At 34.1% G+C, this 142,102-nt stretch overlaps 14 protein-coding genes, 1 long non-coding RNA gene and 1 pseudogene across 19 annotated transcripts; 7 read left to right on the forward strand and 9 right to left on the reverse strand.

The window, feature by feature from the left end:
• Positions 1-1,367: 1,367 nt before the first annotated feature.
• Positions 1,368-7,548, reverse strand: LOC147383571 (long chain acyl-CoA synthetase 1-like). Of its 2 annotated transcripts, none has more exons than XM_086428226.1 (20): positions 7,391-7,548; positions 6,459-6,620; positions 6,215-6,278; positions 6,030-6,119; positions 5,857-5,913; positions 5,698-5,746; positions 5,351-5,427; positions 5,203-5,242; positions 5,018-5,112; positions 4,523-4,690; positions 4,304-4,414; positions 4,082-4,169; positions 3,913-3,979; positions 3,757-3,832; positions 3,390-3,507; positions 2,736-2,981; positions 2,512-2,651; positions 2,237-2,419; positions 1,874-1,993; positions 1,368-1,777 (listed from the first exon to the last, which is right to left on the reverse strand). In XM_086428226.1, exons 2-20 carry the CDS (start codon positions 6,602-6,604, stop codon positions 1,733-1,735), a joined length of 1,980 nt encoding a protein of 659 aa, XP_086284352.1. In that variant the 5' UTR covers positions 6,605-6,620; positions 7,391-7,548; the 3' UTR covers positions 1,368-1,732. The 2 variants fall into 2 exon arrangements, with proteins under 2 accessions (XP_086284352.1, XP_086284353.1); XM_086428227.1 differs by having other exon boundaries at positions 7,304-7,458.
• Positions 7,549-19,904: 12,356 nt separating this feature from the next.
• Positions 19,905-25,712, forward strand: LOC147383572 (Metallopeptidase M24 family protein). 2 transcript variants are annotated; one of them, XM_086429019.1, is made up of 14 exons: positions 19,906-20,065; positions 20,665-20,739; positions 20,854-21,117; positions 21,406-21,498; positions 22,401-22,607; positions 23,284-23,387; positions 23,611-23,677; positions 23,770-23,877; positions 24,042-24,134; positions 24,225-24,321; positions 24,510-24,580; positions 24,857-24,912; positions 25,005-25,065; positions 25,160-25,712. In XM_086429019.1, the coding sequence occupies exons 1-14, from the start codon at positions 20,018-20,020 to the stop codon at positions 25,271-25,273; spliced, it is 1,458 nt and encodes a 485-aa protein (XP_086285145.1). In that variant the 5' UTR covers positions 19,906-20,017; the 3' UTR covers positions 25,274-25,712. The 2 variants fall into 2 exon arrangements, 1 of the variants encoding a protein (XP_086285145.1); XR_015173880.1 differs by lacking the exon at positions 24,510-24,580 and having other exon boundaries at positions 19,905-20,065; positions 25,160-25,240.
• A 4,144-nt stretch (positions 25,713-29,856) lies between these two features.
• LOC147383573 (uncharacterized) lies at positions 29,857-30,573 on the forward strand. Its single transcript, XM_086427817.1, has one exon. The coding sequence runs from the start codon at positions 29,879-29,881 to the stop codon at positions 30,359-30,361; it is 483 nt and encodes a 160-aa protein (XP_086283943.1). The 5' UTR covers positions 29,857-29,878; the 3' UTR covers positions 30,362-30,573.
• A 2,015-nt stretch (positions 30,574-32,588) lies between these two features.
• Positions 32,589-36,199, reverse strand: LOC147383574 (agenet domain-containing protein). The gene is made up of 3 exons (XM_086427813.1): positions 35,579-36,199; positions 33,078-33,539; positions 32,589-32,967 (listed from the first exon to the last, which is right to left on the reverse strand). Exons 1-3 carry the CDS (start codon positions 36,026-36,028, stop codon positions 32,935-32,937), a joined length of 945 nt encoding a protein of 314 aa, XP_086283939.1. The 5' UTR covers positions 36,029-36,199; the 3' UTR covers positions 32,589-32,934.
• A 209-nt stretch (positions 36,200-36,408) lies between these two features.
• Positions 36,409-38,868, forward strand: LOC147383575 (pentatricopeptide repeat-containing protein At3g62890 pseudogene; annotated as a pseudogene).
• A 306-nt stretch (positions 38,869-39,174) lies between these two features.
• On the forward strand, positions 39,175-43,817 carry NFU1 (NFU domain protein 1). Its single transcript, XM_086427816.1, has 3 exons — positions 39,175-39,531; positions 43,160-43,293; positions 43,375-43,817. Exons 1-3 carry the CDS (start codon positions 39,198-39,200, stop codon positions 43,561-43,563), a joined length of 657 nt encoding a protein of 218 aa, XP_086283942.1. The 5' UTR covers positions 39,175-39,197; the 3' UTR covers positions 43,564-43,817.
• Positions 43,818-43,948: 131 nt separating this feature from the next.
• LOC147383577 (insulin-induced protein) lies at positions 43,949-46,042 on the reverse strand. The gene is made up of 5 exons (XM_086427814.1): positions 45,576-46,042; positions 45,366-45,490; positions 44,433-44,621; positions 44,297-44,348; positions 43,949-44,208 (listed from the first exon to the last, which is right to left on the reverse strand). Exons 1-5 carry the CDS (start codon positions 45,846-45,848, stop codon positions 44,101-44,103), a joined length of 747 nt encoding a protein of 248 aa, XP_086283940.1. The 5' UTR covers positions 45,849-46,042; the 3' UTR covers positions 43,949-44,100.
• A 4,795-nt stretch (positions 46,043-50,837) lies between these two features.
• LOC147383578 (patatin-like protein 2) lies at positions 50,838-55,221 on the forward strand. Of its 2 annotated transcripts, XM_086427811.1 has the most exons (7): positions 50,838-51,059; positions 51,305-51,513; positions 52,644-52,887; positions 53,772-53,918; positions 54,403-54,690; positions 54,767-54,942; positions 55,026-55,221. In XM_086427811.1, the coding sequence occupies exons 1-7, from the start codon at positions 50,925-50,927 to the stop codon at positions 55,087-55,089; spliced, it is 1,263 nt and encodes a 420-aa protein (XP_086283937.1). In that variant the 5' UTR covers positions 50,838-50,924; the 3' UTR covers positions 55,090-55,221. The 2 variants fall into 2 exon arrangements, with proteins under 2 accessions (XP_086283937.1, XP_086283938.1); XM_086427812.1 differs by lacking the exon at positions 53,772-53,918.
• Positions 55,222-55,861: 640 nt separating this feature from the next.
• LOC147383579 (myb-like transcription factor family protein) lies at positions 55,862-61,822 on the reverse strand. Of its 2 annotated transcripts, none has more exons than XM_086427810.1 (17): positions 61,488-61,822; positions 61,301-61,390; positions 60,543-60,608; positions 60,364-60,423; positions 60,207-60,263; positions 59,712-59,841; positions 59,500-59,567; positions 59,229-59,321; positions 59,006-59,053; positions 58,406-58,579; positions 58,143-58,253; positions 57,875-57,970; positions 57,583-57,654; positions 57,343-57,403; positions 57,142-57,176; positions 56,960-57,048; positions 55,862-56,219 (listed from the first exon to the last, which is right to left on the reverse strand). In XM_086427810.1, the coding sequence occupies exons 1-16, from the start codon at positions 61,599-61,601 to the stop codon at positions 56,968-56,970; spliced, it is 1,356 nt and encodes a 451-aa protein (XP_086283936.1). In that variant the 5' UTR covers positions 61,602-61,822; the 3' UTR covers positions 55,862-56,219; positions 56,960-56,967. The 2 variants fall into 2 exon arrangements, with proteins under 2 accessions (XP_086283936.1, XP_086283935.1); XM_086427809.1 differs by having other exon boundaries at positions 55,862-56,227; positions 61,488-61,821.
• A 2,824-nt stretch (positions 61,823-64,646) lies between these two features.
• On the reverse strand, positions 64,647-68,143 carry PGN (Tetratricopeptide repeat (TPR)-like superfamily protein). Its single transcript, XM_086429363.1, has 2 exons — positions 67,394-68,143; positions 64,647-66,491 (listed from the first exon to the last, which is right to left on the reverse strand). The coding sequence occupies exons 1-2, from the start codon at positions 68,000-68,002 to the stop codon at positions 65,280-65,282; spliced, it is 1,821 nt and encodes a 606-aa protein (XP_086285489.1). The 5' UTR covers positions 68,003-68,143; the 3' UTR covers positions 64,647-65,279.
• Positions 68,144-70,008: 1,865 nt separating this feature from the next.
• On the forward strand, positions 70,009-71,015 carry LOC147383581 (uncharacterized). Its single transcript, XR_015173897.1, has 3 exons — positions 70,009-70,109; positions 70,300-70,358; positions 70,462-71,015. It is a non-coding gene; the product is annotated as an uncharacterized LOC147383581 (long non-coding RNA).
• Positions 71,016-85,818: 14,803 nt separating this feature from the next.
• Positions 85,819-88,888, forward strand: LOC147383582 (gibberellin 2-beta-dioxygenase 2-like). The gene is made up of 3 exons (XM_086428288.1): positions 85,819-86,413; positions 87,206-87,614; positions 88,343-88,888. The coding sequence occupies exons 1-3, from the start codon at positions 86,034-86,036 to the stop codon at positions 88,610-88,612; spliced, it is 1,059 nt and encodes a 352-aa protein (XP_086284414.1). The 5' UTR covers positions 85,819-86,033; the 3' UTR covers positions 88,613-88,888.
• Positions 88,889-92,336: 3,448 nt separating this feature from the next.
• On the reverse strand, positions 92,337-96,932 carry LOC147383583 (alkaline/neutral invertase A, mitochondrial-like). The gene is made up of 6 exons (XM_086427712.1): positions 95,877-96,932; positions 95,135-95,300; positions 94,694-94,905; positions 93,548-94,041; positions 93,360-93,408; positions 92,337-93,050 (listed from the first exon to the last, which is right to left on the reverse strand). Exons 1-6 carry the CDS (start codon positions 96,663-96,665, stop codon positions 92,724-92,726), a joined length of 2,037 nt encoding a protein of 678 aa, XP_086283838.1. The 5' UTR covers positions 96,666-96,932; the 3' UTR covers positions 92,337-92,723.
• A 2,812-nt stretch (positions 96,933-99,744) lies between these two features.
• LOC147383584 (putative pectinesterase 50) lies at positions 99,745-110,020 on the reverse strand. The gene is made up of 8 exons (XM_086429141.1): positions 109,570-110,020; positions 109,092-109,275; positions 108,453-108,656; positions 107,480-107,715; positions 104,229-104,415; positions 101,541-101,744; positions 100,511-100,746; positions 99,745-99,987 (listed from the first exon to the last, which is right to left on the reverse strand). The coding sequence occupies exons 1-8, from the start codon at positions 109,917-109,919 to the stop codon at positions 99,837-99,839; spliced, it is 1,752 nt and encodes a 583-aa protein (XP_086285267.1). The 5' UTR covers positions 109,920-110,020; the 3' UTR covers positions 99,745-99,836.
• A 3,573-nt stretch (positions 110,021-113,593) lies between these two features.
• LOC147383585 (putative pectinesterase 53) lies at positions 113,594-117,574 on the reverse strand. Its single transcript, XM_086428481.1, has 5 exons — positions 117,165-117,574; positions 116,707-116,893; positions 115,502-115,705; positions 114,444-114,679; positions 113,594-113,857 (listed from the first exon to the last, which is right to left on the reverse strand). The coding sequence occupies exons 1-5, from the start codon at positions 117,521-117,523 to the stop codon at positions 113,698-113,700; spliced, it is 1,146 nt and encodes a 381-aa protein (XP_086284607.1). The 5' UTR covers positions 117,524-117,574; the 3' UTR covers positions 113,594-113,697.
• A 14,232-nt stretch (positions 117,575-131,806) lies between these two features.
• Positions 131,807-133,456, reverse strand: LOC147383586 (transcription factor MYB108-like). Its single transcript, XM_086428235.1, has 3 exons — positions 133,225-133,456; positions 132,695-132,824; positions 131,807-132,524 (listed from the first exon to the last, which is right to left on the reverse strand). The coding sequence occupies exons 1-3, from the start codon at positions 133,385-133,387 to the stop codon at positions 131,933-131,935; spliced, it is 885 nt and encodes a 294-aa protein (XP_086284361.1). The 5' UTR covers positions 133,388-133,456; the 3' UTR covers positions 131,807-131,932.
• Positions 133,457-142,102: the final 8,646 nt, after the last annotated feature.

The following is a 142,102-nucleotide window of genomic DNA, read 5'->3' on the forward strand; positions in this document are numbered from 1 at the left end:
AGTTGAAATATACCGTACACCAACGGCGGATGCCAGAGATGTATGGTGGGCGTCCATGACCCACATTGCCATTGAAGGTGGATGCTTTGTTCTTTTTGCAAACCAGTTCTACCAAAGGAAAGACTACCCATTACCACCAGAATGTGTAGCCATAGATGGATATAGAGATCTTTCTCCGGATTCGATTATGTGCTCCGGAGGCAGTGATGATCTGGTTCTCTGTAAAAGCAGAGAGAGAGAGAGATGGTCTGGTTCTCTATAGAAGCCGATGGAGAGAGAGAGAGAGAAGAATGATACAATTAAAAAATTAAAAAACTTTTCATCCATCCAATCAGTTTTTATTTTTATGGAGAATGTAATTTTTTTAAATAAATAAAAAAATATTTTGTTGAGGAGGTCTTTGTAAAAACCTGAGAATTTATGTTGAAATCCTTAACAGCTGTAAAACAATTTTCAAGTTAAAAATTAGATCTCAACCGTCAACCATTCCAGATCTAACGGTTGAGTTGCATCGGTTTCTCAACCGTTTTCCAACACGTCCCTCGAACCGCCCCCATATATATATATATATAGAGAGAGAGAGAGAGAGAGAGAGAGAGAGAGAGAGAGAGTGAACCCTTCCAAATGTGACCATCATGTCCTATTTATAGGTCAAAATGGAAGATGAAATGACTTAGTAGGTCCTCTCTAATCCAATTACTCGTAGTGTGATGTATTCTAATGTAAAATGAGCCGAACGGGCGATCATGATAATCTCTTGACCTCCTAACCAATGTCTACTTTGTCTCCTTAAAGTTGATTGTGTTTGTCCACCTCATTCCTAGTCAATCCATGTAGCACATATGTGGATCCATTTATTTAGCACCATCTACACCATGAATACATGAAGTTCTAGCCTTGTGCAAAACAGTTCCAAGTTCATGATACCAATCTACTAATTATTAATGCACCCACATGAGGTACCATTTCATTGAGAGCCCTCGCATTTGCTACCCTTGTAAACACTCACTCTTCAAACCCTTTTCTCAATACCAACTCTTTGTCACACATTCCTTACGGTTCATTTTCAGAATCCATTGAGATCTCCAATTTCCCAATTTGTTATCTTTGTTGAAATCTTAACGAACATTTGTTTCCTCGCACCTGCGATGTTGGTAAGACCCCTGACTCTTTTGTTACTTTCACTAGGAGAAGCATTTGATCTGTTTCTATTTTTTATTTTATTTTCAGGGGAGTCTCAGCATTTGAATCCTTTTGGGATCATATTACGGGATAAACAAAGTTTAATGAAAAGTAGAGTTTTTCGTAAGACGTTGCAGTTGTTTAACGCCTTTAAAAGTGTTGAACATCCATTTCTCTCAACTTCATCAAACAAACTCCCAACACAATGGGCATTAATATAGTGTAAGCTAATGAGTGTCCTCCACAGAAATGGTACTAAAATGTGCTGTTCAACACCAAAATCATTGGTTCAAAAGCTTCAAATATGATATCTAGCGATCTAGTGAGCACAGTTCAAGTTGAAACTGATCCTTTTCCCCTATCTTTCAAGCATAATCTATTTTTTAGCAGATCAAGGAACTTTATAATCTGTTTGGTGTCTTCATGTATCATTTAAACATTTCACATAACCAATAGAGCCCTATACTGGGGTCACGCCCGAAAAATACACCATATACAATAATTAGTAACAACTAACAACGATACAATGTGCCATAACAATGAAATCTTACTATTTCCGAACTGCCAAACTTTGATAGAGTTTATCAATTTCCACCTGTGCAAGGTTGAATAACTCTAATCAGATGCTATTCTGTCTCTTTAAAACGATAATTAGTTGCCCAAAAAAAAGAAAAAGTTGTCATTTACTCACCTTATAGTGTTTGAGAAGTTGATCTCTTCTCTTCTTCAAAGTTGGAGTCACTAGGTTCCTCTCAACATCAAAGGGCAGGGGATCTACAATAACTCCTTTGATATATTCAAACCCTCTCCTCTGTTTTGAAACAAAAGCAGATCCGAATTATAAGAAACTACAGAGGGAAACACATGGAAATTATGGCAGAGAAATATGACATATCTAGTGTCTCGATTTCATCTCAATTTTGTCCTGGTGAGGAACAAGGATCAATCCCATGAATTTCAATGTCCCATTCATGATAGATAATACTAAACAATAGGATACAATGTTCAACCAATAAAGAATGATGTAATATAATAGGAAAGTAGTAGAAATTACCTTGTTTTTCTCAGCTGTCGACTTCAGCTCAAGGAGAATATAATCCCGTAGATGATCAAGCATGCAGAGTTCAGAAAAGGAACCATGGAAGCCATTTGTGTCCGCCCACTTCTTGGTGTTATCTTCATGCGGTACAACCACCGCCACCAACATAGACTTTAAGCTATCCCCATACACCCATATCTAAAAGAATATAACCAAGCAATTATTTAGAGACCACAATGAACTGAGTGACCAATGAGTGATACTCTTTTAATACTTAAAAAAATGCTCACATCTTCGACAATGGGGGTGAAACTGAACACTTTCTCTAGATTTTCAACTGCGACGTACTCTCCTTGAGAGAGTTTAAAAATATTCTTCTTTCTATCGATAATCTTTAGAGCCCCATTTGGGAGAATCTCACCTATGTCTCCTGAAGAAACCAATTAATGAAAAAAAAAATCAGGATAGAACCGCACTCTATTGAAAATACTAGTAGAAGACAACTTCATCTAACCTGTGTGAAACCATCCATCAATAAAGACTTCTTTTGTGAGTTCAGGATTTTTGTGGTATCCACCGAAAACTGTCTTCCCTCTCACACATATCTCACCACGTGGAGGATCCCCGAGTGGATTGTAACCCATCTCTCGGACCTCCTTGAGGCATAGATCAGTATATACTGCTGGAATACCAACAGTTCCAATCAGGCTCATTTCGTCCGGGAACCCAACTGTGGTTAACCCACATGTCTCTGTCAACCCTGAATGAAGAAAAATTGTAATCTAATCAAGCTGTATAAGAGAACGTGTATAGAAACTAAGATACACATTCCACAAAGAAAAGGATAAATCAGAATCAACATAGACGACCTTATCGTCGTATGTTCTGCCTAGACTAAGTTACTGCTGCCCATGTAAAATAATCTTGAAGTTGTGAAATTAAATCAACAATAAAGAGAAATTTAAGTAAAAGATACATGGGTCCTAAGGTGATTGATTCTGTTTCTAGACTCTCTTTTCTTGCAGAAGATACTAAAGACAAAGAAAATGACAAATTTTAACCAGAACGTCTCAATACAAGACAAAACTCTTGTTATGCTAAGTTCTGAAAGAAACCCCGAGGAACTTTATGGTGTTTGCACCTAACCAAAATTAGAGCTCTTCCTTACCATATCCTTGGATCATGAAAGCACAGCTAGTAACTCGTAGGAATTCTTCCACTTCAGTGCCCAAGGGGGCAGCTCCAGATACTATTAGGCGTACCCGGCCACCTAGCTTAGCTTTGACCTAGACAAAATCACGGACAATGGGGATGGGGAATTAGATAGCCAAGACAATCCGTCAATACTGCTCTGAGCAGATTAGATAACCAGATAACTTTATTGTACTAATAGTCATGTGGGCTCTAACACCATCGTTGGAGCCATCGGGCTTGACCCCGTGAGAACATTAAACAAAGTGGTCAGTTAGAAACCATTCCCAGCCTTCATTTCAATGATGAAAACAGGACAAATACTAGAGGATGACAAATAGAACCTTTCGAAATGCTAGTAAGTCTGCCAATGGAGATGCCTTTTTTTCTTTATACCCTGAGTTCATCCAGCCAAGCTTGCTGTATGACAATATGAAATACAACAATATTACCACTCTGAGGTCATTATATAAGAAATAAATGGAAACAAACATACTTACTAGTTGTAAAGACAGTTGAAAATCTTCCTCCGTCTTGGATTGAGTTCTTCTAGGGCCTTCACCACACCTGAAACGTGCAAATTCTTGATTCATTAAATGGGTGGGTTCTGGATCGCCTAAAAAATCTAAATGGCATAAGCAAGCACGGGCTGAGTTGAACTATCCATGCCTTCATGTACTCTTTCAAAAACCCTAGGAACACCAGCAAAAAATGTTGGCTTCAACTCCATCAGATCATCCCTCAAGGCATCAATGTCCTTCAAACGAGTTAAGTCAACAAAACTATGAAACAAAACTCTTAAGTCTAACGTAAATGTATGGGTATAAAACAAACGAGAAGTAAAATCAATGACTTTTGAAGTTCAAAGAGCACAGAGTTCAAGTAGTGTACCCCATGATAGTAGCCAACAGAAGCACCGTTGTGGAAAAAGTATTCTTCAATCATGCGGTCAAGGATATGAGCAAGAGGAAGGAAAGAGAGATAGACATCATCCACGGTCATCTATCCATGGACCCACACATGCAAATGCCAGGATAAAATGTGAAAATAAATCATAATAAATAAAGGAAGAACACAACGTAAACATCAGATATTCAAGTGTTGAGTTACCTTGTCTTCAAATTGTACCATAAAGAGATCAATTCCTCTTACGTTCATTGTAACGTTTTCATGAGTCAAAACAACACCTTTTGGATCTCCACTTGTGCCACTTGTGTACATTATCGTACATATATCAAGAGGGCTAGGCAATGTTATTTCTGACGGATTTTCTTTTCCCTGATATGCAACAAGCACTGAACATCAACTCAACAGCGAAACATGCATTATAGGCATCAATTGTAAATTGGCCATTTGAAAAACTATAAAACCTAGGTTTGTATTGTTGTAAATGTGCAACAATGGGGAGAAAATTAACAAACTTTTACTTTGATATTCAAGTTTCAGTAAGTCAAATCCCAATCGATGGACAATGCATGATTGTAATTAAATGGCTAAGCTAACACAGTATCTAAGGCACTACGATTGTAACAATGTGGAAAGTTAAAAATAATTTTGAGATGGATAGATTCATAGAACAAACAAACATAATCTTGAGAAACTAACCATCTGGATGAATTCATTCCATGAGTATGGTTTCACTCCAATGTTGGCTACATCATCTTTCTGTTCTTTTGTCAATGAAGTAAAACAAGCAACCACTGAAACCGCAAGAAGAACATCTAAAAGGTGAGCACAAGAATTCCAAAGTTATAGCAAACCAAAATAATTTTTCTAGTCATAATGCTCACATCTAAGTCGTTTGGAAGATCTGCAATCAGAATTTAACAACTGCACGTAAAGTTTAGAAGAGACCAATCAGTAACACCAATCTACAACCCAATTCACAGAACGTGTAACTTAAATCGACAAAAGAAGTCAAAATTCCTGGGTTCTCACTTGTTTCACTTTCTTGTCCTGGACAAAAACAAAATCAATTTCCGCGTGCTCTATTATAAAATCAACAGCCCCCGGCCCTGCCATCACCAAAGTACTCCCAAGAGAGTTCAGATAAATTGTTCGAAACAACTTGGCAGGAAAGGAACAGAAAAATAATTACTACAAAGATGTATCAAAACTATAAATTAGGTAGGATCTTTGGATCCCAAAGTAGATTGTAAGGATGTCCACCACCATCATACCATCAAAGATTGTATATAGGGGTATCTTAGATGCACTAGAAAGAAGTTGCACCAACAAATTAAACAAATGAAACCAAACAATAACTACAATGTAGAAAGAATTACCAAGGGTATCATATAGGGGCACACAAATTAAATTGTGAGCACTACAAGCCTGCAAAGGATCCAAAAAGCTCAACGTCATTTAACACACACAATCACAATGAAAATAACTATATCTATTGTAATTCATTCAACGGAAGAAAGAAAAAGAATATAGAATACCTCCATTGCGACGATCCACTGAGGGCAATTCGCACCATAAATCCCAACACGGGAACCCTACGACAGTAATTAAACACTAAGATTCCGACACGAATGTCAACAAATACGAGTATCAAACATAATGTTTCGGTTTCCAAACATGTTCCAATCACAAAGGGTGCTATTATGCTTACTGGTTCAGCACCAGATGCTCGCAAGGCAGAACCAACATTGAGAACCTCCTCGTAAACTTCCTTGTATGTTTTCCATATATAAGCCCCAAACTAAATACCAAACAAAGTTAAAAAGAAGAAAGATCACTTCTTTGTAACCAAAAAATTTCGAAACTCTTTGCTTCCAACGGGAGAAAAAAAATTACCTTCCCATCAATAAATGGACGCCATCCAAGCATCCTATTTCCAGGATACTTCTCTACAGAATCACTGCAAATAAAGGCCATTGTGTTGTTACAGAAACAAATTACAGGAAAAAATGTTTATATTGGTATTTGTTCATGTTAGGGGGGTCACAGATTTTTTGGATTTTTACACCAATGCCATTAAATTTGGTGACTCAATTTGCTAAAAAAGGGATATTTATGTCTAGTTCAACAATCAAATTACCTGAAAATATCCCATGTGGTGCTCATATGAGGGTCGGGCGGCGGAAACCCATCCTTGGACAGTATATTCCGGTACACAGGACCAACCGAAGGTTTCCCATCACGCCCTTCACGGCCACTCTCCACTTGAGCAGAAAAAATCTTCATTTTCAAACCTGTTTACCTGGACAGAAGAAATAACACCACACAAAACCTTTTAAACAGAAGTCCTGAAACTCCATTAAATTACAGTAAGAATAAATGGTAAAGGAAATGAAGAAAAGGTTATCTTGAATGAAATATTATACGAGCATATTGAAAATTACTATATATTATATTGAAAATTACTATATATTATATTAAAACTATATATTTAACAATACAAATTAATTTTTATTTTTATTTATTATTATTATTTTTTAAAAGAAGGAGGACCCAATATCACTATAACTCAAAAAATAGGAAGAAAAATGGCAAACCATTAAAGCGCCCAGATTTTTTTTTTTTGTTGTTGTTGTTGCTATTTTAGCTGAAAAAATAGTCTTAAAAGTGAAAACATCATTTCTTTTAAAATACAATGCTCATCTTAATTTAAAAAAATAATTTTTTTAAAAAATGAAAAATGCAGATAAATAGAACAACACACAGAGAGAGATCATCTTAACAGCTTCTAGTATAATTTTTGAAATCTAACTCAAGAATGGAGATCCAAACAGAACCTCGAATTTAAACAGCATAAACTAAATAGATCATTAAAATTCAAACAAAATAATAGAACTCTTGCAACCCACATTCAATCAAGAACTCTATTTCACTTGAACCCAAAACAAAAAACAAAAAAAAATCAACTCTATCAAAGACCCATACCCATGAAAATTTCAATCTCCCAACATCCACAACAAACCCTAAGATCCACTTTGCAAATAAAAAATGGAGTCCACTATTAAGGATCACCTGAATCACTCGATGAACTTCAGATACTAAGAAGAGCAACCCTTGATTCCTGTTGGTCTTCTTTGCCACAAAGTTCGAATTTATAAAGACTGTTACTTTACTAGTTGAAAAAGGTTAAAAAAATTCTGTCTTTTTCTTCTTCTTCTTTTTTTTTTTTTTTGGTTCAACTATTTCATCTTCATTTAATTCAGTTTTATTGTATCTATCTAACACCAAATTCCGATACGATACTTATGGTTTATGGTATCGTCGATTTAATTCTTCTATTCCTTATAATTAGAAAGAACTCTTCCGACACGAAACATTTTTCCCCGATTCGGCTATATGAATAACGTTTTAGAAAAAAATATATATATAAATATGTGGCGCGAACTCTATAACTGAAATTGATGCTCGCACCAACTTCTCTGTGTCGTGATCAGTGGGCCCTACATGTTAAATTCTCCCCTCAAACAATTACGAAAATAAAACTAACAATAATGATAAAATGACCAGTGATAAAATCATTAGATTTTCTCGGGATATTCACTATAAATATTTATGAGATATACAATTATGTATCCCCAGAAAAATTATTATTTTCATATATACCACACCAAGAGTGTATGTCAGAGGGAGGAGTCCAAATATCACGACTCTTAAAATTTAGTCCAGGCCGATTCTGGACCCTTTTTATTAGAGTGTGTGATAATTTTGGATATCACAAATCTATACACTTTGGGATAATTGTTTCCCTCGGGATACATATTTTTATGGGGAAGTGAAGTTTTATATCTTGAGGTGTACATATCCATGATTCCAAAATTTGCACGTCAAGAGAGTCGGTAGAGTGTGCCACTTGGGGTAATCAGATTATCATGATTCTTTTATTAGAATTGATTAGAGTAGAGTCAGGTCGGGTCTTGAAATCCACATGATTATAATCAAAACAAATAGAGATCGAGAGAATCAGAACAGTTGATAGATTTTTTTTTTTTTATATGACAATTTCAATTGTGGCTATGTTGAATTATATTACTAGGAAAAATTGATTTTGATTCAAATAGAAAGGAAGCGAATAAATCGATTCCTTGATATTGTTGGGTGTGAGTGTAATAGTAATTGTTACGTCACGCTACTGTCTCTGTCGATTTTTGTAAAGAATCGTGCTGGAGTGACCTCAAGATTAGATCTCATATTGCGCATATTGACGTGAAAGTGGATAGGAACCATAAATGCTTTTCCACTTGTATCTCGAGGAAAAATATTTATGGTTCCCATACACTTTCACGTCAGGGGTGTGTGATGTGAGATCCAATCTTGAGGTCACTTCAGTATTAGTTTTATGTAGAATTTAGAGATACCCCAGATTTCAATCTGATGACATATCTTTGACTTTGATTTTTAACAGGATATTAATGTATTGATATAAAAGGACCTACTAACTTGTTAAGTTTTTTTTAATTTTATTATTATTATTATTCGAATACTCATTTTTTCCATCTCTTTGGCATATTATTTTAATTTATTCAATCTGATTTGCGTAAATGCAAAAATCTTATTCTACCTTGAGATCTGTAACCTCTACTGATGCTTTCTTACTCCAAAATCTTGTGGGAGTGCCTGCACCACGGAGCCTCCGACGTCCAATTTAATATACAAAACAATGACAGGATGACCATTTGAAATCACCTTCAAATAGACATGACAAGATGACCAATCGTGATTCAACCCAACCACAACATGTTTGGATTGAGATGTTTACCTGAATCCGAGTGTTATTGGACATAATATAGTGCATATTAACTTTGCTAAATTAGTAAGGTTTGAGTATTAATTTCACGACCTAGGTTGAGCCCATCTTCACCTTTATTGACCACTAACTCCTTACTTCCCTAGACGGAAAAAAAAAGAAAAAAAAAAGAGTTCTAAAGTTCTAATAATTTATCGGATCCATCCTCTCTTGAACTAGTACATAATCCTATTAATTGATATTAAGATATCTAGATACAACCACAATCACCTACCAAATTCAAGAAGTAGACCCAATTGAGGATTGGGCTCATTTGATTGGATCCGTTTGACGACACGTACCCATCTTTTGCATTTAATCTTTGGGTACAAGAACTATCACACAGTTTGACATAATTCTGATTAGAGTCGTTTTAAAGTGACTTCCTAGGAAACTGTGCTCGACACTGGGATTACGTGGCAATGTGCAGATAACCATAGAACTTTTCCCTCGAGATACAAGGAAAAAAATCTATGATTATCTACTCACCAGGACATCAGCTCAGTGTTGTAGAAAGTCACTTTAGGATTTTCCTTCTTATCGTGATCATCTCCTTTTTTTTATTTCCTTAGATGGAGGATTGCACCTCTAGCAGCCTTAAGAGTGACTTAAATTGTTAGTAAGGATCCGTTTGCGGATTCTTTTCTATTTTTAACTGTCTTTTGGTTCTTCATTTGTTTGAATTTTAATTTTCTCCTCTTTCAAACAAGCCCTAAGATGATAAAGCGATGGACACCTAATTTCTGTCCATCCCTAATATCTAACATACAATAAATGTAAAGAAGAAATTGGTTGGAACCGCTACTTATTTCCCAACCAACCATTAGTTACTATTATTTAATGAATCCCCATTCCATCATTAAATGTTGTCGATGGCGTAGATCTAAGGTCATGACCTAGAGAGTGAGTGCTATTTTGATGAGTAGGCATGAATTTGGGATGTCTTTCATTACACGTGGACCAATGAAAATATGTGATTTCGTATGATCTCCAAAATTATATTCGAAATGAGTAACTCATAACAAAAGGCTCCATTGCGATTCGATTATTAGAGATCTAGGTGGAAGTCGTCCACGTGTCTGGCAATGGTGTCGTACTGCGACATGGCACTACGAATGATCAATGTCGTTAATCTTGTATTATACATTTTTCTATTTAAATACTCGTACTCTTATAATTTTAAAATCAAGAATGAAAAAAGGTTTAAGGATGCAATTTGACTTCCTTTAAAACAAAATAGGCATTTAAAGTATGCAACAATATACAATGGGCAAGTAAATGAACTAACGGATCATAAATTTCTAATTTCTTGTGGTTCGAGCTGCTTCAAAAAATGTGGAGGAACCCTCCCTCGTACGCAGTTGACATGTCACGCTGTATATAGTTTTGAATTTATAACCTCCCTTCCATCATGGGTGGACCCAAAGACTTTCACTTGTCGGGGCTGAACTAATTTTTCCCTTTTTCTTCTTCTAACCTCTTCAAGGACTTTCAATTATGATTATCGTTATTTTTTATTAGAAACATATTCCAAAAGATTCATAGAAATAAAAAATGAAGAGCCCCAATACCCATAAAAAAGAAAAAAAGAAGGTTTACTCTAAAGAGAGGAGGGACGAAAGATAACATAACTACGATAAACTTCAAATATTTAACATATATTTTCATTAACATATTTATGTTTCTTGTTTTTTTTTCTTACTTTTGCAAATAAAGGATTAAAAATCACAATATCCAAATTCTAAGACCACAAACATAATAAATACTCATTTATAACCGAAAAATCTTTTTAAAAACATACAATAATCAATAAATCCTACCAGTATAATTGCGATACTTAATATTTTAATTCTAGGACTGCAAATAACATAAATAATTATTCTAGTTGTGGCTTTAGAAAAATTATTACCTACATAGCAATGTTTGACAGTTCTTCGCGTGAGATCAACTTGAGAGATTTTTCCATACTAAAGCTATTAAGCAGTATTATGTATGATATATTCGATATAGATACTAAAAAAAGATTAAAAAAGATGTATTTTATCTGAATGGGTCTAAGGGCCCAAAACCTTTAAAATAATGATCTTATTTCAAAGAAATGTCTAAGGTCACTTATTTGGCCCATGGGCTAATAAATATTGTGAGTCACCTCTCACCACCTCACTTTTCAACCTAACCCAATCCTACCCTAATCAAATCCAACCCAACTTCTAAGCCATTGGACCAAAACCCAACCACTATCCAAAGCCTAAGTCTCAACCTAAATCCAACAATCACAACTAATCTACAACTACTCCCTTACACCACAATTCTTCTAATCAAAACTCACTTAATTTAACTAACTTAACACTCAATTTACAACTACTCCATTACATCCCCATTCTTCTAATCAAAATTCACTCCATTCAATTCACATAATATTCAATTTACAACAACTCTCTTATACTCCTATTATTCTAATCAAAACCCAATTCACATAACTCACCTAACACTCAACCCAAATAGATTGAAGATCCGATCAATTTGGATCATAAACAACTCATTTACATCCCCTTCTACAAATACATTTTCACTACCATTAATTTACATACCATTCTACCTTTGTTCATCATTTCATCCCATTTTATTTCTAAAAATTATCTTTAAAATCCTATAAAACATCTCTCCTTTTTAACACAAATCCCCCCGAAAGAGAAAAGACTTGAACCCCCCTAAGTCTTGAAAATATCTTTTAAGCTTTACTCTCAACTCTCAATCTCCTCTCTCACAATCTCTATTCTACAGGCATATCAAAACTAAGTCAAAGAAGACCCATCTCTTAAGGAAAATAAGAAAGTCAAGTAAAGAATAAGATAGAGTAAGGACTAAAATAAAATAAATAATCATATCTCTCTCCTCTCCATAGTTCCTCTTTCTACTTCTCCCCTCTCTCTCTTTTATTTTATTTTTCTTTTAGCCTTAAGATAGGATGAAAACCTTCATTTACTTTCGGTAGATCGGGCTCTAACTCAGTCGAAAGGGTAAAGATTGAAATTTTTTTTTCTTTTTTAAATTATAAAATCTCTATACCAATGCACACACCACAAAATTTTTGAGACTAAGGCCTTAAGCTTTTTCCCTATGAAAATGGGTCCTAGACTGTAAAGTCTACATTTTTCAATTTTGCTCAAAGGTATGGATTATGAAGGGCCCCTTTCTCAATAAGGAAATCTTTTTTAGGTTAAATCGAAATCAAAATCCCTTGCACTTGATGGGACAAATTGATTTCTCAAAAAAAAATTTATTTTCATTTCAAGTTAACCGAATTCGAAGTTATCATCAATGGTGGAGGGAGTAGGGTGTATTACACCTCCCCTACTCCCTAATATAAATCCCCTTACTTAGATTTAGGGTGAATCAATGAACCTTATCCGTACGAGAGTCACTAAGAAAAAAAAATGATTTTTCGAAAAGTATTTCCCAGATTATCATTCACACCCTTTTATAAAATAGAATGATAACGACTTCAAATCAAAATAGGAGAGATTTTCAGAGACAAAAATCTCATATCTACATTAACAAAGAGAGACAAAAATGTGTAGATGGAGAAAATAAACTTTGTTCATAGATTACCAATGGATTGTTTTTACAAACAATTAAACTAGTAGATGGTAAGTGAAATTGAACCTGTATTACGAAAATTGTGATTAAAGTTTTTTTATAATTACTTTAAAAATTATTCAAACTTTTAAATAAATAATATAATTCTATATCAAATTTGAAATTTAGTTTATTTTAAGAACCCTTTATGTAATTTACAAATATAAGTAAGTGTTTTTTTTTTTTTTTTTTTAAATTTAGAAACCTAACAATCAAGGGAAATGTTCAGCACCCTAAGTTTTACCACACACTTTAACAAATGTTTTTTGTCCTACATGGGTTAGAAGTTTTGGAATGAGCTGATTTTTGGTGAGGATGATCTCTATGATTAGAAGATCATCCTCCCCAAAAATCAGCCCATTCTGAAATGTTTAGCCCCATGTTTACACGTTGAAAAATTGTGGACCGTCCATTTTTTGTAAATCAATTTTGATGGGGTTAGAAGTTTTGGAATGAGCTGATTTTTTGTGAGGATGATCTCCTCACCATAGAGATCATCCTCACCAAAAATCAGCTCATTCCGAAACTTCTAACCCATGTAAGACAAAACGCGTTTGTTAAAGTGTGTGGTAAAACTTAGGGTGCCGAACGGGACCCAACAATCAATATGGCTCGTGGATTATAGGGGCCTTTTAACTACTTAAAATACTAAAGGTATTTTGAAGATAATATATTAAAAAATGTATATTATAATCTTACAAAATAAATAGGAATTGTGGGAATTCTATCTTACAAAACAAAAATGACCTTAACAATAATAAGGCTAAATGCAAATTTTTGGGCAAGTTGGATCTTTCAAATTTTGGTGAACCACTTTACTCCCCCTTCTCTCATTATAATAGTAAAGATAAGAGTCCTATTGAAAGGTCCTATTATTATTATTATTATTATTTATTAAATAAGAGTCTTATAGAACTATGGTGTTCTTTTTTAAATTTATTAAAATATTAACCAACTAAAAATAAATATGTACCAAGTTTGAAGAGTCCAACCACCAAGGGGGTGGCTGAATAACCACCAAGGGGGTGGCTGAATGGTAGTAACTTGGGGCCAAGGAATCTGCTCTTTCTATGGTTCTCAAGTTCAAATCCCACTACCCATAAAAAATCTTGGTGGCCACGCACCACTCCACGTAGTGGGGTATAGCCTGAGTGTGGGGCGTAGGGATTAGTTTGGTGCGCGCAAACTGACCCGGATACCCTTCGTTTTAATATATAAAAAAAAAAAAGTCCAATTGAAACATAATGTTAATTTTTATTTTTTAATAAAATTAGATAAATTATTGATGGATAAAAATTAATAAAAATTTTAAAAAAATCTAACCTTTTTTTTTTTTTTTTCTTTTATTGAGGTAGAAACGTCTAGGGTAACATAGTATAAAACAATTTTTTTTTTTTTTTTTGTGCTTATAGTGCTTACAGAATTCGAGATATGACATACCCAAATTTTCAAATTACCCTTTTTAGTCACAAAACTATGTTACGCATGACATACTTTGGAGAGAGCAGACGCTCTGTAGTTTGTGTTATAGTGCGGTCGGTGGACATAGTGCCACTTGACAACAATATTAAATTCCCTTCATTGAATTTTTTTTTTTTTTTTTTAGAGTTCAACAGTCATTAATTTTCAAAGTCCTTGATTAGTTTAGAATAATTTAATTTATTTTTTTAAATCTGATTTAAGACATGATCCCCACATCCCTGACATGATTTGTGTCAGATTTGACCAATAAAAAATTTTATTTTTATTTTTTATAAGGTTGGTCTGTGTTTCAAGTTTAAGGTATTTTATTATATTTGCCAAATGACCCTCACTCAACCGTTTAAAACCACTAGAGGAAACTTTAAAATAAAGTAGTACAAAGGTTCCGCACCCAATTCAAAGAGGAAGGTTCCTCGAAAGCTTTTTAAGCGTCCTCTTTTTCTTTTTAGAAAAAGACTTAAACCGCGTTAGAATCTTGACCACGAAACTTTGAGAGATTTTCGGTGTCAAACTATCCCATCAACAATTTGACATGGGGGCACAAATGACATATGAAGAGAAAATTTCCCTCCCCCGGAGGCACGCACACTGCACGCATATTTTAATTTGGAATAATGATTTTCTAATTTGAAAGTTTTCAGCTGATGTGTTAAGGATTTTTAAACTCGATTTCACGTCTCATTTCCTTCAGGCTTGATATTGAATCATTTCAAACGAGTTTTCCGATACGTTTGACACTTCTCATGAGACAAATCAAAAAATTCAACGTGAATTTTAAATCTCGATTAAAAAATGACTTTATGAGTTGGTTTTGTTTAGTTCTGAGACCAATTTAACTCGGATAATACATCTTGATCACGAACGAATTTAAAAATCATGGATGTGATAGACCATAAATCTATTTTCTTAGGATGCAAAAATGCCAATTCCCATAAAAGATGTTCATGTGTGTAATCTGAGAAAACAGATCTATGATTCCTTATCCAGACCACTTCAACCAAGTGAAGACTTTCTAAGTACATATTAGCACTCTTCAAATTAAATTCTTCAAATGGATACATAGATTTGTTGGAATTTAGAGGGTTGAATTGGAAAACCCTTTAATATTCAATTAGTTTTAATCACAGATTTGCTTTATGCTTTATGCTTTTTACTTTATTGTTTTAAGTTTAGTTGATAATTTTATTTTTGCCATGAGTAATTTTAGTCCTACATTGACGAGGAGAAGAATTGATTTGCAATTCTTAAATAATTGTGCTTCTAATAGCTTTAAAGCGGATAGAGTAGTGGGTGGGCTCACGCGCGTACACAGGGTCCAAGAGGAAAACCTCACGTAAATCGGGTCTTCGCACGTTTTTACTTTAATTATCAAGGCCCAAGCCTAATTTAAAAAAAATCTAGAGGTTTGTGACTATTCTAAACAATTACTTTCTCTTTTATTTATATCAAATTGTTTAGTCAATTTATACCACTTAATTTTTTCTGCTATTTTATATTTTTGAATATCAATAATTTATTACTCGTTGTGAGAGCACACAACATCAACGAATTCAAAGTTACGTTTCAATTTAGTATACCCTTTTGGATACGTGGGTTGTTGAATCCTGCAGAATGAACGCCTACAGACTGTGTTACAGTAGCAGGGGCGAATTTCGTTTTAGGACAGTGCTTTGTGCATGCCTCAACCATTTCTTTTTAGATAGTATTTTTCTATTACATTCAATTTCAAAATCAAGATTTGTTCTAACTTCTCATCTCTCTGCCATAAGAAATCAATATTTAGAAACAACAAGATTATCACATTGTCAATCTAACACCTTAGCCTTCTACATTTTATAATAAAAAATATAAAAAATCGAATTTGATAAATAGGCTTGAAAATGAACTGCTATCATAAATTTAAATTTGAAATTAAAATCCAACGGTCAAAAATAAATAAAAAATTTCTTGTGGAATCCAATCATGTTTTTCATTTTCCTCCGTGGCCAATAGAGGGAAATTTCCTCTCAGCGTGACATGTCCTTGCAATACACCTTTCCTTGACGTGGCAAGCACTGAGAAATCTGTGAAGTTTCGCGGCAATATGGTGGAAAGAAAGTTGAAACTTTAAAGAAACTACACCACTACCACGACCACGACCACGACCACATCGTCACAGTTTGATGTCTGTATATAAATGCTTCAATGCTAGGGTTATCCAGCAAACAAGCCAGATTAAAACCATTGAGCGACAAATCTACGGTCCAAATTCTTTCACAGATCTCCGAGATGCCTACAATTTTAATGTCCCAAAACCCAACAGCAGCTGAAGAAGTGATCTTTGGAGTTTGCTTTATGACAGTGATGTCTATCATCCAATTACCTTATGAGATAATTGACGGAAATCCAATTCCAACAGTTATCTTTAACGATCATCCGTCTACTTTTCACGCCTTCTTGTTATGTCTCCTCTTTGCTTTCTCAGCGGCAGTTTGTGGTATATGGCTTTATGACCCTTTACCAAAGAGTAGGAGATTTTTCCGTTTCTCCGCCGTTATGTTTATGACGGCGGCTATCGGAATTTTTGTGTGGGTCATAATGCTGGCCGGTTTCCGATCGCTTGTGTCAGTATGGTGAAGCCTAAGCCACTTAAATTTTATTACCGAAACAAAGATCTTACTAGACTGTAACAATGGTCATGCAACTTAGATTAGACTTTGTTGTAATCTGTTTTTAAGTTTATAAGATTATGTCAAGGAGCAATATCTTTATTGAGTACAAAAGTGCCCCTATATTTTTATCTAATTTCAATATTATTAAGGTTATTTTCGTCCAAACAGATAAAAGATAAGATTATAATGTTTCACTTTAATTAAGTTTAAAAATGTGCAATAGTGTCCTCTTATGATCTTACTTATATTTGAAATTACCTTAATTAATAATTTAAATTACATAACGGCCTTTTCACATAAATCATAATTTTTGTTTGACCCAATTCCAAGCCTAAACCAAATCGACCCAAATTCCAATTGGTGTTGGATTGGGCCTTGGTTGGGGAAGCCCATTCCATTTACTCACAATAATCATGAATGAGATGTTCATTGTAATACAAAACATTGTATCAAAATATGATACATAAACAAGTTCTACCAATAATCTTGTAGTCATCTTTAGGATGATAGAATGTAATTCCTATTATCGTATTTATTGATTAAAATTGAAATTATTAAGAACTAGAAGGTGGCATATGCCAATGCACATGTGTTAAGAGGGTTTATCTGTAATTAAAAATATTGATTAATGGATTTTTGAATATTATATAGTAAAAAGGGTATTTTTGTAATTTTAAAATTAACTAATGTGATGCGTGGTTGTAATTTTTGATTTTTAATCAAAATGACACCCTAACTATATTAATTTATATATAAAGGTGAGGGCATTTGTGAGATCAAAATTTGGCGTTGAACCACTTCTATTATGCCTTCTCTCAATATAATGGTGAAGATACTTGATTACTAAATACTGTCAAGACACTTAATGGTGAAATAATGGGATTTTCGTTAATTTACATTATTCTTTGATTAAGGATGGATTAATTATCCATATTCAAGGAAAAGTGCTTTAATTTTTATGCTAGTTAAGTAGTATTACTATTAGTTGATGAACTGACAAACTGCAAGTTTGAAATTTGAATATGGAAATTTCCTAGAACTTAGGGCTTTAATAAAAAAATAAATTTGTTATATAATATGTGTAATTAATCATGTATAGAGAAGGCGCGAGGGTGTACCCTCACTTATCTGGTGCATGTGATGTGTAGGCCTTGTTCCATATGCTTTGGTCCAAGCCCTGACTTACCTGGACCCATATTTATGCTTAGTGAGTAAGTCAAGCAATAAAAAAAGAAGACAAAATTATGATTTTTATAAATTTGAATGTTGGACAATTAGAAAATATTACATCTACAAAACAAGTGCATTAGAGGCATGATTTTAAATCTCATCCTAGTTGTCTCGATATCATCTACCAACCAGACAAGTTGGCAAGTCATTTCAAAGACATGATTTGTTCTAATTCTAAGATCATTTTTGTTTTAATATATACAAAAAAAAAATCTCATCCAAAATGACTTAAATAAATTGGACGAGATGAGACATCGAAATGAGTTTTAAAACCATGACTAGAGGTAAGAAAATTGAAATGAGATAAGAAAATTGAATTGAATGAAGAGACATTTAAAAATAAACATATTTAGAGGAGTTAGAAATAACCTCAATGAATTGCAAAATATGATAAAAAGTAACTTGGGATCATTTGAACTTATAAAATATAAATAAATAACAACATTCATTACTAATGGATGCTCTGATTTATAAGTATTAAAGGAAGACAAAAACGCAAATGCCCCAATATACAAGAATTGAATGAAAAATGCCCCCATATACACTCAAATGATGATGCAAATGGTTGCACAAGTGCAGACTCTAGTATTTGGATCATGGTGGATGATGAGTTATTCTTTAAAGTGGATGATTTAAAATGGGACGGACTAGTCACACACCGTTAATTTTTGGTTGCACTCTAACCTTAAACAAATGCATTTTTTAAAACTTGATTTTAACCTACTAATTGCATTTCATTCTGATAATCTTATGATTAAGGGGTTTATTCATTTTCTCATTGTTTCTTCTTTGTTTGTGTTGTATTTTTTTTTTTTTTTTTTGTGATTGATTTTGCTCAAGTTCTTCTTAACATCAAGTGAAGGTATTAATCAGGGCTGACAATAAATTGATTCAGTATCAACACTTAGATCGATGGCTCAATTGTTTGAAATATTGCAAGCATATTCAATTGACATCCTCGACGTGAAAGGCTCATAAATCGCAGATCTTCTCTCCTTGAGATACAAGACTGCATTTTTTTATAAGGAACCGTTGTTATGTATCCTGAGGAGCGCAGATCTATTGTTTTCGACTGTCACGTTAGGGGTGTCGTTTGAGTATACCACATGGGTAAGTCAGATCATTAGGGTTGCAACTTGATTCGGTTCAAACCGAAAACCGAACCAAATCGATAACTTTGAGGTGATTTGGTTCAATTTAGAATAAGTTGCAATTCGGTTCCGGATTACGAAAATGGAGAATTGATTAATTTGATTCAGATCTCGGATCAAACTTGTATAGAATCAAACCCTATGCAATATATAAATAAATATGTATATAATAATTATTATGAATTATTTTAGGAGTTAGGACATAGATTAATGATCTTTTATGAGTAAACTAATGAGTTTTTATGGATAGATTTATGATTTATTGTATGAAATTTTATGTTTATTTTTTATTAAAAAATATTATTTACAATTTATAGAATATAGACAATCCGTAGAACCGAATCAAACATAACCGACATTAATTCGATTTGGGTTGATTTGGTTCCAATGGAATTTGATTCGATTTTAGTTCTTCTTTTGTAGAATCGACTTATATCGATTCAATTCCAATTTGACCTCAAACCGACCCAAAGCGAAACAAGTTGCACCCCTACAGATTATCACGATTCTAAAAAGAAAAGAAAATTTTTATTTAATATAAGCTATATTTGGAAAGAATTTGTAGTCGATTTAAACATAAAGCCACATCACTGTAGTGGCCGAAAAGGGTAGTTTGGTAAGAGTCGGATTTAGTCACTGGTAGAATCCACCTGTAAAACCCTAGAAAGACTGTTTTAGATTCTTGAAAGAAAGAGAAGGAGCAATGCAAGGTTTGAGAAGAAAACTAATAGAGAAGATCTCCTTCAATCAAGTACTAAAATTTCCCTTTAAATCCTACAAGCTTCCTTTCATTTTCTTACTGTATCTTTCAGGTTTGATGTAACATTTTCTTAATTGTCTCTCCAATATTCATTTTGGATCAATCACAATTGCCTCAAACGTTAATACCCAAATGGGTTTCTCATAGAATTTGTCAAAGATTTGAATTTGTGGTCTAGTTTTTGATGGAGCTCTTTGTGCTGGAAATTGAGAAGTCAAGGATTTTTAAGAAAAAAAATTGTATCTTTATATTGGTATCGTTTTTATTTTTATTTTGAGTACTCTTCAAATGGGTTGGAATGAATTTCTGTGATTGTTTATGTGGAACACTTAATTGGGTACTTTACATTTAATTCATAAGCTGCAATGGTCTTGAAAATTCATCCCTGATTACCAACATCTTTTGCATTATATTTAGTAACTTTATTGAGCGACAATTCATTTCGAATGTGAATTTGGCTGAAGATGGTATTGTAATTTTTGTTAATGTTTTGATATGGGACTTAGTTAAAATGACTAAGAGAGTTCATTTATCTTCATGAGATTATTTTTGTCTAATTGGTGAGAGGTGATTTTGCTTTTTTTCTTTAGAGTATCGGACGCTTCACATATTCTACTAAGCGGGGTTTCGATGTGGGGCAACCAACTGCGGCCTCTCACCCTCAAGTATTTCTACTTTATAGATGCTTGAAATTCATGTTTCGTATGTTATATATTTTTTCTGCTAGTAGATGGCTATGGGATGACCAATTTTTATGTTTCTCGATTCGTCCTTTATAGTTATTGGAAGAAGGGGAGATCACACCCGGCATCACAAGTGATGAATACACATCGAGAAGGAAAAGATTGTTGGAGTTGCTTCCGGAAAAGAGTTTAGCCATCATTGCAGCCGCCCCTGTAAAAATGATGACTGATGTTGTACCATACACATTCAGACAAGATGCTGATTACCTCTATATAACTGGCTGCCAACAACCTGGTGGTGTTGCAGTCCTAAGTCATGAGTGTGGGTTATGCATGTTTATGCCAGAATCGGATCCTCACGTAAGCCTGAAATTTGTATTGTAGAAACTAATTTTCTTACTATTCAACTCTGTGAGCTAGAATGAATACTTCTGTGTGTTTCTACCATATTACGACTATACTTTGTCTTTTCCATGTGTAATACTGAATTTATTATGTTTCAGTTTAATTGTAAATTAATTATTTTGTATCTTCCAAATGTATTTATAAAAAAAATGCCGTAGAAATATGTTTGTTATAAGAACTACTTCAATCGGTAGCTTTATAAGAAGTGCTGTATTTGTTACAACCCATCTAATTATTTTTCAGGATGTTATTTGGCAAGGTCAAATTGCTGGAGTTGACGCAGCTTTGGACACATTCAAGGCCGACAATGCATTTTCAATTAATAGAATACATGAGGTAATTCCATCTTTTTAATTAGTTATTTCTTTAAGTTTAGTGACATTTAAGTCATTAGTGACTGCAATATTAGGGATAAGGCTTTGATGATGATGACATCAAGAACTATAGTGCCATAATTCTCCACCATAATTTTTGGCTCAGCAACATAAATCATGTCTCTAGTCAATTCTATCTTGAACCAATGAGTCGAAATCAACGACTAATATCCAGTTAAGGGATTTGATGTTATCTTACAGTGGTTGTCCACATGTCGCAACCCTTCTCTTTTATCAGTGCTTGAAATTGGCAATGCAAACCTAATGCTCACTAATGCAAACCTAATGCTCACTAAGACATGTATGAAAATATGTTCTTTGTAATATCTAGGGACAAATCTAACTTTGGAATATTAGTCAAGAATATGCTCTATATATAGCATAACTACACACATGGTGCACATTTAGGGGGTAAGGCTCCCCATTTAGTTGGTCTGAACTAGGAGATATTGAAATATGGTGATCATAACTGCCCAATCTATCACATATCTTTGGACTGTTCCAAAAGCATGGCTGGCAGTCTATAAAAGATCTATGATTGGTTTAATTCTTACCTCAGAAATTTCTTTGGTGTCCACCATTAGTATTGGACACTTCCCCCATGCATGTGCCACATAGTGAGTTGTGTCTTATATTTTTTTGATACACGCATACACACACACACACAAAAAAAAAAAAAATTGTATGAATGAGATGCTGTCAGGTTCTCCCAAATTATAGCTACAATATATAAAAACATTTATCCAAAATAAAAATGAAAAAATATAGGACATGACATCCAACTAGGGTCTCCACAAGAGTACCTTAAATTAGTATTTTAATTGTTTTGTGAGGCTATTCTATTGGTAACATCTGTTGCTGCAGGTCCTTCCAGACATGATTAGAGGATCGTCCAAATTTTTTCATAATGTGAAGACAGCTTTACCATCTTATATGGATTTGGAGGCATTCCGAAAGGCATCTTACAATGGAAAAGTGAAGGATCTTTCTATTTATACCCACGAGTTGCGATGGATAAAATCACCATCAGAACTTAATTTGATGAGACAATCTGCATCAATTGCTTGCCAGGTACTTCCATGTCTAATTTTATGTTCTTGCATTATTTTCCAATTTGTCTAAGCTGAACTTCATTTGTTAATCTTTTGTAGAGGATTAGAAAACATATATACATCGTCAGTTAGCCACACTAAAACACCACAAGTAAAATTCAAGCCTAAGATTCAAACCTCTTTAGTGGGTGGTCTCCCACACCAACTAATGAAATTTCCTTGCAATTAAGTTAAGGACAAATTATATTTGTAACTTTGACATATTGCTCTGTATTTATTTTCGAACATATGTGATTTTGTCTTTTGGCTAATTCGATTAATAGCTTTCTCAATTAGGATCTATTCTTTAAGGTCACATCCTAGAACGGGAAATGTAATGCCCTAACAACGTGTTTTAAAGCCATGCGGGCTTCGGCTCAAAGCGGACAATATTTTACTGTTGTGGACCTGGGGCATTATAGGAAAAATAGGCTACTTCTTGAGAACAAAATAAGTACGTTTTCAGTGGAGTTTGTTTTCCCTTTCGTCATTCCTTGTAATTCTTAGCATCTTATTTCTAGAAAACTGTAGTATTTAGTGATTCTAAAAGTTGTTACAATGTTGATATGTTGTGTCATCATAAACATAGATATACATGAATTTCTGTTAGATGATTCTTATCTAAAATTTGATCATTATTTTTCCGTCTTGGGTAGGCTCTTTTACAGACAATGTTGTTTTCAAAGACATTACCAGATGAGGGTATGCTATCGGCTAAGTTTGAGTACGAATGCAAAATGAGAGGTGCTCAAAGAATGGCGTAAGCATTTTTATCCTTTGTTTGAGAAATAAGTTTATAGATGGTATGTTATGGAGTGGTGAAATAGATGCGGGAGTCCTTTTGTTAATGGCTATTCCATGTAAGCGAAACTCATATAAAGGCCACATCATAATATTATTTACTGAGTAATAATTTTTTTCTACAGAAATTATTATTCAATAATCTTCAAGAGTTTTACATATTATTGATGCAATTTGGCTAGGTTCAACCCAGTGGTTGGTGGTGGGGCAAATGGTAGTGTTATACATTATTCTCGAAATGATCAGAAAGTAAGACCATTTATTTTTAATATACGTCTAGTAATTTTCTCTACATATGAGGCCTACATTTCTCTTATAAACTTACCTGTTTATATTTACAGATCAAAGATGGGGACCTTGTTCTAATGGATGTTGGATGTGAGTTGCATGGTTATGTTAGTGATATGACTCGTACTTGGCCGCCATGTGGCAACTTTTCGCCTGCTCAAGTATGTTTTCCTAGTCTTTTCACTTCTTTCACTAATTATTATTACAAAGGGAAGTATATATTAAAGTTTATTTTTGAAATTTCAGATATTTTATGATTGATAGTGATGTTTTTGGCTTATATACCAGCTCTATAATGCTTATAATTGGTATTTCTGGATTTCAGGAGGAGCTTTATTATCTAATTCTAGAAACAAACAAGGAATGCGTGAAGCTTTGCAAACCTGGGACAAGCATTCGCCAAATACATAACTATTCGGTATGATTCGATGAACCCATACTAGAAAACTCTCACTAGCCGATTGTGAGGATGTTATGTTGATCCATATGAACTTACATGCCTGTGCAGGTTGAAATGCTGCAGAAAGGACTTAAAGAGATGGGAATCTTGAAAGATTATCGTAGCATTTCTCAAACTTTCAATCAGCTGAATCCAACTTCTATAGGTCTCTCCTAGCATCCCTTAAGCGTACAAAACATAAATATCCATAACAGTTATTCATCATTAGCTGAGATTCTTAGTTTCTTCGACCAATCTAAAGGACTTATTTATTGTATGGTTTGATAACATAGTTTCTCTCTTCTTTTTTTTTTGTTTAAAAAAAAAAAAAAAAAAAAAACTCTGATAAACCAGGTCATTATCTAGGAATGGATGTTCATGACTGTTCCATGCTTAGTGTTGACCGTCCTTTGAAGCCTGGTGTTGTAAGTTATACTTTTAGCCTTTAAGAAGACAAGGAATTACATTTTTTTTAATTATTTTATTCAGTTTTAATTTCTTCTTGTAATTACTTCACGTGGTACGTGATATTTTATTGTTGGAAGCATGAGTTTTATATGGAATCTAATTAACCATCCATTGATTATTCAGAACTATCCTACTTTCTCCATCCAATTTAAGCCTAAAAACCTCAAGAGCTCATGTTCCATTTATGTAGCCCGAATAGAACTTATTTGAAAGAAAATATATGCCATTGACAGGTGATAACAATTGAGCCCGGAGTTTATATCCCATCTTCCTTCGATGGTCCAGAGCGGTACATTCTATCACTCTCATATTTGCACATATGGTTAGTTCGGTGAGTCAGAAATTCTAACGTCATTGTGTCATAAATGGTGGCTTGCACAGGTGCAGAGGCATTGGGATAAGGATTGAGGATGAAGTCGTGATTACAGAAACTGGGCACGAGGTACAAATAACTATGACCCAAATCCATGTACAAAGAACTCGGTGTTCTCTTCTGCTAAATCTGCTAAAAATTGTTCATTTAATGTCGTAAACAGGTCCTTACAGGATCAATGCCCAAAGAAGTTCAACACATTAACTCATTGTTAAACAACTACTCCCATTGTAGGGGAATGGAAACCCAAACTAACATGAGGGAAGCATCAAGTTGACTATTCTTTTGCAATTCTAAACAGAATCAAGACTAATACTTCACTTGTCGGCATATAGCTACAAAGGGTATCGATCGGGTTTGGCAGAGATATGAAACTTGGTATTTATTCTTGAAATTGATAGAATACAGAACCTATCCTAGGATGCCAAGTCTGCATTTACCCTTATTAAAGGAAACATTCTTCATTTCTATCGAAGAACAGTTCTGGAAAAACAAGTCATCTATTAGTTCATTTTAGGGGCTACTTTCTACTATAGTTCTTTTCTCCCAATTTTCTACTATTTTGTTGATTACTTGAGCCATTTTCTTAAGATAATTTATTGTGAAAAAATGTTTGCTTACTTTAGATTTAATCCTTGTTTGATCAGACTCTATGTTTGGTTTTTATTTTTATTTTTAAATATTTTTATTGCACAGTTATAAAAAAGTGGTGCACTATGGGTATCTTAATGGGCTTCGTTTACAGCCCATGGGCTTAGTAGCAGTACATTGTAAATCAAGATGGCCCAAAGACCTGAAAATTTTGGGATGGCCAGATGGTTATCATTTTATGTGGTTTGAAATAATTTGAGTAATTAAGGCATTGATCCATCTGGGTTTTGGTAGATATTTGAGATACCCTACCACCACCTACTTTTTCAAGCTAATAATATTTCGTCTTTGTGAGATTAGTGACAAAGTCGGGGTTTCGGAATAATTCAGCTAGAGAAAACATTGGATAAATTAAAACATAAAAATTATTATTTTTATGTATAAAAATATATTTCATATATTAGATGATAATATAAAAAATAATCTCTGATTTTATCCAAAAATAAATAAAATGATTAAATCACAATTAATCTTGTGTGATTTTTGATTTTTTTTTAATCGTGATTTAATCAACAACTATTAAAATTCTGATTTTGTTGCAATTTTTTGAGATTTTTTTCATTATGCATGAGAGATTAACAGAAAGTGACTGAGCACCTACTATGGACATGAAATGTATTGGTTTAATTTGCTTGTCTATGTTTGTATGGTTAGGTGACACTATTGTAAAATGACTTTGTTAATAGTTGAGTAATTGAGTTGGGAGTATGATATAAGAGTTGTTACCTCATATCACACATCCTAACGCGAAAGTGCGTAGGAACCGTAGATGTTTTTTGACTTGTATCTCGATGAAAAACATCTACGGTTCCTATTCACTTTCACGTCAGAATGTGTGATATGAGGTACAATCTTGAGGTCACTTCAGCATTATTTATGAAAAAATGAGAGTGCAATAAAATATGGAGCTTTCCTCTATAATAGGGAATTGTGAAGTAGGAGATGTGGACATGATTTTTAAACTCGTTCGAAACCGAGACGTATCGTCCAAATTAATTTGGTATCGGAGCTGAACAAGACCAACTTACAAAGTCATTTTTTGGCTGAGATTTATGACTCACATTTATTTTTTTGATTTGACTCACGAGACGTCTCAAACGTATTAGAAAACTTGTCCAAGACGACTCGATATTGGGGCCTGGATGAGACGAGACGAAATACCAAGTTTTAACAACCATGGATGTGGATGGTTTTAATTGGATTTATTTCGAATGTATTTATTTTATTTGGTTGAAAATTAAAGAAATATTTCTTTAGTCTTTTGTTGGATTTTAGAGATTGGCGATCTCAAATTTCAGGGTATTTAGGAAATTTTGTGAGCCTCTCATAGAAGGCGGAGGTCAAGAGTTATTATAGCGAGAATCCCAAAGGGGCAGTCTTAACTCTTAAGTAAAGTCAGAGCAGCCCACGCCTAGTCATTCAAGGTATGTGTTTTAATTGGTCCAGGTGGGTCAGCAGGGTTGGACCGACCCAAACCCATTAATAACATCCATATCTTTTGGCCTTTATAATTAAATAACGAGAAACGCTTTCCTTACAAGCTTAGTGAGATTTCAAGTCTTACTAAAGGATGTTGAGCTAGAATGGGTTTACCAAATTGGCTATCCAACACCACAACCTTTTAGATTTCATGGAAAAAATATATATTCAGAATTTTTTTATTTTATTTGATCCAAAATTTTGAAAATGGAGGGCAAATGAACTCCATCGAACTCCCAAATTTAAAATTAAAATTTAAAGATGAAAAACTATTTTAAGTTGTTTTTATTTTAAAGTTCATAGAATTTTGTTATCTACGTCCATGTGGCATTGAATCATATTTTTGGATGCCACAAGGTGAGTTCAATGACCTTAGTAAAGATTAAATCTTACAAAATTTGGACTTTGCCCAAATCATAGGCCATGGTCTCGTCTAAGGACTAATCCTAGGGCATGTGTAACGTGTGTAATGTGTAGGCGTTGCACATGCCCTGGGACTAGTCCCTGGACGAGATCATTATCTATGGACTGTGCAAAACCCATATATGGGCTTGGTCCGTTGTTTACAGGGATACTTGATTATAAAATTAAATTTTATTTTTTATTTTTTTATGTCTATTACGAATTTTTATAAAACTCAATCGAAAAAATAAATGCTACTATAACTTGTTGAATATTGTAAAGTATAAACTTGTAAGTTGTAGCGTGCAACACAAGTTTGACTTTAAAGTATCCATACTTAAAAATATTGGAGAATCCACCTTTTTAGGTGACAAATGTCTCTTTCATTTAAAAAAAAAGAGTAAATTATTTAAAGGATCTTGGTGGAGGGATTTATTTCTAAACAATCCCTAAATTTTGCTCAATAGCTTGATAAGACATTTAGCAAACTTTTTATTTCTTAATGGTCCCTCATTATTGGTAAACTCACCACTTTTTATTTATTGTCGAACTTGATGCCTTTTCATTTAGTGTCCAGTTCCCAATTTTTATTGTCGAACTCACCATTATTTATTGTCGAACTCGGCATTGGTAAAACCCATCAATTTTCAATATTCGAGTTTTTTCGACTAAAATATATGGAAAGATCAACTAAAAACTTAAAATAACGGCTTGTTTAAATGATTTCAACCTAAAGAACAATTCTTGGTCGATTTTCATTAAAAAATTATTTCAAAAAACTCTTGAAAATGACTTCTTTCTTAAATCCTTTTCGATGGAATGAAATTTCCGAAACTCAACTAAAATGCAAAAAAATCCAATTTTTTTGGATGAAAACGATGAGTTGAAAAAGTTAAGGCATTCAATCATGAGAAATGAAGGAGATGAGGTCCAGGGTCTGCTAAGAAAATAAAAAATTATTAAATGGACTATCAAGAGACTGTCCAAAACTTGGGGATGATTTAGAAAAAAGTCTCTCCACAAGCGTTTTTTAATTAATTTTTTCTTTTAAAATAATGACATACCCCCTTTACATTTATTTGAGATGCCACCATAATTTCTCAAACTGATGAATTGTACCTTGACTTTGGTCTTTTTTTTATTATAAACTAATGGAACAATAACTTCATTATCATCACCTTCATTGTTGTTTTTTTTTTTGCTAACCGAGTGTCCAGGCCAACTTGCGTGCATCGTGACTAATCTCGGGGAGGACTACCACAACAACCCACCACCATGGTCCCCCAATTAATATCATCACCTTCATTGTTACCATCACCATAAATGATCTTCACCATTAACATCACCAATTTCATCACCATTATCATATTACCAAATTTTTTATTTTTGAAATGAGACGGATAATACACATATAATGCATATTTTTCATTTATCGAATTTTTGACTTATTTTTTGAAATCTAAAATAGAATAGAGCTCGAATTTTTCACGTATTGAATTTTTACCCTATTTCGAATTACCAACAAGGGGCTATCCTTTGGACACGATAAAATAACAAACAGGACCCAACACCCGTGTCACCTCTCTTAAATATGGAGTCTATCTCCCAACCATACATATATGTATCTAACATTTAAGATTTATAAGATGAAGCACTCCTCTCCAAATTCCAAATGCCCTCATTGTCGTCAATAAATTAACATAATGCCACTCATCAAGTTGTACGTACTTATGGTTCATCAAAAATATCTTTTCAAGAAGGAAAATGCTGAACTAACATTGAAATTGACATTGTTTTAAATAATGCTGATGTGAATGTGTCTCCAGAATCATAGATGATTTTCATCAAGATACGGGTGAGAAGCATTTATGGTTTTGTGCACAACAATGTCAATTTCAATGTTACTCCAGAATGACTCTTTCGGGAAAGGTGTGACCCAATTGGTATATCTCAGACCTAACATAGGAACCAAAAATATTTTCTTTCCAGGGATTATCAAAATTGATATAATTAGATCTGGTCCATCTCGACCAAATCTAATAGGGAGCCGACCCCTCATAACTCTGCCATGTGGAGGTTCGAGGACTGAAGCATTAAGAGTCACATGAATCTGGAGGAGTGAGAGAGATTAAAAAAAAAAAAAGTCAAACAATTCCTTCTATCTATTGGTCTCATCTCAACAACCAACTAAAAAAAAAATAGAAATAACTAGGTTTGGACATCAAGGGCATATTTGTAGTTATCTTGAGAGGACATGGGCAAACTAATAGCTTTGATTATTATATAAACAACCCTTGGTGCCCACACACCAATATAACTTGAAACTAAGAAAAAGTAGGTGAAGAAAGAGATGGAGCTAGTAACAGAAGAGTTGAAGGCCAAGGCAGAGGTTTACTATGGAGATGAACTTGGCCAAGAGAAAACCAAGTTATTGCTCAAAGAAGTAGGATTGCCCAATGGGCTCCTTCCCTTACAAGACATACTTGAATGTGGTATTGTAAGGGAAACTGGGTTTGTTTGGCTAAAACAAAAGAAGAAGATTGAACACAAGTTTAAAGAGATTGGGAAGTTAGCTTCTTATGGTACTGAGGTCACAGCTTATGTTGAGAAACTTAAGATTAAAAAACTGCGTGGTGTTAAGGTCAAGGAGCTCTTAGTCTGGATAACATTAGAAGAGATCTACATAAAGGATCCTCTCATCAATAAGATCACCTTCCAGTCTTGGGCTGGTATCGGCAAAACTTTTCCAACTTCTGTGTTTCAGATTGAAGAAGTCGAGCAAGTCAAGGAAGGAGTGGATGGAGGAGAGGGAGAGAAGGTGGTGTGCACCTGATTAATATGGTTTCATCATCTATGATCCACCAATTAAATATGCTGTGTTGATTTTTTTTTTTTTTTTTTTTTTGAGTTTCTCTAGTTATATTGTTATAATTAAACAAATATATGTGTCAAAGGATATTAGTTTGATCATAGTTTATTATTAGTTTTATATTCCTTAAATAAGATAATGAAAAGTTAATGTTAAGGTTTTAAGGATAGTTTTGATATGCCCCTCTGACTTTTGGTGTGGCAATAGTAACTCTCTAATAAAAGTGGCCAAAAATATCCTTATTTTCAACCTCTTTCATAAATCTTTGATCCCACTCCCCCAAAATCCATGAAATAATATATTTTCCAGAGGACTTTGCCAAATAAATCAAGGGTTGAGGACTGGGTTTTCATATGTGTCCTGTACGTGCGGCTGACGTGTCAAGCGTATAGCATCATTGATCATGGATATTTTTTTCGGGATACACAAAGAAAAGATCAATGATTCTATGCCCTTGCCACGCCTGCGATGTACAGACCGCATATGTTTTTTTTTTCTATTTGTCATTATTCTTTTTTATTTCATTGATCGACCATGACCTTTCCTAATTGTATCATTTTTATCTCAAACCCACCTTCTGGTCAGAAGTATTGTCATTTTGGATCAGTGGAAAAAAAAAAAAAGTAATTTTTAGAGAGAGGTTGTAATCATGATTTTAAAACTAGTTTTGATGAGATGAAATCATCTCGGATGAATTTTCTAATACATTTGAGACATCTCATTCAACAAATAGAAAAATGAACATTGGTATTTAAATCTCGTCGGATGCATTAACTTGTTAGTCCTCTCGGTCTCAGTCAAGTTTTGAAACCATGGTTGCAATTTGACAAGGTACACTTTAAAAAAGGCCACTTTTTTTGCTTCTAAAAATTTATAGAGATTAAATTTTAAACAGGTAAAATAGTCTAAACTTTTTGAAAATAGATTAATGTTTGAAATAAAAAGTGGCCACAAAAGGTTGTTTACCTAGGTATCACCGGCACAAGTTACAACTTGGCACAAGATTCGGATAAATTGATATATTTCTTTTATGGGTGGCATTAAGAAGCCTTGAAGAGAGCCAAACATTTTTTCAATGTATGGGGTTAGAAGTTTTAGAATGAACTGATTTTTTTTTTTTTTTTGTAAGGAGATCGTCCTCACCAAAAATCGGCCTATTCCAAAACTTTTAATCCCATAAAAAATGATTTACAAAAAATAGACAGTCCACGGTTCTTTAACTTGTAAACTAGGCTTAAAAATTTCGGAATGAACTGATTTTTGGTGATGATGATCTCTTCACTATAGAGGTCATCCTCATAGAAAATCAGCCTATTTTGAAACTTGTAACCCTTATTTAGAAAAATGTATGGCTCTCTTTAGGGCTTTCCAACGCTTCTCGTTTTTTTACATGCCAAATGCCAGATACACATACAACGAGACACATGTATACAAATCTAAGGTTAATATTTGGTGAGGATTATCACCTCACCATATGAATTATCTCACAATAGATCTGCCGTTTCTAAAAAAAATTTAGTTATATCCATGATTTTAAATCTAATATGAGACTGAGACAACTCATCCGATACATCTTGGTATCGTCCACCATAGAGAGGGATAGACAAGTGAAATGTATTGGAAAACTTGACCAAGATGACTCAGTCTTGTTCATGGACGAGACGAGATGTCAAAATGACCTTTAAAACCATGGTTCTATCAAATGTGGAGTTCAAACTAATAATTAAATGAACAATCCACAGCTTTTTTTTAAGTTCAATTTATTTTTTTTTGCAATGTTGGATGTCAAAAATGAAAATCATTTTATTAAATGAATAAAATGCAATACGGTTTTGCTTTTGCAATGTTTCAGAACATCTTTTATACATATCAAGTCAAAATTGTGATATTTAATTCTAACCTTCACTTCATCATGTAAAATATTTTCCTACATTTATTTATGAATAAAAACTATTTTTTTTTTATATTAATTTTGATTTTTTTAATAAGCAAAACAAATTTTTATAAAACAGGAACAAAGGACAACTATGACTCGAAATAACACACCCAAACCCATCTTCCTCCTATGAAATCTTGACCCCTTAACATGTTTTCGTTTTTTGAAGTAACAACACATCAAAGCAAAACAACATTGTGAACCTTGATCAAGTCTTCCTTATAAAAGTTGTTTCAGTTCGGGATTGCTTCAAAATTGTATGCAAGGATGCTCATGCAATGGCTGTCAAATTCAAGAGAGTCATGCTGTAGTGACCACAAGATTGTACCTCATATCTCGCACATCCTGAGGTGAAAGTGTGTAGGAACCATAGATGCTTATTGGCTTGTATCTTGATGAAAATCATCTCTGGTTTGTACCAGTTACATGTCAGGATGTGCAATATGAGGTCACTTCAGCATTATTCAATTCAAAATTCTTGTTTACGAAAGCAGTAACATTCCCTAACACTCACCAGAATCTTAGACAATGTCAATGAAATTTTCATCTTAAGACGAACACGGCCCTGACACCTCATTATTGTAGAATATTGCACAAAACTTCACACTTTGTTCGGAGATTGCAACTTGAAAGCCTGACAAGGTCGGTTCCAGCATTTACGATGAAGTGAGAATATTTACACGTAGCCACTACATCAAAACCACCTCGAAGAGAACTGGACTTTAGAGCACCGAGAAGTCATACCTGGGAAGGCCTGACCCATTTGCCATCAATCCAGTCTTGATGAAGTCTCAAATCAAAATGCCCAAACTGCAATTCCTCATTGGAATCTTTGAAATAGACTAAATATCTGCGGCCACTAAGAACTTTGGAAATCGTACCCACCCACCACACATCGTTGAACAAAGCATCAACTACTTCGAGCTGATTGTAACTGTCAACTTGTGGAGTGTCAGGAGGGGAAGGCCTAATGTGCAGGGCATCCACCTCTTCTTTCAAAAGCTCAGAATCATCATCTGTCCAAAGAGTCCGGTACTCTACAAGGAACTTGCCCTCTCCAATTGGATTTATAACTTTAGCAGGAAACCAAGCGCCTATGAAACCTTCTTCGTCACTGCTGACCTCTACCAGTGTCCCCTTATTAAACCTCCCTTGCAACTCAGAAGAATTTTTATTCTTATCGGTCTCTAACCTGGATGATGTATTCTGCAAGCCAAGATTTCAAAAAGTGAGCAAACAAAAGAAACCAAGACATACCCAGAACATCAAAAGTATGCTGCAAAATGCAGCTACATCTAAATAATATTATAATTTTATATTCTAGTTAAATTTATTTCAGAAGGTGTTTATGATAAAAACAAGGAAATAAATATATTAATTTTGAAATCATGCATTCTTTGATAACATAGAACTATCCAAGAACTTGACACGGATAAGCAGATTTTAAGAGGGATGTGCAACAAGAGCCACAACAGAACATATTAGTCTTTTTCTTGGTCTCATTTGCCTTTTCCTTACATCCATCATCTGGGGTTGAGAGTTATGTCTAAGGTGGCATTATTTATTTCAACAGTTGCCTTGAACAAAATCGAGATTATAGATCATCTCCTCTCTAGGGATCTCCTCATTGTGAATTTTCATTTCCTATGTAAATCCTGTTGTGAATTGGTAGATCATAATCTTATTCAATGTTAGCTTCATGAGAACCATTCGGTCTAGTTTCATTATGTTCATTCGCATCGAGGGGGTGTTCCTTGAATTGGTTTTCCTTCCTTTTCAAAGTTGGTGTCAATCTCCCTTCAAATTGCATAAGAGAACTTTGTGGAGTTCTCTTTCATTTACAATTTGCTGGGGAATATGGAAGGAAAGGAACATGTAGGTTTTCGAATAAAACAGACCAGAGATTTATGAAGTTATAATTGGTATTTTGAGTCTGATGTTTTATTGGTGTAAGTTGTACAAGGAATCCCTTTTTCGAGTTTCATTTTTAGGTGGAATTATTTTTGTAGTGAGGATATGTAGAGTGTGACCTCCTGCTCTGTATGTCCTCTTTTGGTAATTGATATAACTTGACCCATCCGAGAAAGGAAAAAAAAAGTAGGGAAGACTGTCGAGCAACCATAGTTGCTTAACAACTTAAGTTTATGGACAATGGAACACGCTTGCCCTCTTTTAGAACTCACCTCTGTAAAAAAAAAATCGTCTAAAGGATGAACTTGCAATTTGTATCAAGATTTGTCTTAGAACATATTGACATGTGTATCTAAGTTAGTACTATTGAGATGGCCGAAATGGAAAATGACAGCCTTTGTTATATGAGTGTGGCGGATACCAATTAGGAAGCCTATTAGTATTAGTTTCATTTTTGTACAATATCTGTGCGCAAATAAATCAATGTAAACATACCAAACAAAAAAGTAAAAAAAAAAGAAAAAGAAAATGTAACCATTACAATGGAAAATGTAGCAGAACATAGGTAACGAAAAGAGTAAAAGACAATTGAACCAGAGTAGTAAAGTCAGCCAAAGTTTTGGTGAATTTTATCAATTTATGAAATAAAGTGAATTTTACATGTAGTGCTCGAATCGTCTCAGTATTGTTCACCAACGAGACAGGTTTATAAATCGTCTCAAAGGCATGAGTTGTTCTGACTCTAAGGCATTGTTTGAAATCTCGTCCGAGACGACTCGGTCTCGTTCATGGACGAGATGAGACGTCAAAACGAGTTTTAAAACCATCATGAGAAGTGTCTAAAAACAGTTCCATCACCACCTTTTATTTCTACATTGCTTGCTCTTAGAAGGTCCTTTGATAAAAATAATTATTCAATCAAAAGTTTTAACTCAAGAACAACTATAAGGATAAAAATCAAGATCAAGCAGTCCTTGGTTTGCATAGTTTGAATTTGCTTTCCATAAAAGTTTATTTCATAAATTTAAACTACATTAGTCTTGCAAATATGTAAAGTAAAACCCAAATTTTTTAAAAATATAATTCTAAATAAATAAAAATACACTTTCTTTTTTGCAATTGTTTTTTTGGGGGGATTGAATTTTAAGTAAGCTGTGCTTGGTTCTTGTTGAATTTAATAGTTTTCGATGATATAATGGTTTCAATTAACATAAGAGCAGCAAACGAAATCAGATATCTTCGATGCACCGTTAAAATCTGGAACTCCATCAACAAAAAGGAGAAAACCCAATTGATAAAAACCATTAAAAGAGATAAAGAAAGAAACTCAATACCTGATGCTGCTGCTGCTCCAATGGAGGAACCCAGGAGCCATAGAACCATTCACGATGAAGCCGAAGGTCTGATTGCCCGAAAACTATCTCCTCCTTCGTAGCCCTAAAGTACACCTTATACTTCGAATTCTCTAGAACTTTCGTTACCACTCCTTCCCACCAACCATCGTTATGAGATGCGTCGACTTCATCACTCAATTCGAAGCTACGATTAGTCTCTCGAGGAGGACGAGGCCTCACACTGACCGCATCAACAAACTCTCTCAAAGGCTTCGATCCCTTTTCGTCCGCCATTAAACTCTGGTACTCAACGAAGATCTTACCTCTCCTCGAATTAGATCGAAGAACTGTGGCAGTGAACCATGCACCCCTGAGACCCTCATCATCGCTGCAGATCTCTACCTCGGTTCCCTTGCTGAAATGCTCGTGCACAACTGTTCTTGAAACCATAGATGTTTAGGGCAAGAATTTGTGTCTCAAAACTCTAAAAAGAGAGAGACAGATTACAGAGAGACACAGATGAGAGAGAGATTACAGAGATTTAGGGTAAGAGTTTGTATCTCAAAACCCTAGAGAGAGAGAGAGAGAGATTACAAAGAGATACAGTGAGTCAGTGATACAGATGAGAGGGAGAGAGAGAAACCTGCACGTATCTAGACATTCCCCTCCATACTTTGGGAATGCTTAAGATACCCCTATGTTTTTAAACTGATGACATGCCCCTTGACCTTGGTCTACTGTATAAGATTAATAAAAAATAATATAAATGCCCTCACCTTTGATCTCTTACTTTAAAAAACCCTTGAGCTAAATTAACAGGCAATTTGGTCAATTTACCTATCCCTCAACAACAGAATCTCTTAAACCCATCCTCTCTATCTCAGTGCCTAAAACCTTGATTCACTCTCTCCATGAATTTTGCAAAACCTCATATCATCAAGTCAAAATTTTATCGAAATTCTACTTTAAAACCCACAATAAATTTTGCAATCCTAGATACCCATTTGAAGAAATGCCGAAATTTAAAAGAATTTAACCAAATTCACTCTCAAATGGTCATCTCTGGATTCATCAACGACACATTTGCTGCAAGTCGGCTTCTTAAATTCTCCACTGATTTTCAGTTCGTCCACATCGAGTACTCACGTCGCATCCTAGATTTCGTTGAAACCCCAAATGGGTTTATTTGGAATACCATGATGAGAACTTATTTGCAGAGAAACTCTGCTGAATCTGCAATTCTTCTATACAAGTTGATGTTGGAGAAGAATGCCGAGCCCGATAATTACACATACCCAATTCTAGTTCAATCATGCACTGTTCGATACTCTGTAAAAGAAGGAGAAGAGATTCATAATCATGTTTTGAAATTGGGTTTTGATTTTGATGTCTATGTTCAGAATACATTGATCAATATGTATGCTGTTTGTGGAAATTTGAGCAATGCTCGAAGATTGTTTGATGGAGGTTTTATATTGGATGTTGTTTCGTGGAATTCAATTTTGGCTGGATATGTTCAGATTGGAGATGTAAAAGAAGCAACCTTGATATTTGATCGGATGCCCGAAAGGAACATAATTGCTTCAAATTCAATGATTGTTTTGTTTGGTAAGACAGGCCGTGTGGACCATGCTCGCAAACTCTTTGATGATATGGTCGAAAGAGATATGGTCTCATGGAGTGCTATGGTGTCTTGTTATGAGCAGAATGAGATGTTTGAAGAGGCCTTGTTGATGTTTGCAAAGATGAATGTTGAGGGAATAATGATGGATGAGGTCGTGATGGTTAGTGTTCTCTCTGCATGTGCAAACTTATTAGCGATTAAGGAAGGAGAGTTGATTCACGGCTTAAGTTTGCGAAGTGGAATTGTATCTTATATTAATCTTCATAATGCATTGATTCACATGTATTCAAGATGGGGGGACATAGAAGCGGCTCGAAGGCTGTTTGATGCAAGCCAACTCTTGGATCAGATCTCTTGGAATTCAATGGTTTCGGGATACTTGAAATGTGGGTCTGTGGGGGATGCGAGGGCGTTATTTGATTCCATGCCCAAGAAGGATGTTGTATCGTGGTGTGTGATGATATCGGGTTATGCCCAGCACGATCACTACTCAGAGGCTTTAGCATTGTTCCATGAAATGCAGCTCAGAGAAATTAGACCTGATGAGACCACATTGGTGAGTGTGATCTCTGCTTGTGCCCACTTAGGCGCTTTTGATCAAGGAAAATGGGTTCATGCTTATATAAAGAAGAATGATCTAAATATCAATTCCATTCTTGGTACAACCCTTATTGACTTGTACATGAAATTTGGATGTGTGGAAAATGCATTAGAAGTATTCCATGGGATGGCAGAAAAGGGGGTATCTTCTTGGAATGCCCTCATTGTGGGATTAGCCATGAATGGGTCGGTTGAGGGGTCCCTTGAGAAGTTCTCGGAGATGAAGAGGTGTGGGGTAGCACCTAATGAGATAACCTTCATTGGAATTTTGGGGGCTTGTCGACATGTAGGCTTAATTGATGAGGGGCGTCGTTACTTCAAGTCCATGATCCAGATAAACAAGATAGAACCCAATGTTAAGCATTACGGATGCATGGTTGATCTTCTTGGCCGTGCAGGTTTGCTCCAAGAAGCAAAAGAACTCATAGATAGTATGCCTATGGTACCAGATGTGGCCACTTGGGGTGCTCTACTTGGGGCTTGTAAGAAACATGGAGATACCGAAATGGGGATGATGGTAGGAAAGAAACTCATCGAGCTTCACCCTGACCATGATGGGTTCCATGTACTATTATCCAATATATATGCTTCAGAAGGAAGATGGGATGATGTCGTAGGGATCAGAGGGATAATGAAGCACCAAGGAGTGGTGAAAACTCCGGGCTGTAGTTTGATTGAAGCCAATGGCGTTGTCCATGAATTCTTAGCAGGAGATATTACACACCCTCAGATGAAAGAGATAGAAAGCATGTTGGATGAAATGGCTAAGAGATTAAAGATGGATGGTTATGCCCCTGATACCAATGAGGTTGCCTTTGATATTGATGATGAAGAAAAGGAAACTAGTCTGCATAGACATAGCGAGAAGATAGCCATCGCATTTGGGATTATCAGCACAAGTGCGACGACAACTATTAGGATACTGAAGAACTTGCGTATATGTGGGGATTGTCACAACATGGCGAAGGCTATCTCGAGAATCTTTGAGCGTGAAATAGTGGTGAGAGATCGCCATCGGTTTCACCACTTCAAACATGGATCTTGTTCATGTATGGATTATTGGTAATGAATTTTGCAGTAAAATCAAATTGGTTAAGGATTTGAAGATAACAAGAAGGGCTTGCTGAGGTAGAAGTTGGTGATGCGGGCATTTAGGTCATTTCATTTAATCTTCTTAAAAGACTAACGTCAAGGGGTATGTTATCAGTCTGAAGACATGGGTGTCTCAAATATTTACTAGAACATGGAGGGGTATAGGTCTTAAATCACCCATACTAGAATTTCCTTTTTCTAAGAGAGGTTTTATTGCCACATCAATTTTTGCTAACAGCACCCCAGGGTATGTGTTAATCACGATTCTATCCTCGTTTGGTTTGCGAGAAAGAACCATAAACAATGGCTTCTATAACTGTGACTGGTTTGATCCAAAATCCATCGATTCTCCGTATAAGAACACTAAATTCTCATTCGAATCCTTCCTTTGCTTCTCCTGGACTACACAGAGCAGTTTTCAAGAGATGGGTTTTCTTCAATAACCCAATTAAAGCCTTGAAACCTTCAGAAACAAAGGCAACTGGTTCTCCTGGATTGTATTCTTCCCAGACATTCGATCTCACAGCAGAGAACGTGGATTTGGTTCTTGAGGATGTTAGACCTTATCTGATCTCTGATGGAGGAAACGTTGATGTGGTTTCTGTTGAAGATGGAGTCATATATCTTAAACTTCAAGGTTAGCTGACTCTTCTTCTTCTTCTCTTGTTTGTGTAATTTGATCTGGGTATTCTAAAATTTTGATTCTTTGGTATTTTTACTTGGTGGGGTGTTTTTATTTCTGATTGTGTAAATTGGGTTTCTGGGAAATTATATGGTTCATGCAGTATTCTGTAGTTTGCTTGAGATGGATTATTCTACAGTGGACCTTTTTGTAGTTTAGATTTTATTTTTGAAAATTGGATTCTTGATAGTACTTCCATCGTGGGGAAGGGGTTAGGTTCTGACTATGAAAATAGTTTTTCGATAACGGTATGATAAATTAATGGTGTTTTTAAGACTAATATTGTGAAAATGCAGTATTCTGTAGTTTGCTTGAGTTGTGTTTGTTAGTTAATGGTGTTTTTAAGACTAATATTGTGAAAATGTATTAGTCTCAATAGGTGATATATAAAGGAAAGTCAACTGAGATGGTTTGTTCATGTGCAAAGAGGTCAACTATAATCCTAGTTAGAAGGTTCTAAGGAGCAAGAGAAAGCCCGTGAAGATCGTAGATTAAGGTAGTGAAAGTGGATATTAACATACTTGAACTAACATAAGACATTGATTTAGATGGAACTGAATTGAGGAACAAAATTCATTTTTCCAACCTCAAATTTCTGGGATAAGGCTTTGTTGTTATACTTCCACTTTAACCTTTCAATTACTCTAATTATATGGACAATGTCCTAAATCTCTCCATCTTAATGGATAATAGAACCAAGGATGATTCAACTCTTTTGTTGAGGCAAGGAGATCCTTTATCTCCATTTTTATTTCTTATTATAGCCGAAGCCCTAGGTAGGTTATTTAAAAGAGCAGTTGAGTTAGGTAAGTTGTCGGGTTTTAGGGTGAATAACGGTCCTTTGATTTCCCATCTTGAATTTGCGGATGACACATTAGTTTTCCTGGATCATTCGAAGGACCAGGTGAGGGTGCTTCGAGTTTTATTGTGTTGCTTGGAGGCTATGTCAGGATTACATATTAACTTACAAAAGAGCAAGCTTTTTGGGGTAGGAGAAGTGGAAGATATTCATTTGATGGCCACAACTTTGGGATGTGGGTATGACTACCTGCCCACGTCCTACTTGGGCTTACCTTTGGGAGCACCCTATAATAGCAGTAAAATTTGGGACGGGGTGATTGAGCGATTGGAGAAAAGGTTGAGTACGTGGAAGGCCAATTACCTTTCGAAAGGAGGGAGAGTAATTTTAATCAAAAGTACCTTAACTAGTATTCCAGTTTACTTTCTCTCGTTGTTCACTCTTCCAAGATCCGTCGAGATCAGATTAGAAAGGCTCATGAGGGATTTTTTGTGGAATGATAAGAATGGCAAGAAGAAGTATCATTTGGCCAGATGGAAAGTGATTTGCAAGCCAAAAAAGAATGGTGGGTTGGGCATTAGGGGGCTTAGATTAGCTAATAGAGCGCTGCTAGGAAAGTGGCTTTGGAGGTTCGGTGAGGAGAGGGGTAGTTTGTGGAGGAAGGTTGTTATGGCTAAGTACGGGGAGAGAGGGTTTGGCTGGTATAGCGGTGAGTCTAGAGATTCGTATGGTTGTTGTGTTTGGAAAGGAGTTTTGAAAGTGAGCAAGGATTTTGAGAATGGGATTAGGTTCAAAGCGGGGTTGGGAGACAGAATCAGATTCTGGGAAGACAGTTGGTGTGGTACTTCGGATCTAGCGACTCAATTTCCGTCTTTGTACGTTTGTTCTATGAAAAAGAACCAATCTATCCAGCAATGTTTGATTCGTAACGAGACCGGCGCTACCTGGGATTTGGGGTTTAGGAGACACTTTAATGATTGGGAATTAACTGAAGTTACATCTTTCCTTGATCTCCTGCATACGATTCATCTCAATGAAAGCGAACATGATAGGTGGGAATGGACAAGGGCTAAGAACTTGAGATTCTCTGTCAGGTCTTTCCATAAGTGGCTCATTCCTTTTGCTGAGCATTCTGGTGCGGTTTCTATCATTTGGTTCAAGTCAATTCCCTCTAAAATTTCCTTTTTTGTTTGGTTGGCTTCTCTCGGAAGGATTCTTACGACGGATAATTTAATAGCTCGAGGTTGGATCACCCCAAATTGTTGTCCTCTTTGTTTGAGGGAAGGGGAATCTGTTGATCATATCTTAATTCATTGCTCATTTTCTTTTAGTATTTGGTCAACATTCCTAGGTCTTTTTCGTATTAGTTGGGTCTTCCCTCGGAAGTTCTCTTCCTTACTAGTAGAATGGACCAGTATCGATTTCCATGACAAAAAACGTGTCCTGTGGACTATGCTACCTTCGGCTATTGCTTGGGGGGTTTGGAACGAGAGAAATAACAGGGTGTTCAATAGCAAGGTTAGAAGCTCTCATTCAGGATTCTTAGAAATCCTGGGCTTGTTATACTGGTGGTCCAAGCAGAACATGGAGTTCGCGGGGAGTTCTTTTGATGACTTTGTTTTTAGATGGAACTCTTTGTGCATTAATTGAGACTGTATTTGTTTCTTTTTTCTTTTTGGTGCGTTGTGGGAGGCTCTCTCGGCCTCCTTGTTCTTTATTTTGTATTTTTTCCTCTCATTAATATATTATACTTTTCAAAAAAAAAAAAAATAATCTATTCAACCTCCTGACAGATGTTGGAGATAAAAAGAGAACGAAACTGCTATATCTAAGTTGACCTGTTGAAAGAGGTACCTGCGTATTGCACCTCGATTGAGCATAGGACATCAGCAATGCGTTGCTGCCAATACCTACCTTCACCAGTTTGCCTACCAAATTATTAAAAATAAATAAAATTTTAAAAAACAAAACAAAACAAAAAGTAATCTCTCAAGGCTGGTTAGATTTGTGTAGATAATGGATCATTGACCACTTTTGATATCAGAAAACAAGTTGTCAAGTTTGTTATCAGATGTGATTTGAAAAGCTCCCTTGGATTCTTCAACCCCCCCCCCCCCCCCCCCCCTCTCTCAATTTTTGTGTGTAATCTGTAATGTGTATGCGCCATAAATTTTTATAAATGGATTAATGATAACCATTGAAGGTTAGAGAGGAGCGAATGAAGCCTACCATAAGTCATTACCATCCAATCAATAAAAAAAAGTTATTACCATCAAATATGTGTTACAATATCTTCTGTTCTTTTTTTCTTTTTTTTTTCTCTCAAATAAGTTGATGCTGTGGGCAAAAGGAGTTCATGGCACTGAGTTAATTATGTCAGCACACTCTAGCATAATTTAACAATATAAGCAAGTCATTTTGAGTTAGGTGTTTTGGGAACCATGCAACAAAATCACCAAGATTGCTCATAGGGTTGGTAAAACTTAAAAGTGGTTTTAGTAACCTATAGAAAAAGCTTGCTAATGTTAAATTTTCATTAAGAAGGCTAGGTCGGGAAATTTTTAACTACCCATTGCTTAACAAACGCTTAAGTGCCTATACATGGCATTAATGAAGCAATATCAGCAGCACCATCCCCTCCAATTGTAGTAACGAGAGCTTGGCAGTTAAATCCCCATATTCATGTTTCTGATACACTGGACCTGTTGATTCGATGTATGGGTTTATGTATTATTAACGTCAACCAAGTTTTGACTGTACTAGTTCTTAAAATGGGGTGTGTAGGAGCATGTGGAAGCTGTCCCAGCTCAACAACAACCATGAAGTTGGGGATTGAACGTGTATTGAAGGAGAAATTCGGAGATGCAGTCAAGGATATTTGCCAAGTTGTTGATGACCATCAAGATCTATCTGTTGAGGTGAGTCCTCCACTCATTTAGCTGTGTTCAAATATAACATTTCATGCTGTAATGCTGATTAAATATTCTATGCTATTACAGGCAGTGAATGGTCATCTTGACATACTACGACCAGCCATTAAGAATTTTGGTGGAAGCGTGGAAGTAATATCTATTGATGGAGGGGATTGTCATGTCAAATATGAGGGGCCAGAGTCCATTGGAACAGGAATTAAGGCAGCCATTAAGGAGAAATTCCCTGACATCATGAATGTCATATTTACTAGCTAGGTTGCAACACTCAAAAGTAGCTGGAGTCTTGGGCAATCAGAAAATAAGGGATTTTTACTGTGAAATGATTAGTCACATTGTATTATGTGTTAAGCTCAAAAGGTATTATTCTTCTGTATGTATACGTGCATTGATGTATTCATGTATTCTGTATCCGTGCTGTTAGTAATGCTTGGTACATAAGCTTTTTTGTATTTCCCTGGATGAAATTTGATGTTACAGGTTTTTTGAATGAATAATGATTTTCTGACGCCCCTTTACGACCCCATCACGGAACCATAGATCATTTGCCTCTTTTTCTGGTGTATCCCATCTCATCTCCTCTCATGCAATCTCTCTCATAAAGGTTCTGCCATATAACCTGCTTAGATTTTGAAACAATGAGTAAGAGAACATCAAAGATAAAAGGTCATTCGTTCCTTGTTATATTCTCAAAACTGCCATTCCATTATTCGATATTGTACATAAGTTGGATCATCGCATTTGGTTACATGGACTCAACAAGTCACATTTCACAAACAAATTGGTTACATGGACTCAATCTTTCTCACTGGTTACATTCGTTACTGATCTCAGCCAACGTGACAAGCTGATTAAAAATGGTGTATAAACAAAGTAGCAAGTGCATGTCCAAGTGATCAATCCCTGAGTTACAAAAGAAGAAAAAAAAAATGAATAAAATCTCCAAAATGAAAGAGATTTAGAACATTTGCGTTTGATCTGAATCCATTACCTGGCCGAAGACTTCAATGTTTGCTTTAGGATAGTCCCAAAGATGAAAGAACCTGAAGACAAACCTCAAAATTTTCAATTTAGTTACGAGTTTTTTTTTTTCCACTTAATAATAGATGAATAAGAAGTGACCTTACTTCATTATGGGAATCTCAGCCAAAGGACAACCAAAACCAACAATGCAAGCTAGGTTGAAGCCCAACCATGTCCCATCCAGGAATAACCATATAAACTCAGCCAATGCAAATAGTATGTAAGCTTCAATGTTGCTTGGCACTTCAGCTTTGTACATTTCAGCACTCAATTCAATGAACAATACCAGTGCACTTGGTTAAACAGGAGTGAAGATGTTAGAACATATTATGAATTTCTCAGCAAAGAAGACATAATCCCATCCATCCACACATTTTTTTGCATATCGTGGGTATCCCCACCGTTGGGGTGAGACTAACGCCATGGTCACACACACCGCCCACTCGGAAAATCCTACTAGCAAACGGTTGAGTCGAGGGTCAACTGGCCCCTGGAGGGTGGCCCGAAGGATTTCATTGCTTTGTGGGGTTTTGAGCACTTGACCTGCCCTTCTTGAGGAGCTTATCAAGGCTCGGCATGCCTCTAGGTCAACCCCTTGGGGTTATCCATCCACACATACTATAGCTGACACACATCGCATTATGTGTAGACATACATCCAGTTCAATTTCAATACATTCATACTAACATACGTTCATGTTGACCGCTTTATTAATTACACATTCATGTCTAGGGATGGTATTTTCATTTTCAGTAATAAAGTTGGATCCTTGTCAAGAGAATGTCTATCTTAATTGTGAGGAATGATAATAAATATAAAAGAGTGATGCTGGAATGACCTCAAGATTGTACCTCATATCGCACATCTTGACATGAAAGTGGGTATGAATCATAGATGCTTTTTGAGTCGTATCTCGATGAAAATGCATCTATGGTTCCTACACACTTTCATGTCAAGATGTGCGATATAAGGTATAATCTTGAGTTCACTTCAGCATTATTCAATATAAAAAAAGGTTAAATAATTGAGATACTCACATTAGAGAAACTGCTGTTCTTTCCAAGCTTCCTTGTGGAACCTTGAACTTGGAAGAGACCCTTTCATCCAAGAAGAGTTGTAGCAACCCAACAGTGCAGTAGAAAATTCCAAGCAAGGGAGGGACCTACATAGCATGAATCAACAAAATGAATTAAAACTTCAACATCTGTATATAACAAGAAAAATAAAGAGTAGAAAAAATGTGATACCCATATGTCTGTATGAAGCAGTCCAATATCGATCGATCCATTATGGTATATTTGGAGGTTCACCCTTGAATGAATTGCATCAAGAAGGGGCCCTAAGAAGAAACCTGAACCAAAAAGAGAGAGTGAAATAGATGGCCAACTTCTTTTGAGAATTGTTTTGCTCTCCTTTCTCAAACAACAAATGTGTTTGGGCAATATTTTCTGGGATTTTGGATAGTATGGAGAATTAGGAGGGAAATAAGAAGAGGAAGCCATAGCAATGTAGCTTTGCATATTTTCCTCTTACGTTTGGAAGCACCAACATATCATTTACATTGAATTTTCAGGGAAAAAAAACGACTTTTAAATGGAGTTCAAGAAAAAACAATACCCATCAATTCTAAGCTACATGAGAGGTAAGGGAATGAGAGGCTCTAGTTGTTTGAGATGACCAAATAAATGGATGCATTAACATTTTATCTAGTGGTTCTGATTTCTCCTCACTTCCCACCACTTTAGCTTTTGCTCTCTCACTCCAACTTAAATGATTCTTGGGAGGATGTCAGAAAATGTCCTTCCTTACCCTTTACTATTTGCCCGTCCGTGCCGAGGCATCCTCTTTGGTAGGGGCATGTAGGGGTAATTAAGAGTGAATTGATTTTTATTTTTGTAGGGGCAACTAAGTGTAATTTTATGTTTTTTTTTTTTTTTTTCTTTTGAGGAGAAGAGTGGCAGATTTTTTTATCTGCCATTGTCATCCATCGCAATTGCTCATAAACCAAATTCTCGTGATAACAAGTACTCCCATTGTAAATCTGCCCTTGCTCTTTGGGTTAAGGGGGAGAGGGGTTAAAAGAGGAAAAACAATAAAATTTGAAGGGTATTACTAAAAAAATTAATGATAAAATGACACAGTAAATTACGTGATTTGTTCACTGTTGATGTGGTAAGGGCACAAAATCATAGATTTTTTCTTTGTGTATCTCGAAGAAAAAGATTTATGATTTTATACCTTTGCCACGTCAATCACGTATGATTTACCGCGTCCAATCATCACAACTTTATTGAAAAAGGGAAGAAGATGAAAGATAATATGTAAAGTTGAATGGGTGATTTTGAAATGTGATAGAAGAAAGAAGAGAATAAAATTGGGGATATTCTTGAAAGAGAACGGAGAGATAAGAAAATATAGCTAAAATCAGTCTCGAGATACTCTTTATGGATATAAATATTGAGAAAAAAAAAGTGGGACCCACCATTGTATTTTATTATATAGAATATGACCACACTTACAATGGGTCCTCACCAGCATTAGACATGTTCCACCTAGATGTTCAAATCAAATTCAGACCAAATTTGATGGTCGTACCCATTCGATTCGGTGTGATATTGTTGTCGCCCTAAAGAGAAAACAGCTGATAAGATGGTTACACATGACTAACCCAATTGGATGCGTTTACCAAAGAGAAACCCTTTCCTTACTATGGTAGTGAGGAAAAAGTTCTTACTAAGGGGGTCTTTGTTTGCGCTATTTTTCAGCGTTTATTGCTGAAAAAAAATTAAATTCAGCACTTTTGTCAAAATAGTGCGTTTGTTTACTCTATATTTTCAGCGCTTATTGCTGAAAATAAGTGAAAAAAATTCATCACTATTTTGATGCTGAAAAAAATGCTGAAGTGGTAAGCACTTCACTTTTTTCAATACGGACAAGTATGCCCCTTATTTTTTTAGCATGGACAAGTATGCCCTTATTCTTAAAAGGATATTACCTCTTATATCCCATGGATAAATATATAAACACCCCACAAATTAATAAACTCACATCATGACTAAATTATTTTGTCTTATATGGGTTAAAAGTTTTGGAATGAGTTGATTTTTGGTGAGGATGATCTCTACAATAAGGAGATCATCCTCACAAAAAATCAGCATATCTTGAAACTTCTAACCCTATCAAAACAAGTTCAAGAATCGTAAATCGTCCCTTTTTTTTTTTTGAAAATTATTTTTGACGAGTTAGCAGTTTCAAAATGGACTGATTTTTGGTGAGAATGATCTCTAAACCATATAAACCATCCTTACTAAAAATTTGCTCATTCCAAAAACTTTAACCCATATAAAACAAAAAAAAAATGACTATAGTGTGGGTTGCCTTTATTAATTCATAGGGTGGTGCTTTTATAATTACACATCTTTCATTTTCATTGAAAATTATTGATCCAAAATTAAGTTCTTTTAAAGTTGATTTCAAATTTTGGTGACTTGTATGACATTATTATTTTTAATTTAAAATTTGTGAGCTTTTATAAATAGAAATTATTATTTATAGATTGAAGATTTGAGTATTATTTATTATTTAAAAATAAATTGTATTTTAATTTTATAAGAAATAATATATTTTATTGTGTTTGATAATAAATAAGCATTTGAAAGATGCAAACAATGTATAATATGATTGTAAGGGTAACAAAGATAATTTACCAGTTTCAGCAATGTGTAACAAGCATGATTCAGCATCTAAACAAACAACTTTTTCAGCACTTAAATTCAGTGCTTATAAGTTTCAGTGCTTAATGCTATTCAACACTTATTTTTTTCAGTTTAACAAACAGCACCTAAGCCCCATCCACGGTCAAAAGAACTTCAACATGCATAAAACAAGTCCTCGAGAATTATATCACATTAACAAGGCTTTTTTACCTCACTATCATAGTAAGGCTAGTTGGACTCTTTTCCTAGAAGATTAGTCTCACATTACCTTGGAAAAGTATTTTCAAGTATATTCAAAAAAATAAAATTTAGAATTTTATGCTTTACCTCCATGGCACCCAATCTTTTTTGGGTGTCATGTCAACTTTCAGCTCATATAAATAGGTGGTCCGTGTTTGCACGGCTAGGTGTCATGTCAACCTTTAGTTCATATATATATATATGGTCCCGTTCAATGGCTAACTTTTTGGCAAAACATTTTTCAAAACATGAGTTAGAAGTTTTGAAATGGGCTGATTTTTAGTGAGGATGATCTCTACGGTGAGGAGATCATAATCACCAAAAACCAGCCCATTCCAAAACTTCTAACCCCATCAAAAATAGTTTACAAAAAATGGACGGTCCACTATTTTTCAACTTGTAAACATGGGTTAGAAGTTTTGGAATGGGATGATTTTTGGTGAGGATGATCTCCTCACCGTAGAGATCATCCTCACCAAAAATCAGCTCATTCCAAAACTTCTAACTCATGTTTTGAAAAATGTTTTGCCAAAAAGTTAGCCATTGAACGCTACCCTATATATATATATATATATTATATATATATATATATATATATATATATATATATATATATATGTCAGGTTCAAGGGCCATATGAGAAAACATATGTAAAAACTTTTGTTTTTAATAAAATTTTAAAACATGGGTTAGAAATTTTGGATTGAGCTGATTTTTTGTGAGGATGATCTCTATGATGGGAAGATCATCCAAAAAAAAAAAAAAATCAGCCCAATCTGAAACTTCTAACCCCATTAAAAGTGATTTAGAATGTGGACCGTCGATTTTTTATCAATTTTTATCACTAATTTGTAAATCACTTTTGATGGATTTAGAAGTTTTTGATTGAGCTGATTTTTGGTGAGGATGATCTTTTCATCATAGTGACCATCCTTGCAAAAAATCAGCTCAATCCAAAACCTCTAACTCTTATTTTGAAAAACGAAAGTTTTTTCATATGTTTTCTCATATGGCCCTTGAACCGCCCCATGTATATATATAGATATAGATATATATGGGAAATGTTCAGCAACAAATATTTTTGCAAAATATTTTTCAAAACATAGGTTAGAGGTTTTGGAATGGGCTGATTTTTGGTGAGGATGATCTCTTCGGTGAGGAGATCATCAACACCAAAAATCAGCCCATTCCAAAACTTCTAACCCCATCAAAAATGGTTTACAAAAAATGGACGGTCCACGATTTTTCAACTTGTAAACTGGGGCTAGAAGTTTTGGAATGGGCTGAGTTTTGCTGAGGATGATCTCCTCACCGTAGAGATCATCCACACCAAAAATCAGCCCATTCCAAAACCTCTAACCCATGTTTTGAAAAATGTTTTGCCAAAATGTTTGTTGTTGAACGGGACCCTATATATATATGCTGTAGTAAACTCAAGATTGTACCTCATATCGCACATCCTGATCAGAAAGTGTATAGGAACCATAGATGCTTTCATCAAGTTACGAGTCAAAAAGTATCTATGATTCGATGAATAAAAAGCATCTATCCAACTTTAATAGAATCGTAGTTACCACGATAGTACACACGGCCGAAATTAGAACCTCTCCTACCTAATCCAAGATTGTTCCATATTTGATCCAAGTTTTTTTTTTTTTGTGGTCAAGCGAGTCTTTGGATTCCTCTAAAACTAGGTAGGAATAGCCCATCCAACTTTATTTTCAGTTCAGAAGAAGGATTCGTTCAAGATGAGGAAGAATATTGTTGTCCCAAGGTGTCTATTTCTTCCTTTTTATTTATATTTATTCCCAATGAAGCAAAATGGTTATAAAAAAATAAAAAAAAAAGATAACTACATTTTATTCAAGGAAAATTATCGACACAACATTGATATTATTGTTTATTATCAAAATAATAGTAATTTTTCAAAAACTACCAACAACAATTTAACATTTTCTTAAATTGTTGAACTGCCCGACGATTTCAAAAAAAAAAAAATTGCCGAACTGTGCAACGATTTATATAGGATTATTTTAGGTATTTGAAAATGGTGCTTAGTTAAAATATTAATTAGACAACCCAAAGATTTAAGATTTTTTTATTTTTTTATTTGTAATTTCTTTTGCTAATATTTGATAAATTACTTATTTTTTTAGGTAATAAACAACAAATTCAAAGTTATTTTCATAATTTTCCAATTTATTTTTGCAAACGGACCCACAAGTCCACCAATGTTTACCTTCTTTATTTTCAGGATCATCATCATATCCCCTTACCACCAATGAAAGTTGTTCAATCCAAAGCCAGCCATATTGATGATTCAATTACTACCCCCTCAAGATAAAAAGATCAAATATTTTCAATCTAACGGTTGATATTATCTCCTACACGTCAAAGGGTGGGCCCAACCCCTCCATGTGGAACACATGTACTGATGATCACAAGATTCTGTTTGGTTCTAAATTAATGATTTTGGCTAAGGTTGCGTTGGGGCAACGCTGCCTTACATGGGGTATTTTTTTTTTTCTCTATAAATAAATCATTGATGGGCCTTGCCTCACTACCTCAAACATACCTCTAAATACATAGTTGTTCAAGGATCTTAAGTCACTAGATTTGTACTAATTAATTGCAATTACGATGGCATCACATAAAAATTATGCACCTTCGGCCTCGGCTACTGAAAAACTAATCACCATACTTAGCATTGATGGAGGTGGAGTTCGCGGCATTATTCCTGCAATTATCCTCGATTTCCTCGAATCCGAACTTCAGGTATTTATAATTATTTTCCCGGGAAATAACTAAGTCTCGTTGGGCCTTAGATCATAATGTAGATTGTGTGGGCTCGTCGATGTACCTCAATCTTCGGGGAACTATGTAAATCTCTATGTCGTGTGCTTGCATTTCCGATATATTTTATTTCATTTCTTTTACTATTTTTGCGACCGTTTTATTTGATACGTATATGTGCCACATTTAATTGTAAGTCATATTTAATTTGGTTTGGTTCAAAACAGAAGATCGATGGTAGGAGCGTAAGGATCGCAGATTACTTCGACTTGATCGCAGGGACAAGCACAGGAAGCCTTGTAACGGCCATGCTAGCTGCACCAAACAAAGAAAATCGGCCTCTCTTTGCTGCAGAACAAATCAAACCCTTCTATTTCAACCATTGCCCCAAAATATTCAGCCATGAGTCTTCCACCTTCACTCAAGCCATTAAAGGGTAATATTATTGAAGAAATTAAACTTTAATTATTAACAAAATGTTTTCTTATCGAGATAAATTTATCCATCTGTGTAAAATATATATATATATATATATATATATATATATATATATATATATATATATATATATATATATATATTATAATTAATTTACCTTTATACCCTTTTGATTTTTTAAAAATTACTTAACCAAATATTTTAAGAGTCGTGGTAGAGTGACCTTGGGATTGTACCTCATATTGCACATCCCTGCCGGGGAAGTATGTAGGAACCATAAATGCTTTTTCACTCGTATCTTGATGAAAAGCATCTATGTTACCTGCACATTTCCACGTCAGGGATGTGCGATATGAGGTCACTCATATTTTAAATTTAGAGGGGGTATAAAGATAAATTCATTACAAAAGCTTTTACAAAAATAGCTAAATTTGTCTAGGAATGTAAATATTTTAAAGAGTTGTGAAAATCAGACACTCTTTTTTTAGACACCACCTGTGTGCCAGAATCGTAGATCCTTTGCTTCAGGATACACAAGAAAAAGATGTATGGTTCTGTAACTGCTAGGTTAGGGAGCGTATGAAAAAAAAAAAAGGTCAAATTATCATTAGTCTATTTTAAAATTGTATGTGTTTTTTTTTTGGGTCAAACCAACTAAGCTATAGGTCTAAGCCCAAACTGAATGCATTATTTGATAAAATAAATAATTAAAAATAAAAAAGAGTCGTGATGAATACATGCGGTTAGTTACACGGCTATCGTGGCAAGGTCACAGAATCATAGATCTTTTTCATCGGGATATACGGGAAAAAGATGTGCTGTTCTTTGCCCTTGCCACGTCAACCGTGTACCCAACTCTATACCAAAACCGTGTGCATTCCTCATTATTCTAAAAAAAAATTATTCATTTCGAAATATTCTCACCTAAACTTACTTTTTCTAGTTTAGAACATAATAATTGATAATATTAACTTTATAAATATCTAATAAAACTAATATTCCCTTGAATAATTTTTGGATAAAAAAAAAACAAAAAAATAAAGGATTATTTCTCTAATTAAAATTTTTTCACGCACGACAACGGACTCGTGACACAAATGTTGTTGTGCTTGGCCTTGGCCTTGGCAGGTGCAAAGCTCATTGGTTTCCAAAATCAGATAAGAAATTAAAGATGATTTGGAATTTCTTTTATGAATCAGCAATTAAGATTATTGGAGCATTCTTGTTTAGACCAAGATATGATGGAACCTATCTACATAATAGTATCAAGGAAATGCTAGGAAATATTAGGTTGGATCACACATTAACAAATGTCTTTATTACTGCTTATGATTTCAATCTCCTACGCCCAATCTTCTTCTCCACTTCCCAGGTATGTTCTACTTAAAATTTTATTTTCTGCACCTCAATTGTTACTTTTTACACCCCAATTAAAAATGAAAAACATAAGTGAATGATTGATAATAAGTAAAAGTTGGGGTGTCAATAGAAGCTCTCTTGATATTTATTTATTTATTTTATTTTAATAGATTTCTATTTTTTGGGTTTAGGATTTTATATGAGCCTGATCATAATTGTAAACAACTACTGAAATTATTTGAATGAGTGTTATAATGTTTTGTAATATTGAGATTATAATTTGAACGAAATCTTTGTAATGTTTGAAGAGTGTGTTTTAATCTTTATTTGAGGTGTGGATTATAATTTGAAGAGCGTGACACAAGGTAATTTTGTGGAACCCTAAACATTTTGGTGAAGAGTTGTGATAATTTGACGCCTCCCTTTGACAAATGCCCCCATCACACAACCGTAGATAATTTGCCTCAGGATACATAAGAAAAAGATTTATGATTCTGCATATCCTGAGGCAAATGATCTATGGTTTTATGATGGGGGTGTTAGAAAATCAATATTCTTTGGTGAATATTTGAGATACCCCTCAGGTTGTTTTCAAACTGATGGAGAGGAGAGGAGTCGAGTCACATACAGGAGTTGCAACTCCAACTCTCTATAAAGAGAACTACTATTGCCACATCAACTTTTGTTAATGCCACACCAATCCCTATGTAAGTCATCAAAGAATTGCACACAGTTGGTGTGGTGTTAACAAAAGTTGGTGTGGCAATATCAACTCTCTATATAAATAATGATGATTTGTTAGCTATTTTACATGAAATATGGTTTGGAAAAGCATGCACAAATTGTAAATGTAAGTCTTGTTTGTGCTGATATAAATACATGCATGCTTGGGTGCAGGCAAAAAAAAATGCTTCCAATGCCGTGTATCTGTCGGATGCCGTTATCAGTTCAGCTGCAGCCCCTTTTTATCTCCCCCCATATTATTTTGAAACTGCTACAACAAAATACAACGTCCTCGATGGTGGTGTCATGGCCAATAATCCTGTAAATTTTATGTTTTTGATACTAGCAACTTTTAAATTTGACTATAAGCAGTGAGAGTTCGTATGTTGTGTGTTCGATACACAATATGAGCAATATTTCCTCGGGGCCACCCGCGAGGGCAGTCCCTCACTTAACTGGTGAGTGTGATGTGTGAGCGCTGCACATGCCCGGGGGTCTCATATGCCTTGGTTCCAACCCCCCTAGTTGGATGTAAGTCCAGACACCCCCCATTATCAAAAACAAAACAAAACCAAAAAACCAAAAAACTTTTAAATTAGACATAATAATACACTTGTACAATTGATTATCAAATACAAGCTAATTGATGTTGTTGATTATCCCGTAAATTCTCCACTCTATCCATCACCAACTCTAAATTAAGTGGCCTCGCATTGGTTCGACAAAAATAATGGAATTTACACATAAAAAAAGAAGCTATTATTGTGTTTTATAACAATCTTCGAGATTATTGTGTGGTGTTCAGACCTTGCTAGCGATACGTGAAGCGACGAAGTTATATGGAAACCAAGATTCAAATAGCAACCCAGATTACAGTAGATATCTAGTTCTCTCCCTTGGCACGGGCGCCGCAAAGAGAAAAGGATACCAAGTAAAAGACCATGAATGGGGGTTGTTCGACTGGTTTGTTCGCGGAGAACTAACACCACCCCTTCTCAATGTGTTCTTCAATGCAATGAATGACATGGTAGACATTTACATGTCATTGATCTTCAAAGGCCACAATCGTCAACGTAATTATCTACGTATACAGGTGCTTTCCTATTTCTACCAACTTTTATTCTGAGAGATCTTACAGTAACTTGATATTGATCACAAAATAAAACCAGGATGACAACTTGGAAGATAAGGAGACATCAACCGATGACGCAAGATTGCCAAACCTTAGAAAGCTCGAGAGCATTGGACAAGCCCTTCTCGATAAACCTGCTTCAGTCACAAACATGGAGACTGGCTTACAACAGCCTGACTATGGTGGACCCACTAACAGACACGCTCTCATCGAGTAAGAACACGATAGTTAATTTTCATACATGAATGCATCATTTTTATGTACAAGGTTAGTTTACATTTATATATATAAAACAGATTTGCCGGAAGGTTGTCTGGAGAAAGGAGACGTCGGCTTGCTAATTGTTCACGGGGATACTAGTGGAAGCTCTACAGGAGATAGGTCCTTCTCATCAATATATGGATGTGTCTGTGTTTCCCTTAGTTTTCTTAGATTTTATGATATATGTCTATAAGAAAATATAGACTCGCCTAGTAGGATGTTTGGGATGCATTTTATCTGAATATATAAACAAAGGTCAGTGATATAATGTCTGGAATGGTCCCTTGGCTAATGATCATAGGCATGTCAAAAATGAGTAACAATAGACTCAACAGTCCCCCCCTAAATCTAGCAAATCCTCCTCTAAAGTTAGCAGAACATCGCCTAAATTCAGACCATGGTTTTAAATCTCGTCCAATACGTCTCGGTATCATCCACCACCGAGATTTAAAACCCAGGTTCATTTTTCTCGTTGTTGAACACTCGTCCGAGACGACTCAGTCTCCTTCCCGGACAAGATGAGACATCAAAACGAGTTTTAAAACCATGACTCAGACCACCCCACTTTATCTTATCTTAAATTAGATATGTGCCAATATGATCCAATTCAACCAAATTCAAGGCCTAATGATGAATTAGATGGACTCAATATTCCTTTTCTCCAAAGAGCCAAGTACAAAACTTATGGGATGCATTTTCTATTTACTTTCCGAATTATGCAACTAATGATAAGGGCTTCAATTGAGGGTTAGAAATGTAAAAATTTGGTGTGCTAAATTGATAGAAGGAAAGCTTTTGATCTGTTATGATTGAATGTTTAACTCTTTTATGAGTAAAGAAATCCCATCACCACATCCGTTTACACAAGCTATGATCTCAGCTGCAAATAATTTCTTTCATAAAAATCTGAAATTCATACATGAACAGTGGTTGTATAATAGTGGATTCTAAGTTCTAACTACACAGCTAAGATGCCCAAGTGCATCAAATGGAGTTCAGCATCTTTCCTTTTTGCATTGTATACATAGATTAGACACTTGCAACATCACCACAAAGAACAATGCAAGAGAATTCCATGAGACAAGCTTGTCTTTGACTGAACAATAAGTAATGCTCAAAAATACCAATAATGGTAGTAATGAATTGAACCACTTTTTCTGCTTTCCCCCACTTCTTTGGGAACACCCCCCACATGCTTAGCTTTCTTGGATCCCACAAAGGTTGATAACCTGTATCACTGAGATATGAAAGAAACAAATAAAACACATGAGAATAATGAAAATTGTTTCAACAAAGAAAGTTTTAGTAAAAAATGATGGTCTAGAAATACCTCGAAGCAACCAATTTAATTATCTCCAGTCTATCATACATAGTGTTTGAGAGATTGAAAAATATGTTGCCCATAGAATAAGAATGGGATAGTTAAAATGGAGGTTTGCTTCTGGAGTACTATGTGACTAACACATGCCAATCAAACTAGAAGGAAAATTTTAAAAGACGGTAGTAAGCCTAACTATGCCTAATGGAATTGAATGCCAGGCAATCAAGAAATGCCAATTCAATAGATTGAGCATAGTGGAGATGAAGATTTTGAGATGGATAAGTGGAAAGATAGAATTAAAAATGAATGGATTTGAGAAAAAATAGTAGCTCGAATAGGCAATAAACTAGGCAGAAGTTTATTTAGATGGTTTGCGCATGTTCAAGAAAGACCGATTATAGCCTTAGTTAGAAGAAATATACAAGTTGAAGATCCTAAAAGAGCACGAGGAAGACCCAAAAGAACGTAGATTGGTATAGTGAAAGGGGATATGAAGACATGAGTCTGCACAAAATTGAATAAAGCAACAGGATTCATTTAGCTAACCCTAAACAAGGCTTCAATGATGATGACTGGTAAGTAATCAATAATTATCCCAACCATTCAGCATTTTAACTATCAGTATGAGGAACCATAATGGTTGTTTACCTCTAAAATTATCCATCAGAAGCCTTTAACTTTCTAGCCCTCTTAGTCTGAGGGGGGGAAGGTGGTGCATCTGAAAATCTCCCAGGAGCCTAGAAAACCAGAGTTGTAAAGAAATGAAAACATAGGAGAAGCAAAAGATTATGGTAACAGCCCAAAATGAATAGGTAAAATAGGTACCCTACCTTGCGTTTGTGATCTCGTTTACCAACTCTTTCACCTGAAATCCAGATTCGAAAGAGAAATGTTAGTCTTATCAAAACTGAGACACTTTTTTTTTTTTTTTTTGATAAGTAAAACTGAGACACTAAGTAAGATCAGAGCCAATTATTCATAACAAACTACCAATCGAGACAAAAATATTCATAATAATCTAATTACATCACCTCCAAAACTAACAGAATCAGGAATGAATGGTCGATCATGATCCCCGCCAAGGTGTGAGCGCTGTTTAACAATTTCACAAACCAAACTTTCAGATATATTTACTGGTGTTCATAAAGCCCAAAGACACTTGGATTAGCATCCATATTTTTATTACAAGCTCACTAAACGAATGCTAACACAAGAATGATGACATTCATACATAAAAATATATGTACAAATAAACAGAAACAATAATTCACCTTTGGAGTGCTTGGTGTTTCAGTGTATGAACTGTCGCGGTGAGATGAAGCTTCAGCCTCCTTATATTGTAACTAAATATCAAATACAACGTCAAAACTTTATGGAAGGACAAGGTTTAAAATTTACAAGACGAGGAAATATGTGATAGAAATTTTTTATATTATTGGTCTGGCAGGAACTATGTAAACTACACAAAAATATATAACAGTACATCTGCTAACTTGAAAGATATAAAAGAGATCAGATGAAAACGACCAAAACAATAAAACAATGAGTCCCACAGAACAAGACCTGTTTCTGGAGATTAATAAGAGTCAGTATTTCCTTTCGTAATTCAAGGTGCTCTGCGCAAACGGCTTTGGTTGGAACCTTTGGTTTTACATTAACCTACAAAAGGAAAACAAGGTAGATCAGTTTCATCACGAACAAAATATATCTAAAACTGGAAAGGAAGAGCCTAATAATCTGGTCATACTTATGTAATTATGTTATAGATAACTAAAGTTGTATGGAAAACATATTTGATTTCTACTTCATACGAGGAGCAAAAGTAACAAACCTCAAGATGTTGCAAAGTCTGTTCAACTCGTTTGATGGTTCGGAGTCCAGCAGATGAGCTAACCGTTTGCACCATTTGGTCAAGTGCAGTTGTTCTCAAGAATACCTGAAGCTGAAAATCTCCACATATTTAGACATGTACAATAACTGCTAATTATTGATAGTCGCATTAAAAGAAATTTAATCTTTCAAAAGCCAGATACCTCTAGAATATTATAATTTAGAAGCCATAATTAAAATAAAAAATTGAAGTATTGGGCTCACCATGCGAAGTGAAGCTGGAATAGATGCACTATCTGCTGTTGATGTCGGAGGAGCAACAGCTGCAGCTGGAAGTTGAGAGTTGGAAGATGGCGATAATTCAACAGGAACATTAACCCTTTCATTACTTTCTGGACCAACACTTGAGGTCAAGGCCAGCTCAGCTTCCTCCACACCCTACAAGAACAAATTTTTTTTTTGATAAGTAACAAGAACAAATTATTCAAAAAGTTAGAAACATCTAATCAATGCGATCTTGGCTTTAATCCAATCCCACGGGTAGGATAATTCTCAAGAGGAATTGACAAAAACAAGGATTGATGAACTATTATAAAAATGTGAATAAAATTAGAATAATTCATAACAGAAGTTACTGGGTCAAGGAAAACAAATGAGACATAATCCAGACATCATAATTGTTCCATGTCAAGTATGACCTGAAGCAACGCACACAGATCTGGCATCGGAAAATCTGATAAATTTTGCTCACAAGCGAATTCCCAACAACATGACTTATATTGATATTGACTCCCCTTGCTCTTGTAAGTGCTAATTTCACATAGTAATGGGGAAAAAAAGGGATGGCAAATTAAATGCTCTTACCTTCGCAATCCTACGTGACTCAGTTATTTGCTTTGCTTCAGCAAGAACCTAAAAAAATGCATGACAAAGAAACTGATAAGCTAGAGTGTTAAGACATTGTATTAAAGCCCCAATAGAAGAAAAGTGAATCATAATAAAAAGGTCAGAGGTACCATGATAAAAAAAAGGTATGTTCATAAATATGACTCATATTATACAAAGATGCAGAAAACAAAACTTATACCTCAGCATCTTTACGCTCTTGCTGCTTTGTCTGAGAGAGTACCATCGACAATGCACGCTTGCGCTCTATCTCTCGTTTAATATTGTATGGTTCCTACATATAAGAGAAGAACAAAGGAACCCAGTTGCAAACAGTTGTACAGAAAAGGGGACCACTTTTTTTTTTTTTTTTTTAGAAAAAAAAAAATGGACATAATATCATATCAAAAGTATAGAGCAGGCCTAATAATGAAATTGAAGCTCTTAAATCTCCATCCAGAATGTCAGCACACCTTTACGAGAGGATTCTCAGAAACATCACCAGAAGATGGAGCTCTAGCAACCACAATAGCTCGAGATACTTCAAGGAAACAAAATTACGTTAGAAGCAAGGTACGAACTGTAATTCGGCTTTGAAACAAGGACCGCAATCAAGACGACCAACGTAACCTATTAAAAGATTAGCTTCTAGAAAAGTCTCCTTTTAAGACATATTCAAGCCTACCAGCATAATAACGACTCTTCAATTCCTCCACACTCCGAGATGATGGGAACCTGTCAGCTATTATGATGAACCGGAGATCAAACCGTTCACACAACTCAAAAAGTTGATCTGTCTCTTCCTTGGTCCACATCTAAACAAAGATAAATAATGAAGGTACTCAGTCCATTATGCTATGTGTGGGAATATCCAATATCAAATAAAATTCATTACTCCAAGGCGATGTCAACAATTTGCATTGAACTTTGACAGACAACTTTAAAGTCTGATGGTAATCACATGTGATCAAGCACGCTAAAATGTCCCAAGAAATAACAAAAGGATTGATAATACTGCAGCAGAGATGGATTTATGGCACTGTAAGTTGGAATTTTCCCCTTTTGATAAAAATAAAAGATTTGGTATTTGAATAGAAATATTCACATCCCGTCAAAAGTAATCTTGCAAATAAATATTGAAAGAAAAATGTGAAGGTGACACTGTTACATGTGTACCTACAGGATCATTCAAGTATTTTTCATACTCCTCGTCTGTGTACTTGACAATGTCCACGGACTGCAATGACATCAAATCAAGAACATATTTTATACTATGGAAAGTGCAAAAGAAGCCTATAAACACATATTAAAATAAAAATGGGTATCATTGTGCGTACCTTGTTATACTTGGCAAAAGAATAGTCACCCGTTGGTGGAACACCATTTACAACTCTGACCTGCAACAAACAACAGCATATCAAAGAACACATCATGCCACGTGATGGTTTCATTAAAACCACCAAACTAACATCATAATGTGTATGGTCTTATATTGCAAAAAAGGAACAGAACATACCCAATGATAAAGTTCCAAATTATCTGTTCGAGCAGAAGATGTAAATGAAAGCCACTGCCAGGTGATCTGCATGACTAATCTCAAACTCATTAGAACCAAAATCAAAAGAAGGAAATAACCTATTCAACAGCAAAGGGTGGGACCCAAATGTAAGGGCTTTGGCCAAACTTAAATACCCAAAGTAATCACCGCAACATTCAAGATAAAATAGAAAAACAAATGAAATGGTGGTCAAGCCATTTAATGCACATTAAATAAAATGGGATTATCCAATTACTATTCTATTTAAAATATTTCATCTCTCCGTTGAACATATCTTCATTAAAATCATCCATGCAGGATGATATTAGTAATCCCGTAAGTGGAATTTGTTTTTTTTTTTTTCAAGACTAGTGTGCTCTTGATATTTTTTTCACCCAAAAGAATAAATTCGGTTCAATAGGATTATCCAATTGAGCTAATTTTGAGGTCTAGAAAAAAAAATCTTGATTTTGACAACATCAAGCACATTTTCATCACATACTTGAATTCAAATTTCAGCAACACCCAATTTGACAATTCAGCAAAGATTATTTCAAACCCAATACTCTGCAATTTCTAGTAAAGAAAAATTCACTCTTGCAAACCCTAATTATTAGAATAAACTTGTGTAATCACATCTAGACCCTTAATTCCACCAAATTTTCAATGACTCTCTCCCTAATTTCCTAAATTTTGAACAAATAGGAACCAAAGGAGACATTTTGAGAATAACTTGCCTTTTCTTTGTCAGACTGAGATTTCTTTCTCAAGTGGGAGGAGTCGACTGAAGGCATGAGAGGAGCCAGGCCACCTGTAAGGGCGTAAACCTATAATTGGAAAGCCACAACAACCGAATTAGGATTTTAAAAAATCACAACAAAGTATATATATATTTAAGAAATGAAAAACAAAGAAGGGATTTACCTCTCGAGAAATACCATCTGGTTTCCTTTGAGAATCCTTTTGGGGTCGAGATTTCTTCTCCTGATTTGCAGTAAAAGAGGTTTTGGGCAAACCTAGGATGTCCTTCGCATCCATGCGTAGACGAAATTAGGGTTTTTCGTTCGATTTATACTTCACAACTTACACAAATCAAAATTAGAGATTCCTTCGTTCAATTCCAATTGGATGCAGATCGAAGTTAGGGCTTTTAGCTCAATTAGGGCTTTTCACGATCGAATTTCGAACCTCAACGTGGTAGATCGAAATTAAGGATCTATTGAGCGCGAAAAAAGTTGTTACTAGACCCAGCAATCAAAACGGGGCGGGTCATTCGATAAAGTATCTATTTGCTAATGCCACACCAATTCATATTAAATCACCAAGGAATTGGTAGCATGATTTTAAAACTCGTCCGAGACCAAGACGTATCGCCCGAGTTAACTCGGTATCAGAACTGAACGAGACCAACTCACAAAGTGATTTTTTTGACCGAGTTTTACATCTCATGTACAATTTTTCGACTTATCTCACGAGACGTCTCAAACGTATCGGAAAACTCGTCCGAGACGACTCGGTATCGGCGTTGAACGAGACGAGACGCGATTCCGAGTTTAAAAACCATGATTGGTAGGTTTTTAAACTCGTCCGAAATCGAGACGTATCGCCCGAGTTAACTCGGTATCGAAACTGAACGAGACCAACTCACAAAGTCAATTTTTTAACCGAGTTATATGTCTCACGTTATATTTTTTGAATTATCTCACGAGACGTCTCAAATGTATCAGAAAACTCGTCCGAGATGACTTGGTATCGGAGCTGAACAAGACGAGACACGATACCGAATTTAAAAACCATGCTGTTAGCAAAATTCAATAGCAGCTCTCTTATTATATCTAACGCATTTCACACTATTCTGTTTTCCTTTTTTTGTTGGGGAGCTGGGGTTAGTAAATAGGGTTAAATATTTTAATGTTTACAAAAAAAGAAAAAAAAATTATTTTTTCAAAAAATTATCATAAACGAATTAAGGTGTTCTAAAGTCGAGCGTTTTAGTAACTCGTTGGACTGTTGTCCCATGTTTAAATGTGTTAAAATACATTGACTTACCAAAAGTGCCCTCCAAATGATTAAAAGGTTAGACCATCCAATGTTATAATAACTTGCTTTAACACCCCAATAATTTAACCTCCATTTAAAACGTTGGTCCAGCCAGTTACTAAAATGTTGGACTGTCCAGTGTTTGATACTTTTTTAAAAAATATATAATTTTTGTAAATATTAAAATATGTTATCCTCTTTTAGGAATTTATAGGGTAAATCAGTGTATTTTTAACACATTAAAATGTGGGAAAGTCCAACGAGTTATTAAAACACTCGAGTCTAACAACTTAATTCACTTTTAAAAATTTTTGAGAAGGCTAGACCAGTGTTTTAATAACTTGCTTTAACACCCCCACAATTAAACCATCATTTAAAACACTGGTCCACCGACATAGTTCGTTTTTGGTACCTTTTTAAAAAACAGATAATTTTTGTAAATATTAAAATATGTTACCCTCTTTTAGTAATTTACCCCCCCTCCCCCGTTAAATCATTGTATTTTAACACATTAAAACGCGGGAAAGTCCAACGAGTTACTAAAACGCTCAACTGTCCAACGACTTAATTCGCTTTTAGTAATTTTTAAAAAGGCTAGACTCTCTAGTATTTTAATAACCTGCTTTGACATCCTAGCAATTTAACCTCCATTTAAAACGATGGTCCAACGAGTTACTAAAATGCTGGACTGTCCAGCGATATAATTCATTTTTGGTATTTTTAAAAAAAATAGATAATTTTTATAAATATTAAAATATGTTACTCACTTTTAGTAATTTACACCCCCACCCCTAGTAAATCAATGTAGTTTAACACATTAAAACACGGGTAAGTCCAACAAGTTACTAAAATGCTCAAATGTCCAATGACTTAATTCTCTTTTGATAATTTTTGAAAAGGCTAGACTATCCAACGTTTTAATAAATTGCTTTAACACCCCAGCATTTTAACCTCCATTTAAAACGTTGGGCTGTCCAATGACATAATTCGTTTTTGGTATTTAAAAAAAAAAAAAGATCATTGTTGTAAATATTAAAATATGTTACCTTCTTTTAGTAATTTACCCTCCCCCTCTTTAAATCAGTGTATTTTAACGCATTAAAACCCGAGATATTCCAACGAGTTACTAAACGCTCGACTGTCCAACAACTTGATTCGCTTTTGGTAATTTTTGAAAAGACTAGACTGTCCAGTGTTTTAATAACTTGCTTTAACACCTGAGCAATTTAACCTCCATTTAAAGTGCTGGATTGTCCAACGAGTAACTAAAACGTTGGACTGTCCCGTGACTTAATTAGTTTTTGGTAATTTTTTAAAAAATGAAAACTTTTTTGCAAATATTAAAATATGTAACCCTCTTTTAGTAATTTAATCCCCTTTTTATTTCTGTATCTGAACTCTGAAGTGTATATCCCAGACAACAGTTTCCTTCTTTAATAGATCCTGCTTACCATAATGATTCAATAATATCGATTTGGGTTCTCATGTGAATTTAACGATAAACCGATCATAAAGTATGGAGTTTGGATTTATTTTTTTTAATCTTTTCTTTTGAGAAGTAAATACTATTTGTGTCGAATTTTATATCCCTGACTATCGGTTCTTACTTCAACAAATTCTACTTATTATTAGCAATGCAGGGAGATCGATTTAATTTTAGTGGAGAATGGCAAGGATAAGTGGGGTGACTTCACCAAGTACTAAACATGCTAAGATTTCGACTTAACACGCCACATTGTTCTTTTTTCTTTTCTTTTTTCAAAAATATTTCTACGACAGGGCGGTTGAGCTGACCTAAAACCCCAAAGATAGAACAAAGCAAAACAACAAAAGGCAAAAGCAATCAAGAACTACCCATATGATTACAAACCCAATCCCACCTCCCCGAGAGGTCTTCAAAAAAGATCCATCTTGCTTCAATGAACACTAAGCTCCAATGAAACAAATGACCTAGAATGTCAATGATTACCTCGTGGACTTCTTGCTCCTTATCTTCGAACTCCCTTGTTTATCTAATTTAAGAAAATCGAATCACAAAAATGCAAATAAAACACAAGAAGAGTAATCTGCATTATCAATCTTAATTTTGTTTTATTACATATGAGGCTCATAAATTTGTCATTCCCTTGTACATTTTCAAAATTTCTTTTTTGGCTTGCATTCTTTACTTCTACTAATTCCACTTATGAGTGTTAAGTTTGCATTGCCATCCCAAGCCCTAATAAAGGAGAGTTGCATAGGTTGATTGCTAGCATAACTTTTTCTAATCCCTTGATATGGAGCCAAACCTGTCGCTCCAACTCGTGATAGGGTATTAGGTACAGCTCTAGATAAAATTAAATAGCAAAAAAGGTTTCATGTTGCCACCCCAGCACTTGGGGTAAGGCGTAGACGATGAAAATGACAACGTTGATGATGTTCTTCCCTTCTAGAACTCAGCTTCTACTCAAAATGAAACAAAATCCATGAAGATATTTTCTTCTCCCTTGTTTTTCTCTTACCCACTTTGAGCTTATCCATTCAAGCCTAATGATCCATTCAGATTCTTCAATCCTGTTTGGAATCCTAGTATTTTTATCCCTTATAAAGCAGGGAATTTAAAAAAAAAACAGTCGAAATTTTCTTTTAGGGAAAAGTATTCTAAGCCTCAAAACATGGCCTAAACCCAGCTTTTACTCAAATCTCATCTTCAAAATCGGGCAGCAAGTGATCTGAACCAGGTACATAGCCCACTCCTTTCATGTGTTGAACTAGCATTTCTAGTCCGCCATAAACCAAGTCTATATCCGAACCCATCTTCTCACCAACAACAAAGCTATGAACTTGATTTCTTACCTCAATCCAACTCCTTCCCGACTCTTTCTTACTCCCGATCCCTCTCATCATCTTTCTCATTTTGGCGAACTCCCCCCATTTACCATCAGCGGCATAAATATTTGATAATGCAACAAAAATTTCAGCCCCATTTGGGCTCAAATCTAGTATTTTCTGAGCAGCCAATCTGCCCAAATACGGAACTCTGTGAGCTTTGCAAGCTCCAAGAAGTGCACCCCAAATCAACTCATCAGGTTCGTATGGCATTGTCTCTATCAGTTCATAAGCCTCCTTAACTCGTCCTGCACGTCCTAGCAAATCCACAACACACCCGTAAATCTCCTGATTCGGCCTACCACAATAATTAACACCCATATGGTTAAAATATTTCAAGCCTTCATCAACAAGCCCAGAATGACTACAAGCACTTAAAACTCCCATAAACACGATTTGATCAGGCTTGACACCCGAACCCACCATTTCATCAAACAGTCCAATTGCCTGTCGTCCATATCCATGAGCCCCATATGCATTCATCATCGAAGTCCAAGAAATGAGATCTCTCTGAGGCATCTCATTAAATATCCTTCTTGCATCGCCTATGCTTCCACATTTGGCATACATATCTATAAGAGCATTAGCTAGAGCCACATTGTCTCCCAAGCCCCTTCTAACAATCCCTCCATGAACTTGTTGCCCACAATTCAAAACAGCCAAATTTCCACACGCGGCTATGACACTTGTAAATGTGAAGCAATTTGGGCAAAGACCATCTGAACCCATTTGTGAGAACAGGTGAAGGGAACCGTGAGAACCGGATCTTTCGAACCCGGCGATCAAGGTGTTCCATGTGATTAAATCTCTCTCCTGCATTTCATGGAAATATATATATGCTTCGGATAAGCTGTTGCACCTGCAGTACATGTCCAGTAATGAGTTCCCGATAGGTATATTGGACTTGAATCCGTGTTTAACAATGGCTGCATGTATCTGCTTGCCAAAAGCATAAGACCCGATCGAAGCACAAGCTCTGATTGCAATGGAACAACTAAATGGATTTAGTTCCACTTTCTCCTGCTCATAACATAAAAGAGGAGATAATTAATTATAACATTGTTTAGTTCTAAATAGATTGAATAGCAATAAAAAAAAAATTGAAAATCATTTATAAATACCAAAAAAGGGGAACTAAAGGGAAGGTTACTTGTAGCGCCCCTGGCACACACTTGTAAGATATTGCCCACTTGGACTGAAGCCCGCATGGTTTTAAAACGCGTCTTACATGATAAGGTCAAGCTTGCCCTCATAGCCCAGGCTCCAAACATCTACCCCACCAATGTGGGACTGAACTTACAAGCCCCCCTACCATTCCATCCAACACACAGGACAGCTCCGCTTCAACCCCTCGGTCTCAATAGCCATTTCCCAGTCCTGGATAGGCACACCAGTAGGATCGTGACAATTACAGAGCTATTTATAACGATGAAATGACAATGGGGGTGTTTTCATCATTTATAGGGATATAGAAGTATTAGTCATTCCACTTCTTGGGGTTGTTCTCTTGGAGACGGAGACAAGTAGCTTGGTAAGACTTTTCTCCTTGAAAATAACACAAAAGTGTGTTTGAGACCGTCAAGTCACTCTACCTCCTATTATCTACACTTCTATATGAATAATATATCATTCAATTATTATTATTTTTGAGTTAAACCATGGTAGGGGCAGTGTGACAAATGCACAAAATGCCAACTTTGTGACTAAGGAAATAGGGATCCCTATGCGCCAGGCAGGATTGGTCCAAGCTCTGCCCGAGCACGGGCTGCACATAACTTCCTGAAACAACACAATTAAAATGACTAATTCCTGGGCGGAATTCAGGCTGTTTGAGGCCTAGCCAATTTGCAACCCTCATAATTGTCAAACTGTCAATCATTTTCATGGGAGTAAAGGTCATTTTAGTCATTTTAGTCATTTACCTGTAGCATTTGTTGGAATACACGTAGTCCAGCATACCCATCTCCTCTGTGCGTGTACCCGGTGATCATTGTAGTCCATGACACGGCATTCTTCACACGGATACGTTGGAAAATCGTACATGCATCATCCATGGCAACACTACATGTAGCATACACGTCCATGAGTGCATTTTCGACGTACATACACTCATCCATGCCATACTTAATGGCCAACCCATGAACCATTGCCCCACTAAAACAAGATTCCATCCCTTTACAAGCCTTCAGAACACTTGATATGGTAAAAGCATTGGGATTCACATCTTCACTTTTCATCTCACAGAACACTGCCCATGCCCGGGAGTGATGACCGCATGATGTGAATCCAGTGATCATAGCAGTCCATGCAACTACGTCTCTCTCAGGAATTTCATCAAACAATCGACGTGCCTCATTAAATAATCCATTAATACAGTAAGATTTAATGAGACTAGTGGCTAAAATTGATGTTCCTTTTGGGAAAGTATGTAGGCTTGATTTGAAGGTTAATTCGTGGGCCCCAGGAAATGGGTTTTTAATTAGTGGGATCTGATGGAAGTAAGAGATGGAAAGAAATTTTTTCGCAATCATCTCACGTGTTTGTAATCGAAGTCTGGAATGGTTATTTTAGTCATTTTTTAGTTTGAAGATCGGACAAAGATGGCTCCAAGTCATGTTTTTTAACAGCTGAAGTTAACTCAACCCGATTGATGGGCGAGCCTGATCGAGTTACGTACAAGATGAGTTGAGTTTGGGATAGAATATCTCAGCCTAATTACAATTCAGGAGCAACTCAACCCGAACCCAATGCTATATACTAATGAGTGCTGATAATTTGACGGACTATTAGTGTGGACGGACTTGACACATTGACATGAAAACACATAATTTATTAAAAAAATAAAAATGAGTTTCTCTCTCTTATCCATAGTGAAAAAAAAAAAATTTCAGATCTGATCATCTTGTGACATTCAAAACCATGATCTGATGAAATGGGTTGTAGAGGATAAAATTATATGAATTTTAAAAAAAATAATAAAATAATAAAAATAATTATTTTTTACTGTTAAATTTTATTTTTAAATGTGGGTGCTCGATAGTTGTCCGTTTTAAACACAATGGATCTGAAAATCATTTTTTTTTTTTTTGAAAATGAATATTTTCATGAAATCTAGATGTCAATGCTGTTGGATTATCAATTTGATAATTAATGTGAACCCAATGATCCTTTTTAAGATTTGAAACCTAAAAAATAAATATATGGGAATAAAACAAGCAAGAGAGAGAAACTTTCTCTCTTTTTTGTTTTTTTAAATAAGTTATGTGCTTCCACGTCTACGTGCATCAAGTCCATCCACCAAAAGTCCGTCATATTATCAATACTCATATACTAATATATAAATATTTTTATATTAATTATAGATTTTTTAATTTTTTATTGCATCTTATTATTATGATTTGTCGACAATTAATTAATGAACAATGATGAAGTGACCTCAAGATGGGATCTCACATCACACACCCTAATGTGAAAATGTCTGAGAATCATTTTCTCGAGATACAAGTGAAAAAGGCATCAATTATTCATACCCACTTTCACATCAAGATGTGCAATATGAGATCGAATGTTGAGGTTACTCCAACACAACTCTTAATTAATATTAATGTGAACTTTGGTTTAATTTGATTTGTCTAAATATTCTCTCAATAATGGATTTGAAGGTTTTATGTCATTTTATTTACTGGTAGTTTTATTTTTTATGTTGTACATATTTTCTTAAAATATAAAATTTATTTGATTAGAATTATACAACTCACCCAATTTGAGTAAACCTCCAGAAATTACTAAACTCAAGCTAATCCGAATTCAATCTGATTTTAGAAGATTAAGTTTGGGTTAGTAAATTTAGGTTTGATGGTTAATTAAGTTGAGGGTTCTACTACTTGGATTGAGCTTGGATTCATCCTCTAACCCACCTAGATTGCAACCTTAATTTCAAAATGTAATGTCAAATGACTTCAAAATACGATTCTGAAGGCTCGAAAGAACTTAACTATTGTGATTATGTGATTGTACACCTATGGGTAAATTAAATCTAGGTCTATAATTTATGGTGTTAACACCCATTGATTATATCAGCTAAGAAGTAAAAAAAATTAACCCGAACCCGCCCCGTACCCATTTTAGACCCGATAGAATATGGGGCTAGTCTATGGTATAACCAAACCCGGCCTAAACCCACCCATTGACTGCCGAACCCAAGGTTAAAATCAACATCTATAGTCTTTATTCATCTCTCAAGTCAGTACTGTGTGGAATATTCCATTCCCTTTGACAACAAACAATGAAAACAAATTATTGGAGACACGTGGCGCAAAAGAAAGAACCTGACCCATAAAATCAATCTACTACGCTGACACGTCAGTCAATGATCTTCAAGTCCTTGAAAGCTACGGTCATCAAACTTGCGTCCTACGAAATAACTGAAGACTACACGTGATGACGTCATTCGGTCTGTTTACATTCCTTTTGGGCCTCGACTTGTCACTATCAAGTCCAATAGTGCAGCCCAATAGCCGCCCCAACCTTCCCCTTCTGCCCTTCATAAGCTCAAGTGGCTCTTCACAGTTCACAGTTCTCTCTCTCTCTCTGAGCTTTCATAGAGAGGGATATAGACAGGAGAGAAGACCATAAAAGGTAAGAAAGTTTTATTAGATTCTGATATAATGGGTTTCGTTTTTTTTTGTTATTTAAATGTGTTTGATTAATGGGTTTTGGTTCTCTTTATTGTATCTACATCTATGACATAAAGTGTAAAAATATAAGATTCTCTGAATATTTCAATGAACCATCTTCATAGTTTTCTTGTCCACTGCTGTGATTGCAGGTTTTCAAATCTTTATAAGAAAACCAGAGAATCAGTTAAGCAGATCTATTTGGTGAAGGGTAGAACCCTAGAACCATCTTTTCTCTTCTTTTTCTTTTTTCTTTTTTCTTTTTTTCTTTTTTTCTTCTTCTCTAATTTATATCTTTTCGTGTTCTCTTGTAGGTTATAATGTTTGGGTTCATCACCAAAATTACTACCTTCAACACTACAAGAATCAGAATCTTCTACAAAGATGGAATCTTTATGGGATCTTTTATGATGGGTACATGTTTGCCTTAATATGGTGCTATCCTACCTGAGCTTTTCTTCCATTAAACCTTCCAAACTTTTCTTCTTGACCTTGTAAGGCCTTTTCTTGACCTTGTAAGACCCAATATAATAGTTGTTATCTTTGTTCCTTCACTCTATGCAGATTCTCTATCAAAATCTATCTCACCATCTTTTTTTCTTTCTATCCCTCCTGAGCTGCTTGTTTCAAATTTATCTAAACATATATAACCCACTTCTTCTCTTTAATTCTTCTATTTCTCAAACTATGGAGAATGTTTGAAAGTTCTTAACAGTTTGTATAAGTAATTTAGTTTCTAAATCTAGATTTGTAAAGCTTCTTAATAATTTCTTTTTAATGCAATTTGTAGAACAAATTATGATGAATTATTGAGTGAGGAAGTATTTTGTGCGTAGAACTGAACCCGATTACAAGACCCATCTATATTTCATTTTAATTCTTAAATTTTGTATATTTAGGGTTTGGGTTTTCTTTGTATATATTATATGAGAGTTACTATGGCCACATTAACTTTAACTAACGCCACACCAACTGTGTGCAATTTACATAGGAATTGGTGTGGCATTAGTAATAGTTGGGGTGGCAATAGCAGCTCTCATATTATATATGTGTGCAGAAATATGCTGTTGCAAATATCAGTTTCGTTGTTTTATATGTTGTTTGCTGATGAGTGATAAATATTCTCTCAGATCTCAACAAAGTCTTCTCGTGACTGTTGAAATGGACAATCCATTGTATTATTGGACTACTCTTTCTCTAGAGATTATACTGACACCCCAGCTTTTACTTATAACACAACAATCCTTTTGAAATTAAAGTTGTTTGAGATTCTCCTAAAATGAATGGTTGAGATGGGAGGATACTATTTGAGATTATTCTCAAAGAAAGTGTATATTTTTTGAGTGATTCTATTGCCATGCCAACTTTTACTAACAGCACCCCAATTCATATGATATGAAACACACATCTTGAGGTGCTCTTACTTAAAGTTGATGTGGCAATAGAAACTCTCTTTATTTTTCATTTTTGAACAGTAAGCCAGAATCCTAAATTTGTCAAAAGTTGATCACTTCTTCTTAAATATCTCTTTAAAAAAATCTTGGAGGTTGAGGGAATGAGAGATTATAGTTTTCAAATATCAAATTGATCTAGAATTCAACAATAGATGTTGATAAGGTCATCGTGGATTATCTCGAGTAGTTGATATTTCTATTAACCAAAACTTTGGATGTTAGATACATAATGGAAATACTTTTATATGTAATTACATTCAATATTAAATCCCTATTTAACTTTGGATAATTATAATACCTGGTCAATCAACCATTGATGCATTTAATTCTTTTATCCATGTTAATTTATCGAGTCGTGATAATTTGACTCCCCCACATCGCATACTCAAAACACTCTCCTGACGTGGCATGTGCTAGAACCATAGACTTTATGCCTCGGGATACACAACTTCACCTCTCATGAATCTGTGCAGTTGTGTATCCCAATGAAAGAAATCTATTGTAGTGGCACATAATACGTCAAGAGAGTATCTTGAGTATACAAAGTGGTAGTGTCAGAGTATCATTACTCTAATTTATCCAATACTAATGCTGGGGTGACATTGTATTTATTGCGATTTTTACATTTTTGATGTGGAGGTGCACACATAACCATATATGTTTTTATTCGTATCTTGAGGAAATATAACTACGGTTATGTGCTCACTCCACATCAGAAATGTAAAAATTGCGGTGAATGTAATGTCACCCCAGCACAACTCTTTATCCAATCAATCATTGATGCGTTTGATTTTTCTGTCCATTTTGTTGGACTGCTTAATGACATGAATGACATGCAGGCTTTGTTTCAAGCGGGCTCTTGTCTCTCATATATACCACAATGTAGTTTCTATGATTTGAAGTTGGAACACTTCTTCTTTCATCTGTGGCGCACATGTAGCCCCATCTTTTCAATGTCATCTCTATGGTGGGGTCAAATTGTAAAATGACCCTTTTATAGAACTCTATTTAAGTAATTTTTAGATATATTTTTTTCCTTCTATCTAGGACTTGGCCTTTCATTAATATTAATTAGGCGAAATATATATATATATATATATATATATATATATATATATATATATTATATATATATATATATACTTTTTAATGTTTAATATCTATCTCTAATACATAACATCTTGTTGTTTCATCACCAGTTTAATTTCTAACCTCTAGTGGATCTCTTAGTAGGATCCGAATTCACGTGAAATTTTGACCATCTATCAGAGAAAAAAAAAAAAACAAATTGATCAACCTTGTAGGATTCCCAAGAATATTTTTGACGAATTATTATTACGTAGAGAAGACCGGATGAATATGAGATTAAGGGTGCCAACTTAACTAAGTTGCAAGACGTGTGGGGTGTTGATCACACAACTTTAGGTTAAAACCTTATTGAAAACACACCTTCACCATTGAATATGAGTTTGAGTCAACAAGGGATGTGCATAGAGATTTGTTATTAACAAAAAACTGCAGTGATCTATGAATCAATGGCACGATGCCTTACATATAATGTAAAATAAAAAATAAGTGAGATATAGTTAGACGAAGAGAAAATTGCAAGGGAACTTGGACCTAATAACTATATAGATAGGGGTGTCAATGGGTCGGCTCCACATATACCCAAACCGGATTTTAAATAAAGTCTTAGTTCTGGTTCCTGTGGATTTCCTTTCGGGTATGAGATCCTTGGAGTCAGAACTGACCCTACAAATACTCAATACCTATTGGGTACCTCGCCGGGTACCCAATAAGATAGGTAATGTCTTCTTGAATGAGAGAAATAATACAAATATCTAATAGAATAGACCATTATTTATAAATGTAATAATTTTACTCGTAATTCCTTAATTGAAAATTAAGATCAATTACAATAAATTATTTAAGTAAATCAAACTTTTGATAATAAAATCGTAGAAAATTAAAGACTTCACATTTACTTTATATTTTAATTTTAGTTGAACTACATTTACTTCAAAATATATATTTGTAAGCATTTAATTAAACTATTAATTTTCTTATTATCTTATAAATTTACTAGTCGGGTACCCAAATGAGACCTGATTCTTATTCTTTCCTTAAGATAACTACCCAAAAATGGTTGGGTCCATGCTGATTGATCCAAATTGACTAATCGGTTTTGGGTACGTTGTGTCAGATAATTGACTACCCATTGTGGACCTAAAATATAAATATAGGATTTATGTATATTCTAAATCTAAATAATTTGTTTCAAGTTAATCTATTTGTAATAAATACAATACATGTAAAGGTATTGTCAATTACAAAATATCCTTAGTTTGTACCGAAAAGAATCTATCTACTATAGTATAAAATAAAATAATCTTTTAAAATTTCATGGACAAGTGACAAAAATGTTCAATTGCAAGAATACATAAGGAATCTTTAACATGTGCTATGTGTTCCTTCCCTAATCTTTATTACTATGCTAATGAGAGAAGGGTGAGTATTGCTGATGCAAATCCACATTAATTAATTGTTTTTTAAGAGTTGTGATAACCTCCCTCCCTCCCTTTCCGACATACGCTCCCATCATAGAACCGTAGATCATTTGCCTCAACATACATAAGAAAAAGATTTATAGTTTTGTGTATCCTGAGGCAAATGATCTATGGTTTTGTGATAGGAGTATGTCAAGGGGGGCATTAGAAAATCTTTATCCTTTTTTCTTTTAATTAAAAAAATATCATTGTGTTAATCAAATGATACAAGATTTATTTGTAAATTTAAATAATGTCTTAAATGTTTACTAGTATGGTGATAGAAGGTTGAGTATTATTAATGCAACATTATTTTAAATTTTACTAAATAATTGTGATGTGTTAACTCATGAAAAGAGACTCATACATAAACACGCAATCCTAAAATCCAATGATCACGATATATCTTAGAGATACATTTCAATTGGACAGATAAGTGGTTATTCCTTCAACAGTTTCAGACCTTTAGCCTCTTAAGCGTACATGCTTGCAGACAAGCTCGTTGCCTATTTAAACTTATCAAGACACTAGGATTATTTTCGTTTCTAATCTTCCTACTGAGTTGATGTCCATTGTAAGGGAGGATGCCACTGAGACTCCTTACGTGAGATTGTAACTCTTTTTTTCTTATCTATATATTCTGGTCTAGGGTCTGACTTAATCCTCGATTACTCTTTAAAAAAAATAAAAATAAAATAAAAAATAATTTCATAAATTTTTATTTTACTGTATCCTGTTTTGAATCCAGATAAAAAGGCACTTGGAAATGGGAAAAAATAGAAATATAAACTTTAGATTTTTCTCTCAACATATGAATATGCTAATAGGTATTTAATCCTTTTGAGAACCCCATGTATGAATCTTAACCCCAAAATAATTTAAATGATCCTTCAGGACAGGCCCATCCAAATAAAAATACCTATATCCAAGCTCGGCCCACAAGTATTTGTTGAAAAAACTTCTACTTTAATAATAAATAAAATCAATGACAATACAGGATTTACATGGAAAACCCTAAATCAGGAAAATTTTGCTTAGCCACCCCAATTTAAGGCTGGCAATGATCCGAAATATACCCAATTTTCCAAATCGATCCAAACCGAAAAAACATGAAAATTTTGAATTTTTGGATTGGCCCTAAAAATGAATTGGGCTTAGCTTGGTTTGTTAATTAAACAAGCCTAGTAGTCTAATTCTACTACCCAAAGCTTGTTCATGATGGGCCAGGCTCCTATGGTATCTCAAATAGCCTACCACACTTACATAAATGTAATTTCCTTCTGTAAATAAACGTGTTTAAATAGCACAAATCTTCAAGACCCAAACAATTGCAATAGTTCAATGGACACGTTTAATTGAAACAAATTAATTTCGGTGTCCTTTGAATTGTTTAATAATAATACTATATTTGACGAATCCTACCTGAACCCAATCCATTAATTAACATCTCTATGTTGAAGGCCACTTCATGTAGGCTTAGTGATGTCCAAAGTCCCCAACCAACTCATAGCCTAAACCCAATCTTACATAACGTGAAAAAACCCTATATTTAATGGCTCAAAGCTGTCGAATTTCATAAAATTCAACGAATCAAGGTGTTCAACATTTTATTGTCAATTTTTTTTTTCAATGGATCGAAATCATCAAATTATTGGAGGATGGGAGAAATTTGATGGCTCTAAGCCGTCAAATCGAAGGAACATCAACATTTTCAACAGCCTTGGACTGCCAAATTTTCCAATTTTCATGTGGTGTTCTGAGCCTAGACATTTTAAATCCCCAAAAAAGCATTAGAGGTCGGTTACGATGTGATGGGAGTATAATAATAATAATAAATTTGACCAATTCTATCTAACCCAATCCATTAATTAATTAACATCTCTATTTTGAACTTCGTTTCGTGCACTCTTGCCAATATGTTTTTAAGTTTTTAACCATAGTTAAGCTTTCATTTTTCACTCAAGAGATCTCTAAAATCCAATCTTGCTCAACGTGAAAATAACCTATATTTGATGGCCAAGGTCATTGAATTTCATAAAATTTGACGGATCAAGATGTCAAATTTTCATTGTTGTTTTGTTTTTTTTTTTTTTCAATAGACCGAAATCACAAATTAATGGAGGTTGGGAGAATTCAATGACTCTAAGCCGTCAAATCAAAGGAACATCAACATTTTCAATGGCCTTAGACCGTCAAAATTCAGTTTTTTTAAATTTTCACGTGGTGTTATGAACCCATACATTTTAAATCCCTAAAAAAGCATTGGCCGGTTACGATGTGATGGGAGTATGACCCATTTATTAAATATTTCAATAATCCAATCCATACCATCACATGATTGTGTTTTATTAAATCTGTAGATAATATATAATGCTCTATTATATAATGACAACAAGTGATAATCATTGAGTTAAGAATGTTCTTACATTCTTAACACATTGCAATCATTATGTAGGGAGTTGTATAATTTTTATTGTTTCTTATTATATGTAAAAATTATACATTTAGATGAAAGAATCAAAAGAGGTTGAGATTATCAACGCAACCGAGAGCCAGAAAATAAGATCAAAAGCCAACAATTTATCACCCACGCACACCATGATGACACTACTATAAGTCTTTAATGAAAAAAAAAAAAAAAAAACAAATTATCCCATCTAAAGAGTAGTTTTTGAAGGAAGCTCTTTTGAAATCTTTGAATCATTTTCTCACAAAAATAAGGAGGAATCATTTTTCTCATTGTTGAAAGAGAAGTCTCAAATGTATGCGAGAATTAGTCTGAGACAACACGGTCTCGTTCATGAATGAGATGAGACGTCAAAATGAGTTTTAAAAACATGAGTGCATATGATCAAGTCAGTTAAATTGATCTTTTCTGAGTTATCTCTTATTAAAGCAAGTGTTTATTTCTGATTTTATCTTTCTTAATCATTCTAATAGACTTCTCTCTTATTTTTGCCTAATAGAATAAGATAAGGAAAATGATCCCTTAAGGCAGTACATGGTTATTTATTTTTCACTAGACCTTCATTTTTCTATTTGTCTCGTTCCAAGGTTGTCCCCCACTTAATCTTGAAAAGAAAAAAAAAAAAAAAACAGTTGTCCTCCATTTACTGTGCATTAGTCTAACATATTTAAAAGTCTTTAATGTCAAAAGTAACTCTCTAGAGTTCTAATTTTGCATTATAAATCACTCTTCAATGTCAATAGTAATACTTCGCATGTATTCATCCATCTTGTTTTCTTAATTATACTAATTATTTTTTTTACTTCTACCAACCCATTTATATAACACACACACACACACACATATATATATAGGGTCCCGTTCGGCACCCTAAGTTTTACCACACACTTTAACAAATGTGTTTTGTCCTACATGGGTTAGAAGTTTCGGAATGGGCTGATTTTTGGTGAGGATGATCTCTATGGTGAGGAGATCAACCTCACAAAAAATCAGCTCATTCCAAAACTTCTAACCCTATCAAAAATGATTTACAAAAAATGGACGGTCCACGATTTTTCAACTTGTAAACATGGGGCTAAACATTTCGGAATGGGCTGATTTTTGGGGAGGATGATCTTCTAATCATAGAGATCATCCTCACCAAAAATCAGCCCATTCCAAAACTTCTAACCCATGTAGGACAAAAAACGTTTGTTAAAGTGTGTGGTAAAACTTAGGGTGCTGAACATTTCCCATATATATATATATATTAGCATTGTCCAACATTTATTTTCCAATGATACATTTTTTATTTTATCTTTTAGTTAAAAAAAAAAGGACATGTTAGTATTTTACATAATATCATCTAAGTCTTGTACTCAATCTATAGACTATTGGACATTATCCGATAAGTTAGTCCACTGGGTATTGGTCTGATCCGCACAACCTTTATTACATAAGTTAGGAGACTTTGGAGGATCAAACACATGATTAGGGGAAAGTCCTTGTTAAAAGAGTCCCCCTCCCAATACTTAGCATGTGCTAAAATCATTAGCATTGTCCAACACTTATTTTTTAATAATAAATTTTCTTATTTTATCTTTTAGTGAACAAGACAAGGACATGTTAGTCTTTTACATAATATCATCTAGTCTTATGCTCATTCCATAGACTATTGGACATTATCCGATAAGTTGGTTCATTGGGCATTGGTCTAATCCGCACAGCCTTTGTTACGTAAGTTAGGAGGCTTTGGAGGATTAAACGCGTGATTAGGGGAAAGTCCTTGTTAAAAGAGTCGTAATTTTCTGAAACCACCCCCACCCCCCTCCCCTCCCCTCCCCTCCCCTCCCCTCCCCTGACTTAGCATATGCTAAAATCATAGATTTTTTTCTCGGGATACAAAACATCACCATCCTCATAAATATGTTTAGTTGCTTATCCCAAGGAAAAAAAATCTATGATTAAGATTTTTTTATCGCACGTGCCACATAAGGAGAGTATGGGGGAGTACGTCAGAGGGGATAGTCAGTAAATTATCATTCTTACTAGAAACGACAAAGAAATACTATTACTTAAACAACTTGCACATGTTTTCTTCCTAACATCAATAAGATGGATAATTAATCAATAAAATATACAGTGATAACCGCCTTTCGAATCTGTTTTAAAAATTTATCCATCTTGTTTTCTCTCCATCAAACTACATAAATATTCAATTAGATAATCTTAATAATGGCCACCCTAAAATTGTCAAATTCAATCATATATCTCATCACAATGGAATCCATATGTCGAGAACTTGGTTGGATTTAATATTCAATGAGCCCAATATTGGATTTTTATATACTCGAAACGATTAGCAGGCCTTCTTATCTCATTTTCTTTTGGCCAATTATTAAAATTCTCAATCGATCACTGACTTACTCTAACCTTTGTAAGTGTACCAGCCAATATATATATATATAAAAGAGTTGTGATAATCTGACGCCCCATCTGACATATGCCCCCCATCACAAAACTGTAGATCATTTGCATCGAGATACACCAGAAAACAATTTATGATTCTTTGTATCCCGAGGCAAATGATCTCAGTTCTGTAATGGGGGAGTTCCACACCTTGAAAATATGGACACACCACTTAACATGGAGAAAGAACTATCGATTAATGTTCTAAACATATTGATAATCGAATCAAAAGTTTGCTCAATTGTTCAGACATGGATTTGACCAGTGTTCAACTTGATCGGACCCATTATTTATAACTATTAAGTAATTTTAAATAAATAAAAAAGAACTCAAAGGAAATTAGCTTAAGAAATCTCACATTTTCCCACGGCCGCCTCTAAGTTAGACTGAGTCTTCAAAACCTACGAAGAAAAAAAGATTATGAACAAAGCGCATGAAGAAAAAAAGAAATCCTAAAATAAAAATAAAAAACTCACAAGGTTGAATTTTATTTATTTATTTATGAAAATCTTCTTCTTTCCACCAATCTTTAAAGTTCAAAGTTGTAAATCTTACAACTACATAATACAAGGAGAAGAAGAAATCAATCAATTAAAAGAAAATATATATAATATAATAAAAATCTGGACTCATTAATTTGATGGATGGATGAAAAGAGAGTATCAAACCCAATTTTAAAACTACACCCATTTTAAAATATTTAAAAAAAATCCAGTCAGACCATTGATCGGTCCAAATTTTAAAACATGATCATGTGCCCTAAAGAACCATTTTATTTTCCAGCCCATTTGATTTGATCTAGTGTTGTCTCCTAAGTTTGGCTCCGAAGGAAGATCCATACATTACAAGACACGCACACGAGTGTATCGTCAACATCGTGACTGTGACACCTAAATCGTCATCTTCTCCGCCACACGATAGCCATTGTCATGATCATTTTGTAATCTAGTTGTTGGTATCGATTGACCACACGAGGCCACCCGACCACACACGAGGCGACCCACCTATCGTTTAGTAGGGAGGTCTCTACCTATTTGTCCTTGAGCAGGTTTTGATCCATTTTTTTTATGATTGTTAGATTAAATTAATCAAAATGGAGTTAATAGAGGGAGACAGAGTATTTGATGTACCTTCCAACGGTATACCAACCAAGATAGCTATAATATAAATTATGTTTCATTCTCATAAAATTTTCACACCGACAAAACAAGCATATATAACACATACTAACCTCCAAAAGTTAGAATTTGAAGGATTATATTAAATTTGTAAACTACATTTATATATTTATATGTCCCGCAATAATGTCACACTTTGTTTTGAATATCGGCTCTTTACTTCTACTTCCAATTCAGACTTTCTTTTATGGGTATTGTAAATGTTGATAGATACACTTTGGAAATTGGATTTTGTACTGAAAATGCCCTTTAATTTATATATTTTTATCAAAATGCCTTCAGATGGTTATTTCCAAAGTGTTTTAGAAGTGAGCCCTTGGTTAAGAAAAATAGTACCTTAGTAGTATAAATAAAGTAAGGGTTTTGTTAGGGCACATATTACAGTGTAATAAATACACCTTGGGAATATGCATATGAGGGTATTTGGTAATATAAAAAAAAATAGGGCATTTTCAATACAAAATCCAATTTTCAAAGTGTGGTTATTGCTCTTTAACTTGTGCCCTTAGGCCACACGTTAAAATGCAATAAATATACTTTGGGAATAACCATTTGTGAGTATTTTGATAAAAAAAAAATATTTTTTTTAAAGGCATTTCTATACAAAATACAATTTCTCAAGTGTATTTATTGCATTTTAACCTGTACCCCATAGGGCACACGTTAACGAGACCCCCAAAAAAAAAAATTACTCCTGAGAAAAAATATATGTTTTTGTGCCTATGCCATGCCACTTGAGTAATTTTTTTTTTTAAGTCAATTTATTACTGAGTCATGATAAAATGACGCCTTCATCACAGAATCGTAGATCATTTGCCCCGGAATACGTAGAATCATAAATCTTTTTCTTGTGTATCCCAAGGCAAATGATCTACGATTCTGTAATGGGGGTGTAGGGGGGACATTTGTCAGAGGGGAGCATTATATTATCACGATTCTTTTTTATTATTAGTCTCAAATATAAAATAAGTGGATGATATTGGTACTATATCTCGATGAAGAGCATCTATGATTCTATAACCATATCCACGTCAGCAATGTCCCAAACAATGTCAATTTCAATGTTACTTCAACATTTTCCTTTTAAAAAACCAAAATTACAAAGGATGACAACCTCTTAATGAGATGTTGGACATTGACATTCCCAAAAAAATCCTCAAAAGTAAAAATTATTTTTTTCTCACTAAAAAGCCATCCTTCTACTTCTTCAAAGGTCCCCTTTTGTTCAAACCTCTGAGGGAAATAGATGTAAATATCTAAGAAGAGGGTATGATACTTTACCCTAAAAATCTATGATTATCATGTTGTTAATCCTAAGATAAATTATTTTTAACCTATTTCAATCTCATCTTTTACGTGTAGTAGTACTCGATATATTGTAAAGAGAGCTCTTGATATTTTACCGATTAAAAATTTATTATTCTACTTCATTAAAATCTTATCTTTTTATTTTATTTTTTATAATAGATTATCTTTGTAGACAGTGAAAAAGGCTCGTATCTAGCTTTGCCCAATCTATAGACTATGGTTGTGTACAAGGACTAGTCTCGAAGCACGTGCAATGCCCGTGCATCACACATACTAGGTAAGTAGGGGTGCATTCTCGCGAGTGGCCCCTGAGGAATTGTTGAAACTAAAATCCTATCTTGCTGTAGAGGTTTGAAGTTAGTTGAAAATGATTGGTTTTGGTGAGGAAAAAAAAAGGGGGGGGGGGGGGTTATGTTTTGGGCATGAAAGTGAAAAAGAGAGTATTTAGGTCATTCATATTAATCACTTCGAGAAGACCTACGTCAAGGGGTCATGTGAAGTTAGTTGAAAATGATTGGTTTTGGTGAGAAAATGATGGGTTTTACTGCATGAAGGTGAAAAAGAGAGTATTTAAGTCATTCATGTTAATCACTTGGAGAAGACCATGGTCAAGGGGTCATGTTATAAGTATGAAAACACAGAGTGAGTATCTCTAATAATGACCTAAACATGGTGGGGGATCTCTAAATAACCCTAAAATTTATTCCAAAAAGGTTCATAGTGCACGTAAGCACGTTCAATCACCGACATGTCATAATGTCGCATGGATCGAGTCCTGAAATAACCAAAAATACAGATCGTGTAGTTCTTTGATGGACCCTAGCCATCTGATGCACAGCTTTAAACTATGGGACGGCAGAGAAATGATGGTTAACTGTCAACAGAAAATTCCACTCATGTGGTGGTTGGATTTGGTCAATCAGTTGGCCCACTAATCGACAGTCGTGAATAGATGAACATATTTTGGGCCCCCATAAACCTTGATGGGCCCCATGTCTTATCTCTATTTATATAATATATGATCCAGGTGCAATGCTTCACATCAAAGATCAATAAAGTATGATTATTAGCATTTAATTTAATTATATTACTAGTTATTGAAAAAGGGTATTATATAATACAACCATCAAAGAAAAAATGATAATGCCAAGTTGATCTTAAATAAATGAAAGAATAATGATTTTCTGCATGCCCCCGTACATTGTCATCACAGAATCATAAATCATTTGTCTCGGGATATACAAAATAATAAATATTTAATTGTGTATCTCAAGAAAAAGAATCTACGATTCTGTGATGGGGCTTATGTCAGAGGGGGCGTAAGATTATTACGACTCTTAATGAAAATTGCTTGTGTGGCCAAATCATTTTGCCACAAATTGTGCTCCATCACTCCACGTATTTTTATCCAAGTTTAATTATAAGTGGTACATATGTATCGATCGTGGACAAGGACATAGGGCTTGCAAAAGGATGCCACGTGGAAGAAATGAAAGCCATCTTGGGGAGCCATAGCTGTTGGTGTGACTTTAGGGAAATTGACATTTATGATTAGAAAACAAGCTCCCCAATTGTCACAAATTAATTCGAAAGGAAATCCCTGTCTCTCATACTTTTTCTTTTATGCTCTCTCTCTCTCTCTTTCTCTCTGTCTCTTTCTCTCACATATATTTATAAATTAAAATAAATATATTAATTCCTCAAATCAATAGTTTATTGGAATTGTAGTAGTCACTCTTATATTTTTCTAATCTAAGAATAGAAAGGCCCCAGGTGACAGAGAGATTTGGTCCCTCATCAAACTTATATAGGATGTGATGTGTTACAAGTAAAAGTTGGTGTGATATTATAATTTCTCAATATAAATTAAATTAATTTTGTAAGAATATGACATATCGAAATGCATTATGTATCGGAGGTTAGGGTTGCAACTTCGGCGGACAAAACAGAAACCCAATGGGTTGAATGTGACCTTGAGTTAGGTTTGGGTTTGGGGAGGAAAAAAAAATAATCGAATCAAATTGGGGTCTTTGATTCTTTCTTCTTTATATTTTTATATTTTCTTACAATTTCATGTATTTGAACTTTGAAATATGTTTTTAGGATAATTAATTACAAATTTTATATATTTTTTTATATACCACTCATCTTTATACAAGGTCATGTCATTATTAAATTATCTAATATTCATGAGGAATAAACAAATCTGATCAACACGACGAACCTAACTAACCCGACTTGAGTTGGGCTTGAGTTGAATGCAAGCGCGGCTTGGCGTTTGTCAAGTGTTGGTTGGTGTGGATTGATCCCCAACTTGACCCAACCTACCTGAGTTGCAATCCTATCAAATGTAGGTTAGGACAAGGGATATCTATAATCTATGTCAAGATCTAATTTTTTTTCCTTCACTAGATATGGAATGGTCACACCTAGTCTACTACTAAATGTCAATTCATAGATAAACTTATCGGGGGACACGTAATCCTGTCTAGGGTGGATCAAAATCCACCTAAATCTCACTCAGGGTCAAAATCTTCGAAATCACATTAAATGCATTCTAGATTTAGATCCACCATAAAGATTTTCGATGTATTAATTATGGGCTAGGTCTAAAGTCGAACATGTTCAAATCTAGTCCTAGATTGTAAATAGAGATAGTGAAAGAAAATATAAATTCAAACAAAGTAGAATGAAGGAACATGATTCGTTAAACTAAGACAGGGAATCGATATACATGTTTACTGAGAATCAGTAAATATTTACTCAGGATCAGGAATATCAACTTGTATCGATCATTGATTGGACGAACGATGGTGGATAGTAAAATACAATAAAGCACATTATTGGGGTAGTTAAAATAATTTAAAAAAAAAAATCAAATTTTAATTTATAAATGCACAAATACATATAAAGATGGTAGCGTAGGAGGGGTTTTCAGGGATTGGGATGTGAAGAAGAAAGAATGCGCCTCAAGACCCGCTAATGAAAGGGACTGGGCCCAAGTTAGCCGGCCTTCACCATCGAAGTCAGTGTACTGTGTGCATGGGAAAAGCAAACTCCCTCATTTTAAGGGGTCAACAACACTTTCTATATATATAGACTTATCAGGATGTGAGATTAGGTACTCCTACTCTCCCACCTCTCCCCCACATCTCTCACTTTCAATAATTTAAATTCTCCAATTAATTAATCTAAAAACATTTCTTAATCTTAATGTCCTAATAATTGTTTCCCTCCTACCTCTATTCTAACATTTCAATCCCTAATCCTATAATATAAAAAATAAAAAATAAAAGATAAAACAAAAATTTTATTTTTTGAATAAATTAATCAAATATATTTATAAAAATAAATTTATTGAATAAAAAATTGGTCTAATTGAATCAAATTGAGGAATCAACGATGGCCCCGAACTTCTTAGAACATTGTTGAGAAATGTTATATCATTCCAAAAGTTGAGGTCCACCTAGCCTTTTGTTGATGTCTCTCTCGCCCTCTTTGATCCCTCAATTGAGGTTCCTCCATGTGGTTGTACTGGGTCGGTGGGAATGGGGGCCATTCTTTCTTGTGGTACTACTAATGGCCCACGAACTACGTTCGTCCATGTGGCGGTACTACGTTGGTCGAAATCTGCCCTTTTATCTTGTAGTACTACTAACTAGTCCACCACCCCAATTGGTCCAACAGTAGTACTATTAATGGGCCAGGTGGGTCCAATCATAATTGGGCTTCTCAATCCTCTCCCAGTCCCAACTCTAGACTGGATAATTTGGTTGGTTCGGGTTGGCCGAAATTGAAATACCTGATCTGACTCACAAGTTTTATGGCCCATTCATTTATTAAGTTATTGGATCGGACTAACCGAAGGTCTAGTTCCCAAGCCTGAAACTAGTCCTAAACATGAATTGGGTCTAGTTCGATCCAGAACTGTATGATGGGCCGATCCAATGTTAAGCCCATTGACAAACCTATCCAGCAGGTTTAGGATTCCTTTGCAAAGAAAATAAAATGGTTGGTCACATGTGCCAGCTCAAAAGTCAAAATAACAATGAAAATTGAACTTATATATATAAAAAAGAAATAAATAAGAAAATTACTATTTCCACACCAACTTTTACTAACGCCACACCAACTCTGTGCAATTGGTGTGGCAATACAGCTCTCATAAATAACTGAAACTAAAGAAGAAGAAAAAAAAAAAGTAGATTTAAAAGAAGTAAATAAATTAATTGAAATATAATTATAAAAAAAGGGAAAATGTCAACGATGTAATGGAACATAAATTTGCTAGTTGTAGTTTTGTACTTGGCCCAAGTCTCCGATTCTTGGATCCACGAGATTTAAATATTCCCATCCCCTCCAAAGATTCTCCCTCTCTCTCTCTCTCTCTCCCTTGTTAAATATCCACATCACCCTCTCCAATCTCCTCAAACCCAAATCACATCTCTCTCTCTTTCTCTCTCTGTGTCTCTCAAAGAAACAACTATGGTGGTACCATCTCCTACAACAATTGGAAGTGAAAGGAGCAGAGCCGTTGGTGTACCAATCATTGATCTATCACGAAAGAGGTCCCAAGTATCAGAGCTTATAGTAAAAGCTAGTGAAGAATATGGGTTCTTCAAAGTGATCAATCATGGTGTGTCAATGGATATAATATCAAGGATGGAGAAAGAAGTTGTTGATTTCTTCGCGAAATCGGCTTCGGAGAAGCAAAAAGCTGGGCCTCCTAATCCTCTTGGTTATGGAATCAAGAGCATTGGTTTTAATGGAGATATGGGTGAAGTTGAATATCTCCTCCTTCACACCAATCCACAATCCATTTCTCAAAGATCCAAATCCATTTCCAAAGACCCAATTCGATTCAGGTATCAATTCTTCTACTTCTTTCATCATTAATTTCTCATTTCAATTATAATCTTAAGCTGCCTCAGTAACCAAACAAGCCCCTATTTTTCTTTTAAAAAAAAATAAAAAAATAAAATTTTAAGAGTGGGATTGTGAATTTTCCCATAAAAGTCATTTTCACGTCGAAAGGGATTTCCTTTTCATTTCATGGAAAAAAGAATTGATTTTATTTTCTCCTTTTTGATAGTTGTGGATGATCTATAAAAAATAAAATTCATTTTCTCAAGAATTCAATTTTTATTTCCAAAAGTGTTTTTTTTTTTTTTTAAATTATATTTTCCAAGACCACGTTTGACCTGGAAATAAAAAAAACATGTCTGGAAATATCGTTATTAGTTTTCCAAGATCAGACAGAAATATTACTTTTGTCCTGTAGACATGAAAAGTGGTCCGAATTCCGAAAGTATCATTCTTGCACAAACCGTGTGGATTTAAAACTAGTTTTAAGTTTTAACTTTAATGATAATGATGACTTAATTAAATAAAAAAGTGAAGGATTAGTATTTAATTAATTATTTATTTGAGGGTGAAAAAGAAATGAAAAATCCATCCAGGGATGTCAAATCAAATAATTGAAATCTGAACGTGAGGTGGGGATGAATATTATGATACTAACTAAATATAGCAAAACAATGATGAGCGTAGAATACAATGAAGAGAATCTCATACCAAATAGAGCGAAGTAAGATAAGGTACAGCTGGGGAACCTATTAAGTACTATGTACTAACCTTGATGTTTTGCTGACATGTAGCTGTGCTGTAAATGATTACGTACAAGCACTTAGAGATCTTGCATGTGATATACTAGATCTGATGGCAGAGGGTTTGTGGGTCCATGACAAGTCTGTCTTCAGTAGTTTAATCAGAGACGTTGATAATGATTCACTTATCAGGATTAATCACTATCCTTCTTGGAAGGACTGGGACACTTCTCCCTCACTTCATCATCATCATAATCATCATCATCAAAATCATCGACATCAATCCAACAACAACAACAACAACAGGATTGGATTTGGCGAGCATTCTGACCCTCAGATCTTGACGATCTTGCGATCAAATGATGTGGGGGGCCTACAGATCTTGTTGGGAGATGGGGTGTGGATCCCAATCACGCCCGACCCCACTGCGTTGTGTGTTAATGTGGGCGACGCATTGCAGGTTAGTAATCCTCAGCTATGATAACTCTGCTGACCTTAGGTGGGTGTGTAGTAGTAATTGAAATCAAATGGGTCCTCTATTCCAACCTCCATTTGATTCTCATTTTGGGACCCCATGCAACCCACGTTAGGTGGGTTCGTGATTTTATTTATTTATTTATTTATTAAATCAACCAAACATGCTTCAACTATGGATTACAATAGAGTTTCTTATGAAAAATCTTTGAGCCCAAAATGTGAAGGAAGAGAAAATATTTTTTAAAATATTTGAAATTACATTCATAGGTTCAATAATAAATGAAATATCAATTATAAAAAGTTAAAAAAAAAAAAAAAAAAAAACTCTAGCATGACTATGTTAGTCTGACTCTCAACCTTAATAAGGTTATTGGACGCATGTGATGTGGAGGGAAAATCGACTATAACTGATTACGTCAGCAACCTAACTTAGTTAGGCTGGTCCTCTAATATGAGTTAAGATAGACTTTTAGATTTCTAATTTGACTTGCACTTCTTACTATGGTTATTGGACTTATAAGATGATTTATTTTCTTGTAGGCCTCGCGGTTAATTTCAAATAGTACATTATAATAGCGAATCTAATAACTACTCGCAAAGAATAACTAATAAGAAATTATGGTGCATAATATTATTTGCTAACTAAGATTTATTTTCTTTCCTATGTGTTTTATTAATTTGTTTTTTTTTTATTATTTGGTGGGACTATAGGCCTTGACGAACGGAAGGTTTCTAAGCGTGAGACATAGGGCTTTGGCTAACTCATTCAAGTCTAGGATGTCAATGGTGTACTTTGGAGCTCCACCTCTCCATGCTTGGATCTCTCCTCTTCCAGAAATGGTTACACCCCAAAACCCATGTCTCTATAGGCCCTTCACTTGGGGGGAATACAAGAAGGCTACATATTCTTTACGATTAGGGGATAATCGACTCAATCTCTTCAGCTTACGAACAATTAATGACGACGAACTTGCCTCATGATGAACTTCAAACATAAACGGATGCATGAAGAAGATTGTAGATAAGTACCAAGTAGTGCAAGATTAAGTTTGATTTTAGTGCATCCAAAGGGGGATTTTGATTAGAGTTCTTCCCCAATTTTCTTCTAAGGATGTTTGATTGAATGTGCATGAGGAAACAAAGGATTGTTTTTAAGGGTGCCTTAAAAGATTTGGGGTGTTAGAAAGTTATTTAATGTTCAGTTTGGGTATATATGAAAAATGCTTTGTAGAGAGACTCTTCTTGTAATACTTGTGTAAGTGTAATTTATGATCAAAATTCTTTTTTAATTAAGCTTTGCATTGATAAGGTGTTGAGGGTTAAACATAAATGGAAATTAAACAAAACTAAATGCTGAACTATATAAGAATACAAATACAAAATAAAAATAAAAATAAAAGCATATACTATAAATAAAAAAATGGCATCAAGTCTATTTATTTTATTTGTTTATAACCTTAATTTGCAATGACGTTGGAATTTCAATCCAATTAATTCTTAACAAATTAGTATTCTTAATTTGTGAGGGTCGTTCTAATTATATAAGAAATCCTTGATTAATAATAAAATAAATGAATTACTTCCATATATAACTCCATAGATTTATTGGATCGGTTGCTATTCCTAAATATAAAAAAAGAGATTAAAATCGTAGCTCTAAAGATCATCTATTGGTGTCTTGTCATGGTCGCAATGTAGCTAAATTGTTTGAAGTAGCACGAAAGATACCGTGTGATGGATGTCTTGAATCTGGTTGGTGATTGGTCACCGCCTTGAAAGTACATCTATATTTTCATGGGGACATAAATTGAATAGGGAAACTATGGTTTAAGGGTTTGGAAGTCAAGAGATCTATTGGAATTTTAACTTCTTTATCAAAATTAACGAAGCTTTCACGTCTAATCTATGTACTTAGACATTGTTAAATCTTGTTATGTTGTGTGTTAATCTCACTGCTTCTTGATTTGATCTAGAGTTTCATGGTCACATGTAAAACACTAACAATTGATGTCTAGAGTTGCAACTTAATTTCCACGAAAATAAATCACACCACTCTTTAAGAAATTGACAGATTACTGTTAGTGAAGGACATAGTAACAAAGTACAGTTTGCCATAATCAAGCTTACCAAACTAACAAAGAAATAATTATTCAATCAACCAACTAATGCCTTTTGTGCCATAACTTTCACGTGTTAGGTGCGAAATTCATGAAACTTGAATCAAATGGGTTTTGTTTTTTCCACCTTTTTTTTTTTTGCCTTCTTGTTGAGTTGCTTTCTCTCCAGCTAAGTTGTTTAATTCACACGGTTTGGGTTTTTATGAACCTATTGACATAATTAACATGATTTCACACCCTTAGATGTGTTGGAATAGAGAAACAAACTGTTGAGTTTAGTCCCACATCGGACACTCGTTCCTTGTCTCTTTTCTTAAAAACTCTTACGCCTCTCTACTCATTGCCAATTGATTTTGGGTTGGACCCTAAAACATATCATGATATTAGAAAGAGCCTTTCTCTCCTCTATTTCCAAGTGTTTTGGCCCAATCTGACCCACACACGCGGGGCATGTTGAGTTTAATCCCACATTAGACACTCATTGTTTTGTCTCTCTTCTTATAACCTCCTGGGCCTCTCCACTCATTGCCAATTGATTTTGAGTTGGACTCCCAAATTTATCACAAATCATATCAATAATGCTAATTAATGAAAAAAAAAAAATGTGACACTATGATAGAGATTTGAAAGATTTTGAGCCAGTTAAATGAATCTTTTTCCTCCAACCTACTCTATCCAAAGCCAAGTCTTCAATTATTAAAAGTGATTTTAAATGTACTTACACGATTTCTATTCAATTTTTGTATTTTCTTCTCATTCTTTTAATTCTTTCTATTTGAGCAGATGTCAATGCCAACTAATTTAGTTGGTAAAGTCTTTAAGTGATGATACTAAAGACATGCGTTCAAATCCCACCGACACCAAGTTACTAAACTCATTAAAAACTTGCTTATTGATCAAAAAAATGTTCCCTCCACTTGAACATTTCTTCGAACTGAGTCTCTAATTGGCCTTTGTTTGACATATATATATGCTCAAACTTTCTAAGTTGACTCTCTTTTATCTTTCATGATTTTCCACTCATCCATCTCAACATCCTCATTTTTGCACGTATATTAAAGACTGAAAACGACAATCATCAAGATGGCTAGAAAAAAAATATACTTAGATTTGTATGACTAAATATAGGATCGGTATTTTACTATTGATTGCGATGATCACGAGGATAATGGTAATAAAAGGAAATGATATATTTATTGAAGGTGGTTTAACTCTGTTTGACTCATGGAAAGAGTCTTGATGACCAACCTTCAGCCAACTTACACGACACATGAAAAGAATTTCAGAAGTACAAGACATATCTCATGACAGAAATGAATGTTGCATGAACAAGCTACCACGTTTTTTTTTCTTTTTTATTGTTTTTTTCATTATTTTGTCCAAATACCCATTTTGCCCGTGCTACTCATACAAGGAATGACTTTGATAACAAATAAAAATGGTGATCATTAGGGCATTATGGTAATTTAAACCTTTCATGTAAATAAATTTCTAAATTGCAAGGTAAGGGATGGGTATTTTGGGTGTTTGGTTTATATTTATAAAAGGAGGAGAAGGTGATGAACATGTTGCTTTCTTATGGTGTAAAAATGGCTTCACTAGTGTTGTTCTTGGAAGTTCTAGTGAGACAACATCATCGTCACCTTCCGACAAGTGGAGAGACCCAACAAGATGAAGATCGAAATGTAGAAAAAATACAGAGAAATTCGGTCTTCAACGATGAACACCATGAGAGAATTGGAAAGATTGCTACTAATGAGGAGGCTGAGATATGGAAGATAGCTGAATGCTTCATTTGGCCTTAGTAATTTTTTTTCTTCTTTTTATCTTTTTAAGTTTATGTCTTTCAATCCTTGTTTTAATTGTAAAGAAAATGTCATTTCATGGTTGCTTTTAGAATTCAAATAGAAATAAAAATTAACCATAAGATTTCCTCTTTTTTTTTTGGATAAGTAACCAAAAGATTTCTAGATTTTCTATTTTCACTTCTCAAGACCAATTGATCAAATGATGAGGATAATCACTCTGCACCCATAAAAAATGGAGTATTCTCTGAGAGACTAACAACAAATGACTGAAATACCCTAATCTTTAACTTATTATAAAAAAAACCTTTGATTTCTTCTTTGTTTTTCCTAAAAAAATAATTCCTACACCTTGGGTCTGATCTTCAAGATTGCCCCCTTGACCTCAGTCCGATTTAATTAGTTCATTAAATTTTTTTTTTCTTTTGATTTTGTCTTCTAAATCAATGAGAAGAAAATAAGCAAACCCTAAGTCAAACAAATTTTTAGGAGAAAAAAAACCCAAAGATTTAAATAAAAAAAATTGGATTTTTAGAGAAGAAGAAAAAAAGTTCATTTTTCCATGAGGCTAAAAACGGAGATGGTTTGATCACTTTCAATTTTTAATGTTTTTTTTGTGTGCCTAGAAATTAACACCAACTCATTGGTAGGTCAAAGAGGTTTGATTATGTTCAATGAGTTGATTAGAAATCAACAGATTTGACATAAGTCAAATATGTTACTGATAGAAATCATCTAAATGAATTGCAACACATATAAAGAAGAAGGAAAAAAAAAGAGATATTTAAGGACAGATACTACAGAAGTATTTAATGTCATGAGACTGTCAACATAGTAAACAATTAGCTAACCGTTATTACATACAGATGAATAATCGATCCTAGATAAAAGTACATACGAAGTGTTCGACACTTCTCGAACTGTTTGGGTGTCAAGTTTCTGTATTACAGTCGGCTTGTTCAAATAACCACCGATAAAAAATATTATTCTACATGTCTAGAAGGAAGCAATTAATTCAGGACCCGAATTTAGAGTGGTAGCATTTCTTTTCCTGCTTAAATGAACCCTTCACGTCAAATTTTCAGGTTGAAAATGCCTCTTTATTTTCTTTTCTTTAGATATTACTATACAATGTAAAGGCATATAGCCTTGGAACGATTGGGAGGCTCATTAGACGAGATTCTGTGACCGTGCAGTACCACGGGAACACTTTTTCCGAGCGGTTTTGCTTAGTGCGCAGATACAGGTCTCGAGAAGCTCCATATCCTCATCCCAGCTCAACAAGGATGCCATCTCTGGATTCTTCAAGAGCATTTTGGAAGTAAGGAACCCAGCGATTGTCCATGTCTGGTTAAGTCGAGATTGCTTCCCAATAAACCTCCCATTTCGGGTGTCATAATATTCGGGCCACTTGTCCACTGAGAGCCTCTTCTCAGCTAGAGAAACTGCCTTCTCAGCCAATTCTGGCCTCCCCATTTTAATGCAGGCCAATGTGAACTGTAATAATAACAAGAAAGAATATTAGAGCAAACAATGACAACTAATAAAGTCTTCCGGTCAAACCAGGAGGACGACAACAAGAAGAACCCACCAACACACCTACTAGTGTTCATCCGCTGTTCAATGGGGGGCCCAATTAAGCCTTTTTAGGTAAAAGAAAAAAAAATGATAACCAAAGACCATTTAGTGATGGTTAGGATGGTGATGCTTAACCAATCAGGTTAATTTTTGAACAACGAGATCAACAGAGTCCATATATCAACCATACCCAAAACCTATTGTCGTGAAAAATGTACTCAACCATACCTGCCACAAGAGTGTTGGCCAAGATCCACCATTATGATATGACCAAGGTCTGTAAGAATCAATACATACAAGTGAGATTCGGTGACCATTTTGTTCGGCATCTTTAATAAATGCTATATTACCAATTAATAAATTAAAAAATGTAATATAAAAGTGTATGGGTTATAAATGCCACACAAAAAACTCACGTGTTCTTTGGATCACTACCGGTGATTATACGCCACTCCTCGTACTCCAAAGCAGGATAACATATCTTAAGAGGCATTTGGCCCACAAGATCATCCCATTTGTCCTCAATCAGATTCAAAATACCCTGATTCTGTCTTGGAGTAGACAAAGATGAAACAATGGACCAAAGGTTGCCAAGTGTAAAGAACCTAAAATCCATGTGCGCGGGCTGTAGGTTTCCAATGAGATAACCGCCTTTCTCTGGAACCCAATCTAACAGCCAAGTAGGAATTTGATCAGGATAGATATTGAATTTGTTGATGGCATTTGTTGAATATTCCTCAGTTTTGTAGCGGTATATCTCATTGATCTTATTCATATCCACCCAATAATACTCTCTAATGTGGAATGACAATGCACTGAGTCTGTTATTAATGGCCCGCACTAGATTCTTGGATCCATCATCGACGGTGAGCATCTCACGGGCGCTCCGTAGAGCTGAATAGAATAAGGCCTGTGAATTTGAACCTTGTCAAATAGATGATAATTACAATGAAGACAAGGTGAAACAACCAAAATTGAGAGAAAAAATGAATGAAACTATCAACAAATATGTCAGAATGATAATAGAGATTGAGAGTGGACAACAGGTAAAACCAAACGACAAGAATCAAGAACATGTGAAGTTCTTTCCTTTGCTATTCTTAACTTCAGGTTCTTGTGTTCCAAAAGAAGAAATCAAATAATCAGAAGAAAAAAAATAAAATTCCCAAAGATCCAACAATCTTTAGCCCTTCTCTACATTTCCTAAGAAGTATTGGGACACAAGAAGGTATGTGATCTTGCTAATATCAAAATTGGATAATTTCTTTTCTGTACTCAAAATTACGCAACTACAAGAAGGCATTTTCTTCTCACAGTCACAACTTCTTGCACTAGTGTAAAAGTTAGTCGAGAATATAAACACCAAATTTCATTTCTCTAGCCAAACCTTATCTGGTTCTACCAGGACTCCATAAACTAAAACTAATGACACAAACATCGCGTCTTCTCTTTCTAAAGTAAAGTCTTAACCTACATTAATTTAGTTGACCCATGCCCAACATAAAGTTAATGTTTGCAAAAGTTAAAATATAAAAGCTACATATGAAGTAAAATGAGCTTACTTGGATCTCAAGGGGGTGGCCATGGATACCCATCCGCCGATCTATCATGCAGGAACCATCAGTGACTAATAGAGAAGGGAACATGTCAAACCCATCGGTTAGACACAAATTTAGGATCAGTTTTATGCCCGTTTGGATATCCACCCTTTCTTGTAATGCATAGTCGCCAGTGATCTTTCCATAAGCTCTCAACAGAATAATCCACCATAGCCCTATCAAAGTAGTCAAGATAATAACATTTGTCAGACTTGTACCCATTTCTTATTCTTATTGTAAAAACAACTAGAAAGTGCGATCTAATGGCATTTTATGGACTGTTACAATGTACAAGATGAACATCTGATATTGGACAACAGAACAGAACAAATAATAGTGCACACAACACTCCTAGTCTCAAAGGAATAAATAATGAGCAGTTCCAATGTAAATAGAACTACTAACCGGAATCAACTGGAGCAACACGGCCAATAGCTGACTCGCCAAAATCTGGGTCTAAAACTTCCTCAAATGCTCCATTACTTCCATCAAGAGGCACTGTTCTAACCTTAAAACTTGCCGGCATCAACCCTTGCCCAGGGCTGTAGCAGTCCACAGTTTTCTCCCAACTCTGGTTAACAAAAAATATTACATTTGATGATTTAGAACTTGTCAAAGCTTTAAAAAATGAAGAAAAAAATGATGCAAGCTTCGGGAACATAAGGAAAAGATATCTCAATTAGAAACATAAGGCAACAATCAACGGACACAGATAACATTTAGAAATCCTCCAATTGATCAAAGCTTTTCAAATTTAGGATTATTTAGTGAACCTCATATCTCATTTCAATAAAAATTATCAGTGATCCACAAAGATTTCAAAGATTCCCTTGGTACATGCATGTGTGTCTCAACCATATCAATGGCCGATCTGAAGAAGAACCTAACCATAAATCAAGGCTCCTTTTTGGTCGCCACCCATACTTTTTCCCAAGAAATCACTAAGGTGGCTAGATCAATTTAATAAGCCAAATTCTCTAGGACTAATAATAAGAAATTTTCTCTCAAGTAAATGACCAACAACATTAACCTGAAAATGGTAGGCTTCAAATGTAAATTCATAAATACAAAGAATAGTTAAAAATGCATGCCATCAAACTGAAATGAAATCCAATTTATGAAGGAAGCTAAGAAGGTCAAAAATCACCTGCAATTGCAAAGTATGAAGGAGAAAGTTCTTCACGATTTCACCCTCCCCTTTAAGTAAGAATGCGAGCGCCGATGGGACAAAATCACGAAGGAAGACTTGATCATAATTGAGCGGCTGTTTATCAGCAGGGTCATTTGCCGCAACAGTCCCCACTGGGCTCCCACAATAGTTCACCACCGACTCATTTAACAACTTCCACGCCTCCTTTTCGATCTGGGACTCCTCCTCCTTATGGGTTGAAACCTCGGCCTCATTCAAATCCTTAAAATTATCTACATTTACATTCAAATAACTAACTTCTACTCTAGATTCGGCTTCTAGTTCTTCAATTTTCTCTACATCTGCACCTCTCTCAATCCTCTCGATCACCAGAGGCTTCAAGTTCCCACCACCCTGAATATAAATTCTCTCAAAGTTCTTGTCATTAACATGCCCTTCGACGGATGTTGAATGGTGTCGAACATCCGATGCAACATTTGGAATTACTGAAATACCCCTATCCCTACCAATACTGTTACAATCACAAGCTGAAAAAACCCTAGCTTGGCCACAATCTGATTTAGGCAAATGAAATGGTTTCTGATTCGAATCGATGACACGCCCAAAACCTAGAATTCGAGAACAACAGTGATGGAATCGACGGTCCTGAGCTAATTTGGAACGATAAGTCGACAAATTGTGGAAATTTGAAGTTGGGAATCCAAAGAAGGATGAAGTTCCAGAGCTAATTAGGATTCTACAACAGGGTTTCATGGTTGAAATTCCCATGTAACCACTTGAATTCATACCACAAAAGAATCGAAAACTATGGATTAAATATCAAATCTGTATGATATATTTACAGCTCTGTTTATGTCGAAAAAATGACAAACAGAGAAAAAAAAATTATATATATAAAAAAAAAGATTAAAAAGGAAAATTATAATAAAGATCCAATTTTTCAACACTTACAGAGAGATGGAGATTGAATTGATCAAGGGTTCTCAGAGAGAAAATGAAAAAGAATGAGAATTAGGGCTTAAGATGATTTCTGGATTTGAAGAGAAATGGTTCTTCTCCATTATAGAAGGACAATCTTATAGGAGAAGAGATGGAAGGTTCGATGAAAGAGCAGCGATGTCCAAAAATATGAAGGTAAATGACATGGAATTACGGAAGTACCCTTCCGTGTGGAAGAGAGAAGAATTAACGGTTGAAAACAGTTGATAAAACTTGTGGGGGGCGTATGGTTCTGATTTTTAACTTATTCCGATCCAAGATTTGGATTCACATAACCAGAAATCAGGAATTGGCTACAATCAGAAGTGGAGCAAGACTCCTTTCTTGCAAAGAACCATTCGAAACATAATAAACCCGGATAGAATCGGGACTAGAATTAGAACTACTTAACTCGGATTTTTAGTAGCAGAAGTGGTACCACTAAGAATCATAAACTTGGATAGAACAAAATCTTGAATTATAATATAAGGTTTTTGGGCTGCAACTCGGTTGGGCTAGGTTGGGGATCAACCTGTGGCCCAACCCACACTTGACAAACACCAACTTGTGCCTATGTCCAACCTGATCCGACCTCAGACTTAAAATACTTATCCTACACCCAAGCCAAGTCGGGTTCAGAAAAATTTTGACAATAAAAAGTTTCAGAAAAATCGATAAAAGATTGAGAAAGTTGGGAAATTATCAGATAAATAAAAATCTATAAATAATATTTTAAGTATAAAAAAAATTATTTCATATAATAAATGATAAAATAATATTTAAAAAATATAAAAAATTTATTAATAATAATATCTTATATAAAGATAAATGGTATGTAAAAGAATATAAAATTTACAATTAACCTAAAAAAGATAATGATCATGTGTAACTGATGTTTGAAATGTGAATTTTAAATGAGAAAGAAATTATAAATTATGGTCAAATAAAATTCTTGATCGAGCAATCTGATGCTTATTACTCTAGTCATAGCTCTCTTATTTATAGATTATTGATTTTCTTTCTTTTTTTGGTAATATTTTCTTGATTTTAATCTTTTTTTCTTGTCGGACAACTTTCTTATCTCATCATTTTTTTTTTTTTTATAACGAAGGATATTCGGGCCAGCTTGCACATACCAGACTAGTCCCTACACCCTGCACTCAGACTATACCCCACTACGTGGAATGGTGCGTGGCCACCAAGATCTTTTATGAGTAGTAGGATCTGAACTTACATATAAATTCAAATCCCTTTTAAATATGACTTGTCACGTTTTCTTATAAGAGTAATTACAAGGAAATCTTTAACTAGGTATTCTATTGTAGTCACGTGTCTTCTTTAAGACTTAAGTGAGATCCAGAACTGGTCTGATACTTCTTATGGAATTATTCTACTTTATGCGGTTGAGGGTGTTTTAGGTAATTTGAGAAAAAAATTCTTAAATGGTGATATCGAAGTATAAGATCGTAAAAATGTGGTTGAAAGAGAGGGTACTATGGTCCTTTAAATAATAGCAGAATTTCCGCGTTTTGGAAGGATCACAATTCAGAAAAGTCGGCGTGGGAAGTCAGGATAAAAAAATGTGAAAAGTGCGGAAATCGAGAAAGACAGTTTGTTTCGGACAAAAGATAATATACTGTAGAATACGGTATTAAATACGTACAAACTACTAAGGTACACGTGTCCACTAGCTATTCACCCATTCAGTGGTACTTCTTTTCTTTTCGTTTTCTGTTTCAATGTTTTTTGTGATTTCTTGCCAAGTGAAAGGAGATATTTCTTCAAAATATCGCGATTATGTTTCTTTTAATAAATGTGCGATATATGTCATTTTCTCGCATTTTATTTTATATTATATAAAGATAAAAGGGTAGATGGGTAGGGTGAAACGATCGGGTCCTTGGATCTAGTTCAAGAACTAGAATTGACATATGATCTAGAAACGAACCAGGTCGGGTCACAATACATATAGTGGGATCAGATCTGAGTTGGATTTGAATTGAATCCAAATACAGACTTTACTTTTCGGATTAGACCCGCTCCAATTTCAAGATTTAATGGTGGTGGGAGATTCGTAGACGTCTCAAAAACGTTACGCGAAGGATAAGTGTTTGACTAAGCAAATATATGACGTGGCACAACATTTCTTATCCAAACTTTGAAAAAGGTACAACTTCTTCCATTCTTTTTCCACCATTATCCTCATGCCACGTGTCTATTTAAAGTAAAGAAGTTGCCCCCAACTTGCACTTTTCCTCCCTTTGGTTGAACGTGAAAGACTCTTTTTGCAATTCCATCTTATTATTATGACTTGTGGAGAATAAGTTAATCTTAATGTCATCTTTAATTTTGATGGATTTAAAGTTTGTATGCTATTTTATTTATTAGTAATTTTATTTTTTATTTTATATATATATATATATTTATTTTAAATATTAAATTTATTTATTAATCAAAATGAAATTATAGTTATTCAACTAGTCCAACCTGACAAAACGAATCCAAAATTATTTAAAATCGGAGTAATTTGAACTCAACTCAATTTTAATAAATGACCAGATTAAGTAGGTTAAAAATAGTTTATCCTACAATTTAATAGTTTGAAGATGACATATTTTCTTGGAAAATTTTTTTTATGGGATTTTGATTAAAAGTAGAATTATGTGAAAAAACCATTTGTTAGACGGCTTTTGACTCTTGAAAATTTCGATTGTTAGGGCTTTGAATTTTGACATATATTTTTTAATTTAAAAATACTATGTTTTCAATTTGGTTTTCTGAGGCAAAAAATATGCAAACCTCTCTCTTCTTGTTATTTCTTTTTATTTCAAGTCTGATAGAGAATAACATAAACTAACACTAACGTTTATTTTTCAAATCTATCCAGTGAGATGACTATGGTGATCATCACTACATAAACTTTGTTAATAAGATAAGGAAGAAGAAAAAAAAAAGAATTACCATGGACAATCAACTATACTAGGGTTCCAAGAGCCAAGTGTCTCCATATATATAATACGTCCCCATGAAAGGCTTGGCCTCTTCATTGGTTAGCGCTCGTGCCCATGCCACTCTTCCGGTTAAGTTAGCGCCAGGTCCACTGCAGTTGTACTCTCCGTAGTACACGGTCCTGATACAAGAACACGAGACACTTTAGCATTGTTACTAATAATTAACATTGAAATTGATTAGAGTTCATTTTCGGGTCGTTGTTGAAAAATTATTTTCTTGGGAAAATGTGATTTTCAATTATCTGATTGCACTCCCACTTTTTGATATTATCCAGGGTGTACTCAGACAACAGAGATCGTTTCTCCATGGAATTTATTTGCCCATAAATATTATTCCAAAGAATTTATTTTTCCTTGAAAATGCATATACAATCAAAGATCACTATACAAGAGCCTATCATGGCAAGGAATTTGTTTTCAAGGGAATATGAATTCCTTGGGAAAATCATCATTTAAAAATGAATTATATTGTTTCATTGCACCTAGGAAAATTATTAGCTTTCGGGGTGGAGGTAAAGGGAAATGGTAATCAAATACTTGAAAAATGCATTTTCTAAGGGAAATCATTTTACGTGCACAATCATACATAAGTTTGATATTTGTTGTTGTAAATGTAAACAAGGCATGATGTGCGTGACTTACGTTTGGCGCTTTTCATCTCCCCAATTGTTCCATCCTTCAGGCAAAATAAGTTTTTCCATGAAAGTGTTGGAGAAGACAACCGTTGAATACTCACCCCATGCTCTTCCTAAGTACATTGATCCACTCCCTGTGATCACACAATCTTTGAAGGAAAACCCACTAGACATGGACATATTGCTCTTCTTTTGAGCCGTAATGAATGACACCTTCTTTGATATGGAGTTCAAATGACAATTCTACATTTCACAAACATATATAAAACAAATAGGAATGATTAATTATGGTTGTATTTTCTTACTCAAACCACAATCATGGTTTTAAAACAACTTTTCTCGTGTCTCGTCCATGATTGAGACGGAGTCATCTCGGACAAGTTTTCTAATACCTTTGAGTCATCTTGTTCAACAATGAGAAAAGTGAACTGTGGTTTTATATCTTGTCCAATACATTTGTCTTGTCTATCCATCTCGTTGGTGGACAATACTGAAACATATCGGATTAGTCATCTCGGTATGAGAGGACGAGATTTAAAACCATGACCACTATTAATTACATAAAATTCACTCAAATTAATTACCCAAGTTGATAAATGTGTTGAATACACATGGCACAAGCTCAAATATATGGTTGCTTGGTAATTTCTCAACTAGCGCTTAAAATGGGTCGGATTCGGGCAAGATATGAGTATATCCATATTCAGATTGGAGTTTCTTTAAGTGGATCTATATCAGTATCGTAACCGACTCTAATCCTACTAGATAAACCATATCCGAACTATTTTGATTCCACTTAATCTGTATCCGACTCGAGTGAATTGCTTGATTCGGGTTGAATAATTCCGGATCATTCAACTTTTTTCTTCTATACTTATCTGTTAATTTATGTGTTGTACCATTCTACTCATTTTATTTAATAAGAATTTATGTTATATTATAGTAGAGAAGGATATTTGAAAAAACTAACATTATAATTATCCAAGAAATATATAATTTTGAGCTAGGCACATACATTGATGAATCCGTATACCAACCTCATAAAATGATCTCCCATAACCAAAGATGAAATCCACAGCGCCTTCGATAAAGCAATTATTGAAGTAATGAAGGCCGCTGTGATCATAGAGAGTGTCCTGATAACCATAAAAACTGCAATTGTAGAATGCAGTTTTGTTGCCCGATGTACGAAGGGCCACGGCTTGTTGTCCTTTTGATCCAACATCATGTAAAGCCGTGTTCTGTACAAAAAACAGACACGATTAAGTATAAATATGATGTTTGAATTGTTATAATCGGATTATGATAATTGATTTTCAAAATCCAAAATTTCATTTATCCATATTATAAGTCTGAGTTTAGTATCGAAGTCTATTTGACAGGTATCACACTGGTGCTTATAATAGATTTTACAAAGGGAAGCCAAAATTGGTGCAAATCTTGAGGAGATGTAAAGGGAAAAATGAAAATTTCCCCCTAACTTGCAAAAACCTAATTTAGATTTTAAACTTGAATTATGAACAAAAATTAGATTCTAACCAGTGTAGCCCATCAAGCCATGAAATACAGCCAAAGAATACGCCCATTTTTAAGTTTTGCACCTTTGATAACTTATAAGAATTATATGAGAAATGGCCTATCTGATATTATATATGAACTTTGTGGGGATGTACAAATTACCAATTACCCAAAAGTCGAATAAAAAAATCGGAATCTAACAAGACAGAAACCTGAGTGGACCGAACCAAAATGTTTCGATCTGGGTTTGCTTTCCAACCCTTGGAAACCGGACTGGACTCAAACCGAACCCCCCCCCCGCTTTTTGTCTTTATGATTAGACTAGGACTGTCAACGGATGCTTATCGGTTCGGATACAGTGATCTTCAAATTTGAATCCTAAATTTTTATCTAATATCCAAATTTGAATTCAAATCCGACGGATATTCTAAAACTCTATCCGAATTCGAATTTGATTATCTTATTGGATTTCGGATAATATCCGATTAGAATTCAAATAATTTGCATATTTAAAAAAAAAACATTATTTTTCCTTATCCAACTGATTTTTCATTATTAAAAAAAACTTATTATATATTATATTATTTATATAATAAATAAATAATATATATTATACAAAAAAATTAATCAAATAAAATAATATATATTATATATTATTTCGAAACGGATATTATCGGATTTTGAAATGTTAATATCCGAATCCGTATCTGATAAAGATTCGAATATATAAAACTATCCGAATTTGAATCCAATATCCAAAATTTTTGGATAATATCTGATTTTTCAAATTCGAATCCGAATTGGATTCGAATTTTTGACTATCCATTGACACCCCACTGTTAGACAATCGGCAACAAAACATCTATTTTATAATAGTAAATAGTTACCAATCAAAAGAAATTTTCTTTATATACAAAATTTGTACAATAGATAACAAAGTAACTATTTTATGTAATAAATAGTTACCAAATAGGAAAAAAAAAATTATATCTTCATATGTTATATCTCGTACAATAAGCAACAAAATAATTATTTTATAGTAATAAATAATTACCCATAACAAATTTTGTTTCTATCTTTATGTTATATACTTTATAAGACACAACCATTTTTCTTTCTATATATATGATTTGTACAATTAAAAACAAAGTAATTATTTTATACTTTATACCTTATATATATATATATATAATAGGCAACAGAATAAAAAAATTATTTCTATCTTTATATTTTATACAATGGTAACAAAAACAACTATTTTATGGTAATAATATATTTCAAAAAATATAATCTAAAGTATGTAAGTTATTGTAAATTATGTATATAATATTTTATATAAAAAATTAAAATTAAAAATAAAAATAAAAATAAACGGTTTTCCCACAACCGAAAATGGATCCAAGAAAATCGGTTTGGTTTTGGTTCCTCTCGTTGGAACAAAACTAGAATCAGAACCGAACCTGAAATTTTTGATTTCAACCATATCCGGACCGAACCTGAAAATTTAATTCGGTTGTACCCAATGTAATTGGGAAAAGGTTGCATGGACCGAGGGTAATGTATAAGCCACATGGACTGCCATGTTAGTCTAAGACTTTGATAATGGAAGGCTAATGAACACCCAAATTTAAGTTTAAAATCCTACATTAAAAGTAAGTCTTTTTTTTTTCGAAGTTAGAAGAATTTTATGTTCTATAACCATGTGGCACCCAATCATATTTTTGGGTACCACTTGGAGACATGGTCAACATAGATAGGTGGTCCTTTTGGACCATATAACCCCATCTCATATATATATGAGTGGTGTTCAGGAGTCAACATGTTTGTCCTATGTGACTTAAAAGTTTCAGATTTAGTTGATTTTTTGTGAGGGTGATCTCTATGATGAGAAGATCATCCTCACAAAAAAACCAGCTGAATATGAAACTTCTAAGTCCATCAAAAGTGATTTAGAATTGAGAACCATCAATTTTTTATCAAAAATTTGTAAATGACTTTTGGTGGACTTAGAAATTTCAGGTTCGGCTGATTTTAGATGAGAATGATCTCCTCGTCAAAAATCAGTTCAATTTGAAACTTTTAAGTCACATAGGACAAACATGTTGGCTCATAAACTTGACCTTATATATGTAAGGATGGTTCATGGGACATAAGTAAAAACAATCATTTTTCAAAATATAGGTTAGAAATTTTTGTAATATATGTACCTCAAATTTTATGTTGATAGCCACAAAGTAGTTGGCAGCGACCACGACTGTTGCAGTGTCAAACGTCCTCCTGAATTCTCCCATTAATACTGAAGATGCAGAATCGTTCCACGTTATGATCGGCAGGTTTTCTGAATCCCCTAAAAATGTAATGAAAGGCAATGTCTTGGGGATCACAATCTTCTCCCTAGGCACATTAGACTACTTGTTAGTACTCCTTGCATTACCAAAAGAAAAAAAAAACATTTATCATGAAAATCTTTAATAACAAAGAGTTAATTTTTTTTATTAGTACAATGTAGTTTCCCACTCACTTAGAAAAAGAAAAATAAATACAAATTATGTGTTATAAAGTTATGGGATATAAAACTATAAAAGAATATACCTATAAACACCTGATTTAATCTCCAAAATTACTCTCTTAGTATTCTTTAATGGGATGCTTTGAATAGCTTCTTTGATTGTTTTAAAATCACTACTACCATCTTGACTCACACCTATTTTAACTTTATTCAACTCAGCCTTCCTCAGCTCCTCATCAAGAACTTTCTTTCCCGTGACGATGATGGTTTTTGTTCCCAAAGTCATAGTCTTTGTCCGATGGTTTTCGACGTTCCAAGAAACCCATTTGTGATATTCTATTTCTCTTTGTGGACTCCATGAAACACACTTCAAAGAGAGAGTTGTTAAAGAGAGAAGAAAGAGAAGAAGATGGGTGTAGAAGACGGTGGTGAGGGTAGCCATGAGAATGTTAATGGAAATGTGAGAGAGTATCTTAGAGAAAGGTTAATGGTATTGGAGGGAGGTGAGATGATTTAAAATATTGGATGATGTGTGAAATGGAATTGTTTATTTGAAAATTGACTAAAATAGCCTTTGTTATGAACGGTTAAAAAGTTTTCCTTTATCAAAATATTAATCGTGATATTCTAACTACCCCATGTGGCAAATTCAATCGACTACCCCAACGTGACAAGTTTGGCAATCGTAGTTCTGTGCTCCTCGAGATACATGGCTGTACTTTCCCATAAAAATGTGTATCTCGAGAGAATTGTGTATCTCAAGAAGTACAAATTTATGATTTTCAAACTTGTCACATCAGATAGTCGATTGAGTATACCACATGGGATAGTCAAATTATCACAACTCTTAAAATATTTTATTTGTTTGCTATTTCATTCTCATATGTTTAAAAGTGATGTTTTAAAAACTGGATCAATCGAAATTTTGCTCAATTTGTCGAATCGGTGTTTAATTCGGTTGAACCGATTTCTAAATACTAAAATAAAATATAAGATTTATGAAAGTAAATTCTTTACTTATGAAACAATAATCAATTCAGATTTTTCTTATAAATTCCATATTGATTATGGGCTTATAAAAATATATCCTAAGTTCATATCCTTAATTGATGGGTAGGTTTTTGGGGACTTGACTTCTTGATTTGCTCGTACAATCTACACTGGAATAAAAAGTATTTTCTATGTCAATTTAGTTTAATAAGTCTAATCTTACTAGCTTAGTAAGATTTCAAATCTTATTAAGGGTTCTCGAGCTCATTTTGTTGCATCTAAAAACATGATTTCACACTTTTTTTATAAAAAAATTTTGTTTTTTTTTTTTTTAATGAGAGATTCATGGGAGTTCAGTAGCCGTTCATTTTCAAAAGCTTGATTTTACAGTGAAATCTAGAGGCCTGTGGTGTTGATTGTCAATTTGGTAATACATTTGAACTCAACTATCCTTGCTTGGTAAGACTTAAAATCTTACTATATAAGTTTGTAATAAAAGTTTGTCTCAAATAAAAAACCTTTTTTAGAATTTCATTTTAAGAATGTTTACAGATTTCTTTTGATACTAAAAAAGCGTTGATTGAGGCGATGGAATCAGAATCGGTTCAGAAGGTCCAACAGTTGGGACGATCGAAACATTAAAACAAGAAGAAGCAATCGTTCTACCATGCAGAATATATGACAAACACACAGATACATGCTGGGCTCAATTAAACCGTCAAAGAGAAGGATCTCAAGACACCTCACTTCTATTTAGTTAAAGAGAAATTTACCCAAACGGAAATGGAGCACCATACATCTTATTTACTAAAATAGTATTTTACTGTTTTGATAATAAAAAAATTATCAAAACTGTAATTTCTATACTTTTGTTATTGAAAATATCTTTTTTGTCGAAAGAATTCTTTTTACTTAAGATCAGAATGTATTTTATACAATGTCAAAGAAACTTATTGACATGAAACAAAATTTGAATCAAACCTTTAGATACCTTTTATGCAAATCTCTTTCTTCCATCCTTTGTTATTTCTTTTTAAATTTCAAGTCCGACGAGAATAACATAAACTAACACTTCATTCATTTTTCAAATCTATCCATTGAGATGACCACGGTGATCATCTTACATATACTTTATTAATAAGATAGAGAAGAAAAACAATAAGAACAACCATGGACATTCAAATTAACTATACTAGGGGTCCAAGAGCCAACTGTCTCCATATATAAAATACGTCCCGATGAAAGGCTTGGCCTCTTCATCGGTTAGCGCTCGTGCCCATGCCACTCTTCCTGTTAAGTTAGCGCCAGGTCCACTGCATTTGTACTCTCCGTAATACACAGTCCTGATACAAGAGCACGAGACACTTTTGCATTGTTACTAATAATTAACATTGCAGTTGATTGAAGTTTGGGTTCGGCTCCTCCTGAACCCACATATTTTTCCTAACGTTGATATATGTCTCTCTTTAGGGGCTTGGATGATTACTGGGGCAAAATTGGTTGAAAAATTGTTTTCTTGGGAAAATGTGATTTTCAGTTTTATGATCGCACTCATTCCCCACTTTTTGATATTATCCCCGGTGTAATCAGACAACAGACCTCATTTCTCCGTAAAAGGAATTTATTTTCCCTTGAAAATGTATATGCAATCAAACATCATTATACGTGACAAGGAATTCTTTTTCAAGGGAATATGAACTCCTCGGGAAAATGGTCATGGAAAAATGAATTATATTATTTGATTGCACCTAGGAAAAGTTCAAAAAGAGAGTGACTTTTACTTTTCGGGGTGGAGGTAAGGTGTGAGGTAGGGTGGAAAATGGATTTTAGGTAAAATGGCAATCATAGAACTGAAAATTGCATTTTATAAGGAAATCATTTTCCATGCACAATCATAAAGACAATTGGTATTTGTTGTAAATGTAAAGATGTCATGATGTGTGTATGTGTGGGACTTACGTTTGGCGCTTTTCATCTCCCCAATCGTTCCATCCTTGAGGCAAAATGAGTTTTTCCATGAAAGTGTAGGAGAAGATAACCCTAGAATACTCACCCCATGCTCTTCCTAAGTACATTGATCCACTCCCTGTGATCACACAATCTTTGAAGGAAAACCCACTAGACATGGAGTTAATTTTCCTCTTCTGAGCAGTAATGGAAGACACCTGCTTTTGTATGGAGTTCAAATGGCAATTCTACATTTCACAAACATATATAAAACAATTAGAAAAGATTAATTATTGTTGTATTATTCAGTGGATCTGAATTATTATCTGAACCGACTCTCATCCTACTAGATAAACCATATCTGAACCATTTTGATTCCACTTAATCTGTATTCAATTCGTGCAAATTGCTTGATTCGGGTCGAATAATTCAGGATCATTCAAGTTTTTTCTTCTCTACTTGTTTGTTAATTTATATATTATTCTATTGTACCATTATAAGCATTTTATTTTATAAGAATTTATGTTACAATAAAGTAGTAGATACTGATATTTTGAAAAAACTAACATTATACTTATCAAAGAAACATATAATTTTTATCTAGGCAGATATACATGGGACATCAAACCATATTTGACCCATTTTTATATTCAGATCTACTCCAAGGGTCCAAACCTGCTAATTAAATTCGAATTTCAGATAAAATCTGACCCATCATATGCCCTATTCTCAACCAGATTATGACTTTGTCCATGTCTCAAAAATATTTTGGCGAAAACACTCTTAGTTTCTCTCTTAAACAAAACAATGTCTCGAGAAGATAAGCATTGACTTGGTCAAGCCAATTCAATAGGTTGAATTTCTCAGTCAAGAGCCTGGTAAGAAGTGAAATGAGCTTGAATTAATACCCATTGAGTTTCACTGCCCATTTTCAATCCTACATGGGCTTGGACCCAGAATTTCATTAAGACTTGTTGTTACTAACCTCATATAAGGATCTCCCATAACCAAAGATGAAATCCACAGCGCCTTCGATATAGCAATTATTGAAGTAATGAAGGCCTCTGTGATCATAGAGAGTGTCCTGATAACCATAAAAACTGCAATTGTAGAATGCAGTTTTGTTCCCTGATGTACGAAGGGCCACGGCTTGATTATCTTTTGATACAACATCATGTAAAGCTGTGTTCTGCACAAAAAACACCCACAATTAAGTATATATATATGATGTTTGAATTGGCTGAATTGGCTGAATTGGATTATAATAATTGATTTTCTAAACCTAAAATTTCTTTTTTCCCTATTATAAGTCTGAGTTTGATATTGAAATCTATTTGGCAGGTACACATCGGTGCTCAAAATAGATTTTGCAAAGGAGAGTCAAAATTGATAAATTGGTGCCTAACTAGTGTAGCCCACCAAACTATGAAATACTGCCAAAGAATGGGCCCATTTTTAATAAGACAGCACTTCTGTTTGGAGTTTTGTACCTTTGTTATAAGAATTATATGAGAAATGGCTTATCTGATATTATATATGAACTTAGGTGCTGGGCAATATATATGAACTTAGGTGGTTTAATTATCCTAAAATCAAAACTTTATATTAATTGAAATATATGTACCTCAAACTTTATGTTGATGGCCACAAAGTAGTGGGCATGGATCGCGACTGTTGCCGTGCCAAATGTCTTCCCATATTCTCCCATTAATGGAGATGCAGAATCATTCCACGTTATGGTCGGGGGTTTTTCTGAATCCCCTAAAAATGTAATAAAAGGCAAGGAATTGTTGATCTCAATCTTCTCCCTATGCACGTACATAAGACTAGTTGTTAGTACTCCTTGCATTAGAAAATCAAAAGCACTTATCATGAAAATCTTTAATAACAAAGAGTAAATTTTTTATTGGTACAATGTAGTTAATTTCCCACTCACTTAGGAAAAGAAAAATAAATATTGGTATGAAAAATTTTAATTACTTATTTTAAAATATCAAAGATCTACTGTCATTGCAAAAATGTGTTATAGAGGTCATTATTTTAAACAAAACAAAAAAAAAAAAATTACAAACAATGGGATATAAAACTATAAAAGCATATACCTATAAACACCTGGTTTTATATCCAAAATTACTCTTCTAGTATTCTTTAATGGGATACTCTGAATAGCTTCATTGATTGTTTTAAAATCACTACTCCCATCTTGACTCACACTTATTTTTACTTTATTCAACTCAGCCTTCCTCAGCTCCTCATCAAGAACTTTCTTTCCCATGACGACAGTGGCTTTTGTTCCCAAAGTCATAGACTTTGTCCGATGGTTTTCGACGTTCCAAGATACCCATTTGTGGTAATCTACTTCTCTTTGTGGACTCCATGAAACACACTTTAAAGAAAGAATTGTTAAAGAGAGAAGAAGATGGGTGTAGAAGAAGGTGGTGAGGGTAGCCATGAGACTGTTAATGGAAATGTGTGAGAGTATCTTAGAGAAAGGTTAATGGTATTGGAGGGAGGAGAGATGATTTAAAATATTACATGATATGTGAAATGGTAAATTGACTCAAATAACCTTTGTTATGAACTGTTGAAAAGTTTTCCTTTATTATATATATATATATTATATATATATATATATATATATATATATATATATTTGCTATTTCCTATTAATGTATAATTATGGAATTTAATTAATTTTTATTCTCACATTGTTGACTTAGAGCTCGTTTGGATGCACTCAAAATAGTGTTAAAAACATTTACTGTTAAAAGCAATGTTTTAAAACAGAAAAAATTTAATGTTAAGTTGGGTGAGAGTGCATGAGCTCATCAAATGGGAGAGGTATCATCTGAGTTGACTCGGTATTGGAGCTGAACAAGACCAACTCACAAGTCACTTTTTTGATCAAGATTTAATATTTCACATTGATTTTTTTGATTTGTGAACGAGTTGTTTCAAACGTATAGAAAAACTCATCCGAGATGACTCGGTATTGGGCTTGGATGAGACAAGACGCGAAATTGAGTTTTAAAACCATGTTACTAATTGATTTCTAGGACACATTAATAAATATTCAAACAAATATAGCAATCCATTTGATGAGTTCCTGCACTCTCACCCAACTCATTTGTTTACTTATATCAGTGATGAGAAACAGCCCATTAAGTGGGTCTGTGGGCCACACCATATGGCATGTTCTTTTAAGGAAGAATTACTATTTCGTGAGCTGAAAATGAGTTATTTACAATTTGGACTAATTTTCATTTGAATTATCAAAACATGAACAATCACGTTTTCGATAAAAAGAATCAGAATAAAGTGACAATTTCGTAGGTTTAAAGTGAAATTGCCACTTCAAACTTGCAAATTAGTCACTTTAAAAACCTTCAAATTTCTTATCCTTCAATTTTGGTAATTAATATGAACAATGAGCTGGAATCATAAATTAGTCAAAAGTTTATCACTTTTTCATAAATATCTCTTTTTTTAATTTGGTCCACTAATACCTATATATATATATAGTTGCTTGGCCCACTCTTTTACCAAAACTCAGCTTCATTAGTGATTTGTAGCAATTGGAGCTAAGCAAATGAATGAAATTTTGGGAAGATTAAGAACTTATTTGAGCAGTTTTGTGTTGTAAATGGAATTTCAGATGGGCACTAGTTTTAGTTTTAGTAAGCGTAACAACTTTTGTAACATAAAATTAAATGCATGGAAGGTGCATGGATCATGATATGAGGGAGCATTAGTACCCAATCCTAATTGCATCCATGTCATAAGATCTTAACTACTACCACTAAGTTAGTTATATAAACGAAATTCATTTTCTTGTCAGATGTTTAATTAAATTCTTTTATGAGTAAGTTGGACTTAAACCAAAAACCTCAAAGTTGCATTGCAAGATGTCAAAAATTATTAACCAACGAGTGTTGGACGCAATGGCCAAGGCATTCCTACCAAAAGGGAGAGGTTTTTAGTTCAAGTCCCCTCATTGGCCACCAACAGGGATTTATCCCTACAAACCTAGTATGGGTCTACTAGTCGAGCCTACGGTTCAGAGTCCACTTCATAAAAAATAAAAATAAAAATAAAAAGATGTCAAATTAATTTTGGGACCGGGCTGGCAATGGATCGGTTCAATACCTAATTGGTATCACTTCAATATCAATCCAAAATTTTCAATCATGTCCCTGATTCGATCTGATCCAATACAATCAGATTAGTGAATATGTGAACTGAATCTGATCCATCTCATTTCATAATTAATCCGAAATTGATCCAATCCGAACTCACGCCTTATTTTCAAATTATCAATGTTAAAAATAAAATAAAAAAGTTAAAAAGAAATTTAAAATTTAAAAAAATCCACTTTTCAACTGAAAAAATAGAGGAAAATCTAAAATATCAGAACATGTTATCCATATGTGTTTATATGAAATTAAGAATAAAAAAATATATTAAAAAATGTTTGGATCAGATTTTTTTTAAAGCGGATTGGGGTACCTCCGAATCCAATCTAAAATTATATTAGATCTAAGATTTCAAGTTGAATCAGATTTTTCATGAATTTTCAGATTGGATTAGTTTGGACATCGGATATATTTCAGATCATTGTCTACCTTATTTTGGGATGTGTAAAAAAGAGATGCCATTTTGTGGAAGGTCACTCGTTTTAGTACCTCCCTCGTCCAAAAACACACGATTACAGAGTTTTGATGGGATTCGGTTTATTAATGCATTGAAATTTTTTAAATATTTTAATTAGTAAGGGTATTTGTTGAAACTTGATTTTTATTTTATTATTTGAGTTTTAAAAATTATGTTAAAAGCACACGAAATGAAAATTATTTCAACTCTTTTGTAGAAAAAGTTTTTTTTTTTTTTCTTTTAGATCTAAAAAGATTATAAAAATCAAATAAAGATCTTTAAAAAGATGATTAAGAAAACAATACTTTTAGATTAATACTGCAATGAGCTCAATGGGGGACACAGAGAGATCTTGACATGGTGGCATGGTGGATGCGTTTTCTCTAAGATATGAGTAAAACTCATCTACTAGATAGATATGAGTGTAGAATGTGTTCTCATCTCTTTTTATACCTAAACCTAGAGTTAAGAGTGTGTCAGATGTTGTCTTTTTTTAAACACATCAAGCAATCAAAATACATTAAAAATAATTTTAGATTTTGTCAATGTCTTTTTTTCTTATATTAGAAAGTATTTAAACTGTTAATCAATTGATGACAACAATCTGAAAGAAAATTGCATATTTCCATGTTCAAGTGGGTGATCATTGAAGCACAATGGTCTAAGATCAAATTTCTAAAATTCAAAGGTTTCTTAACTATTCATTTAGGTAAAAATTATAAGAAAAACTAATCGCAACATTTCAAAAATAATTACAAAGGTAACTTCAATTCAGAGAATTAAACAACTTAAAATTGACAGCAATTCTGCTTACCTAGATTAATTATCTCTTATATATTGATCTTCAATTAATTTTATAAATAATTAAATTCAAAAATTTATTGCAAGGACCAAGAAATTATTGGGTGTTAAAGCCGGGCAACTTGACACACTTCTGTTAAGAAAACAAATGCAATCAAAACAAGAAAATAAATAGAAAAAAAAATTTAAACACAAGATGCAATCACACAAAAAAACACAGAGATTTTACATGGTTGCTTCTAGATTAAGGTACATCCACAGATCACATCGATTGTACTATGAAAAAAAACTTGCAGTTATAGATTACACCCTTTCATTAAAAAGAGAAATATAAATATCCCAGGAAACCTAACTAAGGTTTTATATGATATAAGGCCTAGCTTGATTTACAGTATCTCCTTATTGACCAGTACTATCAGGCTACATAACAACTTCAAACTTGTTTCGGGTATTCAACCCCCATTGGCCTGAAGCACTTAGAAGAGGCCTTTGGGCCTCCACTTGCTAGGGATGGGAGCATCACATGTTTTGACTTTCTTAGAAGCAAAATTAAGATCAAACCATTTAGGTATATTTTTTTTGGACAAAAAAATGATGAAAATCTATTTCTTCAAACCTTTGTTTTTTTTAGGTTAGTTCAAGTCTAACGAGAATAATATAATATTACCAATATTTCATTAAATTTCCAATTTGATCAATTGAGAGGATCATGGTGAACAACATTACATATATACTTTATTAATTAGGTGGAGAAGAAAAATAAGGATTATCATGGATAATCAACTATAGTAGGGATCCAAGAGCCAAGTGTCTCCATTTACATAATACGTCCCAATGAAAGGCGTGGCCTCATCGTCGGTCAGTGCTCGTGCCCATGACACTCTTCCTGTTAAGTTAGCCCCAGGTCCACTGCATTTGTACTCTCCGTAATACACGCTCCTGATTCGAGAACACAAGACACTTTCGCAGATATAGTTTACTAATGAAATTGAAGTTGATTGAAGTTTGTATTAGGGTCCTCCTGAACCCATATATTTTCCATAACATTGATTCATGCCTCCCTTTAGGGCTTGTATGATTGCTGGACCAAAATCTGTTGAAAATTTGTTTTCCTGGGAAAATGTGATTGCACCTATTCATGGAATTTATTTTCCCATAACTATTATACAGAGGAATTTATTTCCCTAGAAAATGTTTTATGTGGAGTCAAACATTGTAATACAGACCCTTAGAGTCTTTATCATGGCAAGGAATTCGTTTTCAAGGAAATATGAATTTCTCGGGGAAATGGTCATGGAAAAAACGAATTATATCATTTGATTGCCCCTTGGAATTTTGGAGGTAGAGGTAAGGGGTTGAAGACTCTTTTTTCACCCAGGGTGGAAAATTGCTTTGAATGGAAAACGAATTTCAGGGAAAATGACAATCATACAATCGAAAAGTGCATTTTCTAAGGGAAATCATTTTCCGTGCTTTTGATGTTTGTTGTTGTAAATGTAAAGAAGGCATGATGTGTGTGACTTACGTTTGGCGCTTTTCATCTCCCCAATTGTTCCATCCTTGAGGCAAAACAACTTTTTCCATAAAAGTGTAGGAGAAGATAACCCTTGAATACTCACCCCATGCTCTTCCTAAGTACACTGACCCACTCCCTGTGACCACACAATCTTTGAAGGAAAACCCACTAGATATGGACTTATTGTTCCTCTTTTGAGCTGTAATGGAAGACACCTGCTTTGATATGGAGTTCAAATGGCAATTCTACATTGCACAAACATTTATAAAATCATTAGGAAAGATTAATTATAGCTCTTCTAAAAACAATTAATTACATAAAATGCACTAAGGTTAACTACCCAAGTCGAAAATTTTCTTGAATACACATGGCATAAGCTTTGGGCCACCATGTTGTGTAAATGTCTTGTATTCTGTTTGGGCTTGGCGGGTGCTCAAGGGACGGTGTCTCCGGGGCAAGTTTTTTTTGTTAGGGTGGTTTTTGTTAGGAAGGATGATATATTTGTCTAGAATGTTGTCTAGGATTTTGTCAAAATAACCCAATGCTACATATATATTCTTTGGGGGAAGCTCGTCCAGGGTTTTTCTATTTTTTGGGAGAGAAATGATTTCTCTGGTCTCGATTTTTGCCAGAGATCTCAAGGTCTAGAATTCAGAAGAATATAGTGTGATTGGATTTTGCTTTGATCCATGGACGTAGGCACTCACACTAAACCAGGCAAGGGTTCAACATGGTAAGGCCTGACACATAGGCTCAATAACTTTGTTCATGTTTAAACTTTGGTAGCATTTCAAAATGTTTTGGATGAGACATCGGTTTGGCCCAAAATCAAAATGAAACACTAATTTTGAAAACATTTGATGTCTTAAAAATATTTTGGCAAAAAACAGTCTCAGTTTCTTTCTCATTCTCGGAACGAGATTTTGAATCTTGACTTTGGTCAACCCAGTTCAATAGGCTGAATTTCTCAATAAAGAGCCCGATCACAGGTGAAATGGGCTTGAATACCCATTTCCAATCCTACCTGGGCTTGGACCCACGATTTCATGGAGATTGTTGGTACCAACCTCATATAAGGATCTCCCATAACCGAAGATGAAATCCACAGAGCCTTGGATAAAGCAATTATTGAAGTAATGAAGGCCTTTATGATCATATAGAGTGTCCTGATAACCATAAAAACTGCAATTGTAGAACGCAGTTTTGTCACCCGATATGCGGAGGGCCACAGCTTGTTCTCCTTTTGATCCAACATTGTGTGGAGCTGTATTCTACACAAAAACAGCCACAATTAAGAACCATCTCACTCACTTACTCACAAAGTGGTCTAGAAAGTGAACGGTCACAGGATGCAATAGGTGGTAGGCCATATGTACTTTGTTAGGTTACGATGATTTGAGTCTGAGAGACCTCAGGTCTTAATGGGTCTGGTTCAGGCTTTGTACAGTATATGTGATGTATGAATTGATGTCATAATCGGATCATGAAAATTGATTTTCAAAGCCCAAAATTTCGTTTGTACATATTGTAAGTCTTAGTTTGGTATCGAATCTATTTGGCAAGTATCACCGTTCGAAAATAACTCTATGATCCGAAGTATAAAATCAACAAGAACACAAGAATTACACAAGACACAAGATATACGTGATTCGGTCAAAGCATCGATCTACGTCCACGGGCGAAAAACGACGATTTCACTATATTAATCAAAGAAGAACTAGGTTACAATTTCTCTCTATCTCTTGTACATCTCTCATGTCCTTTCGAGTTTCATCTCTTACCCTTTATATACTTAGGGTCACAAAGAGGTTAAACGAGTCATACGGGTCGTTAATGAACCATCAAAAGATCCGGTTTGAATCCACGACAATCTCCCTATACAAGAATAGAAGACATAACCCAAGAATCACACCGGTGCTTGTAAATGATTTTGCAAAGTAGGGTCGAATTTGGTGACCAAACCTAATTAAGATTCTAAACTTAAATTATGAATCAAATTCAAACCCGTGTAGTAAACCAAGCTATAAAATACTGCCAAAGAATGGGCCCATTTTTAATAAGACCACTTCTGTTAGGAGCTTTGGAATGATGCAGATGGCCATGGAATCTCTCTCTCCATCAGTCCTTGTCATTTCTCAATGTGGATTTTTTGCACCTTTGATAACTTATAAGAATTATATGAGAAATGGCCCATATGATAATATATATCTATGAACTTAGGTGGTTTAATTATCCAAAAATCAAAACTTTAAATTCATTGAAATATAAATACCTCAAATTTTATGTTGATGGCTACAAAGTAGTGGGCATTGACCGCGACTGTTGCACTGTCAAACGTTTTTAATTTCCCAACTTGTCCCAATGAAGACGCAGTATCGTTCCCCGTTATGGTTGGCGGGTTTTCTGAATCCCCTAAAAATGTAATAAATGGCAAGGAATTTGGGATCACGATCTTCTCCCTAGGTACATTAGACTAGTTGTTAGTACTCCTTGCGTTAAAAAATCAAAAACACTTATCATGAAAATCTTTAATAACAAACACTTATTATCATTCTACTATAAAAAAAATTATTGTATAATGTAGTTTCCCATCCACTTAGAAAAAGAAAAAGAAAATATTGGTATGAAAATTTTTAATTACTTTTATTAAAATATCAAAGCTAAGACCATTATTTGGAACCAAAAAATACAAATAATGGGATAAAAAACCATAAAAGCATACGCATATACCTATAAACACCTGGTTTTATCTCCAAAATTACTCTCCTAGTATTCTTTAATGGGATACTCTGAATGGCTTCTTTGATTGTTTTAAAATCACTACTCCCATCTTGACTCACAACTATTTTAAGTTTATTCAACTCAGCCTTCCTCAGCTTCTCATCAAGAACTGTCTGTCCCGTAGCAGCGATGGCTTCTGTTCCCAAAGTTGTAGTCTTTCTCCGATGGTTCTCGACGTTCCAAGATACCCATTTGTGGTAATCTATTTCTGTCTGTGAACTCCATGAAACACACTTTAAAGAGAGAGTAGATAGATAGAGAAGGAAGAGAAGAAGATGGGTGTAGAAGAAGGTGGAAAGGGAAGCCATGAGGATGATAATGAAAATGTGAGAGTATCTTAGAGAAAGCAATAGTAGTGGAAGTGGGGAGGGAGGGAGGGAGGGAGGGAGGGAGGAGTGATGATTTTAAATATTGAATGAGCAATGAGAATGGCATTGTTGATCATTAAATTGACTAAAATAACCTCTGTTATGAACTGTGTTATGGTTCAAAAGTTATCATTTTTTAAACGTTTTTTTTGCTATTTCCTAAGATGTTGACCCATACTCGTGTGGCAGAGTGACCTCATGGATAATTATGGAATTTAATTAATTTTTATCTGTCACATTATTGACATAAAAAATATTATTTTGAAGTTAAAAATTTTATTTGGATTAACTTTAAAAAAAATAAAAACTTTAACATTCTAAAAAGTAAAAGAAAATTACTTTCAAACCTCTAAAAAAATATTTTTATTTTCAAATTTACTGAAGATATATATATATTAACAGTGCTGGAGTGACCTCAAGATTAATCCTCACATCGCCTATATTGACATGAAAGTGGATAGGAACTATAGATACTTTTTCACTCATATCTCGATGAAAAGCATTATGATTTCCATACACTTTCATGTCAGGATGCTCATTGTGAAATACAATTTTAAGGTCACGTCAACATTATTCTTTTGTTATATATATATAATTTACAGTAGAGTAGATTGCTTGGACAGCCTCAACTTCTTTTGATAAGCTTCGATGATGATGATTAATGGAAGTCCAAACTCAAAACTTCAAAGAAGTGAAAAAAAAATGTCCTAAGATGTAAAATTTGGAATCTAAGGAAAGGGTATTCTTGGAAAAAAAGCTATAGGTTTCTAACTCAACATGGTCCCAGCAACCAAGTTGAAATAGGCTGGATAGGATTCAGAAATCAGAATCAAATAGCTGTATTCCAATTGGTGGTGGTGCTTGGCGTATCTTTATCGATCTATTCTCTTCTTTCTTTCCTTGTATTAAGTATTCAAAATTTCCATTACTCATCCATATTTCTATGGACACATTAATAAATTTTCAAACAAACATAGCAATTCATTTGATTGGCTCATGCACTCTCACAAAACTGGTTTGTTTACTTTACTTATACACGGATGAAATCTGACTCAAAAATTTTTACTTGGTCAACCTGACAAATGCATGAAGCAATAGATCTTTTGTTTGTGCATCCCAAGGAAAAAGATCTATGTTTTTGTGTACGTATCATGTCAATTGAGTATAGACTAAGTGAAAATTTTCTAGTCAAAAATATCGCAACTCTTTACTCATATCAGTGATAAGAAAGAAGTATTTTTTTTGCAAACAGCCTAACAAACGTTTGACATGCAGCACAAATGACATTAGTAATAGAGAGAAAATTTCTCTATCTTGCCCATACATCTTCTACTCACAAATTTCAATTTTATGATTTAAAATCTTAAAATGAGTCGTTGAGCACATTTGTCAATCTAAAATCACAGCCTTCCCATAATAATAATAATAAAAAAGGGAAAATTGAACTTGATCCTCATAATTAAAAATGAACGGCTACCGAGTACCCAAACTTAAATTTAAACTTCAACGATGAAAAATAAAAATAAAAAAATTCATTTTTTTAATTTTTTTTTAATTCATAGAATTCCATCCTCTATAACCCCGTGGCATTGGATCATGTTTTTCAATACGATAAGGTGATCTGAGTGGGAAATTTCCAATTTCCCCTTTGGTAGGGGAGAAATTTTATCTCTTATTGCTGATGTCATTTGCACCACATGTCAAATGCAAATTTGCTCACTGCTCACTGCTCACTGCTCACTGCTCACTGCTCACAGCTCTCTGAGAAAAAGAAAAAAAAAAAAACACTGATAAGAAAGAACCACTAAAGTGGTCTGTGGGTGGCACCATGTGGCATGTTCTTCTAATTGGGTTCATTAATACCTATATATATGGATTTCTTGGCCCACTCTTTGACCAAAACTCAGCTTCATCAGTGATTTCTATCCATAGGATCTAAATAGAATCTTAAAAGGGTTGAAGTTTTGTGAAGGTTCGGAACATAATTTGATAGGCTTTTAGTGTGTGTGTGAGTGTGTTTGTTTTGTACTTTGAACAGAGGAGGTATCACCACTGCAAATGGAAGCTCAGATGTGCACTAGTTTTAGTTTTAGTGGGCGTAGCAACTTGTGTGGCCTAAAATTAATTGTAAGGATGAGGGAGCTGTAGTACACAATTTGTCCCTACCACCTAAACGAATTTCATTTTCTTGTGAGATACTTAATGAGTCCTGATAATATGACTCGTCAGGTAGCATATTTAATCGACTCCCAGACACAGACAAGTTTGGGAACGGTAGATCTGTACGCACTGAGATACACAACTCCCTCAGGATATATTTTTTTATGGGAAAATGCAATCATATATCCCGAGGTGTACAAATCTATGATTCTCAAACTTTTCACGTCAAGAAGTCGATTGAGTATGCCACCTAACGATCACAACTCATATTTAATTGTTTTATTTTATTTTATTTTTTTAAGTGGAGGTGCACACATAATCATACATAACCATAGATGATATTCACTTGTATCTCGATGAAAAGTATATATATGATTTCATACATACATCCACATCAACAATGTGAGAATCCATGTTCATTTTAATGTTACTTCAACATTTTCTTTTTCTTTAATAAGTAAGTTGGACTCAAACTAACAAACTCAAAGTTTCATTGCAAGGTGTCAAATTAATTCTTGGATATGTAATAGGAAAATGTTGAAGGAACATTAAAATTGACATCGATTCTCACATTGTTAACATGGATGTATGTATTGAACCATAGATTTTTTCATCAAAATACAAGTGAAAAACATCTATAAGTACGAGTGAGCCTCCACATCAGCAAGGTGACTCTATGTAATATAGAGATGTCACTTCATGGAAGGTCACTCATCTTAGTACTAGTCTCGCCTAAGTACACACAACACATCTACAGAGTTTTGATGGGATATCAATAATTCATTGAAATTTACTGAATATTTTAATTGGTATGAGTATTGTTGAAAATTGATTTTTATTTTACTATTTAAGTTCTAAAAATTATGTTAAAAGCACAAAAAATTTGGAAGGAAATTAAAATTATTTGTTGTGTGTGCAGACAACTTTTAGCTTGAAGTATAGTCTCACGATGACGGAAAAAGGCCTTACCAAGCTTATAAATAACTTCAGATATTTATTCTTTATTATTTAAAAAAGAAAAAATGGTTTTTTTTTTCTTTAAGATCCAAAAAGTCTATGAAAATAAAATATAAAAAAATATGTTTAGGACAACAAATACATTTTTACTCTCTTTGAATATACATTCAATTAAAAAATTAAAAACTTTTAAACTAATCACCCCAAGTCCAACCCATTGTTTAAGAATCATTTTAAAAGAGGAGGTTTATTTAACTTACATACACTTTAAAATATAATAGTTGAAGAGGTTGTAAATCAAAATGAGAAAAAAGTTACAATGTATATTATATACATAGTGATCGGACTCAGAACGTGAACCCAAAATCTCAATGGAAGCCCAACTAAAGTCCCAAAGCCCACTTCAGTATTGGGCTAAGGTTGGACCCAGCCTTCTCTCTTTAGGGGGGTTAAATCTAAAGCCTGGTAGTTCATACTGTAAAGTAAGCTTACAAATTGTCCCTTGAAATAATATAAAAATTAAATTAAAAAATCCAATAAATGAACTATGGAAAGATCATTAGGGATTCTAAAACAAGATAGATCTCTAAGACTTTTTTTTTTTGAAAAGTCCAAATATAAAAGTTATAATTATAATATAGAACTGCTATTGGCACCCCCCAATTTTTATTTATCACTCCAATTTCTTAAATTATTTATCACCAACAACGTGAAAAAAACCCATATTTGACGGTCCAAAGCCATCGAATTTCATAAAATTTGACAAATCAAGGTGTCAAATATTTCATTGTCAATTTTTTTTTTCACTGAGCCAAAACCATCAAATTAATGGAGGATGGGAGAAATTTGATGGCTCTAAATCGAATCTAGGGAACATAAAAAATTTCAATGGTGCTAAGCAGTCGAAATTAGGTTTCTAAAATTTGTGGGCCTTGGTCCGTCGAATTTTCTAATGGAATTTTTCAATTTTCACGTAGTGATTAAGACAATCTTCAAACATTACAAAGATTTTGGTAAAAAAAATTTATAATTCTCAACATTACAAAACATTATAACATCCGTTCAAACAATTTCAATAGTTATTTACAATTATGATTGAACATATAAAAATTTTAAATCCAAAATAATATAAATGTAGCGCACCCCCACCCCAACTTTTACTTATTCTCAAACTTATTTTATTTATTTTTAATTGGAATGTAATAAGTAAAATTTGGGGTGCCAAGTGGGCCCAATGAAGTTGGGTATACTGTTTCCAAGCTTTATTATTTACGAATAGGTCAAATTTGAATTCCAATAACGTACATTTTACAAGAAGCTAGCATCAAATTTTACCAATTGTTGGAAGCAATCCAACAACATTAAAAAATCGCCCACAAACCTAATTTTCATCGAACTATATTTCGGGCCGTTGACAATTACTATAGGGCCCACCAAAACGAAAGTTCTAGAATTGTTTGACACTTTGACTAAATCTTCTTTGCCCTCCGTGTGGCATTCTCTTATAGGTCCAGTGATTGTTGATTGGTTTTCTATCATTCTATGCTTGATCTTTGAATGGTTATATTATCAATTTCAAGCCCATGAGGAATATATGTGAATCAAACCTATAGCAATAAATATATATATATATAGGGCCTCGCCTTATATTACAAATTTCTTTCAAAAAAAAAGTATAAGAGAGGTCTCTTTCCATAAGAGATCAAATATTAGAAGATACAAGTTCCACTCTACCCTTCCCACAGCAACACTTAATTATCAAAACAAAACTATTAAAATACCAATCAAAATGATATTTGGTGTGTGGGGCCTGTTATGGTTTGTAGAGCTTGATAGTACTGGTCAACAAGGAGTATTGTTTGTCATTTCTCATTGATTGTCAATCGAGCTACCAAAGAAATTTCTCATCATTTCTCATTGATTGTCAGTCGATTGGTGTGATCCATGGACATGTTTCAATCGTGAGAGAACCACATAAAATATCTTTGTTTTTTGATTTGTTTATATGTTGGTCTCTTTTTTCTTTTTTTTTTTATTGTTATTCTTGGATCAATTTCTCCCTAGGCCCACCAAAGATGGGCCAAAATTTATGGGTCAGATTAGAGTAAGAAATTCATATAAAACGGAAGTTTCTTCAAATAAGTTGGTGAAAGAAGTCCCTCTTTTAAGACTTCTTCAAAGTCTTACATTTGTCTAACGTAAGCAGTGACTCTTCCTTCACTTCTTTCACTTCTTTCACTTTCTAAGGCCACTAACTTACACCACCATTTTCATTTAACCCCCTTAACTCATATAATTACTTAGTTGTTTATTATTATTTCCATGTGAAAGTAGAGTTGCAGTCACAGATCTCGGCTATTTATTAGTGACCAAGCCGTCCCAATCTCACTTACTCTTAAAACATCTCTCTCAGTACTATAAATTTGACAATCTTTGAAGGCTCAAAGGGTAGACTATGCCGCACTAATTTTATATATATATATATATATATATATATATTATATATATATATATATATATATATAATATATATATATATATATATATATATATATGATGCACCACAATTGGGGCTCATGTTTTCTTAAACACGGCATAGTCCATGAAGTCATTGATCAAAAACCCCGAGGGGGATGGCTTAATGGCAACTTCAAATCCAATAAGTTGTGAGAGTTCGTAGGTTATGCGTTCAATACCTAGTATGAGCAATATTTCCTAAGGGCCACCCGCAAAGACGTTCCCTAACTTGCTTGGTGCATGTGATGTGTTGGGTGTTGCACATGCCCGGAGGAGGGTCCCATATGCCTTGGTTCTGACCTGGCTCATCCAATTCCCCTAGTTAGACGTAAGTTGGGACACCCCCATTATAAAAAAATTAAAAAAAAAAAAAAAATTAAAGTCATAGGAAAGCTTGGCCCACTAACACATCTAGGTCAAATGGCATAACCAATGCCTAACCATTGCTTGCAATACTGTCATCATCTGTGCATATATGCAATAACATGTATCTTCATATGTAAATATGGTTTCTAAATACAAATTGAGCTAAGAAAACATTCATGTCAAACAAATAAGACATGAAATATCCCATGAGGGATCATATTATATAGTTTAGCAAGTTGAAATGAATTGATCTAAAAAGTGATACAAATATATCGAACCTTGATTTTTTTAAATAATTTTCTATCACAATTTCGCATGGTAATCGGTTCTTACTCTCCCCTCATACTTATGGTTTCACAGTTAGATAATTGCCAATCATCATCCATCATATATTCCCAAAGGTATCGACCATCTAGTTAATTTCATCACTCTCTCTTTTTAATTTGTATCTCTTCTTCTCCAGAGCATTTTTGGTTGAGTTGATCGAAGAAGCAAAGACGTGTGAGTCTCATCACTTTCCCATGACAGCTTCAAATGGTACATGAGTGGTACCTGAGTCGACTCACATTCAAACCCACCCAAAAGGAGAAATTTTCATCTGACTAATATAAGATAAAATTCATCAAAAAACAATTTTACATGCCTTAGAGATCTTCATTAGTTATCATTCTTAATCTAATCAACTTCTTAAAACTTGCAATAAAAAATTATATATATCATATGAATTTTTAGACATCTTCATTAGTTATTATTCTTAATCTAACCAACTTCATAAAACTTGCAATAAAAAATTATATATATCATATGAATTTTTTATTTAAAGTCTTGAAGTCGAATTATACTCCAACCATTATTCTCGCAAAGCATCTTTACCGTTCTCTATCTGTTTTTTTTAATCAATTTTTTATTTAAAGTCTTGAAGTCGAATTATCCCTCCGCCAGGTCCTTTAAGCAATTTTCCCAAGAAAATTCCACTTGGATAAGGTCCTGACCCGACTCCTTAACATTCCATAGAATATACATACCCAATCTGAACACTCCCAAATCTCAATGAATACCATGAGATTGAAGGCCCACCATGGGTGGATTTAGAGTGGGGGCACCGGGGGAGGGGTTAATCCATAAGGATTTTTGAACTGTTGCGACAAATAAAAAAAATCTACCGCGATTGCCCCCACAAATTTTTCCCTTCTTAGTGATTCGGCACCAAAAAAATGACAATAATAATCATTCTTAGTTGTCTTATAAGTAGAGAGAGAGAGAGAGAGAGAGAAAGCAATGAGTGTCCAATGTGGGACTAAACTCAACACGCCCACACGTGTGGGTCGGCCTGGGCCAAAGTATATGGAGATATGAACTAGGTGACATGGAGGAGAGAAAGGCCCATTATGATACCATGATAAATTTGGGAAATCAACTCAAAAATCAATTGACAACTAATGGAGCTTATAGGGAGAAAGACAAGACAATGAGTGTCCGATGTGAGATTAAAATCAACATAAACAAAACCATGTCCTTTGTTAATTCAAGCATCTTTATTTTGCAAACGTGTTGCCCTTACAAATTTTTCCCTTCTTAGTGACTCTGCACAAAAAATAAATAAATAAATAATCAATCTTAATTGCCTTATAAGTAAAGAGAGAAAAGACAATAAGTATCCGATGTGGGATTAAACTCAACACGCCCCCGCACGTGTGGGCCAACCTAGGTCAAAGCACGTGGAGGAGAGAAAGGCTCACTTTAATACCATGATAAATTTGGGAGGCCAACTCAAAACCAATTGACAACAAGTGAAGAGGCCCAGGAGCTTATAAAGAGAGAGACAAGATAGTGAATGGCCGATGTGGGATTAAAGTCAACATAAACAAAACCATGTCCTTTGTTAATTCAAGCATCTTTAGTTTGGGAAGATGTTACAAATATTTCAAATCAGCTAGAAGCAACACATTATATGATACTTCGTATATCCAATCTGAACATACAATGAACATATCATCAAACAATCAAGTTAGGCGTCGGAAGAAACTACCTAAGAAACCACATACAACCATGTGGTTCCTATAGTATCTCCCTTTAAATTTCTTTTAATGGCTATGGTGACGGAATGGTCACCGACTATATAGTCATGTCTTCCTAACCCTAACCCTAGATCCAATTGAGTAGCATTCTTGCCTCTAATGGACCCTAACGTAAGGAATGATAGAATATGTTATGGGTTGGGAACAATGTGTCCAACATTTGTAGCAATGGAGAAAATATTCAAAGATAGACAATTTATAGGTAACGTTTATGATTACAAAAGAAAGAACATGAAGACTTGAAAGGCCAAGGTGGGAAACTTTTACCATACTTGGTAATTGGTGTCTCCAAATACAAACTTTGGACTAAATTAGGTAGAAGAAGCAAAAGAGTAAAACACTTCAATCATCCTCAAATATGTTTTTGTTATTTTATATGACTTTTCTGCTGTCCAACTAATGGCTTAGCTGGGATGGAAATACAAGTTTTTATACTACTTTTCTCATATCTCATTTAATGCGAATTTTAATGAGAACAAGGACTTTGGATTGGGGTATCTCATGCACCCTTTATTTAGTAGACCTATATCATCTAACTTTCCCTAATAACTTATCTATCATCCCTAATCACATGAGACACGATAGATTTCTCGTCATGTAAAGTAGTGGCTAGTGAGCTTTTCTTCTCATGTACGTCTCCTACTAACCTACCTAAAGAATAATTATTGGAAAAATTACTTAAGGGATCCTGGTGGAGAGATTTATTTCTAAATAGTCCCTAAGTTTTGCACGATAATTTGATAAGACAATTAGTAAAAAAATTATTTCTTAATGGTCCCTTATTATTGATGAACTCACGGCTTTTTTTATTTATTCACCACTTTTTATTTATTGTCGAACTCGACATTTTTTTATTTATTGTCAGAGTTCGCAATTTTTACTATCAAGCTCACCACTATTTATTGTCGGATTCACCACTTTTTTTATTTACTGTCGAACTCGACATTGGTAAAGCCCACCCTTTCACAATTTTGAAGTTTTTTTTACTTAGTTACATGGAAAGATTGATTAAAATCTTGAGATAACGACTTATTTAGATGATTTCAACCCAAAAGAACCTTTCTTGATTGATTTTCATCCAAAATGTAAGAATTTTTTTTGAAAAAAAAAAAACCCTTATTTTTTACTACATCTTCAAAATGTTTAAAAAAAATCTTTAAAAATGACTTCTTCCTTTTTGAAATCCTTTCTAACGGAATGGAATCTTCGAATCTCAATTGTGATATCAAAAATCTAATTTGTTGGATGAAAACAATGAGTTCAAACAATAAGAGCATTCAATCGTGAGAAATGTGGGAGATGAGTGTTGAGTGTACATTTTTCCTCCACTCTCGGGTGAGTCATACCCTAGTTAAGTCTTGTGACCCTATAATTTTAATAATCCAACCCCTCTCTAACAAATCAGTCTTTTGGGATAAATGGTTGTCAAACAATGAGATCGAGAGACTATTAAGAAAAGAAAAATTTATTAAATGAATTATTAAGAAACAGCCCAAAACTTAGGGACTATTTAGAAAAAAAGTCCCTCCACCCTCGTCCTTTTAAGTAATTTTCCTATAATTATTACAAGAAAAAAAAATGTAGATCAAATTTGAAAATAGTCTACTATGGTTCAATTAACATTAAAATGACAAGGTTCAAGGCAACTGCCCAAAACAACAAACAACGAAGGAAGAAGGACATGCTGATTATGGTCGATGAGCATCTTTCCTAACTTTCTTTTATAAATATTCTACAGTAATATATATTAGCAAGAGAGAATAAATCCAAGGAAAAATTTTTGGGACAATTTTTAATCATCCAAATAATTTCTTGAACTTTCAGAGATACATGAATCTCAAAATCATACTATAAAGAACCATGGAAAGGGGTGGAAGAAGTGGGATCTACCATTCACTGTAAAGTGAATCACCTTATATCTACTCCATTACAGAGTTTGAAATCTGTCTTCATGAAAGCAACATGGCGAAAAATGAGGATATTATATAGGCTTTCTGGAAGCCTATTCATATTGATCATTATTTTATTATTTTTTGTATTAAAAATTAAAGAGAGTAATGGAATCTACTTTATTTCACCTTGCATGATTCTTCTTTACTAATTTTTATTGAAAAAAAAAATACTCTAAATTGTTGAAGTATAGTAAGTTCATGACCAACTTGGTTTTTTATAAAAATAACATCATCACAAAATTTCACAAGAATACATGTATTGATTAAAATATCATTTCAAAATTTTAATTTTTATTTTATTCTTAAAAATTTGATAAATAATGATGAATATAATTAAAGTGAATTTCTTTTAAATTTATCTACAAAAATATAATTATTAAAAATAAAACTCTATTAATTATAAAAGAAAAATGCTTAATTGACTCAAAAGATACTCAACTAATGTGGCTGTGTGAGCAAAGAACCATTGATTTTTTTTTCTCTTGTATCTTGAAGGAAAAAATCTATAGTTATGTCCAAATGTCACACCACTTGAGTGTCTTTTTGAGACGGTTTAGAACCACTCATTATAAAAAGAACACGTCGACAACGCCCCTAATTTTGAATAGGAAAATGTTGAACTGACTTCCTTCGACATTGTGCTCAACATTGCTCTGACATAATAGTGTGCATAAAATCTTAGGTTTTTTTTTCCCTTATATTTCAAGAGAAAAAAAATCTATGGTTCTCTACGCACTGCCACGTCAGTAGTGTTGAATTGGCAATAGTTGAGAATTGTGAGACTTATTCTAATTTTTTTTCTTTTATTCTACTTCTTTATCAAAAATTTGAAACAAACTATCTATATAATAATATACAACTGTTAATCCTACTCTGCTACATTTTATGGAATGGGCGATAAACTTCCCACTCTAGCTATAATAGAGTGGGATCCACACTATCTTCTTTTATTATCTTTTCTCGTCACCCTCTTCAATTTTATTATTTTTCTTCTCCTCCAATCCACCCCCCTTTTAATAATATCCTTCGAATTTTACTATATTTTCTCTTTATTCCCCTTTTTCAATAATACATCTCTAATTTTATTATCTTTACTCTTTTACGTCTTTAACCTAAAAGTATCAATAGATACCCATTTAACCTAAATCAAATTAAAAATATAATCAAAAATCTCGGTTCTAATTTTCTTTTTATTGGAACCAATTAGAGTTAGGCCTAAAATTGAACCGATCTAATAAGAATCAGAACCATTAGGTTCTATATGACGGGTACCCGTAGATACTCAAAAATGATTTATATTATCATTTCTTTTTATCCTAGAGATGATTTAAGCTATTATTTTATTTCAAAATTAATGCATGTTATATAAAACCCTTCAATTTTTCATATAAGCTATAGATTGGTGTTTAAAATGAACTATCTCTTCTAAAATTTTATTTTAAAGAAGATACAAATTTTATTTTTAAAAAAAAAAGCCATTAATTTATAGCTTTAGTATAACTAATTATAATTAAGTTAGTAATTTTTTAAATTATATATTAATTTTTTAAATTATATATTAATTTTTTGAAAGGAAAAAAGTCTCATAATGATTTGAAATATATTTTTTCTCATTCGATTCTTCATAACCGAAACTGATGGGTATCCATATTTTTTATAAATCTAGTTCCATATATGTTAGAATCAGAACTGAAAAATAAATACAGCAACTATAGTTCGAAGTGCCTTAAGAACCAACCCATTGTTATATTTTTGAGGTCATGGGTTCAAGTCCAAATTACCCATAAATAAATAAAAAAGAGCCAACATGTTGACACCCCTATTTTAATCCCAAAAAGAAATGCCTAATATATATAACTAAAAGTTTCATAATTAACTAATGTTTGTGAGAATGGTCTCTGTGATGAGACCATCCTCACAAAAAATCAATCCATTCCAAAACTTCTAACCCCATAAAAGTGATTTACAAATTAGTCGTAAAAACTTGTAAACTGTGGTTAGAATTTTCAGTGTGTACTAATATTTTGTGAGAATGATATCCTCACCATATATATATACACACACGAAAAAAGCTAATTTCCTTTGATTTGGATTTGGTTCTTTTAGGTTTTGAATTGGATTATAGAAATAAGTAATTATTATAAAAAATTAAAATAAAATAAAATAAAAGTAGAAAGGGGGGAAGAGTGTGCATTTTGTTTTACTTTTTATTAACTCAATCTATAGTAAAGAGAGAAAATTCCAAACCTCGAAGAAACAAACAAAAAAAAGTTTGCATGCGCGCCGAGACAAGTCTCCTCACGTACACTTAAAAGATAAGATAGAGCTCAAGCTTTCTACAGCCGACATTAATAGCTAATTAGACTACTAATTGACTAATGACCTTGAACCACGTGTTATCATCATTATTAATTTTCTGTGTTTGAGTTTTCTAAAACAACAACCTTCAAGTGGGTTCAGACCCCATGGACCTGTTTCAAAAATTTCATGACCAATAAAAACCTTAAAAAGAAGGGCGTGTAAATAATTTTTCCCAAAAGTGAGTTTAACGTGTATGATTGCTTAATTTTTCGAATAATGGTGAAGTGACCTCTTCAAGCATCAATGGTTGCTATACACTTTCACGTCAGGACGTGCTCTTGAGTTCACTCTAACACGGGTCTAATTTTTCAGGAATATTATTTCATTTATTTTTAAGGAGGATATATTTTCTTAATAATTTTTCTTGCTTCAAATGTTTTGTCACCTTGAAACAAAAACAAAAAAATCGAACTCTTTTTCTATATTTTTCTAATAATAAGACAATAATAATTAGAAGGGTTTAGTTAACGTGTGTCCCAATGCAGCACACAGTAAAGTGCAACAAATACATATCAGGAGTAAGCATGTTTGGGGTATTTTTTATTTTTTTTTAAATTTGTGGGCATTTTTTTTGTTAAAAAAATTCAATTTTCCAAGTGTATTTATTTGACCTTAATGCATGAAAAACACTTTCTTTAAGGATCGTTGAGCCTAAATGGATTATCAAATTGGCAATCCAACTCTACAATCCTCTAAATTTCATGGAAAAACTTAGATCTCAAAAAAAAAAAAATTGAAATTTTGGAGGGGCTCAATCCAATGTTTTGAAAATGGATGGTTACTAAACTCCTATCAAACTCCCAAATTTAAGTTAAAATTTAACAATGAAAATAAATTTTTTCTAAGTTTTTTTTTTTTTTAATTCAAAGAAGTTTATCCTTTACATTCCCATGACATCGGATCATGTGTTTTAATGCAACAAGGTGAGTTCAACAACCCTTAGAGCAATTCTAAGGGGAATATCCAAAATGATTAATCATAATGTTTAGACATTCCATTAGGTAGGGGCGGATTTACAAAAGGTGGTTGTGGGGGCACTTGGAAGAATTTTCTAAGTCTAGACTTGTGAGTTATTGTGACAGATATCAGTGATGGATAATAAAATCTGTCACTATTACCCTCACACACAAAAAAATAATTTCACTCTCATCTGCCCCCACAAATATATTTTTTCTCTCTTTGAGTTTCCCCCACAAAAAAATTTTTACTCTTGATTTGCCCCCACATGGGCAAAATCCTGATTCCATCCCTTGCATGGAGGATAGTCATTTTGAATATGCAACAGGTATGCATTTTAAGCATGATATCCAAATGATTATTTATAAATATTTTAAATTTTTTTAATAAAAAAAATATGACTAATGTATTGGATACCCTAAAATTTAAATAACTCTCCGAATTAAAAGTAAGAGAAGGAGAGTCTAAACTTGCTAGTCAAAATGGATAATGAAAATCCAACTACCCATCTTGGAAAGTAAGATGAATAATACGTTAAAGACGCACTTTGGATTCGGCTCTCCATAACAACAGTTGAAGAAAGGATGGAGAGTGCAATAGAGTTTCTCTTAGTGCTGCAATTATTTTAAGTAATTAAAAATGTTCTTGAACAATAGTGCTCTTCTAAAATGTAAATATCTTCAATCAAGCCATCTCGACTCACTTTAAAAAAATATATATATGTTTATAAGCTATGATCATTAAATTAAGTTGATTTGAGTCCCCCGAGTTTCATTTCAACTTAAAGAATTAAGTTGAATTAGAAATAAATAAATAAATGGAAAGAGAATTAAGCAGATTAAATTTAAAACCCCAAACTGCAATAAACCCCAAAAAAAAAAAAAATACAAAGTTACAAATAATGATCGAAATTAGCCTTTCTTTCTTCATAAATTCCCATTAAGACCTATGTACTCTTCTCTCTCTCTCTCTCTCTCTCTCTCTCTCTCTCTCTCTCTCATCTAAACACCATTGCAGAGGCGTTGCTGTAAAAGCCACAGTCCATCAACATTCCACAAATTCTCTGAGACATCCTCACCACCAAACCACATGTTATTCTGCTCAACACCCTGAAACTCTAACCCATGATTAAAGAAACCAGAAGGACTAGTTAGGTATTCCGGAATATTAACCTGGGCATTTTGGGTATTCTCCATGTTATTGTAACAATACTGAAGATTGTAATAATCTGTGTAGTCTGAAACGGAAACTGGTGTGATTTGAGTTCCTATACAGTCTGATGAAGCCGGCTCCAAACCTCCAAATTCAATGGCACTGCCCGCGGGCAGGACCTGGTCAACGGTCAATACTTGTTTGTTATTGTTGTTGAGGTGATGAGTAGTGGTGGTGGTGTTCCTGCCCGAAGTAGCTGCTGCTGCAGCCCGAATTTTTTCGGCCAATCTTGGCATCCATTGATGTCTCATGGCATCTTTGAATTGTTTGCTCTTCACATCGCATTGAAGTTGTTTTGCGTGTTTTTGAACTCTTGTTCTCCAATAATTCTTTATCTCATTATCTGTTCTTCCTGGTAACTGTTGAGCGATCTTCGACCACCTTTAATAACAAAACAAAGATCAATTAATTAAACTAATTTAAAAACAATCACACAAAGAATATAAGATTTACGTTGTTGGGCAAATTTCCCTCTACAACTCTCACTACATAGATACCCATTAAAGAAAATTTAAATTTACACTAAAATTTAAAATGTTTAAGATGTTTACCGATTTCCCCAACGAGAATGGAGTTCAAGAATTAGAAGTTGTTCTTCGAGGGTGATATTTCCACGTCGAATGTCTGGGCGTAAGTAGTTTAACCATCTTAATCTGCAGCTTTTTCCAGTTCGTTTCAGACCTGTTTTTAAAAGTATGATTGAAAATTTAGAATTTAAAGCAACAAAAAAAGTATGAATAAGAAGGACTAAAAAAAACCCAATTTTGATGAAGTTTTTACGAACTTCTGTTCATGAGATGTGGGAGGATTATGTGGTTTATTCTTTATGGGGTTTACCCAAATTGGATTCTTTATATAAGTAATTTATTTATTTTAATAAGTCCACCAAAGAAAATTTTAGAATCCCTCATGAAAATATAATAAATCTTCTCTACTAACAAATATAATAAAACTAGATATTTTTCTCAAATGGGTTTAAAAATCTCCTTTAAGAAACTCTTTTTTTTTTTTCTTTCATTTAAAAATGATCGAAACAAAACAAGAACAGAAGAAAATAGAAGAGTTTATGTAACTGAATTACCTGCACAAAGAGCAAGAGAATTCCATCGACCTTCACCATTGTTGGCGATGTAATTGATGAGAGTGAGATCTTCTTCAACAGTCCATGGACCTCTCCTTAACTCCATTTGTTCTTCACTTTGAGTTACAGAGGAACTACTGCTCCCTCCGACATTAACATCCATTCCTGTTAATGGAAATAGAGAGAGAGAGAGAGGATTGAAGATGAAAGAGAGAGAGAGAGAGAGGATTGAAGATGAAAGAGAGAGAGAGAGAGAGAGAGAGATTCGGATTAGAAAGAGAGAGAAGTAGTTGTTTATATAGATTGATAAAAACACGATTGGAATTTAAAGTAGTGTTCTATTTTATAATAGTTTTTAAGGAATTTTTATGTTTGAAGTTTGACTTTTGTGAGATGCTTTTAAAGTTTGACAGTATGACTTTGGTTTTTCGATTGTGTGCAGTTCCGTGTGAAAGTGTTTTGTCCAAGTGCACACGTGTCTTTTGTTTATCAGTCAAAGCAGGCTTTTGGCTTTTTCTTTTCTTTCTCTTTCTTTTTTTGAAGTTTGAACATTGAAGTATGGAACTATGGAGTGATAAAACAAGCGAGAATCTAACCGGCTTTTACGGGAACAAAGAAAACGAGTGCAATGAGAAAACGACTTGAAACTTGATAATCTGATTATACCACGTGGCAAACTCAACTCATTACTCTGGCGTGTCAAGTTCGAGAACAATAGATTTGTGTTTCTTGGGATACACGGCTGTACTTCCTCATAAAAAAGTTTATCTTGAGGAAACCGTGTATCCCAAGAGCACAAATCTACAACTCCAAACTTGTCACGTCTGGTAGTCGATTGAGTTTATCAGATGGGGTAGTCAGATTATCATGACTTAATGGATTTTTATAGATTAATAATCTAATTGTTAAGATGAGATTAAAAACACAAATTCCTAGAGATTAATAATTGATATTTAAAAGAATCACATATCCTTCTCAAAAGGGCACCCCAACTCACAGAGTGGAACTAGGATTTTCTTGCACTAGGGGCAAACTATGGTTAGTTGTATGGTTGAAGAAATTCTGAGATTTTTTTGTTAAAAATTGAAGAAAAAGATATTTAGGTCATTTTCAATTAATATATGAGAAGGCCCAATAAAGAGGCAATGTCATCAAGAAAAAATTGAAAAGGAGAGAGAAAGAGGAGGGGAGAAGGGAATTGGAGAGAGTGGGAACAAATGGGATATGTAATTAGTTGAAAACATAGGGGTGTCTTAAAGTTTTGTGTGGACAATTGCCCTCACTAGCTTCTTACAAGCTCCACCCCTACCAATTGGTAATAGGTTACCGAAGAAAATGAAACCACTCGCCGTTTGCCTGTTAGTTATTACTTGTTGGATTAAACTTATAAGTAATTATAACTATTTCAACAAGTTACCAACAGTGGAGGAGTCTTTCATTATCACACAAACCAAGAGGTACGGTAATATTTGATAGTAAAGGGCCATTGGTGTGGCCAAAATAAATGGGTTACACTCATTGGGGTATTTGAATCTCTTCAAATACATACCACTTGGATTTTGTTAAATCCCTTCAATGATTATAAATATGAGATAATCCAAAATGATCATTATTTTTATTTTTTTTCTCAAGTAAATTCTTGTGAAATACTTCGAGTTTAACGATCGCATTTCACATTATTCTTAGATCGATAATAGGCAAGTTCCCCCCTAACCCAGCCTTAGAGGAGTGGGTAGTACCTTATCCCAACCCTATACTTCTATTGGACCTAAATTGGTTATGCCAAGCTCAGTCCTAATTGGCCTTGATTTTTGGGTTTTATAACAAAATTTCATGCAAATTTTGCATTCTTTTCAAGCATGGGTCCAATCTACTCTTTTTTTATGAGTAAACTGGTCTTGAACCAACGACCTCAAAGTTGTTTTGCGATGCGACAAACCAATTGAGCAATGGGTCTTGAGCCTTTTGTAAAAAAAAAAAATTTTAAAATGAGGGTAAATGGTTTACTTTATACCATACTTTGATTACTTGTGTACAAAGTCATATATCTAATTATATAGAATAATACATTTATACAATATCAAGACCCTAACCCTTGTTTAAACCAGATTAGTAGGCCAATAGATCCAATTGAAAGCCCAAAATAGGAGTAGATGGAGAAATATCTGAAAGTTTTGATGACAAAGAGAAGGACATGAGAAAAAAATATGGAAATAAAGCAATTTCAATTGTGTGTGTGTGTTTTGTGAGACCTGACGAGTATTTTCCTAACATTGGTGAGACTTAAAAGTCTCCCAAGAGGCCCACGTTGAACCTACAACCCTGTGTGTCAGGTAATCTAAAGGTTGCACTTGGTTTCGAACTCCCGACCAAAAAGAGCAAACTCTTGTAGCTGCGTCTTATTACCGAACCACACCCCTCATGGATAATTTCAAAAAAATTATTTATTACATAAATCAGAAATAAATGAAAAATGACAATGCTCAAGCATATCAAAAGGGAAAGAACATGAAATATCTGATACATTTTCGCTTATTATGTCCTACTTTTAGTCATATATATAATTAATTAATGTCTACAATATTAATCCGTTATACAAATTTTACAACCACAATTAACAAAGTTAATTAAATATAATGAGATGATATTGGCCTTTCACTTAAATATTCTTTATTTAATGGGTAAGTGCAATCGTCTATGCCACCTGGCGAATCATATTATCACGATTCATTAATTAACTATGGCTCTATATATTTATTTATATGTTATGTTGCTGAACTATAAGTTAGATCTTTTGACATCTGTTATTCGTTTATGAACTCTTACTTTTTTTTTTCTTTTTTCTCTTTTTCTAATTTTAGTGGATATATTTTGATATTTATTTACCAAAAAGTCCCCACAACTTTTATATGGCTCTACACATTATCCAAACCATGTGATTTATCAGAGTTACGGAGCATTGATGTGGCCCATGGATTGACTGGTATGCTATGCTAGTTATCTCCCTGTGGAAGGACAATAATGTAGATGCTCAAATTATATTTTGAAGATGAGTCATGATGAATGCATGATGTAAATCATACGAGGTTTATACACAGCTGATGTGGCAAGGACACAGAACCATAGGTCTTTTTCCTTGTGTATCCTAAAGAAAAAGATCTATGATTATGTGCTCTTGCCACGTCGACCGTGTACAAATCGCATATGATTTACCACATGCATTTATCATTATCCATTTGAAGATCTCGGCCTCCAAATGACCTTGGAAGTTTCTTTTCTTTTTCTAGGGAAACAAGATTAGTAGTCAGTAATTAATCAGAGAAGGTGGATTATGAATCCAATTTGTGGTATCAACATTAGGGCTAGCTTTAAATGGATCAGGTTTGGGTCAGACTTGAGTGTATCCATATCTAATCCCACTTAGGTCAAGGAACATCAGCTCATATTAGACCCATTTTTTTATTTGAATATGCTCCAAGGAACCAAGAGAGGATGGGAATAAATCCCTGAGAGTGGCCCTATGAGAGGATTTGAACTCAAGACCTCTCGTGCTTAAGACATGGTCATGGCCATCTTACCAACCCCTGAGGGTTATAATATTCTTTCCCTATTAGTCTTGGAGAATGTTTCAACAAAGTTTATTTTATTTTGAACTAGTCTAACCCGACCAAGTTGGGTTTGGACTGATTTCTTATAAATGATCATTACATGCTTTCTAGGGTTCCACTTTCTAAAGGATGAGTATATTTCCATCCAGTAATTAAAAATCCAATCCCAAGGAACGTATGTTCTCCACTCATCTCAAAACTCGTTTGATGTTAGAAAATTTAGTAATTTATAGTAAATTATATAAAAATAATGAATAAACAAAACTAGGGATACATCTTCAATTAACATGTGAGCAATTGCCGACAGAAGTCCTCAAATGGATGTATGTTTCATGTTCTACGAATTATAATTAAACTCCAACTTCTCGAAGATGCAGAAAGGGAAAAATGGGGTTGTAATCGTCAAATCAAAGAATGATTTATCAATCTCACATGGTGTGTCAAAAATTCTATAAATTTAGACATTAATAATCAAGAGAGTTCGTAGTCTTTCAAAGAGTTCCACATTTTCTTAGATGATTAGGCCTATACAGTGTTAAATCGCAGCTTTTGTCCTTGATGATTCAAATTCAAAGCATGTTAGTAGTTTGTACATTAATGATTCATCGATGCTCGAAAGGCAATTAGAGAAAAATTGATTGATTAGAGTTGGCAAATAACTATTGGGCATTCAGCGCTTCCAATTCATCTTCAAAGAGACTATGCAAATACGCGTAATGGTGTCAGACACTTAAACTCCCATAATTGGGTGGAAACACACCAACGGTCTAGGTTAGCACTTTAGTGTGCAAAATGATTATTAAATTCAAAGATCTTATTTGAAGAATTTACCATTACAATGGTCGTTGTTATCATCATGTTGTATTAGACCCATTTTTTTCTTAGAAGTTGGGATTAACTTTTTTTGTTTTTTCTTTGCTAATTAAGCAAGCCAAGGAAACAATGATTTGGCCTTCGGATGGAAAACTTTGAAACGAATCAAAACAGACACAACGTGAAAAAAAACCTATATTTGATAATCCAAGACTGTCGAAAAAATTTGGATGGAGCAAAATCATCAAATTAATGAGGATGGGAGAAATTTGATTGCTCTAAACCGTCAAATTGGAGAACATCCAAAATTTCAACAATCACGAACCGTCAAAACTTGATTTCTAAAATTTGTGGGCTTTGCCCGTTGAATTTTCTTATCAAATTTTCAATTTTCACATAATGAATAAATCAAAATCAGACACTAAATTGCTCAAAAGCAAAAAATATCTCGAGCTAACAAAAATGTTCATATTTTTATTTTGAATTTTGTACCAATTGGGAGGTCCAGATAGGATCGTGAATTTTTTTTTTCCTTCTCAATAGTTAAAATACAAAACCCAATGATTGATTGAAGTTTATTTTAGGGATGTGTGACGAATCCTTAGATGCATATTTTATCTAATAGATGGGTTTCATGTTTTTTATTGTCGGAATTTATTTTATGGATCATTTTTCATGATTCATCGAATCCAAATCCGATAAAAAATTATATTTTATCTTTAATAAGTGTACCTTTGTCATTTTAATAGAATTATGTCCAATTTATCAAAAGTAGGTGATGAATCATGGACTTAACTACATTTGTTTATATAATAAGAAGCTCCCAAAGCAACTTAGAAAGTGATGGCCACAAATGTCTAATCTCTTAAACGCACGCTTCCTACTTCGAACTAAATTTTCTAATACGAGTCGCCTACCAAAAACAAAAAAAATATGTTAAAAAATATGTATCCATATGAGTGTGTCTCCATTTCTACCTTACAAATATAAAGGTAGACTTGGCTTTGTTGGTCTCTAACACAACTATTAATGAGTTTGTTTATTATCTTATTAGTTTAAAATGTTGCTTTAAACAAGCTTGTTGTGGTAGCACTAGGCAGAGGTCATTATAAGTACACTGCTTTATGTTTTTGATTGGGGAGTGGACCTCACTAGACTTCTTACCACCCTTTTATAATTCCCATCTTTCTCAATGAGGGTTCACACTAGATAGTTAAGAGTAGATTTTCTTACAGGCGAACATCCGAGTGACATATGGCGCAAATGACGTAAACAATAGAGAGCAAAATTTATCCCTCTTACCCCCCACGTCCTTTACCCACGGATTTTAATTTTAAGATTTTAAATTTTTAAAAAAGTCATGGGACCCACATAGATTACTGTATTGATAATCAAACACCACATCCTTCTAGATTTTATTAAAAAAATAATAATTTTTCAAACTTGATCCAAGGTATTGAAAATGAACGACTACCAAACATCCAAATTTAAACTTAAAATTCAACGGTGAAAATTAATTTCTTTTTATTTTTTTATTTTTTAGATTATGTTTTTGAATGTTACAAGGTGATCTAATCAAGAAATTTCATTTTTCACCAAACGTAGGAGAGAGAAATTTTACTCTTATTACTTACGTGTCATATGTCAAACAGGTGTTGGATTGTGAACAAAAACTCACTCAATGATGTAAATGCCAGATGGGTTGTATATTTATTTTATTTTCTATGATTAATTTGTATTAAGTGCGTATTACCTATTTTGCCCTGACACGTGTCAGGCAGTGATAGGCTGAACATGTTTGTGTTGAATGATTCTTTGAGGGGTCAAGGGTCCAATGGGATAGTTGATATGGGTGATTAAATAACGGATCTAAGATTCAATGGCCGCTGGTTTTATATTTCTTGTGTTGTGAAGTCAATCTTAGCTTACCGTCCAAAGTTACGTTTTAAGGTTGCAAACTGACTATCAGTCGCTTTCAAAAGGTCTCATTATAGTCGTAAATATCAACCAAGCTAATGTGACATTTATATTTTCTTTTTTTCCTTCTCAACAAATATGTCTCTCTCTCTCTCTCCGTCAAGTAAATATTTGGCATACCACCACCCTCGTTCAACGACAAGGACTATTCAAAGTGACCTAGAATATAAATTTCGTCTCTAAAATTGGAATACATATGTTTTGTTTATCTTCTCTTGTAAAAGATGAATGAATTTGTATATATAGATTATAGATTTAACAAGATTTGAATAAATCTTTTACATACGTAAGATAAAAATATTAAATAATTAATCTTAGATTTTTAACTAAAAATAAGGATTTTTCAATATATAAAAAAGAATAATTAAATAATACGTTTCTTCAACTAAAAAATGATTTGTTGGAGTTCAATGTAATTAAGAATTTGTAGGAGAATCTCAACATATTTTAAAAATTCAACGTATAGTTGAAGATTTCTAAGAGAGTGGGGGATTTGTAAGAAAATCTCAATATATCTTCTAATTTCAACGTCTCTAAGATCCCATTTTTTAAGACATTATCCTCATATGCCTTAATTACTCACATTAAAGACCTCCCCCAAGATATTCACAATAGGGTAAATTATCATTTCATAAGTTGAATATGACGGAATTTTGAATCTTGTTCGTTGTTTATTTTAATTTTCAAAACATAAAAAGTGAGATCATGGATTCTCATTGGTTTAAATCAGTGTGGTCCCTGCAAGATCATCACTTTTATAACCAATGAGATTGTAATTTTGAAAAATCTACTATCTCGCTCTTCATATTTTGAGAATATGATGAGGATGAATGTGACGGTAATGAACATGCAGCCATGATGGATGCAAACTAAGGATTTGTTTACAACGAGTTCATTATAAAAGGAATAGAATTTTTTGGCGGTAGGGATGAAAATGAGCGAAGACATTGAGAGGTGGGAAAATCATTTTCGAAGGTGGTGGTGTGAAAAAGTAATTTTCCACATGTGAAGACCGTTTTTGCCGCACATCCAAGATAACGACACGTGTATTTGAAGTCATAAATATCAACAATGCGAATGTGACATTTAGTTATAGTTTTCTTTTTTTCTTTTTTTTCCTGCTGTCTTTCCAAACAATTACTCTCTCTCTCTCTCAGCCAAATATTTGACAATCCACCGTCCTACTTCGACGACAAAGACTATTCATAGTGACCTAATGTATAAATTCCATCCAACATTTCTCTTTCATCCCCTTTTCAGCAAATTTATCTCTCTAGTCCTATCCTTTTTTTAGCCGAAATCATGTCTAAATGACCGTCGAAGTGATTTAAGCAAAAGGTAGGGATAGTCTATTTGTATAACTCCACCGATGTAATACATCACAATTAATTAAAGAATCGTGATAATTTGACAACCCCACATGGCAAATTCAATCGACTAAGCTTACGCGACAAGTTTGGGAATCGTAAATTTGTGCTCCTTGGTACACGCAATTACACTTCCTCATATAAAAAAAAAAGTGTATCCCAAGGGAACCGTGTATATCAAGGAGCATAGATCTACGATTCTTGAACTTGTACATCAAGTAGTCGATTGAGTTTGTCACGTGAAGTAGTCAGATTATCATGACTCTTACTTAAAACGTCCAACATTAGTTAAGACCTTATACTCACATGTCTTAATTACCCATATCAAGATCTTCTTGTGGCATTCACAATATGTAAGATACTAGAGTTCGCCCATAAGGACATTCTCTTTGCGAGTTAAGGGGGTAAAAGAAAAATAATAATAAAATTAGAGGGGTGTTATTAAAGATTATTTAGGATTGAAGGGAAAAAAAATGAAATTTAATAAAATTATAGGGGTATTATCGACAAAGGAAGATTGAAAAAATATAGATGATAAAGTTAAAGAGGGAGGAGAAAATAAATAAAATAGGATCATTGTAGTTGAATCAGATGTTTATCCCCTACAAGTGAGTCTCACCATTGTATTTTATTATATAGATGGTTGGTAAACCAAACAAATTATTTATATAAGGCATCACCCCTTTTACCATAACTAACCTAAGTCATGGTGGCCAAGATAACTAAGGATTTGTATGATTGCAACGAATTCATTTTAAACGGAATAAAATTCTTCGAAAAAATGGTCATCAGAAAATGAATTACACCACTTGATTGCACCTAGGAAAATATCAAAAATCGGATGAATCCTTTACTTTGGGGGTAGGGATGATCATGAGAGAAGACATTGGGAGGTGGGAAAATCATTTTCCAGGCGGTGGTGTGGAAAAGTAATTTTTCACCCAAGATGGAAATTGCTTTGGGAGACAACCATACATACATTTGAAACCAAAAAAAAAATTCAAGAATGCTCATTTTCCATGGGACACGGGAAAAGTGTATGTCACTTTTCAAGAATGCTCATATAAAAAAAAAGTGTATCCCAAGGGAACCGTGTATATCAAGGAGCATAGA

Source organism: Akebia trifoliata, chromosome 16 (assembly GCF_017979445.1).
Source record: "Akebia trifoliata isolate Shusen 1 chromosome 16, ASM1797944v1, whole genome shotgun sequence".
Taxonomy (NCBI): domain Eukaryota; kingdom Viridiplantae; phylum Streptophyta; class Magnoliopsida; order Ranunculales; family Lardizabalaceae; genus Akebia; species Akebia trifoliata.

What these genes read in the sequence shown, in the direction of transcription:
- LOC147383571 (XM_086428226.1), bottom strand. Translation starts at nt 6,604, where the DNA reads ATGAAGATTTTTTCTGCTCAAGTGGAGAGTGGCCGTGAAGGGCGTGAT. An exon ending in CTGTTGGCTACTATCATGGG is followed by an intron (nt 4,170 to 4,303) that starts GTACACTACTTG and finishes ACTCGTTTGAAG; the next exon opens with GACATTGATGCCTTGAGGGA. An exon ending in TTTCATGATCCAAGGATATG is followed by an intron (nt 2,982 to 3,389) that starts GTAAGGAAGAGC and finishes TTCTTCATTCAG; the next exon opens with GGTTGACAGAGACATGTGGG.
- LOC147383572 (XM_086429019.1), top strand. Translation starts at nt 20,018, where the DNA reads ATGCAAGGTTTGAGAAGAAAACTAATAGAGAAGATCTCCTTCAATCAA. An exon ending in TGCCAGAATCGGATCCTCAC is followed by an intron (nt 21,118 to 21,405) that starts GTAAGCCTGAAA and finishes ATTATTTTTCAG; the next exon opens with GATGTTATTTGGCAAGGTCA. An exon ending in GTCCTTTGAAGCCTGGTGTT is followed by an intron (nt 24,581 to 24,856) that starts GTAAGTTATACT and finishes TGCCATTGACAG; the next exon opens with GTGATAACAATTGAGCCCGG.
- LOC147383573 (XM_086427817.1), top strand. Translation starts at nt 29,879, where the DNA reads ATGGAGCTAGTAACAGAAGAGTTGAAGGCCAAGGCAGAGGTTTACTAT.
- LOC147383574 (XM_086427813.1), bottom strand. Translation starts at nt 36,028, where the DNA reads ATGGTTTCAAGAACAGTTGTGCACGAGCATTTCAGCAAGGGAACCGAG. An exon ending in TGGAGCAGCAGCAGCATCAG is followed by an intron (nt 33,540 to 35,578) that starts GTATTGAGTTTC and finishes CTTGGCTTGCAG; the next exon opens with AATACATCATCCAGGTTAGA. An exon ending in AATGGGTCAGGCCTTCCCAG is followed by an intron (nt 32,968 to 33,077) that starts GTATGACTTCTC and finishes CGACCTTGTCAG; the next exon opens with GCTTTCAAGTTGCAATCTCC.
- NFU1 (XM_086427816.1), top strand. Translation starts at nt 39,198, where the DNA reads ATGGCTTCTATAACTGTGACTGGTTTGATCCAAAATCCATCGATTCTC. An exon ending in CATATATCTTAAACTTCAAG is followed by an intron (nt 39,532 to 43,159) that starts GTTAGCTGACTC and finishes TGGGGTGTGTAG; the next exon opens with GAGCATGTGGAAGCTGTCCC. An exon ending in ATCAAGATCTATCTGTTGAG is followed by an intron (nt 43,294 to 43,374) that starts GTGAGTCCTCCA and finishes ATGCTATTACAG; the next exon opens with GCAGTGAATGGTCATCTTGA.
- LOC147383577 (XM_086427814.1), bottom strand. Translation starts at nt 45,848, where the DNA reads ATGCAAAGCTACATTGCTATGGCTTCCTCTTCTTATTTCCCTCCTAAT. An exon ending in TGCTTCATACAGACATATGG is followed by an intron (nt 45,491 to 45,575) that starts GTATCACATTTT and finishes CATGCTATGTAG; the next exon opens with GTCCCTCCCTTGCTTGGAAT. An exon ending in AGAACAGCAGTTTCTCTAAT is followed by an intron (nt 44,622 to 45,365) that starts GTGAGTATCTCA and finishes TGTTTAACCAAG; the next exon opens with TGCACTGGTATTGTTCATTG.
- LOC147383578 (XM_086427811.1), top strand. Translation starts at nt 50,925, where the DNA reads ATGGCATCACATAAAAATTATGCACCTTCGGCCTCGGCTACTGAAAAA. An exon ending in TCTTCTTCTCCACTTCCCAG is followed by an intron (nt 52,888 to 53,771) that starts GTATGTTCTACT and finishes GCTTGGGTGCAG; the next exon opens with GCAAAAAAAAATGCTTCCAA. An exon ending in AACAGACACGCTCTCATCGA is followed by an intron (nt 54,943 to 55,025) that starts GTAAGAACACGA and finishes TATATAAAACAG; the next exon opens with ATTTGCCGGAAGGTTGTCTG.
- LOC147383579 (XM_086427810.1), bottom strand. Translation starts at nt 61,601, where the DNA reads ATGGATGCGAAGGACATCCTAGGTTTGCCCAAAACCTCTTTTACTGCA. An exon ending in CTGAGAATCCTCTCGTAAAG is followed by an intron (nt 59,322 to 59,499) that starts GTGTGCTGACAT and finishes TCTTATATGTAG; the next exon opens with GAACCATACAATATTAAACG. An exon ending in AGACTTTGCAACATCTTGAG is followed by an intron (nt 57,971 to 58,142) that starts GTTTGTTACTTT and finishes TTCCTTTTGTAG; the next exon opens with GTTAATGTAAAACCAAAGGT.
- PGN (XM_086429363.1), bottom strand. Translation starts at nt 68,002, where the DNA reads ATGATTGCGAAAAAATTTCTTTCCATCTCTTACTTCCATCAGATCCCA. An exon ending in TATTCCAACAAATGCTACAG is followed by an intron (nt 66,492 to 67,393) that starts GTAAATGACTAA and finishes TGTTATGAGCAG; the next exon opens with GAGAAAGTGGAACTAAATCC.
- LOC147383582 (XM_086428288.1), top strand. Translation starts at nt 86,034, where the DNA reads ATGGTGGTACCATCTCCTACAACAATTGGAAGTGAAAGGAGCAGAGCC. An exon ending in AAAGACCCAATTCGATTCAG is followed by an intron (nt 86,414 to 87,205) that starts GTATCAATTCTT and finishes GCTGACATGTAG; the next exon opens with CTGTGCTGTAAATGATTACG. An exon ending in ATGTGGGCGACGCATTGCAG is followed by an intron (nt 87,615 to 88,342) that starts GTTAGTAATCCT and finishes GTGGGACTATAG; the next exon opens with GCCTTGACGAACGGAAGGTT.
- LOC147383583 (XM_086427712.1), bottom strand. Translation starts at nt 96,665, where the DNA reads ATGAATTCAAGTGGTTACATGGGAATTTCAACCATGAAACCCTGTTGT. An exon ending in TTCATACTTTGCAATTGCAG is followed by an intron (nt 95,301 to 95,876) that starts GTGATTTTTGAC and finishes TTTGTTAACCAG; the next exon opens with AGTTGGGAGAAAACTGTGGA. An exon ending in GCCACCCCCTTGAGATCCAA is followed by an intron (nt 94,042 to 94,693) that starts GTAAGCTCATTT and finishes TCAAATTCACAG; the next exon opens with GCCTTATTCTATTCAGCTCT.
- LOC147383584 (XM_086429141.1), bottom strand. Translation starts at nt 109,919, where the DNA reads ATGGCTACCCTCACCACCTTCTTCTACACCCATCTTCTTCTCTCTTTA. An exon ending in CTATCAACATAAAATTTGAG is followed by an intron (nt 101,745 to 104,228) that starts GTACATATATTA and finishes TTTTTTGTACAG; the next exon opens with AACACGGCTTTACATGATGT. An exon ending in ATGGGAGATCATTTTATGAG is followed by an intron (nt 100,747 to 101,540) that starts GTTGGTATACGG and finishes TGTGAAATGTAG; the next exon opens with AATTGTCATTTGAACTCCAT.
- LOC147383585 (XM_086428481.1), bottom strand. Translation starts at nt 117,523, where the DNA reads ATGGCTTCCCTTTCCACCTTCTTCTACACCCATCTTCTTCTCTTCCTT. An exon ending in ATAAAACCAGGTGTTTATAG is followed by an intron (nt 116,894 to 117,164) that starts GTATATGCGTAT and finishes TAATGTACCTAG; the next exon opens with GGAGAAGATCGTGATCCCAA. An exon ending in GGAGATGAAAAGCGCCAAAC is followed by an intron (nt 113,858 to 114,443) that starts GTAAGTCACACA and finishes TTCTCGAATCAG; the next exon opens with GAGCGTGTATTACGGAGAGT.
- LOC147383586 (XM_086428235.1), bottom strand. Translation starts at nt 133,387, where the DNA reads ATGGATGTTAATGTCGGAGGGAGCAGTAGTTCCTCTGTAACTCAAAGT. An exon ending in TTCTCTTGCTCTTTGTGCAG is followed by an intron (nt 132,825 to 133,224) that starts GTAATTCAGTTA and finishes TTTTAAAAACAG; the next exon opens with GTCTGAAACGAACTGGAAAA. An exon ending in CATTCTCGTTGGGGAAATCG is followed by an intron (nt 132,525 to 132,694) that starts GTAAACATCTTA and finishes TTGTTATTAAAG; the next exon opens with GTGGTCGAAGATCGCTCAAC.